Source organism: Mesoplodon bidens (genome assembly GCF_964165515.1).
Source record: "Mesoplodon bidens genome assembly, chromosome: 7".
NCBI classification, from domain to species: domain Eukaryota; kingdom Metazoa; phylum Chordata; class Mammalia; order Artiodactyla; family Ziphiidae; genus Mesoplodon; species Mesoplodon bidens.
Window position 1 is genome coordinate 22,064,149 of NC_138164.1, and position 144,179 is coordinate 22,208,327.

At 39.4% G+C, this 144,179-nt stretch overlaps 1 protein-coding gene across 2 annotated transcripts; it reads right to left on the minus strand.

Annotated features, from left to right (window-relative positions):
• Window positions 1–25,892: 25,892 nt before the first annotated feature.
• On the minus strand, window positions 25,893–95,972 carry ZC3H12C (zinc finger CCCH-type containing 12C). 2 transcript variants are annotated; one of them, XM_081239226.1, is made up of 6 exons: window positions 95,619–95,972; window positions 61,517–62,265; window positions 43,117–43,256; window positions 36,368–36,602; window positions 33,816–33,922; window positions 25,893–33,175 (listed from the first exon to the last, which is right to left on the minus strand). In XM_081239226.1, exons 1-6 carry the CDS (start codon window positions 95,640–95,642, stop codon window positions 31,779–31,781), a joined length of 2,652 nt encoding a protein of 883 aa, XP_081095352.1. In that variant the 5' UTR covers window positions 95,643–95,972; the 3' UTR covers window positions 25,893–31,778. The 2 variants fall into 2 exon arrangements, with proteins under 2 accessions (XP_081095352.1, XP_081095353.1); XM_081239227.1 differs by lacking the exon at window positions 95,619–95,972 and adding an exon at window positions 95,405–95,517.
• Between the last annotated feature and the right edge of the window lie 48,207 nt (window positions 95,973–144,179).

Consider the following 144,179-nt stretch of genomic DNA (forward strand, 5'->3'; position numbering starts at 1 on the left):
GAGATTCAGAAGGTGGTGCTATGAAACACTGGAGAATCATGAGGGGAAGCAGGTGTGGATGTGCCTGTGATGCTTTTTTTAGACAATTTTAAGTTTGGAATGCTGATGGAATGTCATAAGAGTTCCCAAGGAGAAAGTGTAAGGAAAGAACAGCTAGTACAGAGCCCTGGTAAGCACCAACATTTAAGGGCTGGCCAAAGCAAGAGGAGTACATTCAGGCGAGAGCTGCAGAAACACAACAGGGCAGAGTTAAACATCCTGGGTGACCACCAAAGCCATAGGAAACAGGTCTGTTACAATGTTTCAGTGTACACTGGCTTTGGCAGTAAGAACATCGTGGAAGAGAGCAATTGCTTTGGAGTTAAGACTAGTTTTTCACTTAGCTTAACTGTACATTATCTTCTGGGAAGTGTTTTCCACAAACACAGAACAGGAAAATGCTCTTTCTAGTAGTGTCCTCCGTCAACTCCAGATGTCTGAAGCTGACACTGGCATGAACCCCACCCCACAGCCCTGCTCCAGTCCATGAGACTGTACCTAGTAAGTGAAAATCTGTATGCATGTTTATCTTTTAGGGGTGCAGCATGTGTCATTTGAATGATTTAATCCATTCAAATAATTTCATTCACTAAGCACTTGTTAAGTACTTGAAGTTAGGTCCTGAGGATTCATAAATAATTTTTAGAAACATTCATAGTCTAGAGGAAGAAACGCAGAGTTAAGATATAGTGTGACAGACAAGTAGACAAGAGATATTAATACATACAAAGATCTGGGGAACAACAGACCCCTTGCTAACATCTCCAAGGGTGTAGAGGTTATTGCAATTGTCAGCAGTTATCTCAGGAACACGTGCAGTTTTCCCCCAGCTTCCCTTTAGGGCTGAGGGAACATCTCAGTGGATGTCCAATGGTCGTCTCAATGCTGGCTTGCACAGGGGTTCCAGGAAAATATCATACCTTAGGCGTCATTTCCAGTGCTAGAACCAGGGGTGTCAGCTATGTAAGCAGAGGCTGATGGAAGTCTGGGCCTAAAGCCAGCTCTAGAGTTGAGCAGGGGATAGTAGGACTGCCTTGGGCTGTGGGTTAGGAAAGTCCACTTATAACTTGGGCTACTTCTAGGTACCTCAGGATAGGTAAAAATGAGTTTTGTGTATGTTCTGGAGCTACTAAGGAACTTGTAGTAGGAGGAGTCCTTGAATTTATTCATCCAAATATTTTAGTGCCTAGTACCTTCCAGGTACTGTGTACCTACTAATCATTGAGAATATAATAGTGAAGAAGACTACATCCTTATTAATGGACTTACTTTCTATGGTAAGTCATGAAACACATGCAGAATAATTTAAAAGTTGTGAATCGTATTAGATTGAATCATGTAAAATTGCTAATATTCAACCATCTTTGACCTATAAAAGCAGCAAATTTGTATCAATGCTGTGAAAGAAACAAGGGACTGAGTTGGGGAAAATAGGATGATAATCGGGGATCGGAAGGTTGGAAAAAGTCTCTGTGAGGAACTGGCATATAAGTTGCCACCTGAGAAAAGAGAAGCCTAGCTTTTTAAATTTAAATCAAGGTGGCAAATACAAATGCCCAGATGGATCAAATGAGCACACTGGGCCTGGTGGGGGAACCTTCATGCCCTGTCTAAAGAGGGCAGCAGCTCCTCAAAGCAGTGCTACTTTGATTTTCCAAGATAAGCCAGCAAACAGCTTTTTAAAAAAAGCATCCAAAGAATAATGCTTTAAATATTTAAGTAGAAATGTAATTTTATGTGAAATCTCTCAAATTTTACACATCAGCTATTTAAAAAATTTTAGAAAATGTTTTGCAAGCCAAACAATATATCTGCTCTCTTGGAAGTGGCCCACTAGACACCAATTTACAAGATTCGCTTTAAAGCATTCCAGGTAGAGAGAACAGCATATGCAAAGACCTTGAGGCAAGAAAGGGCTTACTGGTTCAAGGAACAGGAAGGAGGGCAGTATGTCCAGAGCTAAGTGAGCCCAGGGGAGAGTTGTTTGTGAGATGAAGTTGGAAAGGAGCCAGATCTCAAGGAGCTCACACAAGCATAGTGGCAGAAATGGAGGTACAGACATACAAATTTAGTGTGTACCAGACAAGCGTGCACCTTGGGACCACACCTGTGCCTGGAGGAAGGGACACACTTTCCTAATCTGTACAAAGATATCATAAATGCTGCAGGTGTCCTTGGAGGTAGGTGCACTATCCCATTTTAGAGTTCAGTAACCTGCCCAAAGCCCACCATAGTGGCAGAGTCTACATTTGGGTTTGGGTTTCTTTGAATTGAAATCTTCCCCCACCCTTTTTTTTAAACTACAAAATGCCAACTTTCCCATTGAGACATGTTTACATGACGGTGCCCTTCAGAGGATTTTCTTGTCTGCATAACTTAAAGTGAATGTATTCATTAGTTTAGAGGCCAAAGAAGAATGCTCTAAATATTATGTTGAACACAGAGTAACAGTGACCTGGAGATCAAACCCCATCAAATTGGGGACCAGACTTATTCCACTGTTTGGTGTGGGCTAGTAAGGCCAACCTGTGAAGAGTTTAGTGCTCTCATTTTCAAGAAAAGGTGAGTATAGCTTAAAGATTTGAAGTTGAAATATACGATTTACACCCGTGGGGGTGAGAAAGCATCCTTTTCTTTTTATTGAGTGTTAAAGCCCTCGAAATCAAATGAAGGGTCTGTGCTCAGGGGATCTTAGAAATCTAGAAAAAAATGCAATTTGAGAAGTGAAGATGGCTATGTATAGAAATAGGCTGTTTGAGCTAGTTAATAGATGTTAAATAAAATATTTCAGAAATTTGGTGAGCAGGACTTCGGTGATAAGAACTGAACTTGGTCTAGAAAAAATTCAAGAGGTTGAGGATCAGATTGCCTGGAGAGTTTCAGCCTGGGAAAGAGCCAGGGAGGAAGGTGGCCACAGCTTGAGGCCTGAGAAATAAGTCACAGTGCAGCCTTGAGACAGTCTCACAGTTTAAGTGAAACACCTGAGGAAATGCCTGTGGAGGAGATTGCTTAACTAGTTTTCAGAACTAAACGTGATGGAGTATTTCATTAAAATTCACCAGTCATTTTTTTTTTGTCACTTATTAGAATATTGAAGACAGAGAGAAAGTAGCATAATTAACAGCATTCTCCAGATGCTCTGTGTGGGTTATTTGATTTACCTTGTAGATAAAAACGGTTCTGATTTGACTTTCCTAAGAATTTTTTTTTAAACTATTAGATTTTTGCCTGTGGAATTAAAAGGAAAATTGTACATTTGAGAGGAAATCACTATGATTATATTTTGCTTCAAGGTTAGTAGATTGTAATTACTGAATAAAGTAGGAGTTGGCAAACTTTTTCTGTAAAGGTAGGTCCAGATATTAAATATTTTCAACTTTGTGTGCCAGATAGTTTTTGTCACAAGTACACAGCCCTGCTGTTTTGGCACAAGAGCAGCCATGGGCGTATGTAAGTGAAGGAGCCTGGCTACCGGCCTTCCAGTAAAACTTCATTCGTGGACACTGAAATCCGACTTTCATACAATTTTATTTTATTTTTTCATACAGTTTTTTTTTTTTTTTTTTTTTTTGCGGTATGTGGGCCTCTCACTGTTGCGAAGCACAGGCTCCGGGCACGCAGGCTCAGCGACCATGGCTCACGGGCCTAGCCGCTCCGCGGCCTGTGGGATCTTCCCCGACTGGGGCACGACCCTGTGTCCCCTGCATCGGCAGGCGGACTCTCAACCACTGCGCCACCAGGGAAGCCCTCAAACAGTTTTATATGTCTTAAAAATTATCTTCTTTTAATTTTTAAATCATGGTCTTTACAAAAACAGATGGGGAGCTGGATTTGGTCCATGAGCCATAGTTTGCTGATCTCTGAATTAAAGGATTTTAAAAACAGTTACGTTCTTCCAAGGGCCAGCGGTGTGGCTTTCTCAGCTGTCTAGATTGTTTATTTCATGGTAGAGGGGTCTTATTTTGTAGTAATGAAGAGATTTCCCTACACATTTGAGAAACTTCTAGCAGTGGTTCTCAAACTAGCATACATCATTATCACCTGCAGACTTTGTTAAAATGCAGATTGCAGGGCTCCTCCTGAAGTTTCTGATTCAGTACAGTAAGTCTACATGATGCCTAGGAACTTGGATTTTTAACAGGTAAGGCTAATGCTGCTGTTCTGGGACCACACTTTGAGAATCACTTATTTAGAGATGAGGGTGTCAGACATGGTGGGAATAACACAGTTGCTTCTTTTACTCAGTGTCCTTAGAGTAGCTGTTGACTTCTCTACCTAGATGATTTGAGACCTTCAAAATTCTAATGGTTCAAAGACCAAAAGATAATTGGAACAAAATTTATAACTTCCCTGTCTATTGTAGTAGTTTTCCTCCATCAGTTTCTAAAAGTTTTAAACATTTACAAACTAGAGATTGTTCTACAACAGTGCCTAGGAGAAATATAAAGAAATCTGTTATTATATATAGTATATATTCTTATGTAGTATTATACATGTAAATATATATATAATAAGTACTCATGCATCAGTGTTTAAAGTAGTACATTGCCAGTAACTTTGGCATTCTGTATTCCTCCTCTATCATGTCTCCCTTTTCTTTGATTTTAACTGTTTGTATCCACAATATAATGTCTTCTTTTCATGCCTATGAACTTTACCTACTTTGATTACATACATGTGCACACATACATCCATTTTGAATGAATATAGCTGTGGTTCATTCATTTTCACTGCTGCGAGGGTGTCTGTTTTATGAATGCACTATAATTTATCCACTCCCCTGATAATTGACACTTGGATTGTTTCTAGTATTTTTTATTTTACAAACAATATAGCCTGAAATCTTCTTGAACATATTTCCTAGTAGTGTGAGCAACAGTATCTCTACCTAGAGAGGGGAATTATTCAGTTACAGGGGCATTTCAACTTTTCTCTGTAACCATCAACTTGTTTTCCAAAGGAAGGATATACCCACACTGACTTCAGCACACTTGATATCACTAGCTTTTTTAACTTTCTGCCAACTTGTTAGGTTTAAAGTGTGCTTTTAGTTTGCACTGTCTTGATTACTAATATAGTTCAGAATTTTTCTTAAATTTATGGGCCTTTCATGTCTCCTCTTTGAAGTGACTTTTTTTTCCTGTTTTCTTTAAAAGTTTCTCCACCTTGTTTTGATAGAAATGTATTAATAGATTAATTTGGAAAAAAATTATATCTGTACAATATTTAAGTATTCCTAGTCATGAATATGTAATATCTCTCCACTTAGTTATGTCTTCCTTAATACTTCTCAGTAAAGTTTAAAATTTTCCATTTAGATCATATATTTCTTTTGTTAGATTTATTATTAAGCATCTTATTTTTACTATCTTTTTAATAGTTAATTTTAAAACTATTTGTGGCTGGTATATAAAAATGAAGTTGATTTTTGTTTGCTGACCTTATATTCAAGAACCTTGCTCAGTTCTTATTTTTTCTCATAATTTGTGAAGGCTTTTGGGCTTTCTACATAAATAGTCATCTTCTACAATTAATACAGTTCTTAGTCTGTCTTCTCAATCCATATAACTTACTTCTTTTCCTTATCTTACTGAGTTGATTTGACTAAAGCTTTCAGTACAATGTTGAACATAAGTGCACCTCATTTCTGATTTAAGAAGAATGCTTCTAACGTGCCATGACATGTGTTTGCTGTTTTGGTAGATGACCTTTATCAGGTTAATGAAACTTCCTTTTATAGATATACACCTGTTTTTCTAAGAGTTTTTTTTTTAATAAAAAGTGTGTTTAAAATTTATCAAATGCAAATTCTGTGTATATTGTGATGATGTGTGTGCTTTTTGTCTGTTAACATATTGAATTAATAGATATTTCTAATATTAAACCAAGTTTCGCTCCTGGGATAGCTTGATATGATGTATATCCTAACCTGTGGTTTGGCACTCCACGAACACTGAGTCACCTGTTTTGTGAATATCCTGCCCCTCTGATTTGTATGTATCTTCCACTCACCGCCCCTCCAACAAGGGTTGCTGTTTTCTAGAGGTATTTTAATTTCATGGCGCCACCTGGTGGCAAACTTTCAACATTTCTGACGATGTCTCTTTGCCACCTTTCTTTTAGGCAACTGTATGCATGTAGTTTCCTCTGTTATCACTGTAACCCCTCATTTAACTTTATTTTCTCTCTTGTACCTTAATATTTATTCACTTTACTCCCCATCCTCCTTTCTCTTGCTCCTCCAAATATTTTTCAGTATACTCATGCCAATCATTCTCTTTTCCTTCCTTTTTCTTCTCTCTCCCCTTTTGTTCCTTTATGGGTACTGTAAATCTACCTCAATTATGGTTAAGAATGATGAGAATAGTGCTGGTTACTAGGGTAAAAGATACAGCAATACATTTTAAAATGACATTTGGTACAAAATGCCAGCTCTGCTAACCTTCAAAGGCCTTGAAAATACTTAAAATTCTCTTTAAAGTATTCTTAAATTCAAGTACTACTTAATCACCTTCTAATTAATTCTGCCCATTTAACATCAAAGTTCACTATTAAGGAAAAATTGTAAAACTGCTTTGTTTCATTGTTTCTGTGTTCCTTTATCAAAATGTGAGGGTTCTGCTGTATTTTGCTGCAAGACTCAGTTTTTCATTATGCATTAAACTGCTTGGAAACCAAACTAATCATCCATAACACGGTTTACATAGGAAACAGCCCACCACAGATGCCCTTTTGATATATAACCCATTTATAAGATAGAGATTACCATTTCCAATGCTTAATTCTCAAGCATAGAAAATACTGTAAACAATATTCTCCCCAGTCAGAAAACTAACACATGTATAAGCTTCATTGATTTAGCAATTTCTTTTTGGAGTTAATTGTGACTTTGTCTTTGGTGTCTCTAAGGGCTATGTCTGAAAATGGCAAGTGAGTCAGCTGAAGAAGACAGAACAGAGAAAGTAGGGCTGAAATTGATCTCTTTAGCCGCTGTAATGCTAACATGGCTGCAGGGGAGGTGGTTTTGATTGTGTGTTTGTCTTACTCACCCTAGTCTTAGTAGGCAGGTACAGTATATTGAGCCTTTGCTTATTCATAGATAGCAAGTGTTGATTTTAAAGTAGGCACCACAAAGTATTTTGGTACCTAAGTCTGGTTGGTGCCTGAAAGATATTTTAATCGAGAGAAACTCAAAATATAAAATCTGATCTTCAGCATTACTCTAATACTTAAAAAAGGTTTTGATGGCTTTGAGATCTGGTAGTCTTATGAAACTGACTGGTTTGTGCAGAGCTGCTGCAACTATTAGAATTCTAGCGTCTTTTTAAAAAGGAGATTTAAAGTTATTCTTATTTCCACATTGTAATAGTGGAGATTCAAAAGTGATTGAAAAAGAAAAGTTAGAGGTTAAAGATTAGGAAGGAGATTACTTTGGCAATTTGGTTACCTAGAAGGCTCTACATAATGCAAGGTGACAAGGGTGATTCTGGCTTCTGTACTACAGTATTTGGCTTCCTTCTGTGTTCTAAATGCTTTCTAACCTTTTGATGTCTCTTTTAAAAGGTGGGGACCCAAACTGTATGCATTGTTCCAGATGCGTTCTTGCCAAAGCAGTATAAAACAAATGTAACAGTTAGGAAGAAGGCTCCCTCCCTCACTGGGTAAGTACAGCTGGCAGCCTTGACCACGGCTAGCACACCTTCCCATTAGACCTGCCATACCCTCTCCACTGCAAAAATGCTGGCGGGACCCTGTAAAACCTGAATCTGTTCATCCACAGCCCAGAGCCTTTCATCTAGTGAAATGCCAGTCAAAAGAGCTGACCCAGAGCCAGCCCTACCATTACAGCACCTAATCCCACCCCCTCCACATTTTTTCTCAGTTGTTTGCATCTCTTTGGCTCTTTGCCAATCAAGAACACTGAGGTCAGATAGAGTTTATTAAAATGAAATTTTACCTATAATCTTGGTGAGCTGATTAGACATGCTACTTTAGACTGCTTCCTTACCTTTGTGAAAGCACCCCCTTGATGTAGAGTATTATAGTGCAAGCTCACACATATGACACTTGTGTGCTGCTGGAAGTTTTTTTTTTTTTTTTCTTATTTTAAAAAATGTTCAGGGCTTCCCTGGTGGTGCAGTGGTTGGGAGTCCACCTGCTGATGTGGGGGACATGGGTTCATGCCCCGGTCCAGGAGGATCCCACATGCTGCGGAGTGGCTGGGCCCATGGGCCATGACCGCTGGGCCTGCGCGTCCGGGGCCTGTGCTCCGCGGCGGGAGAGGCCACAGCAGTGAGAGGCCCGTGTACAGCAAAAAAAAAAAAAAAAAGTTCAGATATACTTAAAAATGAAGTGCCATACCTATATGTTAAGTAGAAAAATTCCAGAATTGGTTCGTAAGCCAGTTTAGTATTATGCATTGATCTCAATTTGGAAATATTTAAAAATCGTTGATCAACGTGATTACCATGATAAGAGCTTGTTTCAAAGTTCCTTAATTGATTTTTTGGCCCATCCCATTTCTAAATAAAACTACAGCCATGTGGTTTATCTTGTAGATCTTGAATGGTACATTTGAGTTCCCCCAACTTGCTGATTAAACCTCCCACAATTCTATAAACCAATCTCTAGCTATATGGGAATATATTTTAGATAACACTTTAAGATGTGGAATAACTGTCTGTTATAACAATATTATTTTTTAGGTTCTTTTCATGTGACATAGAAAGAATGGTGATATATGTTCACTTAGGCTGGGGAACTTTTAGAAATGATTTGCTTCTTTGGCCTTGACTTTATTTCTGTATTTCTTTATTTTCTAATCCCAAACTCCCAGTACTTCCCTGCCCACCCCCCCCTCGCCCTTGGCAACCACAAGTCTGTTCTCTATGTCTGTGAGTCTGTTTCTGTTTTGTAGATAGGTTCATTTGTATCATATTTTAGATTCCACATATAAATGATGTCATATGGTATTTGTCTTTCTCTGTCTGACTTAACTTCACTTAGTATGATAATCTCTAGGTCCATCCATGTTGCTACAAATGGCATTATTGCATTCTTTTTAATGACCTTGACTTTTAGATTGCTATGAAATGAGTTTAAGGTCATGCAAGAATCTCTGACATTCCATGACATCACCAAAATATTTTCATTGTTTCAAAACCCACTTGAAGGCCTTGTGACACATCCATCATTGTTTGCTTTCACTCGTTTTGAAAGGGGTGTTTGTGATTCCATAGAATCCAGTTAATCTTATTCTTGATATTTGAGCTAAAATCCTTGGTTAAAACATGTTCTTGGGCTTCCCTGGTGGCTCAGTGGTTGAGAGTCCGCCTGCCGATGCAGGGGACATGGGTTTGTGCCCCGGTCCCGGAAGATCCCACATGCCGTGGAGCGGCTGGGCCCGTGAGCCATGGCCGCTGAGCCTGCGCGTCCGGAGCCTGTGCTCCGCATCGGGAGAGGCCACAGCAGTGAGAGGCCCGTGTACCGCAAAACAAAAACAAAAACAAAAACATGTTCTTAATGATCCATAGATTGCCACAAACAATATTGTTCTTAGCTATTCATCTTTAAATCATTTCTTCCAGTGCAGACATTTAGGTAACTCTTTCTATTTTGTTTGCTGATTGGTAAGATCCTTCCAACTGAAATTTGCCTGATGTTTTGCAATTTTTCCTCATTGATTTTCACCCTTTAGTGTTTTTGCTTTTTAGAGCAAATCCTTTGAGTAAGTTTGACTCTGCTGTTGCCATCAGAAGTAGGAAAAGAAAGTTTCTGCATGACTTACCAGAAAAGTCAAGATCAAATGACAGAGGTTTTGAATTGTCCAAAGATTAATTTATTAAAGGATCAAGGGAGTTGGCAATCGCTGCATCCTTCAGCTTGAAAAGTCACATAGTTGACAGCCTCAGAAGAACAGCTGGGCCCCTCCTTAGTTGATTGTAGTGTTATTGACCCAAGAAAAAAGACAGGAACTTTTGACAGGTTTCCGGTCCTACTCCCGCTGTCCTGAGGGTTTCTCCATCAGAATCCTCACCCTCTTCCTTGTGATCAGGCAGGCCCGTGGGATTATGGTGGCGAGGAATTACATGGATAGCCATGGATGAACTGCAGCTGGCTGGTTTCTTCAGGGATAGAACACCCTGCAGCCTCGGGTGTCAGGCTGTATCCAAATCATGAATCAACCCCAAAGGCCTCTGGTTGTCTGGTGCATCCAGACCCACGGGCTTCTTGCTCTCAACCTTCAGGCCTTGTCATTTCTCTGAGGTGCTAGGCTGATTTTAGCTTAGGAGGCTGAGTTAGACCTGATCTGATGACCTTGTTTCCTAGACCCTGGGGTCGGGGGGTTGTGGGGGAAGTAGCCTGAGGTGGGTAAGACAGAGCTGGTGTAAATAAGGTGACCAATCCCTTGGGGACACCTGCCTCACAGGCTGCTTCTCTTGTGATTCACGTCACAAAGGCTTATAAGACTGTGACATGGAAGGGGGCATCTCATACCCACATCATGATTCTGGATCTGAACATTGCAATATCTACCATGTTGGATTCCTTTTTTTTATTATTTTTTATTTCTTTTTTTTTTTTGCGGTACGCGGGCCTCTCACTGTTGTGGCCTCTTCCGTTGCGGAGCACAGGCTCCGGGCGCGTAGGCTCAGTGGCCATGGCTCACGGGCCCAGCTGCTCTGCAGCATGTGGGATCTTCCTGGACCGGGGCATGAACCCGTGTCCCCTGCATCGGCAGGCGGGCTCTCAACCACTACGCCACCAGGGAAGCCCCAATGTTAGATTGCTTTTGAGACCAAAAATAATTTTAGCAAGGCTGAGGTCAGCGTGTAGAGCCTGTGGAATCACCTTTGTTTTGGTGCAATTTGTACGTCATTGTGTTTCCTTGGCGGCATTCCCTCCCCCTTCATAATTCAGTAGTAAACTCTTGTCTTGGCTACATGTTACTGGAAAGGTGATCAGGGTCTTGCCCTTTTCAACCCTATTGTGGTAATATTTAAAAGTTTAGTTTTCTTCTTTCTTCCCTAACTTTCCTGTTCACTTTCTGTGTCTTCATGCAGGTCCCTGGCATCTGACACACACGGCGAGCTTTAGGATAAGGTCGTACTAAGACATACCTGATGGTCTGAATGTCTGTATCCCCCAAAGTCCAGAATCTCAGCTGGAACCCTATGGACGGATGTTCCCTCAATCAGGGCTCTTGTTGATAGTTCTTTCCACACCTCAGTCGACTGTTGGTTTTCCCTGTCTTGCTATTCTGTCTCTCTCCTCACCCCTCTCGATTGCCTTTCCTAGGGACAGACCTTAGAGAGATGGGCCAGGACGTGGGAACTCTGCCCTGCACCCGGCAGTCCTAAGCCAGCATCCTCTGCATCCTGTCTTCAAGGCACCATCCCCGCAACAGATGCCTGAAGGCACAGGCTTCTGAGAACCCACTTTTTTTGCATGATTAGCTTGTAAAGAGGGATATGCGGAGAGAATTTCCAAGAACTTTCCACTTAAAAAAAATGTATGTGACTTATTTTGGGCTTCGAACTGAGCAAAACCAGTGATATGCAGCTCTGTTTCCTGGCACACATCTGTGGCATCTGGAGAAATTGTTGCAATACTCCCTTTCTTGTCTGGGCTGTTTGTATAACTGTATATAAATGTAGCAATAAATATATTCTAACACCAGCCTGGGGCATTTAGTTTCCGCTTGATTCTGCACACCGGTGGTAGGCAGTGAATATCACATTCTCGAGGAATTGCCCTCCTGACCAGCGGGCTTGCCTGCCCCTTCTCAGTTTCTCATCTTCTCTGATTTCACAGAGTGTTAGCTTGGAGTTGGCCAGTGTTTGGAGAAAGAAGGTTGAGGGGTGCGGTGGCAGAGCTGGGACATGAAGCCACATTATTAATTCACTAGGTTGCACTATTCCTGACGCTCCGAGGTGGCTTGAATGTCTGAGGACTGAAGCTTAGAGGATTGGGTGACAATTTGCAACAGGAGTCAGCTATTTTATAGTCACTCTTAAGTCCTTCAGGAATGTATTGTGCTTGGATTATGACAGGTACTCACCTGCCAGTCACAAAGTTACCCCTTAAAGATTTTCAGAAAAACCATACAAAATATGCCAACATGATATTGAATTTTCCATCTGTCCCTGATGTTTTTCAAGGGCACTAAGTAAGTCTGGTTGTTTTAGAAACAGTGCCCTTCTAAAGTGGACACATAAGCAAATAAACTTTTTATTTGGCAGAAATAATGCTGTTTGTCTACTATCAAGAAATATTTGTTCCCAAACTGGTCTCATAATTTACTTGAAATCTTTGCTTATCAGGCATTTTTATAACTTAAAAGATAACCACATACTTTGTGTGGTTTCTTATCAAATTGCTGTTTGCCAGGCCTCTCCTTGATTAGAAGCGGCAGGTGGTGTAGAACCATTCAGCCCTAAGGCCTGGGGATGCAGTGGAGCCAGAAGCTGGTGTCCTGTGGCCGAGGTTCACAGGCCGCACCTGAAAGACTGCGTATTATGTATTAAAACAATACAGACTGGAAGCGCTTGAGGAAATCACCTGGTTGGGGCCCTTGAACCACTGATCAGGTAACTGTCTGAACAATCATGCCAGGTGTGTTCTTACTTTCACCTTTTAACAGATCCATCAGAGAACCTGAGGCTCAAGGTCAACAGGTAAAGAAGGCACAGCGTGGGCTGCTGCCGCCACAGCAAATTCCCATGTGCTACCACCGTACAGACCTCTTCCACACACAGACTGGTCTAGCCTGGACTGGTAATACAGGGGGGATCTATTAAAAAAGAGACAGGACAGATTATCAGTTGCTTCTGGTTATAGTGCGATGATATAAACATAATTATAGATAATGCCATATAACCAGCAGTTCATAAGCTTGTTCGTGGAGCTGTGGAGGGTTGAGGGTTTTCAGACGGTGGGTGTCAAGCCTGGGCATGGGTCGTGACTAAGACCCTGGATAGGTCACTTCAATGCCCTGGGCCTTTGACGCGTCTGCCGGAAAATGAGGTGTTTGGACTAAATGATTTCCAAGATCCTTTCTGTTCTTTGAGTCTCCTCCTTTGGAAAGGGAAGGGAGTTAGCCTACTTTTAATGCTAAAGAGGAAGGTCAGGGGATGGCATAGGTGGGCAGCTGAGAGGCAGAGGAGAGTTACGAAGATCGCTTATTTTCAGGTAACAAGAAATGCATGAAGATGATGACAAGTTAAAGCACCATTTTCGTCACACCCCTTCTGAGGAAACAACATGTTTAGCTCGCACTTCCCATGGGAGAGGAAACTGGCTGGATTTCTTCCTGGGCTCTCTTCTCGGCTGGGCAGAAAGGCTGCTGTCTACACTGCATGCTGGGACGGACAGGTGGGGACTTGAAGCCTCAGAACCAGAAGCCACTTTTCTTCAGCAACTGCTCACACCCACCAGATGGGGCAGTGCCATGAAGAGCACCTCAGGCCCTTGGGAAGTGCTGGACTTCAGTCCTGGTCAAGCAAAGCTGACAGGGGTGTAGCCACCCAAAGGGAGAAAAGCTGATCTCTTCCAGTCACGAATGATCCACATCCACTCTTACGAGCGCATCGGTGGGCAGACACTACTCTTTAGCACAACACTCCTGCCCTCTTGGCCCCCTCCTTCCTTTCCAGGCAGGTGGGGCGGATCGCTTGAGCAGTGAGTGTGGAGAGGAGCTGTGTACCCAGTCCTGTTCTCTGTCCACAGGAAGCGCACATGATTGTCGGCTCCTCCGTGCCCTCGTTCTGCTGAGGCAGGCTTGGGCTCCCACAGGAGAGGGGTGCCTGTCTCATTCGGGATTCGCTATTAGGGAGTCCAGTTGCCTTAGGCATAAGCCTAGATTCCCAGCATTAGCTTCATCCGTGATAAAGGTGATCTTGTGGGCTTCACCTGCTCATTCTTTTGCTTTAATTCTGAGTTGATTTCACCCAGTGCTTTTTACTTTAAGCTTTATGAGCATAATTATCATCCAGAGGGTTTGTGAAACCACAGATGCTGGCCCCGCCCCCAGAGTGTCTGATTCTCAGGTCAGGGGTGGCGCCCAAGGACGTGCACCTCTCCCAAGTACACAGGTGAGGCTGCTGGACTGGGGACCACACTTACAGACCTAGGGGGTGCCGGAATGGGAGAAGGAGTTCTGTTTACTGGTCCCGTTAAGCCCCAGAGCTGAATGTTCTCAAGGCTGTCTGGGTCAGCTGGGGCCAGCAAACACTCTTCGGTCTGTATGAGTCATTCTCGCAAATCAGTGTCCTCTCCTAGCGCACAGCCTTGGGCAGGAACAAATGGTTATGGATTATACTCATTTCTGTTCTAAGTAAAACACGAGATGAATCAACGCCAGCCATAAATCAGCCCTGAAATGCGGATTTAAAAACAGAGTCCAAGATGTGTGTGCGGTTCTCCTTTGATAAAACCTTGCAGAGTGCCGTGCACAAATCAGCATTTAACTGGGTCTTTTTGTTAATGCTGAAGCTACTGCTTTGAAGAAAACTTTTCATTGAAATATAAAGTACAAACATTTGCAGTTTAGTGGACAGTGTGAAGAATCTTCACAAAGTGAATGCATTGTGGAATCAGCACAAGACCAGAAAGAGAACATTTCTTCCCTCCAGAGACCCTTGTGCTTCTCTGTTACTAGATTCTCCTCCAAGGGTAAGTGCTGTCTTGAATTCTAACAGGAGAACTAGGTTTTACTACTGTGTTCTTTATATAAATGCAGTCATTCCGCTCATACTCTTCAGTGGATGGTTTCTTTTACTCAACAGACTCATGGATTCTTAAAAATCACAGGCGTCCAGTGTGCATTGTCACTTACCTCTCAGCACTTCACTCTGGCCCCTCCGGCCACTGCTATGGGGCTGTGTCCCCTCTCACCACCACGCAGTCCCCTCCTGGCCTGCTCTCACTTGTCACAGCTGCGCTTCTCACCCCCAGGTCTTCCCACAGGCTCCTGTCCCCATTTCCATTAGTCAGAAAGGGCGGGGCTCAAGCCTGGTCCCCTACAACATCCAGGCCTCTGAGGCTCATCCTTTGCTCTGTGTGCATCTGGGGGCACGTTGCTCCCCGCGGCTCTGCAGGCACCTGGTTTTCCCTGCACCGTGCAGAACACATGGTTTCTTAGGCACTGTCGCAGGCGGGTAGAGACTGGGGAACCCCATGTGGGCTTCCCACCACCTGCCCCGGTGTGACACTTGTCTCTTCTGTTCGTATTTCACTGGTCAGAAATAGTCACATGACCCCTCTTAGCTCCAGGGGGGCTGGGAGAGGTAGGGGAGCCCAGGGAATATTTGGTGAGCGTCACTATCTCTGCTACGCTGTTCGGTTGGACTCTTCCAGGCCAGACTCTGTCCTTCTTTGCCCTCGGGCACTCACCACACTCCCTCTCCTCTGCATTATCCTACAATATTTATATTCTCTACACCACTGGTTCTCAACCAGGGCGATTTGCCTCTCAGGGGACATTTGATAATGCTTCGAGACATTTTTTGTTAGGACCTGTGGGTGTGTATGAGATACTGGCATCTAGCAGGGAGGGACCAGGAATGCTGGTAAACATCCTACAGTGTGGTCCCTCAAAGAATCACCCAGCCCCAGGAGTGCCAGACCCCCCCTGCTGAGAGCCCCACTGTTCCTGGTGCTGCTTCCCTTGTGCACAGATCTTGCGTTACTCCCAGCAGATCATGACAGCGTGGGAAGACAGCCAGGCTGGCCTGTGGCCTGTGGCCTGTCCCTTCGAGGGGGCCACTAAAAGAAATGAAGTAGGTGACCAGGGTATGGAGTGGTGGTGGAGAAAGAAGGGGACAGGAACAGTTTACCCAACCTCCTCCTCAAGGACAGCAGGTCTGGGTGGAGCCCCTCACCTGCAGACCCTCACTGCACACAGGGCAACACTGACCTCAGGGCTCCCTGAGAGGAGCTGGTGCCCTGGAACGTGGACACACAGACCTCTTGCACCATGAACCTCTCGCATCTCTTTGGCACCACCTTTTTCCAGTGTGGTGGCTGAACCAAGGAGCCCACGTTAGCAAGTGTGAGTCATTACTCTTCCTGTCCTCACAGTGGACTGGCCTCTGTGGCCTGAAGTGAGACTCATTCTAATTCCAACTCTGCCATCTTCTGCTGTGTGAGTTTGGGCAACTTGTTTAACCTCTCTGGGCTTTACTTTCTATAAACAATAGAAAGTACTTTTGGGGGGCTGTGTTTGGTCTTTGTTGCTGCACGTGGGCTTTCTCTAGTTGTGGTGAGTGGGGGCTACTCTTTGTTGCAGTACACGGGCTTCTCATTGTCGTGGCTTCTCTCTTGTTGCAGAGCATGGGCTCTAGGCGTGCAGGCTTCAGTAGTTGCAGCACGTGGGCTCTGTAGTTGTGGCTCACGGGCACTAGAGCACGTGGACTTCAGTAGTTGTGGCACGCGGGATCAGTAGCTGTGGCTTGTGGGCTCTAGAGCGCAGGCTCAGTAGTTGTGGCGCATTGGCTTAGTTGCTCCATGGCATGTGGGATCTTCCCGGACCAGGGCTCGAACCCGTGTCCCCTGCATTAGCAGGCGGATTCTTAACCACTGCGCCACCAGGGAAGTCCCAGAAAGTACTTTTTATAAAAGAATAAATTGATATTTACAACACATTTTTTTCCCCACAAATAAAGTCTGTAGGTGCTCAGAACCCATTTTTGGTTCCTTTTGGCTTAATTTAATGCAGCAGTGCTAGTCCTATCACCCTGGGGAGCCTGTTCACTTGGCCCAAAAGGTGACCTGAAGGTAGAAATGAAGAATTTGGGATGAGTGTCGAGGAGCATTTGTGCGTGACAATGGGGAACAAGGTCACCTGAGAGAAGGCGGCTCTTTCACTGATTCATCTGACAACTGTTTAGGATCATCCGCTGGGTCCCAGGCAGTGGTCTCAGAATGAGTGGTTGAAAGGGGTCCCTGGCCTCCCACTTCCCCTGGCGCCAGGGCCAGGCCCAGTGGTGCCTCACTCGCCGATAATTCATGGTAGAACTGGAAGCTGCCACTTTGTCCTCCAGGAAAGCTGCTCAAGCAGCAAGCCCAGCTGCTGTGCCTTATCCCACCAGCTACCTTTCCCATGTTCTTTCCTTGTCCTGAAGCCACCGGGAGTGGGGGGGTGGGGGAGGAGTGGGCTTTGGGAGGGCAGGAGGGGGCCTAGAGGCTACAGATGGCCACATGGGGAGTGTTTGTACTCAGTCGTCAAGTTCACTCTCACGTGTGCCCGTTGGTCCAAGGTGTGAGGTGACTAACAATGCCTGGGAGTAAAAGCTGCCCTTTTCTTCAGGCTGCTGCTGGGGATGCTGGAGCTGATGGAAAATGAGTCTGCTGGGGCTTCCCTGGTGGTGCAGTGGTGAAGAATACACCTGCCAATGCAGGGGACACGGGTCCGAGCCCTGGTCTGGGAAGATCCCACATGCCACGGAGCAACTAAGCCCGTGCGCCACAACTACTGAGACTGCAAGCCACAGCTACTGAGCCTGCACTCTAGAGCCCATGAACCACAACTACTGAGCCCACATGCCACAGCTACTGAAGCCCACGCGCCCAGAGCCCATGCTCCGCAACAAGAGAAACCACCGCAATAAGGAGCCCGCGCACCACAATGAAGAGTAGCCCCCGCTCGCAGCAACTAGAGGAAACCCGCATGCAGCAACGAAGACCCAACACGGCCCAAAATAAATAAATAATTAATAATAATAAAAAAAAAGAAAATGCTCTGGTAAATGTCACCCTCGTCTGCGTGGTGACCAGGCCCTGGACACCTCCCTTTCCTCACTCTGGTGGGAGATGATAGCTCAGCTCTGGACTGCACAGCTGTGTTCTGAGTTTGTCCACTGAAGGGTGAGAAACCCTTCAAGTCCACATATCGTAACCCCAGGGCACAGGGCGCTTGGCCCCACTGCCGGCCGAGCCCTGAGGCTCCAGCTCCCCGACCTCCTGTCCCCCCAGGACCAGGGCAGTGGAAGGGGCCAACCTCAAGTAGCTCATGGCTTCAGAGTTTGGACCCGCAGCCCCGTACCACTGAGTGCGTGCAGCCTGGGTCCCAGCCACCACCTGAGCAGTGCTCACTCAGGTAGAGCCAGGCTCCCTCCCAGGTGATGCCTGCAATGTAATCTGCTCCTTCATCACACACGTATTGAGCAACCAAACATATCAAGCCCTTGCCTTCATGGAATTCTGTTTCCAGCTGAGGAAGATGAGTAGTAAACATACTACGTGGTGAGAAGTGCTGCGCAGAAATGGAGATGGGTCATGTCCCTGAGGGAGCGCCGGGGTTGCAGTTCTATTACTGGTGGTCAGGAAGGCCTCCCTGGGGAGGCGATACTGGAGGAGAAATTGAGGGAAGGATCCATGCAGGTACCTGGAAGATAAACCAGGCAGAGGGAAGCACAAGTCAAAAGACCCTGAGATAGGAGGGTGCCTCGTTTTGAAGCTATAGAAGCATCTAGAAGGCCAGTGCAGGGGCTGTAGTCCCACAGAGCAGAGCCAGGGTGATCATGGTGCTATTTGTTGCCCACGAAGTGGCCTGGGGAGCGGGTGACAAGGGAGGATGGGACCTGCCATCCCGGAGGTGATGGGAGAGCGTGCCGGCCGGGAGCAGCCTCAGTTCTGGCCCCCAGATTCTGGAAGGTGCAGTGGGGGAGGAGCAAGTCCAGGCCCAAAGCTGGAGGTGTTCAGGAAACCTTTGGCTGTATTGAGGGCACCGGCTGTAGTCCGACCTGGCTGCCACACAGCACGATGGGACCCGAAGGACAAGGCAGATCTACACATTTGACCTCAAATTTTGCAACTGGGTAGCTTTCGTCAAGAGCAGGGTGCAGAAGCCTAAGGATAAAGGGTGCCCTAGGGAGGGTTTCCAGTAGGGGAGTGACTGTCTCTATTTATAATATATACACAGAATATTCTGGCTGCTCTGTGGAGAGTAGGTTTGGGGGCAAAAGTGGAATGGGGACGATGAGGCCTTAACGTTCTAGAGAGAATTTATAGGCCAGGGAACTGACATTTGCTGGGCAGCCGCTCTGGGCCAGCGCAGGACTTCAGGGTGTGGCATTAGTCGCTACTCTGCCTCAGGCGCAGGATTTTACTGTCATGAAGGCCCATGTGGCAAAGCCCTAGTCAGCATCACCCGCATAAAGGGCCCAGTTTGATTGGGCTTCAGAGGCGTGTCCGGCCGTCCTCCGCTCCCGCTCACTGAACGGGCCTTGTGTCCACCCTCGGGCGGGAGGGCAGTTGCAGCCAGCAGTCTCCCCATCGCCGACCTTCCCATCGTTTCATCCTCCTCCTCAAGGTTGTGACCCTGTGTAAAAATCTTCAGTACTTCTACTGGCCCCAGTATTGCCTGTTTGAGGGGACCTCAAGCACGAATGGCTTCAGGAGCCAGGCATGACCTGATGAGGGGGTGCGGCCCCGGCTGGAGGCGGTCAGTGCAAAGCACCACAAGAAAGCTGTGCCCACGCGTGTGCATCCGGCATCCTACCAGGCTCGCGCGCCCCACCGGTCATTCCACCCTGAGTGTCTGCAAGCTGGCCTCCCATTCTTCTCTCCATGAACTAAGTCCTTCGGCCGCTCTGAACCTCTCTGTTTCTGTCCTTGGAAGTTGCGCTGACACGTCTCCCCGCCCGGTCAGTTTCTTCTGACTTTTATATTTTCTGCTTCCCCAAAGCAGTCGACCTCTGGGACCCAGGTGCAAGGCTGCTTTCTTTGTGAAGCTTTCCTGTCTGCTGGGAGGCTGCCCAGGAGGAGGAGCCTGCAGGACACGGCCCAGAGGAATGAAAGCACTTGTAGCACATACTTTGCAGGGTCAGTGGTCACGGCGGCTGTTGGGGGACAGAGGTGCCCTGGATATCACTGTGACGGGGGCTCTGAGTATTGTAAGGAGCTCTGGCTGCGTCACACAGGAAGTGTGTGCGTGTCGGGTGTGGGGCTTCAAAGGCTTCTAGGAAGTGCTGGTTAAGTCTGGTCTGGCTACAGGGAGTGGGTGGATCTGAGAGGGGCCGCGTAGGGAGGCCGACCAGGGAAGCGGGGTTCCTAGAGGCTGAGCCAGTGCAGTGGGGAGGCTGGGCAGGAGGTGATGAAGTGAGGTCTGGAAAGGGTGGCATGGAGGCCTTGCAGAGCTGCTGTGTGTGCCCTGCAAGCTTTTGGGGGTGGCGGGGGAGGCAGAGGGAGGCTGGGCCAGGCTCAGGGCTCTGGCTGGAAAGGTAATTCACATCTTTCAGCCACTATTATGTTCCAGGTCTAGTTCTTATTTAATTATACTGACACCTCTGGAAGGTGGGTAAAAAGATCCCCCTTTTTAATAGAGGAAGTAGCTGAGCCGCCTCGAGATTAAGGACCTGCTCAGGGTTGTAAGTGTGGCAACGGGGCACTAGGTTGGCAGCCGGGTCTGTGTGTCTCCAAAGCTGCTGCTCTGCCCACCCCTACCCGCCCCACACCTTCCCGCGCAGGACTTAGCGCCGCTGTTCCCCAGGCCAGAGTGGCTGGACTCTCACCATTCCCTCTCGCTGGTTCCCTCCACCCAGCTCTCCGTGCTGTTAGCGTCTCTGCTTTGCCCCAGGCCCTAGGCACAGTATTACTGCGACCTACAAGTTTTTGCTTTACAACCCAAAAGACCCAATGTCTCTCAAAAACCATTTCGTTTCCCCTGGGACCGTACAGTTAGCCTCCAAAACGTTGGGTCTCTCGGAGGGGAGGGCCGTGTGGACAGAGCTTACCGGTGGTAGCTGGGGAGGTGGTGCACTTTGACCCCAGGCAGAGCAGGGGAAATTGTCTTGTGCCTCCCATTCAGCAAAGGAGGCTCCGCAAGGCAGTCTGGTGACACTGCTACCTGTTTAAACGAACACACAGACCTGCAAGATGGGCCGCAACTTTGCAACCACACCTGCAGGGCTCCCCAGGACCTGAGCAAGCGAGCTGTGGCGACTGCCCTCTAACTTCTGCTCGGGCCGCTAGAGCTGGGTTGCTCGATCCTTGAATGCACATATATTTTAACGACGGAACTAGAGCCTGTGGCTCGATTCAAAGGTTCCCTGCACCTTCCCTTTAACCACCTGGCACTTCCCACTCCCAATCTGGGAAGTGGCATCAGAAGTCTGTACGTTAAATTGTTCGAGGGATGGGGCGGATCTTTCAGAGCCAGTCGCCATCCTCTTCTTTCTTCTTTCCCCAGGCCCACGGCCACCTGGTGATCTCAGTCCCCGGGCAAACTCTGGCTGGGGAGGGTGAGGGGCCAGAGCTGAGGATGCTCACCTTTCTGGGTGACTCAGAAGCAGGAAGAGAGGGCAGGGCGTGTGAAGGCAGGAGCTCCGCTCCAGGGCCCAGTAAGACCCTGGGACTGGTGGCCCCATCACCCACGCTGCCCCTTGGGCCAGTGGCCTCGTCCAGGCCCTCTCTCGCCCCTCCCACAGCTCCCCGCCTGCCCGAGCTCCACATAATCCATGAAGCTGAGCTTGGACCAGGAAGTGCATTTTTCTCCACCCCACCTCCCTGTGATTTCAGACTCAAGCAGCAGTAAGCGGCAGCTTGCTGCAGCAAGCAACAGCGAGCGGTAGCTGGAAGCAAGATCTTCGTTCCAGGACTGGGAGTCCTAACGACTAGACCACAGGGGCCAGCAGCTAGGGCCTGGATCTCTAGTTCTTGCCTGCCTTGCCAAGTATGAATTCAGGCGAGGAGGCGGAAGGTAAAGAGAAAAGTAAAAAGTTTATTGGAAAAGCAGAGTACACGCGGAAAGACACACGGGTGAACTCAGAGAGAGTGGCTCCTCTGGGAAGTTTAAATCCTTTATAAGGGGGCAGTTTCTCGGGTCTTCGTCTCGCTTCTGGCCAGTCATCTTGCTTTGTCCATGCGCCCCCCCCCGCCCAACCCCGGCCATCTGTCTCAGGATCTTCTCCTTAGTTGCGCACGCACCTCTCAGTCAAGATGGATCCTGATGTGAAGGCGTCTGGGAGAGGCAAGAGTCACCATGGCCTGGAGTTGTTCCCTGACCCCCAAGGAGTCTTTCTGCGCATGTGTAGTGTCTCCCTTGCACCAAGGAGGGGGGAAGCGGAGATCCTTTGATCCTTTACTCAAACAAGGTTTTGCCCCTCTTTGTTCTCTCCGTGACTGTTATCTTAAGGTGTCCACAAGAGACAAAGCTTGGCTATTTACCCTGTCTCTGTCATTGCTTCTATCTCAAGAGAGCGAACAGGAGGCTGATTTTATTTTATTTATTTATTTACTTTGCGGTACGCGGGCCTCTCACTGTTGTGGCCTCTCCCGTTGCGGAGAACAGGCTCCAGACGCGCAGGCTCAGCGGCCATGGCTCACGGGCCCAGCCGCTCCGCGGCATGTGGGATCCTCCCAGACCGGGGCACGAACCCGTGTCCCCTGCATCCGCAGGCGGATTCTCAACCACTGCGCCACCAGGGAAGCCCGACAGGAGGCTGATTTTAAATGTCTGACCTGGAGCCCACCTACCTCCTGTGTCAGGAAATGCAAGCAGGGGGCTAGTTCTACGTGTCCGGCCTGAAGCCCACTTTTCCTGCCCCATGAAATGTAAATAGAAGGCCAGTTGTAAACGCCTAACCTGGAGCCCATCTATCTCCTGCCTCACCCGCTTTATCATTTGCAGCATTGTAACGTGTGCTGCCTTCACAACTGCGCAAGGCGCTTTGTCCTGCTCTCGTTAATTTGGTAACAGACAAAGCAAACCAAGAAATCTCTGGAGTTTATTGAATGGCATTTCATGTAGTTACAAAATTGTATTTGCCGCCTCCCTTACTCTTTTCATATGCGTATTTGAAACAATTATTGAAATGAATGATAATTACATCTTTGGAGAGTGGAGGAGGGAGTGGAGGAGAGCTTTGAAGGATGAGGTGGTGACAAAGCCTGTGCCAGGGACTCGAGTGTCTGGTGTCAGCGGCCCCAGGGTGGAGGGTGCCCTGTGCTCTGAGCCTAGCCGCTCCGGCCCCGGGACCAGAGCGCGGGAGGCCAGGGGTCGGGCGGACCGGAAGTGCATGGCAACATTTTATTTCCCCTTCTTTCAGTATTCTCTCCCTCATCTGGCTCTCCTGGGGAGCTGGGGAGGGAATTTGTTCAGCCACCTAATTAAACTTTTCTGTTTCTAATCTCATGCTGCATTTGTGCAAATAGAAAGCATGGGAAATGCAAATGGCAGCTGCCTCGCATAAAAGGTGCTGTGTGTGCAGAGGGCGTTGTCAGGAGTCTGAAAGCCAAATGGGGCTTCTCAAAAGACACCCGCGAAGGGCTCTGTGCACGACTGGAAACATGAGAACTGAATGTACTGCCTTTTACTCTCGAGGCCTACAAAGAGCGCCAAGGAGTGAAGACAGGGGTCCAGAATGTGAAACAGCTTCCTTCCACCACAGAACTCATTAGTCTTGCTCATCGGAGAGGCTGCAGGTCTGTGCGATGAGCCTGGCAGCTGGCCTGGGTCCTGGGCCAGGGCTGTCCTCACAGACCGCCGGACAGGCAGCTCTCTGGGTAAACTTCCTTCCCACACAAGAGCCATCTTTGTCATGAAGCTACACGAATGAGCGTGGAAGGTGGCAGGGGGTGGGTGGGTGGGAACAGAAGTTCTAGTTCAGAGTTTTCCGGGTCTTGCCCCGCCCCCAGGTAAGTCAGCATGTTTAAGAATGTGCAGCTAGTGCCACTGGTGATCATTCCTCAGACCCAAATTCTAGTAAAATACACACCAAAGATGATCATGGGCCCATTCCTATTACTGTCTTCCAGCAGAGTAAAAAGAAAAAAGGATTTTGGAAGCATGCAGAGAGGCATTTGCCTTTGAGCAAGTGCTTTAAAGTCAGTCTTCTCATTTCTAAAATAGGGATAATGCCTATTGCATGGGATTTTAGTTTAACTTATCCATAGTTGATCTAAAACCTTCGCATGGGAGTGCTCCCCCCACCAGCCCTCTCTCTCCAACTTTAAGAGCAGCAGTTAGTTATAAGTCAGGAGGAAATGATAAGTTGAAAACAATCACCCAATTTCATGTGACACCTCCCTGGAAATGTGCATCATCCACCTGAAACCACAGAGCACCGGCTTCTCTGTCCAGACTGGCTTTGCAGATTCTGATAGTGAGGGACCAACATCCCCTTCCACTCGGGTCAGGGGAGAGAGGTGCACACGGGTCTGCCAACTGTCATCTTCAGGAGCGAAACTGGAGCTCGGGGGGGTCAGTCATGCAGCCCACAACCTACTGAACTGTGAGCTTCTGGAAGAGTTGCCTTCTGTTTTATCATTGTTATTTTTGTTATTCCATTTATTTCCCCATTAAGATATTATACAACACCCTTAAGCCAAGAAGGGCCTAACAACAGGGGTAGCAAGGACATGGGGTTCCAAGAAGAACCCTTTAAAGTGTCACTCCTGAAAGCCACGTGGGCATGGAATATATATTACACTGATGGCTAAAATCCAACTCCTCTGCAACATAACGTATAAATAGGAAGGCTCTCATGAAAACATCTGAAAACGACTATGTATAAGCACCTCGCATTCACCTAACAATGGCTGTCATTTATTAAATGCACACTATGGATCTACCTGTTCAGAGGGTTGCCTCATTTAGTCTTAACAAACCTAGGGTTTGGGCCATTATTACCTCCGTAACTTGCCCATCTCTGCCTGTAGGATGTGTGCAGTGGGATCAAGCCTCCAGAGGCTGTATTCTTAATGCCCAGGCTGATGGTTGCATGTAGAGAGAAATACATTTTTTAAAAGGTTACTTTAAAGATCTTAAAAGAAAACCTTTAAACTGTTGAAAGACTAAAAAGAATCCTTATAAAAGCCTTAAAACACCAAATGAACATCATTAACTCAAAAACAGCATCAAAGACTGAGGGCATAAATGCTATAAAGTACATACTTTAACTGAGAGGCCCAACTAGAGGCATTTTGTTTTATTTTGAATAAATTTACCATTGCAGTTGCTTTTTACAGTCTCCTCTTCCCAAATGTTACTTGATTCATCAATGTGTATGAATCCTTCCTCTTTAGACAAAGATGGGGGAGAAATAAACTATTAGCTCTAGTCAGCACTGTAGCCTAATCTCATATTCTCTGAGATTCTGAGCTCAGATTTTCCCACCTAATACTTCTTGTGGATCTGCTGAGTTCCCTGCCAACCACAGCTGAACATCAATAATCAAATCTGCTGACAAAGCTGAAGTAAGTTACCTAGATGCATAAGACCCCAGTTAAACAGTTTAAGTGGGAAAAAAGAGAATACCCGACCATGGCAAATAGCAACTTTAGGGAAAAAAATAGTAAGAAAAGCAAAAGTCTGAAAAGCAACGAGGGGAAAAAGATCTGCTATCTGAAATAAAATGGTTTCTTATACACTGACACAGAACATGAGTATGTTTTAGCATGCAAATCGTGAGATCATTTCAGAATTGTGACCATATTTGAAATGGAAAATTCCTAGCAGGTCACAAAAGAAACAAAGTGAACCTATTGGGGGCAGCATTAGTAAGATACTAAACTTGATTCATGCAAGGAGAGATGCAGAAACTAGAAAGATCTATACAACAAAGACTCACTGATAGAAATGATTAGAACCGTAAGGTAGGACTAGTTGTCTTTGGCATTTAATTTTGATTTTCGTATGAATTAATTATGGTTCTAACATAACCATTGATACTGAACGTGTGCTTGTCCTACAGAGGATGCCTGTGTCACTAGCCACTGAACGCAGGGAGGCCGTGGGACTAGGGAAGGACGCTTTTACTTATGTGGTGTCTGTGCTGTTGCATGTCCAATTTTTCATGAAACAAAAACAAACCACCATAAGAAAAACAAATTTTTTAATGTTTTTTCTCAGTGGCAGAATCACATAGCTGTTTTGATTCGGATTTCCAGTAGGTCTAAAATACTGCTTTTTGGAGTTGTAAAAATCCCATTACACAAACACACAGAACAGGCATAGGATAAATAGAATCACATCAGTTTATCAGACGGTTGCTCTAAACATATTCTTTGACTTATTTTCTTATAAGAAAAGTTTGAAGGATCAAATTGGAACTTCTACACTCAGCAAATAACTCTGGTTTGGAAGGAGAAAACCTAGAAGGAAAAGATAAAATCAGTAACTGGGTTCACTGGCAATGCCGTGTCCACATCTCTGTGGAAGTGTGCATGTGGATGAGTGTATTAGCTGGGACGTTTATAATTTCCAAAAACTGAAGGAAATCTAAAACATATTCTTTATAAAAACAAACCACTGCTCTTCAATGTCTTTGTCCCTTGAGGCACAAGCTGCTTCAAGAAAGGGGTCAAAAGCTTTAATGAATAACTTGTTATTCACCTGAAATATCTGGAAAGAAAATTGGGTGCATGGTTTAAAAAATTTTACACATTCTATAAAATTGAATTGAAACACGCACAGACTTTTTTTTTTTCTTTTTTTACTGCCAAATTGTCAAGTGGTCAAAACCTTAAATTGTTTTTAAATCCAAAAGACTAAAGACCTTAGGGAAAAAGCCGCTTCCAACACACGAAAGTGTTATTATAACAGAAGCAAAAAGCAGGTGAACAGAGGGCATTAAAGAAAAAAAATTAACCATTTAAAACAGTAAACACCTGTTAAAAGCTAGAGTTATATTCCAATCCTAAAAAGAAAGTATAATTACTTAAGTGGATGGAAACGTTCAAAACTTTACTGTTCCAGCAGAAATGATATTACGATGTTAAACAATTTGTGAAGCACTGTGAATGAACATGCTCAGTGGTGTGTACTCCAATGAATTTAAAATCACGCGGGATCATGTTAAGAATATCATTCACCAAGGACAGTCCTAAAGTGCCTTAAAAAAATCTATACTAAAGGTTTGGACAGACAAAGCAGGGATACACTTTGTTTCCTATAAAGTCACAATACAGCAAGTGCACTCACAATTACACTAGTCACAATTTTTAATTTTACAGAATAAAGTTACAGTATGTAAACTTACAATATATTGATCTTCTTTAAAACCATTTTTAAAGAAGGGCAGATCTGTCATTTTTTAGAAATCAAAAACTAGCAGAAAAATGTAACTGATAAATGCAGTCTTTACAATATTTTATGGCTAATTATATGCTAATTTTCAAAACACAACAGAAATTTTGGTCCATTAGGCCCTTAAAAAAACAAAAGGCAGGTAAGGATTCCCATTTATCAGTAGAAATAGAAAGTTCATGAAAAATTTCCAATAATTATTAAAACTTCTTTTTACACAATGCTTTTTCGGGGTGGTTAAACACAAGAAATATCTCTAATAAATAATGGGTGTGACCAGGCAAAAAAACATAAGTGGATTAAGATGCTTTCATATGTGACTGTCTCACAAATCTTTCGAAGGCCATCAATAACGGATTTTCTTTGAATGCCAACTAAAATATAATTATTATTTCTTACGTTAACATAGATCAGGATTTACTGCTTAACATGCCTGTTCTTCTCCCTCTAGGGCAGGAATCAGCAAACTATGGCCCACAGACCAAATCGGGCCTGCCTCCCCTTTCTGTAAAATAAAGTTTCATTGGCATACAGCCACACCCGTTCACTTACATATTTTCTGTGGCTGCTTTTACACCGTAAGGGCAGAGGTGAGTGGTTTATAGAGACCATATGATTCTCAAAGCCCTGGATTATTTACTATCCCATCCTTTACAGAAAAAGTTTGTCAACCCTTGCCCTAGGGGGTTTCCCAGCAATCTAAAATAATGCATATGTTTCTCTACTTTTATGAACACTCTGCTTTCTCTTCAAATGCACGTGTGTAGTTCATGTATTTTATACTTCATTTTATTTGTTGGTGTATACCAAAGAAGCTCAACATCCCAGCTGAGTTCCCATGTTTAACATATTTGGAACATAACTGATCTCTCTGGCCATAACCTGTTTGATTCCAGGTCACTCAGGAATTTTCCAGGGGTTGGAGGATAATAAAATGGATAAGCCACATCTAACAGAATGGCCGGGAAACTGTACATCTTATTTTATCTTGAATAAGGAAGTTGAATAGCAAAAAGAATAATAAAACCCAAATATCCCTTAGGGTATATGCCATCAAGTCAGGGGAAAAACAGCTCAAGAGTTTTCAAAACACACACAAACATATCCAAGGCCATCTTCCCACCTATTACAAACTAATGACTACGACATAGAGTATTTGCTTTATAAATATATTACTGTCTATATACATATAGATACGTCCATAAAAGACATGTTAAATAATTATCTGTATAAGCAATACTACTTTAAGTTTTTTTGTGTTTTAAAATTACACATTCTATTAAAATTATCAAAATAATTCTTTAAAAATACCAGGAATAAAGCCAGTAAAGAGTTGCTTTCCATTCAAGTGGTTCTAAATCTTATCATTGGTCATCCAGACTCCAGACTTGGTTGTCCATAACTCAAAGAAACAGTTCAATTAAGGAAAACTTAGCCATCAAAAGCATAACATTCTCCCATTTTTAATACTTCTTAACAAATATGTATGCATGTATGTATATATATATATATAAACACTCTTTTTAGTTATATTACACATTCTCATAAATGAATTTTCATAAAAGCACAAAGTTCAAGTTTCTCCCAGTATCAAATATTTTATACTGGTGTGCATTTCTTTCAAATGTTTAGGTCAATGACAAACTCTATGAGGATACAGTGATCACAAAAAGGAGATTGAAAACTTAGGTGTCACATGCAAGAAAGGAGGAAATACTAAGGGCCAGAATTTGGCCAGTTGGGTACTACTCCCTCTGTACTAAGACACAGAGACAACAAACCGGCTAGTTACTGTGTAAAACAGTCAACTGTCAATTATTCAGGGGCAGAATATTCCAATCTGAATCCTCCTCTTCTATCAGTTGACCACTTCTGGCAGTTCTACTACTTACTAACATACCTCTCTCCGGTTATTTGTTAGCAAGTCTGAAGATACGATTAAGGTGAAAGTTTTGGCTAAAATGAAGTTTTGGGATCAGCTCTGAATTTAATTAATGATGGATCCTTTTACTTATTGCTTTAGATAATTAAGAAATTGCTGCATCTAAAGTCAGCCAAATACCTCATTCTTAAGCTCTGAAAGCAACATCGGTGCTTCAAAAAAAAAAAAAAAAAAAAAAGCGCGGGTGGGGTGGGACAAATTGCCTGTTGACATAAGAAAACTATTTCTTAACTCACAGTCAACTACACTGCAGGATTTCAGCGTGGCTATTCAGAGCTATTCACGTCAGGCCACGGGGCGGTAAGCCCCACTGTTTTTCCATAGTCTAAAATCCGGGAAGCAATGAGAGATAGTTAGCTACAGACATTAGGAGGTCAAATTAAAGGGTGTGTTACACATTTCACCGAAGACCTCATTTAAGGAAATTTCATAAAATTTGGCAGAATCTTCAAATAATTCAAATGCAAAAATTAAGAAAATGGAAGCAAAACCTACTTGTACAATTTAAAAATGATTTCATACTAAAAAAAAAAAGCAAGCTTAGAATAAGACTGAGATGAAAGGTACTCCACGTTTGTAACTCTACTTTTGGCACTGGGTTAGCATCTACATTAAACTTGTTACAGAGAGTGACCGACAAAATCAGGAGAACGATTTCACAAGTGAGCAGGTCGCTCAGAGGACGCCTCGGCGGGTCCATGCGGCCGTGCCCGTATCCTCTGCGGGCGCAGCGAGGGGCACCTCACCTAGCAGGCGGCAGCAGCGACTGTGAACCCCACTTTCCTGAATTAGGTTTGCTGAACATGGTTCAGATTATTGGATATGTCAATATGCACAATGCCTTTTAGAAGCATTTACTGTAACCCAAATCCTACTTCATGCAACACACAGTGTCACAAGAGTAGTGAAAATGTTGTCCTAGTCAAAGGTGCTTGGACGTAATTTTCAGGCAGCATTTTACCTTTATTTTAAGTTAAGTTCACGCTAGATAAGTTTTAGGAGAAAGAAAATGCCAATAAATTCATTTAATATATTTTAATATATAAAACTAAGACAGACACTTTTATTCACCTAAATTGTTTTTATTTTCTACCCTATTCTAGACCTCAATTTTACTTTAAAAATTTGTATTTAAATAAGGGATAAAATGTTGCCCAAAAGTCTAATCATAGTTACACATCTGTGTTTTAACTAGATCTACAAATCAAAATAGTTCTTATAGTTAAAAAGATACAATTTGTATCAACAGTAAAAGGTAATTTCTGGTTTTTCAGGGCTTTACTTCAAACTGTAGCAGGTAGAATACTAAGGATAACCAGGGCACCTAGGCACACTCCAGAAACAGATCGGAATGCGTCTGTTACACTAAGTAAAATTCAAAAACTGGAGGCAGCGGTGAAGTCGTGTCAGTCACACAATTGTCTGCCACTGATTGCATCATCTCTCTTCTAACCAGCGACAGAAAGGAATCCACGCTCAGCAAAACCCATGACTTTGAAACCAGAAATATCCCTTACTAATACGAGAACAGACTTTAGTCTGTATCTAAAACTACACTATTTGTGGCAAGAATCTGGCCTTAATAATATAACAGGCCCCCCCCCCCCAAAAAACTACCTTCAGGAAAATGGAAAATATACAGTATCTTACAAAAATTTTAAGTTACCATTTACAACTCCTGCATCACCATTTCTATAGTGCAGTATCAATAAATGTTGCATATCCTCAACACATAAAACCACCTCAGGCCAGCCTTGATAAATAGCAGGAAAGCTAAAGGGTATATTAAATATAAAAGTTGCATTGAGAATAATTAGATTCATTAAAAACAGGCAAGTACTGCAAAAGGGTTATTTTATCCAGTATTGTTGTGCCCCCAAACAAAAAGACAAACACATGAAAAAATACAGGTTAATGGAAGTCTAGGAATTCAATTCCATTTCTACTGTCCAGAAGCACATCATAGCTGGATAACAAAGCTCTAAACTGTAACAGTTGATGGCTTTTGCCTTTTTTATAAAAAAAAAATGGAAACAATTTTTCCATTGATTGCATCTGCTTTCCTTTAAATCAACCATATTAAATTAACAAATTACTTAACACAAAAAATCCAAACGAAAATAAAACAACGAAAAGTGCCATACTGTAAATCATTCTAATATATACTGTTACCCATTTCAACATAAACTGGTAACTTTCATTTTGTTTAAAATATAAAGTCAGTGCTGTAGTATATCTTTGTTTCTATAAATAATGATTATAGCACAAAGAAACCCACTTTCCCCAAATAAAAATAACTTAAAAAGCTGTAAAAGATTCCAATTATGCTTGGCTTGAAAAAATAGTTTGCTAGGTCTATTCAAATGTTCAACATTCTGAAGGTATTGTCATTGCTTGCAATTGATAGAGAAACACCAAGTTAATAAAACATGAAACAAGGATAAAAAGTGCTGCATATAAACCCCTGATGCACCAAAGATTAATATCAAAGATCACAGATACATCTAATAAATCAAACTGGAAAAACTTCCAGCCAAGGATATAGCTTTAAAAAGGAAATATTAAAAAAAAGTTTGAATGTAAAGCAATCCCGTGATACTTCCACTATGTGGGGCTATACATACAGATTCCATGATACAGTATTTCACATAAATGGATACTATATAACCTCCTTGCTGAGAAGGAGATCACATGTGCTATTGTAGCAAACCTCCCTCAGCATTTGAGCTGAACAAAAAACTACTAAACACCACAAAGATGCATCATCTTTCAATAACCCAGCTGTGATTTCTCCACTAAAATGGCTGCAGCCAGCTGCTGGGCATCTGTCATGTGAGGGTTCCTTTTCATGACAATTCTCACAAGGTCAGGTGGGAAGATGTTGCACAAGTTGATATAAATCTTTTCTCGGCTGTCTTGGTACCTGGGGGGGTCTTGCGGCACCCCACAGTACGGGACGCGCCAGGTGGGCTCCGGCTGCTCAGGGAGGCTCTGGAAGGTGAACTGCTCATAACACGGCTGCGTGGAGGTATCAGGCAAAGAATAAGTCTGCCGGTAGCTGTACACATCGATCCCGTAGCTCTGCCTGTCCCAGCTTCCCAGCCCTTCCTGGCGGGCGTAAGGCTTTCTTTGTCTGGAAGGAGAACTGTCATACAGCCGAGAGTCAGAAATGCTGTCTATTCTCGTGGCCACCAAGGACCGCCCCAGGTGTGGTGTCTTCGAGTGCGCTGAACTCGGAGGAGACGGGTAATCGCCAGGATAGCTGGACCGGGCCCCCACGGCGGTGTGCTGCAGGTGCACGGCCAGGTGTGGGAGGGGAGGTTTGTGATGGTACTTTGGTTCTTCGTGACTGTAACTCTGCACTCTGGTTAAGGGGTCGTGGAAATTCTGCAGGAAGGGCTGAGAATTAAGGCGGCTGTGAGGGTGCATGTGTTGACACTTCAGAGTCTCCTCCAGCTGTGGGTCAGGAGAACTGACGTAGGAGCGGTCACTGTACCCCACATATGAGTCACTGCTCCCGCAGCTCATGCTCCCTTCACTGCTGCAGTCAGAGGCGACAGAGCTTATCCTATAGTCTGTGTCTAAGGAGAAACGCCTTTCAGGACTTCGTGGGCCTGAGATACTCAGATTTGAATATGCATTCAACATGGAATAATATCCAATGTCGACAGGTGAGTCACATTTTGGATACTGTTCATAAGGCATTGGCGTTCCATGATTTTTGGTTGCCATCAACATTGGAGGATATTGTCCCTGTGGTCTTTGATCCTGAGGTGGGAAATGAACTCCAGATGGAAGGCCATTGCTTAAAGATGTAGTGCTTTGGGGTTTTGCGGTAGAAGTAGCCGGTATACTAACTAAGGAAGGTACAGACCTGGTTTCCAGTTTGTTTTTGGTGGGAAGCTTTTCCTCTAGGTCTTGGTAGACTTGAGTCCTTATGCTTGGATCCGATTGCCTCTTTGGAGCACCTCGCTTGACATCGGAAGTGCTGTCGGCTTTAGTGCTGCAGGGGACACTGTTGCTTTTCACCAGTCCTCCTTCATTTGCAGTTTTGGCTGCTGTGTTTCTAGACATGGCACGCAGTTCATCAGCCACTGACCGCTGAGGCTGACTGCCCCTTTCCGGATGATAATATTTGCACTTGTGTCCATAGGTACACTTCTTTCCTGTGAAGAGTAAAATCAGTTAGGCAAAGGGCCATTCATTCCACCAGACCCCTGACACCCAGTGCGGCACTGCTCTCTTAACGTGAAGAAGAAACAAGGGCAGAAATGAGAGCTGTGCTCACTGCTACTCTGCTACTTGTTTCTGAGAAATGCCGCCTTTCAGTCTTATCCCGTCGGCACTATCAAGAGCAATAAGAAAGCTGGCTGGATGAGTAACAATCACCTCCAGAGGTTTGGTTAATACCCCGTGTCCTTAATCCCTACCTGCCTCTTCTCTTCCACTGTGACTCTGCAATCAGGTAGGACATTCTGTTTTGCAGAACACAATGTACTGCCGTGATGTGACAAAACCAAGCTAATCTGATGTGTAGCTAGATGAAAGAACTCCAAATTTTTACCTACCTGAAAACTTACTTCATGTAGAGTTAATCAAAACCATGTTTTAATTCAGGGAAATGCATATGCGTTGACCCCAGCTAGGTAAAAATAATAATTTTTTTCACATAGACTTTTTCTTAAATTTAATTACACTCAAAAGAACCACATACTATATGCCATCCAAAATTTATTTTTAATAGCAAAAGTTTAACAACATATTGTGTTCTAAAGGCATATATTAAATACTCATAAAGAAAGTTACCATATGGACAAGGCTGCTTTTTGTGTTCAGGAACAATAGGTTTCTTCCTCAGAAAATTATCCAGGCTTGGGCCATGTCTGCCAAGAGGGTCATCTGGGGGCATGAACCTGTCATGGATATAATACAGAATTATACCTAAGTAGGAGGCTGACAATTTAATTCTAAAGACAGAGTGTAAAGATTATTCACCCCAAGGTATATTTTTGAAATTTTAATCCAAGTATTTTGATTCAACATTTATAGGATAGGGACCTCCCTGGTGGCGCAGTGGATAAGAATCTGCCTGCCAATGCAGGGGACACGGGTTCGAGCCCTGGTCCGGGAAGATCCCACATGCCGTGGAGCAACTAAGCCCATGCACCACAACTATTGAGCCTGTGCTCTAGAGCCTGTGAGCCAAAACTACTGAGCCTGCGTGCCACAACTGCTGAAGCCCGCGTGCCTAAAGCCCATGCTCTGCAACAAGAGAAGCCACCGCAGTGAAAAGCCTGCGCACCACAACGAAAAGTAGCTCCCGCTCGCCACAACTAGAGAAAGCCTGCGCGCAGAGAAGCCTGCGCACCGCAACGAAGAGTAGCCCCAGCTCGCTGCAACTAGAGAAAACCTGCACGCAGCAACGAAGACCCAACGCAGCCAAAAATAAATGAATAAATTAAAAAAATAATAAAACATTTATAGGATAAAAAAAACAGTACAGGAAGTTTTCTTTTCTTAATGAAAACAAAATTAAAATGTTTCAAGCTGAACCTGTATTTGTTTTAATTCAAGTAAGTTTTGAGCCTACCATGTTCTAATTAATTCTTCCTTTTCTTAGTCTTGGGATTTTGTGAGGACTTTAGAAAATGACTACGATGACATTTTAGGAGAAGTTTTATGAACATTAATCTTGTGAAGAAATATGAGGCAGGTGGGCACCAGGAGGAGCAGCTGAGGGACAGAAGGGAGAGGTGGGAGAGAGGAACGGGAAGACTGAAACTACCCAAACACCTAGTACATATCGGACACCCTGCACACATCACTACATCTCATCCTCACAATATTCCCTTGAAGTGTTAGTTCCACGTTACAGATGAATACACTTTTCTAATTTAGGCTTAGATGAATTGAGTATTTTTATCTCTGTTCACATGGCCTAGCCAAGATTTAACTTGTCTAATTCCACATTCATTCTCTTCCCCCTATAATAAGGTACTTCTCAGCTGAGATAGAAAGAAATCTTAAGGAAATAAACTTATTATTTTGGATTGATTGTCCAATGGAAGCAAGAATTCATGGCATGAATACTGTAACAAGGTTATGATTGCAGAGTTTGACTACTAGTTATGTCACTGTTTGAACATGAAATAAACCAAGTGTTTACCCACAAAATGTGAATAATGTTTGAACTCTTAAGGGAGTGTCAACATGCCTGAGTAATAACACTTAGCAACTATGATGTTTAAGATTATTATAAAAACAATATGGCAACCCGAAAAGTTTAAAAATAGAAGACAAAATCACTCAATCCTACAATCTTAACGCAATTATTTTCCAGTTACGTGTTGCATTTTAGTCATTTTCCTATATGTACATATCACTTTACAAACACAGATGTAATTTTATGCTTTGTCTTTTTAACATAAATATTTTTCCATGTTTCTTAACAGCTTTCATAATCATAATTCTGAATAGCTGAATAATATTCCACTAGGAGATGTATTGCAATTTAATTGTCTTCTCTATAGTACCTTTAGTTGCCTTTGAAGTCTTGCAATTATAAATATACAGAAATGAACATATTTGGGCTTCCTTTTTTCCTCATTATATACTCTAAGAAATGAGATTATTGGCTTGAGAGGGTATTTTTAAGACTTCTGCTAAACCATGCCAAACTTTATTCTTAATGGCATAAGGCATATGCAAAAATGTTTTTTAATTTTGTGAATTAAATGGGTGAAAAAATATGCTCTTTGTAGATTTAGTTTGCATTTTTGATGATCAACAGGTGAGCTTTTCCCATATATTTGTAAATACAGTTGACCCTTGGACAACATGGGTTTGAACTGTGTGGGTGCACTGATCCTTGGGTACTTATTTCTCAGGAGACAATCTTGTTCATGTCACCTGTCCATTCATCAACTTAATCATGACTAGCCTTATATTGCTTTAAATTTTAAAAAATCATATATTTAAAAAATCGTATATTGAAGTAAGCTCTCAATGCTCTAAGTTGATTTCAAAAGGCAGGGTTCTAGCGGTCAGTATGTTCTACATCTGCATCCTCTGAAGATGGCCAGTCTCCCTGTGTCAGTTACTCCCTGTCAATCAGCCGCAGAAGACCTGCTCTGCTAGTCACTTATGGGGAAGGGCAGCCTGCGACTCACACAGGGCCTCCCGAGGCAGGACTCTGTCGTTTTCTTACTCTCACTGAGGATTAGTGGGGACATCAGTGGTTAGAAGAAACTGTCTTAGGTCTGGTCAGTGGCAAAGAGAGAGGGCTTCTGTAGCAGCTGCCCAGGGATAGTTATATTTTCAGGGAAACAGTGTTACTGTAAGTAAGTGGTTTTACTTACTTGTCATTGACAAATGAATACATTAATAGTCGCTCATCTATGAACTTCTTCCATTCTGGCTTCTCATTTGCCAAATCCCTGTAGTTATCATTGGATACAATTATACCATCCGACTCAAATGCCAACTTCACGATGAACCTGTCATCATAGCACACCACTCGCCTCCCCTGCACTCTCCGGGACGGTGTGAACACCAGGATTTTCTCCTTCTCTAATTTACGTAGAACTTCTTGATCTGCAGGAATAATCAGGGTAGAATTTCAGTAATAAGTACATACGAAACACATCTCGCAACCTTCATACAAAGTGAGTGTTTATAACATGAACTGGATACCTGTAACCACTTAATTAGGGATTATGATTTACAGTTTGTAGATGTAGCAAATTTGTAACTCCCAGTAATAGTTTTTCTTCAGGATTTTCAATAAAAAAGGTTTAAAAAATAGCCAAAAAAGTGAACCTGAAAAACATGAAAAGTTTAAAACTTTAAAAGCATAAAACCTGAACATGACTGAGCAAATTCTGATTTTCATTACATAAAGCTTTTGCTTGATAGCTGGAGCCTGCAGCTCTACACTGTGAACCAACTTCTCACACATCCCTAGCACTACGCCATCCTAATGAAGCAGTGAGCAACAGATTCTTTTCCCCAAATTTGTTTATTTTGTAGTGCTCTTTTTCTAACTAGTGGATGTGATGGTGGGAGTTTCAAAAAGGAAGGAGGCAGTGAAGTCAGAACTGTTGTTCTGGACATGGCCATTCTGCATTCTGTGTCCTTTCCTATGAAGCAGGTGCTAACAAAGGCCAGCAGTCTTGTGGGGCTGCACTGAGTGAATAAGAAATTAGAAGTGATTATATGGGGAAAACAGACATTGATTAAATATGGACAGGTAAGGGAATGTCCATTTTCTCTTTGGTGGGCACACTCTTTCAGTACTTTCTAATTCTCCTGACTTGTTAGTGGGTTTTTAAAAAAAGGTGCCAGAACTCATATTTTGATTAATGATAAAATTCTCTCCTCGCCATGCCTTCTTCCTACTTTTGCTTTTCCACTCCCTGACTTCCCACCCCTGTAAATTCTGGCACAGAGTGCTGGGTATACGCTGACAGATGTCATGATTTTTTTTAAAACAAAGGCTCACTTCTCCTCAATGCTTATTAACTGGAGTTACTAATTTTTTAAAAAATCTCTCTTTTCAGCGGATAATCACTACATGCCTACTCTATGGTATGTGCTGTCTAAGTGTCAGTGGCCCTCAAGATGAAGAACACTTTCTCCTCAAGGAGGCCTCAGTTATTGGGCCGGACGAGCCTGTAAACTGGGAGAGCAGGGGTTGTGATCGCCACAAGAGAAGTATGAGCAGGGTGTGGGGAAAGGGGGAAGGAAGAGTGACATGGGTCAGCTTGGCATACAGATTTCATGATGTCCCAGACAAATGAGTTCATTAAGACCAGAACTTAGGTTTAGAAAAGCAGCAGAGTAGAAGTGGAAGAAATATGAATGTCAAAGTCAGCAACTCATGGATAAATTTCAGGTTCTGCCACTTTCTCTATCTGGCAATCGTGGTCTTATTGAACCTGCTCTGTCATGTCCTCAAATGTAGTTTGTAGGCCATGAGGAGTCAATGAGTTATCACATGTAAAAGCACCTAGTAGAGTGCCGGGCAAGCTCTCAATAAACACTGTGTCCTTCAACTTGATTTTGCCTAATAGATGCATGTAATTATTGATCTCTTTTGAAAATCACAGAAAACCAATACAAAATCAAAAGCCCAGTCTCAGCCACAAGATTTGCCATATTATAGTTATTTTGTGTGCCCCCTAACAAACATTTTGAGGGCAGGTGGCTCACTTATCTGTGTGCCCATCAGCACTCAGCACAAGGACATATTAGCACATCAGTAGATCCTCAATAAATGTCTGTGAAAGGAATATGTAAGCTACTTAAAGATATGTATTCTGAGGGCTTCCAGTTTATTCACTGTCCATATTCATGCACAATCCGTGGCCCTTTATTTGTGTTTACTTGTATAGGATATGCCTGGATCCTGGAAGTGACTGGGGGACTGAGGTGGTGGCCTAATAGTCATCACCATCTTGCTTAATTTGCATTTCTTTACCAGCTAAGGAGGTTAAAAGGATACTAATTAGGAAGAAAATTAGTGGTAATTAATTAGGATAAATAGTCCTAACCTAAATAAATATGAATTCAGTCTAGCTGGTAAGTTAACTGAATATCTAGTTCCTAGCACAGTACCTGATACATAGCCTCGTGCTTGCTTGTTAAATATTTGTTCAATCAATGGAAGTCTGGCTAACGAGCTAGTCTGAATCTATATCTGAGAACTTTAAAATATTTCTTATCAAGTTTCTTTTTTGGTATGGTGAAAAAAGACTGGACTAGTCAATTTACCAGGCATTATCTGGCTGAGGGTTTTAGTCAAAAGAATTATTACCTGGGGGAGAAAACACCTAACAACCTCTGATTACAGTGGTACACATTTTACAAAGTAAACTGCATACCGATGAGTTCCAGAGACCTGGCGTGCTGGTATTTTAAAAATTAAACTCAGCCACATCTCAACTGAGTATTACCATTTTCCCTTCGTGATCTCATATTCCTTTCACACTCAAGAAGCTTTCATTTACATGTTTAAACATTGTTTTTTATTTTTCAGTTTATCTTTCCCCTGATTATTAACGTATTGTAGTTTCCTGTAAAAAATTGGGAAAGTAAGAAAAAGTAAGAAGTAGGGAGAAAATAAGAGTTCATAAGGACATGACCCAGAGGCAATTACTGTTAATATTTTGGCATATTTCCTTCTAATCATTTTCTGTGTATTTTTTTCCTTCTATACACATGTGTATATATGTATGTATGTATGTATATGTGCACACATACACACAATAACAAAGGCTGCCTTTTACGTAAGAGAGTACCTCCTGAGATCATTAAAAATTCTGCCTAAATATTCTAATACTACGTATTCTCTCATATAGATATATACTTATTTATTGAGCCATTCTTCTGATGAAAGTATGTTTTTTTTTCCTTTTTTTTTTTTTCTAATTAATATTGTACTGGATATATTAGTGGTCAAAAATCTTTGCCTGTACCTCTGTTTATTTTCTGGGGAATTATTCCTAGAAGGGGAGCTAGTAGATCCAAGTATTTACATTTTAAGATCAAACTTTTCCCGAAAGGTTGTAATGATCTACGTTTCCACATCAGTATAGGAGTAACTCCCTCCAGGCACTGAGTATTATCAGTTTTTTAGTCTATGCTAATTTGACGGGTAAAAAAATAACAGTTTTTAAAATTTTCATTTCTTTAATTACTAATGAGGTTGAACACTTTTCCCTCTTCTCTGGCACTTGCATTCTTCCGTGAACTGTCTATTCCTACTATGTTACCAATTATATACTGTTTTATCAGTGTGTAGGAGCTCTTTATATGTTCAGGACACGGATTCTTTATTTTATTTGTTGTACTTTTTCTTAAGCAAATAAAAAATGTTCTCATTGTGAAGAGAACATCCCAAAATACAGAAGTTTGATCCAATTAAATCTACCTTTCCCTTCACAATTTCTTCTAAAAATTTTAATTCTAGAAAGGTCTTCCCCAGCCATTCAAAGACTATTTACAATCTCTAATGGAGATTTTTGACAATTAATTCTTCAACCATCTGCATTATATGGTGTAAGATAAGGATCTAAATATGTATATTTTTTTCAAAGAGTTATCCAATGTCTTGGTACTGCCGACTGAATTATGCCCACCCCTCCCACGCTACAGTTTATATAGGCTATGGTCTGACTCCATGGCTCTGGGCTCCACCATAACTTGTCTATGGATTCTTATTCTAATTTAATAAAATTTAATAATTATAGATAAAAATAAAATAATCTTCCCTTGGGGTACATGGTGGGTGGTCACTCCATTTGTTTTTTTTTTTTTTTTTTTTTTTTTTTTTTTCTTTTTGCGGTATGCGGGCCTCTCACTGTTGTGGCCTCTCCCTTTGCGGAGCACAGGCTCCGGACGCGCAGGCCCAGAGGCCATGGCTCACGCGCCCAGCCGCTCCGCGGCATATGGGATCCTCCCAGACCGGGGCACGAACCCGTATCCCCTGCATCGGCAGGCGGACTCTCAACCACTGCGCCACCAGGGAGGCCCACTCCATTTGTTTTTATTTTAATTTTTATTGGAGTATAGTTGCTTTACAAGGTTGTGTTAGTTTCTACTGTACAGCAAAGTGAATCAGCTATACATATACATATATCCCTTCTTTTATGGATTTCCTTCCCATTTAGGTCACCATAGAGCACTGAGTAGAGTTCCCTGTGCTATACAGTAGATTCTCATTAGTTATCTATTTTATACATAGTATCATAGTGTATATATGTCAATCCCAATCTCCTAATTCATCCCACCCCCCCACTTCCCCCTTGGTATCCATACGTTTGTTCTCTATTTCTGCTTTGTAAATAAGATCGTCTATACCATTGTCTCAGATTCCACATATATGCATTAATATATATTTGCTTTTCCCTTTCTGACTGACTTCACTCTGCTTAACAGTCTCTAGGCCCATCCCCGCCTCTACAAATGATCCAATTTCGTTCCTTTTTATGGCTGAGTAATATTCCATTGTATATATGTACTACATTTTTATCCATTCCTCTGTTGATGGACATTTAGGTTGTTTCTATGTCCTGGCTATTGTAAATAGTGCTGCAATGAACACTGTGGTACATGTCTCTCTTTGAATTATGGTTTTCTCAGGGTATATGCCTGGTAGTGGGATTGCTGGGTCATATGGTGGCTCTATTTTTAGTTTTTTAAGGAACCTCCATACTGTTCTCCATAGTGGCTGCATCAATTTACACTTCCACCAACACTGCAAGAGAGTTCCCTTTTCTCCACACCCTCTCCAGCATTTATTGTTTGTAGCTTTTGTGATGATGGCCATTCTGACTGGTGTGAGGTGATATCTCATTGTAGTTTTGATTTGCATTTCTCTAATAATTAGTGATGTTGAGTATCTTTTCATGTGTTTGCTGGCCATCTGTATGTCTTCTTTGGAGAAATGTCTATTTAGGTCTTCTTCCAATTTTTTTTTTTTTTTTTTTTCTTTTTGCGGTATGTGGGCCTCTCACTGCTGTGGCCTCTCCCGTTGCGGAGCACAGGCTCCGGACGCGCAGGCCCAGCGGCCATGGCTCACGGGCCCAGCCGCTCCGCGGCATATGGGATCCTCCCAGACCGGGGCACGAACCCGTATCCCCTGCATCGGCAGGCGGACTCTCAACCACTGCGCCACCAGGGAGGCCCTTCTTCCAATTTTTTGATTGGGTTGTTTGCTTTTTTGATATTGAGCTGCATGAGCTGTTTGTATATTTTGGAGATTAATGCTTTGTCAGTTGCTTTGTTTGAAAATATTTTCTCCCATTCTGAGGGTTGTCTTTTCGTCTTGTTTATGGTTTCCTTTGCTGTGCAAAAGCGTTTAAGTTTAATTAGGTCCCATTTGTTTATTTTTGTTTTTACTCTCATTACTGTTGGAGGTGGGTCAAAAAAGATCTTGCTGCGATATATGTCAAAGAGTGTTCTGCCTATGTTTTCCTCTAAGAGTTTTATAGTGTCTGGCCTTACATTTAGATCTTTAATCCATTTTGAGTTTATTTTTGTGTATGGTGTTAGGGATTGTTCTAATTTCATTCTTTTACATGTAGCTCTCCAGTTTTCCCAGGACCACTTATTGAAGAGGCTGTCTTTGCTCCATTGTATATTCTCTCCTCCTTTGTCATAGATGAGGTAACGATAGGTGCATGGATTTATCTCTGGGCTTTCTATCCTATTCCACTGATCTATATTTCTGTTCTTGTACCAGTACTATATTGTCTTGATTACTGTAGCTTTGTAGTATAGTCTGAAGTCAGAGAGCCTGATTCCTCCAGCTCTGTTTGTTTTTCTTCTCAAGATTGCTTTTGTTATTCTGAGTCTTTTGTGTTTCCATACAAAAATGTTTTCTTCTAGTTCTATGAAAAATGCCATTGGTAATTTGATAGGGATTGCATTGATTTGACAAGTACTGTTGTTTTCTTCACACAGGTTCCTCAGTTTTGTTAATGTTGGGGCAGAGAGGGGCGGGAAGGGTTGGGTGCCAGTTGAGAATCACTGACTTGAGCAAAATGTTGGGCAGCAATAATTAACAGTTACAGGGGACACCTTTGCCTGAAACTCATACATTTAAAAATTACAAGCTAATGCAAAATACTGATACTTTATTGGGATCGAGTCATTTTCCTCTACTTCACACCAGACAGCATGCTCCCAGGATCTCACAGGTCTTTACTGATCTGCAATCACTAGAATTTGATTACCACCTTATTTCATACAGCAGATGAGAAAACTGGGGTCCAAAGAGGGTCAGTGTGCTGCTCAAAGTGCCATGGACAGTACCTAGCACAGTTGGAATTTGAATCTAGGCCTCTTGACTCCTAGCATGCCTCTAAAAGTCAGAATTTTTACAAAATTTGAAGTAAAAAGTTTCCAAATTAAAAAAGAAGAACTGGCTTATGTAGCAAGAATTACTGTTTAGTTAACATAACCCAATAGTTTTTAAACTCGAAAATAACTTTAATGTCCCACCCAAGTGAATGTGGCAGTCACACAAACTTAGTAAACAGAAGCAGACACACAGATTATTCAGCAAGACACTGGCTCAGGTACACACGGAAGCTTGTGGGCTCACCTGTGATGAGCGCATCAGGTCGGGACTGCTCTTTCCTCCAAGCAGGAACAAAGACGGTAACATCCTTGTGGCCTCTTTCCAAAAACCAATCCACTGCTAATTTTATTCCTCGGCAGGAAAAGACTTCTTTGTTTCCATGGCTAAAAGTTTATTTTAAAACACAACAAAACCTAAATTTGACTCCATTAATTCAAATTTGTAAACAGATGTGATAAAATAATTAAAATATTAATAAGAAATTCAAATTTAAGATAGAGTTTTATGGCTCAGAGAAACATTAAGATAACCGAGGAGTGGAAAATCTGTGAAGAATAAAAAGAAAACTGGGATGATTACTGCGTGAAGAATAAAGAAAACTGAGTTTTCAAATGTGAGGCTGTAAAGGTTAAGTAGTTAGAAAGATACAAGCTCGTTTTGAAAGGAGAGGGAAAAAAGGGCCTCAGCCACAGTGAGAGTAATTTCAGTCATATGTAAAAAAGGAGTCACATAGGAAAAAAATCTGTAAAAACAGTGGAATGGAATACTTAAGAGTTTCTAAAAACTCTTCCTTTTCAAGAGTTCATATGTGTATATTTCTATCCAGTGATTAAGCAATGCACAAAATTTATCAGGTGACCAATGTAAAACAACATACACACATGCACTCAAGTGAAAAACGCAATGCTTAATCTCATACAAGAAACACTTTCCGTCCTTCAGTGAAAAGACACCTGGTTTCTGTTTAACAATATTGTGTTGCACAAGGATTAATGATGACAAAAGGGCATTCAAAATTGGATTAGCAGTTTTAGTGCCTAAAAGAAAATGCCCAACTAAAAGTGTAGTCATTCAATAAATATTTATCTAGCACCAGGCTCTTCTTGTGTACTTTAACCTAATAATTCAAAGTAACACTATTCTTATGTTTTAAAAGAAACAGTCTCCTGCTTTGAATGCAATAAGTACACTTTTTTTACAATTTGAGCACTGAAGGCTCCATTCTTATCTATAATGGAGACAGACATTCTTTATTCTTGGGCTAAGGTGCACTGAATGGAATAAGGTAAGTAAATGCTCTGTTAACTTTTAGCACAAATCAAACATTAGGTATATTAATATACTGTTCTAGTGGTCCCCTGGGAAGCCCTAAAACTATCTAAATATGACTACTCATGTTTGAAGGACAAAACAGAAATAGACCAACTTGCTTTATAGGTATTGAAGGTTATAAATGCAAACCTCAGAAACTGTTTATGTTCCATAGACCTGTCCTAATGGTCTGGGGCAAGATTAGAGGTGAAATCAGATGCACTGAAAGTCTCAGAGAAAGGGATAAGGGAAGAGGGAGTTTGAGGCACATTTTCTTGGAAAGAAGGGATACCTGATGGCCTCAACAATGCCCCAGCAAATGACACAGAGCGATGCTAGGTTTCATGGAAAATACTGAAATTTAAGCAGTCTTCTGAGAAAATAAAAATGATGGCTAGGGCTTCCCTGATGGCACAATGGTTAAGAATCCACCTGCCAATGCAGGTGACACGGGTTTGAGTCCTGGTTCGGGAAGATCCCACATGCTGTGGGGCAACTAAGCCCATGCGCCAGAACTACTGAGCCTATGCTCTAGAGCCCGTGAGCCACATCTACTGAGCCCGCATGCCACAACTACTGAAGCCCAAGAGCCCTAGAGCCCGTGCTCCACAAGAGAAGCCACCGCGATGAGAAACCTGCACACCACAGCGAAGAGTAGCCCCCACTCTCCGCGACTACAGAAAGCCCGTGCGCAGCAACGAAGACCCAACGCAGCCAAAAATAAATAAATAAATTTATAAAAAATAAAAAAATGATGGCATTCTCTTGTGAGGATACATATACTAATTATTCCTAAATACAAAACTCAACTTGCTAAGACCCAAGTATATTTTTATTTTGCATTAATGCTTTGAGATCTAAATGTATTATGCTTTGCTAGTCATTATGACATTTGGTTTACTGAGACTTAAGAGTTTAACTGCTTCTGGCTCTAAAGAGAGGACTGCATAAGCATTTTCTTCCAGGTGACTTCACTTGGTAAAGACAACCATCACTTTTACTGTAGAAAGAGAAGATTCCATCTTTCTAACTAAAGAACTTTCATAAACTGTGTGTAAACAGCAAACCACTTACAAACATGGGACAAAGATTCTACAGATGTTAACCCAGGTATTATACCATGTGCGACACTGACAACAGGTTGTTCCCATTATCCGCTCTTCCCCTCTGCCCACAGCCCCACACCCCCTTCCCACAAAACCTCCTAGGGAGAACGCAAGCAAGAGGATGACAGGCACCACACTGTGAATGGCAAATAGAACCATATCAACTGTCGATGGACCCACATCAATCTCTGATTTTGTTATTTGAGAAAAAATACCTCCCCGACATTTGTTTAAAAAACTGTAGTTAAGTTTTCTGTTATTTGCAGCTAAACACATCCTTAACTGCTACCTTACTCATACCATAAACCAACAGAAAACTCTATTAATATCAGAAAAAAAAATATTTTAAGGCAGAAACATTACCAGGGGTAAAAAGTTATTATATAATAGTAAAAAGGGAACAATTCACAAGGAAGCTATAATAATTGTGAACTCAGTGTAAGGCAGAAGATCACGGGATGACAAGAAGAAATGAACAAATCCACAGTCATACTAATTGACAGGTGAAGCAGAAAACATTTAGTAAGAATACAGACAAGTGAATAATCGATTACAGGTGATCAAATGGACATATACAAAACCCTGCACAAAATTAAAGAGAAAACCTTTTCAAGAACACATGGAACAAGAACACATTGGCTGTGCACTAGGCCACAGAACAGATTTCAACAGACATCAAGAATCTATCATACAATGTTCTTTGACAATACGTTATTAAAGATTAGTGTTGCTATACACCAGTAAACCAATTTAAAATTTTAATTTTAAAAATGATGCCATTTTTAATAGTAACAAAAACGAAACAGATCTAAAGAAGAAAAGATATCCCAAGAGCTTTATAGAGAAAATGAAAATTGAAAACCTGTTTTAAAGGGAGTAAGAGAAGACCTAAATGAAAGGAACAATATACCATTTTCATGGATGGTAAGACTCAACGTATGAAGATGGCAATTCTTAAATTAATCTATAAGTGCATTGAAATCCCAATAAAAATCCTGAAAGGGTTTTTTTATGGAACTTGAGAAGCTGATCCTAAAATTAGTATGGAAAAATAAAAGGCCAAGGATAGTTAAGCAATTCTGAAGAACAAGAGAGGAGGAACTTCCCCACTAGCTATCAATACTTGTGCATAAAACTACAGAAATCCAATCGGTGTTTTACTGGCAAAAATTAAAAAACAGAAAAAAATGTAACAGACAAGTGAGCCTAAGATATCTCTCTCTCACACATACACACACATGTGTATAAATGATAAAAGTGTCATTACAGATAGATGAAGAAAAGATGGATCATTTAACAAATGGTACTAGGTCAATTGATTATTTATGTGGAAAAAATAAAATTGTATTTTTACCTCATACCATACATAAAAATAAATTGTATATAGATAGGGAAATTCTTCTTAAAGAATTGAAATCACAATCACATACTATCAAGGAAAAGAATGATACATTTGAGCACCACATAAAACTTCTTTATGAGAAAGACTCCATAAAAAAATAAAAATGCCATAGCCTGGAAGAAGGTATTTGCAATACATAGGATAAAGACTAGTACTCATAATACATAAAGTATTCCTATACCTTGAGAAGGGTAACCAGTTTTTTTTTTTTTTTAAGGCAATAGATATGAACAGTGAATTCTCAAGAGAGGAAACCCAAATGACCAACAAACATATGAAAAGATGCTCAACAGTGAAGAAATGCAAATTAAGCTAAAGTGAGACACCACTTCACACCCATCATACTGGAAAAAATAAAAGTCTGCAAACACCAGATGTTGCCAAGGATGTGTGAAAGTAGGAACTCATACGTTACAGGTGGGAGTATAAATGGTATGACTATTCAGGAGAGCAATTTGGCAATGCTTTATAAAGGTGAAGGCGTGTTTTCTCTCAAACATAGTAATTCCACATCCAGGTAGAGTAAAACCCCACAGTAAGTTGAAATCAGATTTAAAGCAATCAGCAGTTGGCCCAGGCTCAGATCTCACATGCGGGCAGGCTAATGTCTTCTCCTCTATGGTTGGGACAGAAAGAAGCAGGGAAGTGGGGATGTGTAGGGTTGGTCCCTGGGTGTCCAATACTTCCCCAGCCAATCCTCTCCTGATCAGGCCAAACAAATGAATGCCAGCTAGGAAATCTCTGGAATGGCTGCTGTTGTCTTGGAAGTCCCTACTAGCTGCCAAGGCCCAGAATCATCCCTAGTAACAGTAAAAGCCTGAGGAGACAACTACCAGCTGGCTCCAAACTGCAGGTGGGACTTACAGACTGGGAGAGGCTGGGGGAGACTGAACTTGACCTAAACTTATGAGGCGTGTTGAAGGATGTGACTAATCATATATGCTGGTTACTATATAAGGGGCAAGGGTAGGAGGCTCTGATAAAGAATTATAAAAAGAGTAAGCCTGATAAAAAAAATTATGAAAAACAGGATGTCAGAGTGAGTACAATGTAGCTACTGGTGCAAATTAACTGTCTGTTGAGTGTTTACTAAAAGAGTAGGATGATGTTTACAAACTGTAGCTCTAATTCCATAAATAGAGAAGAAAATTCACTGTAGTTCTGTAGCCACCTTACAGGCTGTATCTGCATGCATTTAGGGTTTTTCTCCTCAGTAGTAAAAACAGCTAGTTCTATATTTATGAATTGGCATTGTTCCTGTGAGCCTCAATTTCTTTCGTATTTCAACACTTTGGCAATAAAGATGGTATACTTCAAGTGAGTCCTGCTGGTGAATTTGTTAGAAGGTTTGTAGCCACCATTGATTAGGTTGGAGACCCTGGATGTTTGCTAAAACGTGTTCCTTTGACTACTTTGGCTCAGTGGGATTGGTTTCTCAGGGAAAATGCCAAACTCTCACTGCTAATTCTGAGTTCCTGCTGAGCAAAATGGGTAATAGAGGCTTGAAGGTTGCGTGTGATTCAACACTGGCTTTAATGTAGAAAATATAAGGAGCCTGCCAGAAGGTCTCTTTCTTAAGGGGCTTATTTTACTCTGTCATGTTTTGAATAGGCATGTTTATAAAAATCCTGCTTTGCAATGGCCAGAGGAAGGCTCATTTGAAGTAGACAAATTGGTATATTTACACAGATTTTTAGAAAAACCCTACTTAAAATAAAAGGATTATTGGTATCTCTGGATCTCAGGAAATAAATGAAAGAATGAACTGAACAGCCAGTAAGAATGAATTAAAAAAACTGAAGGAAGAGATTAAGAAACTGAAAGCACATTTCTGTTTCTCCAGGTTCTCAACACTTCTCTGCTACTGCTCCTTCTCCCCCCTTCGCCTTCTTTGCCTTATCTGGGACCTAGAAAGAGGAGATGGTGCCTTCTTGGACAGATGGTTCCCAGGGACTTCAGGATCCGGGGATAACTTCCCTTTGGAAGAGGGAGAATTGCCAGCCTTATTTGAATGTTCTGGTATGGACTCCACCTCCAAGACTCCCCCTACACTCAACATGCAAAACATAGCTAGGGAAGCAGAAATGATTAAGAGGAAGGAACAAGGAGTCTGAAAATCTGGATAAGAAACTGTCTTAGAATTAAGGCATCAGGTTGGCAAATGGTTTCCCTGATAACTTGGAGGGGAGGGGAAACAAAAGGAGTCAGGCTTTTAAATTGCAAAATGAGCCTGAAACTATAGTGTCATACAAACCAACTTAGTTTTCATCTCAGTGTAGAGAAAATCAGCCTTCTCCCTTTGGAGCTACAGGGATTCAAATACCCTTCAGAAGTTATTCAGTACTGCTGGGTGGATCAGATGTGGTAAGGGTACCACATCCCTTTCCCCTAGTTGATATCCATCTTAAGAGTTATTTTCCAGTGCCCTGGAAAGATCTGCAAAGATGTGCCAAGGTTTTCTACAGCATGTTTTCAGTTTACAGCCCTGTGTGTGAGGATGGACACTGACTGTAACTTGGAATGTTGCCTTGGATGATTCTGCTTGACTAATGGAACAGGTGTGATGGGGCAAATGGAGTGTCCTGGCTTCAGGCACCTTCTGCAATAACTCTGGCTGCTCCTCAAACCTAGGACACCCATTGCAAGGCACTGCTGATGGCAGACTTTGCAGTCTTTCTGCAAAATGTGGCCTGAGGGAAGCTGCAGTGCTGCTGCTGCATAAGTCCCCCAGTGATTTCCATCAGTGGTTCACCAAGGCATTTTCTAAATGAATGGGGATGGATACAGGGGTGGATCAGAATAGACTCTTAATCCTCTCCATTTCCTTGGTAGCCTTGTTGCAAGCACAAGTAAGAGAAAAGGTATCTGTATGTCAAAAAATAGACAGTTTCTCAGGTACTGGCAACAGTAATCCAGTTTGGGGGAAAAAAAATGGAGAAAGGTGAAGCCAAAAAGAAACTCAAGATTGCAGTGTTACCTGCCTACTTATTCACACAGGGAGCAAATACTTTTCTGGGGCTACCAACAAATAAGATAGGACTTGCCGATGAAAAGTCAGTACATTACTATTGTAAGAAGATAGCCAGAGACTGAGGAAGATACAAGGGATGCTACCTATGAAACATTACCATCTCCATCAGGAGACACCCCCTCTCTGCTTGAAATCAGACAGGAACCAATTAGCAAATGGTGCAAACTAATGAGAAAAACTGACTTAATAGAGGAGCTTCAGAGCTGGGAATGGAAAAGCCTTATATATGTTTCTTTTTCCTGCCTTAATATTTTCCTGTCCTTTCTTGTAGATACTGGAACCATGCATGTATTCTGCAATTTCTACTGACCTCTCTTGTTTCACCTACATCCAGAAAAACATATAAGTTGTGGGTATCTCTGGACAACCTTCTACCTGTTCTTTCTCATCTGAGATTCCTGAGCAGATAGGTCCTCTGTTGGAGGAACATGCTTCTCTTGTCCCTTAATGCTGTTCATCTGTTGGGAAGAGATCTCCTGTATAAACTAAAGGCTACCATATTCTGGACTCCAGGTAGAGGATTTTTGAAGCTCCTGGGAGACAAGCCACCTGAGTTAGTGAATATGTGCTTATCTATACTGAAAGTAAATATGTGCTAGGGGTCTGCCATGCTATGGGCCAAATTTTGCATGAGAGGTTTTCTAATATCCCACAACTAATATGCCACGTGCAAAACTAGTTGCTGATTTATTAATCATTGCAACTTCCCAAACAGATTTCTGTAATTCATTGTAGAGCTTATTCCAGACAATAAGATGAAATTAATTTGCAAGCTGTGAAAAGGGCTACTAAGGTCTGGACTGGGGTAACTGACTCCCCATTTCTTCTATGCAGGGACTCCCACTTGGAGTTTCAGACAAACGCACCTTCTAGTGAACTAGAAATTGGAAACTAAGGGGAGCTAAAATGAACACAAATTATCTTGACAAACATATTCTTCATAAGATTTTCACTATCATAACTATTATTCTGTAAATTCACTTTGTCTTGTATCTAATGGGATTATCTTTAATCTCTTCATATATACTACTGCAACAAATTTGAAAACCCCTCAGTTCTACTTTTCTGTCTTCAACAGAAGGGCAATTCCATAAGCACTCAAACTAATATGATATTTGCTAAATCTTATAAAAACATCATATATACTTCCCACTAGAGAACTGAAGTACACTTGCTTATTATGTGCCATTAAATTAGTCACCTGTGATAGTTAACAGATTACAAAGGTGTATTTTGTAATGCAGAGAAAAATTCAGGGAACCACACACTTTAATGTAGCTTGTCTCAATACAGGACCTAGAAGAGAGGGACAATGGGCGAACCATTCCATTTGCTGTGTCTAGGAAACATAATTTCATGTATTATACTTTGTTAAGTTATATACACACATATCATTAACTAGGTTAATCACAGGATGGAAAGTGTTATTTTAGAATTATAACTGTTATATTCCCGTGGTAGACTGGAGCAAATTGAAAAACATGGAGAAATCTAACAAGGGAATGAAGGCATCTACAAGGGGACTACTTCTTTTTAATTCTTTTCATGGCATTGAAAAAAAAAAGAGAGAGAGAAATAAGGAGTCTTTTTCCAATTATCTTTTATTTCCTCAAATTTGATTTTGCTCTAGTTTGAGTATTTGCTTTGAATTAACATATTCCTTTTTTTTTTTTTTTTGCGGTATGCGGGCCTCTCACTGTTGTGGCCTCTCCCGTTGCAGAGCACAGGCTCCGGACGCGCAGGCTCAGCAGCCATGGCTCACGGGCCCAGCTGCTCTACGGCATGTGGGATCTTCCCGGACCGGGGCATGAACCCGTGTCCCCTGCATCGGCAGGCGGACTCTCAACCACTGCACCACCAGGGAAGCCCTGAATTAACATATTACTTATAATGCTTGCAAAGAACCTTGGAAATCATAGCTGATTTTTATTTTCTTATATTTATGTAATAAGTATATCCCTTATATGATCAAAGGAAAGCCATTCTTAAAACGTTTTTCCATAACTCATCTAAAATCTAATTGTAACAATCATACCTAGAATGGCATGTTTAGTACTAGTAATAGTAAATTAGCACTACTAATTATTATGACAGTCTTAGTACTATTAATACTACTACTAGCATTACTACTAAATAGAGATGGCTTTTCATGAGTAGGCCAACATAGTGAAAATTAAAGTGTCTGGAATTAGACATGAGTTTAAGTATTTTCTTTAGTACATTTCTGTGTGACCTTGGCAAGTTACTTATTTTCAACCTCAATCTTCTCTTATTTAAAATGGAGATAATCCTGCCTACATTACAGCGTTGTGAGAAATGAACAAGGTAACATCCACAGAGCACTGAGCAGAGTGCCTGGCACATAGAAGACTTCAACAAATATTAGTGCCTTCACTTTCTCATGTCCCTTTGGTCCTAATTTTTAGAAAATGGAAAAGAGCTTGCTTTGGAATGAAAATGAAACCAGTAAAGCTTGAATAGCTTTAATCTCACTACTGATGGTAAACTGTGATTTTTTAGATCAATGTGTTTGATATGTGGAGATCAGTAAACAGTTTTAGTTTTTAAAAAAATAACAAAAATAGATCAAGGTATCAGGGGACTCAAAAAAACAATCCATTGCTTTTTTATAACCTTCGATATATCACCTTTTATTTAAATCAAAAACTTGCCCTACAAGTTTGCTACACCCTTCACTGGAAGAATCAAGTATGATTATAAAACTTCTGTGACTTTAATGGGTCATTATACCAAACTGCATATAATGATAAGGATACAAGTTTGTCAGTGAAGTGCCTACAATGAACAGTATGAGTAAAATGTATACTTTTAAACTAGAAAACCATATTTGAATCTTTAGTACCAAAGTCCTTTAAGTTTAGATATAGTTAGCTTATATAATTATATTATATTAATATAATAATAATAATAGATATTAATCGAACACTAAATTATTAATACACCTAGGTGCGCTTCAAATACTTGATGACTTATTTTTTCAATTTTTAGGCCTGATTGTACATAACCCATGTTGTATACATGAAAATAGATTTTAATTTTAAAGAACTCTTTCAAATACTAATGCATTAGCAATGTTTAATGATTGTTAAGAAGAAATTCTCCTACATCTAACCCATTTCCCTTAAGCAAGGAAACAGGAGTACAGCTGGATATCATCTTCAATATGGAAATAAGAGAATATTTTCCTTCCTATTATTGTAGTCTAATTAAATTTCATATTGTATTTAAGAATCTATAATTCCATATGCTGACTCATGGGCATCTAGAACTTTTTCTTTTATATTGAAGGCTCATAACGAGTGATATATGTCAATTTTGTCACTCTTATAGCTACTGAACTTTTAATCTCTGATCTCTTTCCCACTACACCAAGATCACTTTGAACCTAAACCTAGTGGTCAGGATGCAACATACCCAGAAAACTAAATCCCTTCTTACAGATAAACTCCCTTGTTACAGATAATTTAATCAGGTCTATCAAGTTGTGTTCCAAATAGAAATCCCAGAGGCCCTTCTAGGGAGCAATGAAGGGAATTTTTAAATGGGAAACACAGCCCCCACTTATACCCTCCAATTCAAACGATATTATGTTTTTGTTTGTTTTAAATACTGGGCTTCCTTTTAAGATTTGCAGGATTGTACCACTTCAAAGGAAAATAAAAGTCTGAAAATTACTGATTTAGGACAATGAAAATTTCAACACCAAAATTACAGTAGAAGTCTTAACATGAAAGTTTATTATTACCCTCCAGTTGGTATAGACACAAGAGCAGTGTGGCCAAGAGAATTTTGAGAATGGGAAAGGATAAGGAAAAAGGAAAGTCAAAAGATGTCCTCACCTTATAAGGTCCATAATTTGAAGCCAAAATCAATAATAGGAAGCACATCTAGCTAATCTAGATCCAAGTGGTCATTAGTCTAAAGATGCTGAACAGAACATACCTGTTAAGTAGATGTAATAATGTCTTCAATATTAAGACAGTTAGGAAATGTAAAACTCGAATCACTTTTTTTCCTATTATAATTGGGTGACTTTTCCCATTTCTTACAATCACTAGTTAGGTGATTTATAATTAACTTTATTCATTATGTAATAGGATTATTAATGTTGCTATTTCCTAGGTTAGGGTTTAAATAAGCATATTTGAGATAACAGGAAAGTTTATTGACCATTGGTCTATGAAAATTCATGAATGATGACAGGTAGAAGTATATACTTAGGGTTATAAAGAGATGCAGTGGAACAGAGCTAACACCTGTCTTTGTCAGACTCCACACTGATATAATCAAACAACAGAAAAAACTAGTTCTGATTCTCTGATTCCTTTCATATTACCTAAGGATTTTCTTTAAAACAATAAGAGAAATGGGACACTGCCAACTAACCTGTAAGTAGTACCTATGACACTGACACTCATCTAGAGGGAAATCAAGCTGTCTTTTACTTGATGTTAAGCCCCCACTAAGTTGGAACTTAAAAAGCATTTCACTGAGAGGTTACCCAATAGAAGTATAATGTGAACCACAAATATAATTTAAAATGACCTAGAATAGCACATTTTAAAAAGTAAAAAGTAGGTGAAATTAATTTTAGTAATATATTTCATTTAACTCAATGTATCAAAAATGATCATTTTTACACATATTCAGCATAAAAGTTGTTATATTTCACATATTTTTGTACTAAGTTTTCAAAATCTGGTATGTATTTTACATTTACAGAATATCTTAATTTGGATTAGACACATTTGAAAATCTCAACAGCCACATGTGGCCAGTGGTCACCATACTGGACCATGCAGATCTACTGCACATAATTTTGATACATTTTTGTTGAGAGCCAAAACCAAATTTGAATGAACCCTGGCAAGCTGTAGTCTCACACCTGTAATCTAAATCAAAAACTTGGACTAGGTGTCCTGGAGGATTTTATTAACTGTAAGACAGGGCTGTACTAAAATGGTAAACAGGCAACAGGACAGCAAACCCATCAAACAATTGAAGGCAAGGTTTGGAGCCCAGGCAAGATGGTCTTCAATATTCTAATTCACACTGAAAAGAGTTCTCAAGTCCATACAACTTCACAAGCAGGATTAGATACATAAAAGCCTTTGTACCTTCAAAAAGATTAATCTAGATAAATAAATCCTACTTATACAGACTGCTAAATTCTGCTCATACTTTATAAATATATAGGCTTAGCCCACAATTCTTGATATAAAGAAAAGTTGTTACAACTTGGGCATTTTTCTGTTCATATTCTGACTCTATAATCTGACTATATCTGATTTCTGTTCAAACTTTAAGAAAATGACTTCAGTGATTTACCTGGAGTGCTTTTCTACACCCCAGTTAAGATTCAGATTTATACAACACCAGCTGGTTTCTAACACGAGTCTTTCTGAGGGGTAGGGGTCGAGCAGATGGTTGTTTTATTTATGTACTCTCTGCCATTAGACTGGTATATAAAAGCAATATTCTTCTTTTTCCAGGAGTTGTCTACAACTTAACTTTTGCATATATTTTCAAATATAAGTAGGTCCCCTTGTCTGCAGTCTTAGTGCTCAAATCCTTCTCCAAATTTCTCTACAGAGTGAACTTTCTTAAACGTAAATGCGATATGCCACTCTTTCCTTGCTTAAATTCTTTTCGTGGTCCCCCATCATTAACACAGAGGCAATACAAGCATGGATCCTACTGGTCAAAAGTGGTCCACCTGAGATTTTTATTTATTTATTTATTTATTTATTTATTTATTATTATTATTATTTTTTGCGGTACTCAGGCCTCTCACTGTTGTGGCCTCCCCCGTTGCAGAGCACAGGCTCCGGACGCGCTTGCTCAGCGGCCATGGCTCATGGGCCCAGCCGCTCCGCGGCATGTGGGATCCTCCCAGACCGGGGCACGAACCCGTGTCCCCTGCATCGGCAGGCGGACTCTCAACCACTGCGCCACCAGGGAAGCCCCACCTGAGATTTTTAGCAAACAAAATATCTATCCTAATACTCTGCCCAAACATGCAGCAATAAGGCCTACCCACCAGTTAGGAGATTTTATCTAAAACCAAAAGCCTGGATTCACTGACCAAGAGAGAGGACTTTGCAATGACAGGGGAGTCAGGGTGGGGAGGATCTCAATAGTTTGTTCATATCAAAAAGAGAAGGCTGGTGTGCCTAGCTTCCATTCCACAAAACTGGAGAATTTGTGCTACACATGGTGTAGAGGTAGTGATGAGGCTCTGGGTTTTCTCTTGTTCACCACTCTTATTTCACATATTTGGTAGAAGCTGAAGTAGAAATATGGAGATATAATTTTAATGAAGTCAGGTGACTATGTCATGGAAGCATACTGAAGAAATCAAGGACTTTTAGGAATCCAAGAGCAACAACATCCAACTTACACTCCCATCCTTGACGGCTCACAAGATGGTACTTTGTTAATGGCAGAACAAGTCATCTGAACCTAAAACCATGGGTAAATTAAAACACTGGACTCTCTTAAGGAAAAATGAATTTAAACTACTGGATACATGTGGATAGAGAATAATTCTATACTCCATTGCCAAACTACCTCAGGTTTAATAGAATCAGATTTTGAAGAATTGTAAAGCTACTTAGAGGAAATAAAAATCACAATATCATGAGAATTTCATTTCAGAAATATGATAAATATTACTTATGCTTTGTTTCTGTTTCTATATCTGGAGTATACATTTCATGGTATACTTATATTATGAAGTATCTGCCCTACTATGGAAAGAAGCCTATTTGCTGAATGACCAATTTGCTAAATTACTGAGAGTTTTTTTCGTTTTTGCTTTTTTAAGAATTAAAATTAACTGCAGCTTTTTGTCAGTACTTGTTAGTTAGTCCAGTTCCACTAAATATAAATTTATTCTGTTTCATATTTCAAAAAACAAGTACTTTTGTGCAAAAGTTTAGGGCTTTACCTAAACTTATTAGTTTGCTGTTTTCTATTTTTGAATACTTATGTCCTCTTTGCTCTTATACCTCACATTGAAATGCTATCACAAATTATGCTAGACTACGGTCTAGGTATTTGTCAATTCTGAATGAATTGCTTATTCAGCAAACTTACCCAGACCTTCTATCAATGTGGCACATTTTTAAGAGATATTAATAAGCTGAAAGTAGAAGCATGCTTCCTGCAAAGCAACACAGGATTCCTGCAATTTGGGGACCTATGCTGTATATTATGGTTATATGGCTTGTCCCTGGGCAATTTTGGTGTCACCCAAGTCTTCTTTATGAAACCATAGAAATCACTGAAAACAATTGATGATATAAACATAAAGAATTAAAATATACCTATAGATCATAGGATGGACTCCTAAACTGCTGTTTGTTAAATGTTGAATAAAAAAACTGAAAAGCTGGCACTTCTTGGTGGGGCAGTGGTTAAGAATCTGCCTGCCAATGTAGGGGACACAGGTTCGATCCCTGGTCCGGAAAGATCCCATGTGCCGCGGAGCAACTAAGCCCATGCGCCACAGCTACTGAGCCTGTGCTCTAGAGCCCGCGAGTCACAACTACGGAAGCCCGCACGCCTAGAGTCCATGCCCTGCAACAAGGAAAGCCACCGCAATGAGAAGCCCGTGTACTGCAACGAAGAGCAGCCCCCACTCACCACAACTAGCAGCAACGAAGACCCAACGCAGCCAAAAATAAATTTATTTAAAAAAATCTGAAAAACTAAGTTTTCATTACATTAGTTATTATGTTATGGATTAAAATACAGAATATAGCTCTTTAATGTAATAATAACTGTAATTTACTGAGCATCTACTACATGCCAGGCACTTGGTATTAATTATCTTCAATTCTAATAACAAGCTTGCAAGATGAGTTCCTCTTTTTACAATCCTGAAAACTGAGATTGGAGAGTTTAAACAAGTTACTCAGAATCACAAAGGTAGTGTGTAGAGAATTAATTATTTTTTAAAGTCCATTTTGGTAATTTTAATAAAATGCCTTTCTTTCCTACTTTTAATTTACATCTAAAGAATCATTTATATCAGTTCCACTGTTAGCATTTAAATGAAACTAAAATATATTCATCTTATTTGTGGAATATATCTGCCTGAGAAATCAGAAAGGAAATAAAATAGTACTCTATTCTTAACTCATCATTGCATTTACCTATTATAATTTATTATGATGTATATAAATTTATTATATAATAGGTTTGCTAAAGTAACATGAGTACGACATTAACTTAAAAAGTAAAAGCATGGGGCTTCCCTAGTGGCGCAGTGGTTGAGAGTCCGCGTGCCGATGCAGGGGACACGGATTCGTGCCCTGGTCCGGGAAGATCCCACATGCCGCAGAGCAGCTGGGCCCGCGAGCCATGGCCGCTGAGCCTGCGCATCCGGAGCCTGTGCTCCACAACGGGAGAGACCACAACAGTGAGAGGCCTGCGTACCGCAAAAAAAAAAAAAAGGTAAAAGCATGTTTTGCTATATTTTATGCAACAGGAAATGGGTAAAATCTCTCTGCATTTTGTTAAATTAAGACTTTGAATCTGAAGTAGATATGCGTTTCTAAATGACTTTTATTACTTTATGTAGATCTCGTAAGTGGCAGAATGTAAAAGTTTACTATGCATTTCCATGAATCCTGGCACTTTCAAAGTTATGGACTTGGTATGACATTTCATTGTGACCGACAGTATAACGCTGCTATAATAAAATTTCCTGTCAACTTGTTCTCTCCTGCAATGCCTGAAGCATCTCAGGTTACATGTCAGATTAAAACATATGATGTGCATTGTCCCGTCTTTATAGAAAAAGAAACAGAATGGGGCCAAAATAGCGTAGGGGTGGAAGTGTTTTCTAATTACATATAGTAGATTGCTTGAAATGCCTTAATTATGCCATTTATTTTTGTATCTCATCATGTGGGATAAGCAAAGTTTAGAGTTTTATGCAAATTTTCAGTTATCTAAGTACTTTTCAATTGCCACTGGGAACTAGGTTTCAGTCATGTGAGTTGCTCCAACTGTGACATCATTTATCTAAATAACCATTAAAAAAATTCACTTCTATGGGCTCTAAGTTTTATAAGTCTGATGCTGTTTTTTCCCTCCAAGGTGTTCTTCTGACTACCCCAAAGTGTATTTACCTCCAATGCCAAATTCTCTATTTGTATTTTGATTGTCTCCTCCAAAGAACTTTACTTCAAAAATTAAACTCTCATATTATTGCTGTTGTGGAGACTTTTTCCCCATCCCCTCAGCTTATATAGTTCTGTTCTATATAAAACTAAAAATCCTTTCTCAACTCTTACTCCTCTTTCTTCCCTTCCTCTGTCAACTTTTGAGAAAAACAGTCTAGCTCTATTCCTTCATTTCTTGACATCTTGTAACTGGGTTTCTATCTTTAACACCATATGGCATACTTGAAGACAATGATTTCCTGGCTGTCATGTCCCTGGATCTTTTTTTTTTTCAGTTCTACCCACAGGATACTCTCTCCTTAAAGCCTCCGCTTCCTTGAGTTGATGGCATTTGTATGTCTCTTGGTTTTACTAGCACTAAACTTTTTTCTAAGACTGGTATTTTTCACACTAAACTTTTTTCTAAGACTGGTATTTTTCACACTACTCTTTCCCTGGATCATCAGTTTCTTCTACCTCCCAACCTATTGATATTCATACTTTCCATGTTGAATGGTTCTTAACACTGGCTATGCATCAGAAATACCTTGGAGCTTTAAAAATACTATACAGTTATTTGGGCTCTACTATACCCCATTGAATCAGATTCTCCAAGATTCTCCAAGAATCTCCAGATTCTCCCTTTAAGAACCTCTCTGGTGCTTTTGGTATATGGCTATGGTTGTAGGTGTTTCTCCAGGACCTATTACCTTCCTTCATTACTCTCTCGCTTGGCGATTCCATGGTGTTTTGGCTTTACTCATTATCACTCTGCTAAGGTAACTGTTCACTAGTTCTGGATTATTACAAGAAAAAAAAATCATTTCATGGCTAAATTGGGGAAAGATTAGACAACAGAGAGGTTATTTTACTGAAGGACTTCTCAAGATTGTAGGTACACTTCATACCTCTATGACACTTAAGGCCCTTTATACTCCCTTAGAAAGGGTTGTTTGCATTCAAATTTATCTCCTATCTCCTGTAGTCCACTTTAAATATCATGGCCAGATTATCAGTTTAAGGCACAGCTCTACTCTTGACATTACCCTCCTCAAAAATCTTCAATTACCTTTGGATTGGAGCCAAGTTTAAATTCTCTAGCTTGGCATTGAAGGCCTTGGAAGATCTGGCTTGAACATTTTCAGTTTGTTTTTACCTTTCATTATGATGAAAAGTGTATAGACTTTGAAGTCAGACATATTTGGGTTTGAATTATATTTTACCTTGGACAAGTAATTTAAATACTGCAAATCTCATTTGCTTATAAATGAGAGATAACCTTTCCATCAGGTGGAAGCAGTATTATTTTGAGGATTACAAGTTGGTCCTTCTCATACTCTATGCAGAAATGCTGCTATCACCTAAAAAACAGTGGTTCTCAAATTTTAGTAGGCATCATTATTAGTGGGGGTATTTGTTACGAAAGGAGATGGCTGGGCTACACCTTGATCTAGACTTGGTAGGTCTGTGTGTGGACTTGGTAGGTTTCTAGAACTATACTGTCTAATATGTAGCCACAAGCTACATGTGGCTATTAAGCACTTGTAGTATGGCTAGTCTGAATTGCGATGTGCTATAAGTGTAAGATATCTGATTTTAAGACTTAATATGAAAGAAATAATGCAAAAATATCTCATTAACGATTTTCTTATTGAACACACATCAAAATAATATTTTGGCTATATTAACCTAAATAAAACATATTATTCATATTAATTTCACTTGTTTCTTTTAATTTTTTAATGTAGGTACCAGAAAATTTTAAATGACATATGTGCCTCACATTACATTTCCATTGAACAGCACTGCTCTAGAATGTACACTAGTTAGAACAAGTTCCCCAGATGATTCTTTGACAGCTATCCTCAGGTCACCTTGAGAAACAATATATGAAATGTTAAGCTTTCTGAAAGAATAACTGATGCCTTTCCATATCTTTATATCCCCACAGTATTCTGAACACTGTGGGCAGTTAACTATATACTAATTGAATTTAGATGCACTTTACGTTTTTAGCCATCAAAATCCATAAAGAAATTTCTCTGGAAGCTTTGCTTTTGTTTTTTTCCCCCCAGTTCCTAAAAAATTATTTTTGATTTACATTTCTTAAATGGAACAAAAAACCCCTGAAGTTATGGCTTTGATTTGTTCCTGAAATCAATAAAAATAATTTTCTCAAAGAACTGGGATTTTATCTTATGGTTATTTGACTTTGTATAGAAATAGGCCATTTATCTCTCTAGGTTCCAAAGTTATTCAATATGATCATACTCAAGTTCTTCAATTAAAACTAATGTTTAACACTATACTGGGAATATATGCTAATTTTTATACCATAGTAATTTATCAGATGAGGGGGAAAAAAAAGACATAACTAGGGAAAAGGAGGTCTTTTATTTAGGGACAAATGAGGTAAGAGTGGTTGATCACTCTGGAAGTAGAGAGAAAACTAAGAGAGACACAATTAGAAATATGGAAGTTAATGTTGGGATGCAGAACAACCTTGACGTTAATGACTGTTAGAAAAGAAACAGTCACAAAATTAGAAATATGTTTTAAAGACTGTTTGGTAATAATGAGTGAAGATTTCCCCACTTACCTCATCGCCACATTGCTGCCATCGATAACTATTGGTCTCAGATTTTCCCCATCATCTGTTACAACCTCTTGCATCGGAGATTCAGACCGCTGAGATTCCAGGGAAGACGTTTCCCTCATTATACTGTTAATTGTACTAACTGTTTGTTCAGCCTCACTTTTATTTCCAAGTTTGACAAGTTCTCCCAAAATATCATTGATTAAAGCATCGGTACCAAGTTTGTTTAGCACAAGCTGAACCTGTTCTTCAGAATAACCTAACTTCAGTGCAAACTCCAGTTTTGTTTGGTACTCTCGCACCACATCAGGAGGTTTCCTCACTTCCTTGGTTGGCTGAGACTCTTCAGGTTTAAAGTCTTGCAAAATTTCACTGCGTTTGAGTATGTGAGGCTCTAAACACGGAGACCTACATAGTTGTCTGTGAGTCTTGGTTAATAAGCATGGCTCTACTGAAATTCTACTCAATTGTTCTGACTCATTATCAGAATTTGTGCTTTCTTCAGAGTCACCAGAGCTCGCATTCTCTTCAGACACCTCTTTTTCTTCCTTCCCGGAATTAACTTTATCCATTGTTGGTTTTTCTACCATTGACCAAGGTACAGATGTACTTAAATGTGGGTCAGTGCTCTCCACATAAAGGTGGCCTAGGTCATGCCCCAGATGATCCTTCAAGCCCATGAAGCTGTTATGTGTACTTGACTCCACTTTGCTGTTTTTTCTGTATTCTTGAATGCAAAGCACCCCGTATTCCTAGAGAAAAATGTAAAATATTTAGAATTTCATATCCACTGAATGATATTTCAGTATCATTTCTATTTCAATAAAGAAGTTGGGAGAGAATTACCAAACTATTGAATATCAACTTTGTTTGATATCAAACAAACTTTGTTTGTTTACCCAGTTTTGTCTGACTCCGAAACCCATGCTTTCCCCACTATATCATGCTGCTCCTCAATCCTGATGGAAGAGATTTTCCCACAGTTAGAAGGCCTAAGTTTCTATAGTGACACACAGAATATTATTAAAAAAACACCTGTTTTAGATGTGCTATGACAGGTTATGTACATTTTCTCTAAAATAATTCACAAAAATTTGGAAAAAAATTTTTAAAGAGAAAGCTATGTGAAAAGGAAAACATTAACTTATTATAATTTAAAAGTTATTGTTAATTTGGATCAAGCGTAACAACAATCTAAAGACTTTCAAAAATGATTTAGAGTACTACTGCTATGAAAGAGCATACATTCTACAACAGCCAACAAGGAATGAAATAATTACAAAGTGAATTATATTCCACTTAAGAGATGAATAGTTTTGCCCTAATAATCTTTATTTTGTAAATCCTGACCACAGTAACAGAATACAACACTGTGCTACCCTTATTAAGTGCCAAGGGCTACAATCTATTTCATTCCAGGGGAAAAAGCTCTTATTCTATGCACATTTATAGAAAGCATAGGAATGGAATATTCCTATAATTATATTTGCTGATAAATAAAATTAGCAAATAATTAAGTACACTGAATAAATGTTATCTTAATTTCTTGAATTTTATGGCAGAAAATACTTCTGTATTATATTAGGTAATTAGCTAATTATTATCTGCATTTGGTTAAAAAGTCATCTTTTATTCTACTTTCCCCCTACAGGAATGCTTTTACTGTTTAAAAGGCTTTGGCTGTTTTACTGTTTTCCTAAAAGTCTACTGGGAATAATTGTTATTTCTCTACCAGGAACAGGTTAGCAAAATAAAATTATTTTCTCTTGTGCTTCATTGTAAGGACTATATGCACATCAGTAGTTTACTTATTAAGGGAATTCCAGTGTTCTACGCATGGATAACATTAGTAAGCCAGTGGTAGCTGAATATGAGACTGTCATAGAACACCTATTTAAATAACCTAAAAAAGAAGATTGGAAAAACATTTTATTCTACAGTTCCTCAACATCTTATTTACACTAGAAAGGAGCTATTATATAAATGTTAAGAGAAAATGCTAAGTGATTTTCTAAGAAGTTGCACATTTGAATGCATTAGAGTGAACTTATTAGAGAGTGCAGTATTTCTTTACAATGAAATAAATTGTATTAACTATGGTAAATAATAGAGAACAGAGCGTGGAATCTTTAGCTTGATAACAGTACTCTTAAAATTCCTTCAGTGTAGAACTCCTACACACTTCTACAGGAGTTTCTTCAGTTTTATCCCTTGAGAAGACAGATAAATTTAACATCATTGTTCTACTAATATAGCATTCATTAGTTTTAAAGAAACATCACACTCTCCTGGCTCCTGACTGCACAACTGATAAAAAGAAATTTTCCTTGGGAGACCTCTATATCCATCTGCTCCATTATGAAGCTGTAACCATTTCAATTTTTTTCTATTAATATGGATATGCATGAGCCCAATTATTAGAATTAAAGGAAGCAGTTTTGAAAGCAAATCTTAATACTCAGTGATTTATTAACTACTGTAATATACTGACACCATAATGCAAGCAACAAATCACAACAGCATCCTAATAAAGGGATACAGTTAAAAAGAAAAATCTGCACTGTGTCCTTGGTAGAGCTCCCACCAAAAGTATCTTAAACAAGGAAAACCTATTGGAAGCTGGGCTGCCTGGCAACCAGAGCTGGTTGCTAAGCGGCACTCTTTTAACGTGCCATCATGAATGCTAGCACAGTAAAAGAATAATTTGGTATGAACAAAAGCCTATAAAAGAGACTGGGACTTAAGTGCGTCTGGTTTACCATCTGAGAACAATGCAGCTGCCAAACCAATCTGGAAGCTCCGACATCATTGTTCTGTAAACCCCACAATCTGCTCTGACTGCAGGAAGTGTATTTAACGGGCAACATTTTTGATCTCCCCTGAAAAGTTTGGATTTTGCATAAGTGCTGTTGTGAGATAATTTTTCAAGATAATGACTCACTGACCAAACCCCTGAATTGAACTAAGAAATATTATTTTAATATTGAGCTGTAGTGTTTTTCTTTTGGACTGTTTTAAACAAGATTAATACTTTATGATAAATAGAGCCGGTGGGGAACATTAGAATGAAATGTTATGTTTAAAGAATAGTGAATTCTTAATTTCCACATTTTTCAAAGAAGCAAAACCAGATATTATAAAGTTTTTAAACTGAAAATTAGCCACCCTAAAAACGTATTGGGTTGGTCAAAAAGTTCTTTCAGTTAGTGAATACGCTGTTCAATAAAGTTCTTCATGAACATGAAAAATGTCTGCTATTTTTACCTAAAACTAAACAAACTTTTTGTCCAGCCCAATATTTAAATCAGTATCACTTTCAGGCTAATATTTAAAAAGTGTTGGTTATATGGCTATAATGATTAAATAGGGAGAAAAATGGGATTATCCATTGTTTGCTTTTTATAATATTAAACTAGATAAAACTCATTTGTATTCAAATGTATTTAGTGAATACCACACACCTTGAACTTGTGATAATTCATATAATTTATATATACTATTTAAATATAATGTTTCCAAGTGAGCTAACATGATTTTTAATATTAGGTATAAGTGTAAGCTTGATTTACACTACTTCAAAAAATGTACACCTAATTTTGTTAGGCAAAATAACTTTTCTTTCAAAATATTTTGGTTGAACTTTTTTTTCACACTGACAGGCCTCTCTTCATCTTCCAGATTTCACTGGATAACTTTCTTCGAGGTAACCAATGTCATCTTGTACTAAACAAGCAGTTAAATAATTTTTAGTTCCTATAAAACAACAGACTATAAGGACAAATAAGTTCAATTACCAGGCCTATAAGCTGCGTATATTTTCTCTATTACATAATATAAATTTGAAATAACTTATTTTTATTGACTCAAATGGTAAAGATTTGGTTTTTAAAACTTTAATCTCTAAAATTCTTCCTTATTCACTTGTAATTAGTAAAAGATCACCCTTCACATATATACAATGGAATATTACTCAGCCACAAAAAGAAACGAAATTAAATTATTTGTAGTGAGGTGGATGGACCTAGAGTCTGTCATACAGAGTGAAGTAAGTCACAAACAGAAAAACAAATACTGTATGCTAACACATATATATGGTATCTAAAAAAAAAAAATTTGGTCATGAAGAACCTAGGGGCAGGATGGGAATAAAGACACAGACCTACTAGAGAATGGACTTGAGGACACGGGGAGGGGAAAGGGTAAGCTGGGACGAAGTGAGAGAGTGGCATGGACATATTTACACTACCAAATGTAAAACCGATAGCTAGTGGGAAGCAGCCGCATAGCACAGGGAGATCAGCTCGGTGCTTTGTGACCACCTAGAGTGGTGGGATAGGGAGGGTGGGAGGGAGGGAGACACAAGAGGGAAGAGATATGGGGATATACGTATATGTATAGCTGATTCACTTTGTTATAAAGCAGAAACTAACACACCATTGTAAAGCAATTATACTCTAATAAAGATGTTAAAAAAAAAGATTGCCCTGAATTAATATGGCACTAAAAAAAAAGTCAATATTTTGAAATCATTCAACAAAAAATTAAATTTTAAAGCTGACAAAAGTCTTAAGATATAAAAGCTGACAAAAATATCTTCATAGGCTGCGGTACTACTTAATGCAATGTGTAAAACTTAACAAGGAATTATTACATCTTAGAACAAAGAATGGTATGTGATCTTTATTTTTGTTCAGTGTCTTAAAAATGATCAATATAAAAAAATCATCAATATAACTTTGAAAATGATTAACAAAGACTACAATAACAACACAAAATTTACTATTACATGCAAGGGAGAAAACACTTTTCTCCTTAAATTTTTAAATTAGACTTTTAAGTTTTGCCATTTACTGAAATGCAAACACATATAAATAATCTTTAAATTAATCAACTATTAACAAGAGTAATTTTCCTCATTTCATGAAGCAGCCTAGAGAAAGTTTCACACACAAAGTAGGTCAATGTTTATATTCCTATAGTTATCAAAAAACTCCAAGAATACGGCTTAACTTTTAGGTTATCAGAGACCTATTATAATTGGCCTTTACACTATATTCATGAACACAAAAGGTACTGAGCAAACATATATTGGTCTGAAAACAGATTTCTGTGCTTACAGAGCTTTAGATTTCCTCCAAATATTGTACTAGAAACTAAAACAATTTTTCTGGTTGAAGTCCTAATAAGTTAAAAATCAAATAATACTATATGTTGAAAAAGAACTAAAAGGTCATGCTATAGATGACATTTATAGATGATAAAGTGTAACCAATTATTTTAATTGCCAAAAAGAAGCTTTATACTAGCTGAAAGCAGATTATATGATATAAAGGCTATTAACTAGAAATTTGTTGCATACACAAACATTCCCCCATTTAGTGAGATTTTCTGAAAGTTCTCATTAGATAACTTAGATAATCCTTCATCTCAAATCCAGTAAAAATTTTTTTATTCTAAAAGCATCATATTAATCAAGAATATTAGACCATAAACTTGTTAAATCAATGTTTGTAACATCAAGTTACAATGCCATAAAGTGGGTTCTGATTGTTATCCAAATGGTAATAGTATGAGAACAATGAAAATAAAATAATGAATATGTAATAAATACCTACTGCTGTAGTCTCTGTGTATTTAATTACCACTGTATTTTAGTGAGTGCTGTTGTCTGCATCCCTCTAGCTAACAAAAGAAGGATGTCCCTTTGAACAGATTGGTTAATGCTCTGGGGCAACAGATGTCTACTGGAACTGCAGGAGACCAGCAACTGGTGGCCTGCCCATCTTCTGAAAACTTTCAATAGACTTATGCATATGTTCACACAATAGGGCATGTGGTAGAAATGAAAACCTCTTTTTAACCCTTTATGCTCTTTCTTTTCCTCTCAACTGATAGATGAAAGTCTTTGTCTCCTCCCTTCCCCATTACAGATCTCTTGAAAGCAACAGTTCTCCAAGTGACATCTTCAATCTAATATCTGAAACTAATGTAAGCAAAAAAAAAAGGGGGGGGGGAGAAGAAATTGTGAACTATACATGAGTACTGAAACTGCTGACAAAGCAATTGAATACTTAATCATCATAATTAAAACAAGCTGAAACATCTAATAGCAATCCATCTCCCCAAGCTAGATTTTTAAGACAATGGAAAAATCTATTAAATCTTACTATCATTTTACAGCACCTAGGTCTGACAGTGACACCTTAAGAAACCTAAGAATGTGACAAGAAGATAAAATCTAAATTCATTGTTTATCAAAATATCAGAACACGCTATAACTTATCTTTAAGTACAAACGATTACATGACATGCCTAATGCCTTGTGAATGTTTATGAAACTAATTATTTATATAACTCCAGAATATAAAAATGTAAAAAATCTGCTTCACAGACATATTTTACAGAAAGAATTTAATTTTCTGGTATTTTGGCACTATGTAATAATTTGTAGGCTTTCATTTGAGGTGCATTCTATCCTTAACAGAGTTCAAATTAATATCCTGAATACTTAGCAAAGTTTTACTTCCAAGGCATTAAGTAGCACATATACTCACGTTCGCAGGAAAATACAAAGACATTGGTTTCTGTAGCAGCTTCAGCAGTAACTCCTTAACACAATTTTAGCTGCAGACTTCCAGGCAAGCAAGAAGAACAATGAATGGGTGAACAGATGGAATGGCAATGTCTTTGCTTAACCTATTACCGAGTGGAATAACAACCAATCATAGGCCGGGAAGCTCACAATTAGTCGGCCAGGCAGATGCAAGCCAACCTCAGCACCCTGCGTCAGGTTTGCAGGTTTCTAAGATAAGCAAGTTGATGTCATTCTCGGGTCTGCCCCGGGCAGCATGTGTATTAACGAGGGGTGTGCGGCAACAATAGGCCATACAAAGCTGTAGTAGGCAGCTGCTCTTTGAGAGCAGAGCCATGAGGGAGCAGGCTGCCAACAAGAAACACCTGGCTTGGGCAGACTAGCTTTTCCTCCTTGGTTTTAAACAAAACAAAGAAACCAATTATATTTTAAAGTAGTAAAAGTTGCATGTTTCCAAAAAGTCAAGGCTATCCTCTAGTCTATTAGCTTTTTGTTTCTGAGAAATAAAGAAAACGAGGTGTGTCAAAGTAGCAATTAACTACTGCAGCAATCCCCTTTCTTTAATAAATGATTTACTGGTGAAATGAGACAGAGATTATAGCAAAGCTACTTCCCTGGAAATACTGGGAAATATAAAATATTTGTAGGTATTGGTTCATTCGTGGCAAGAGAATAAAACAAACAAAAAAAGGGATGATGAAAATAAGGTTGCAAAAGAAAAAGGTTTAAAAGCGTACAAACAGAACTGATTTTTTAAAGTTCATAAGATAAAACAAGTTTGGCCAAATTTGTGCCAAATGAGTCATCTAAACTTAATATTTAGACAAAACTACTTAACTTCAACCTAAAATCACCAGAATTACCCACTTTATTTATGTCAAATAACAGTGTAAAATTTTTTTATTATGGATACTGGTTAATCATGTAATTAAATAAAAGCAAAATCGTTCATTATGTTTTGATATACATGATGTTATTTGTTATATTTGTATTTCATAAAATTTGTAAGATGTAATACTCAAATTTCAGTTCAGGAACAGGTTAACTTTACAAAGAAGAAACATTGTAATGTTTTTAAAGGATATGAGTATACAAAAATCAGTTCTGTCAGTGAGGAAGCTTGATTTATTTCAAAGTTCCAGACTACAGTATTTATAATGTTATGGACTACTTGCTTTTGAGAGCTGCATAAATTGTATCTTGAGTGACCTCTGATTACAGAAATTCAATCAAAATTTAAACACCATCAGGTGTTGTGATACTAATTCCTCACTAAAGAAAAAGGCAATCTAAAGCGGTTCTACTACCTACTTATGTGATGTAGAACACACACACACACACACACACACACACACACACACACACACACAGGTCTTCCCTTTTCATTCCAGTGCAAATTAAAAGAGTGAAGGAAAAAGCTCGTCTTAAAATACAATTTTCTGAGATAGGCTGATTTATGCAGAGCCTGGGCTTTCCCATTATATAATCAAGTACCCTAAAGGTATAAAATTTGGTTAAAGCACCCCAAACAATCTCAAACAATCTAAATCAGTTTCTCTTCTCACACACAAAAACAGAGGCCACTCACATTTAGGACCATGTGACAATACTTGGAAAAAAAGTTAATGTTGGTTGGGACTCTTGGGCATGTCCTTATTGTGCCCAGTCAAATGTAAATGAGAGGTACTCTATTTACAAAATAAGAGAAAAATCTACTCTGAATGGTTAAAATTTTTCAGTTACCTCACTGAAAACATTCCTTATGCCTACTAAAAGCCTAAAAATTATTGCTGTTTCCAGAAAGAAAACTAAAATACAAAGTATGGTATTTGTAGATCACCATTTGTCTATAGATATTTTTCCTCAGAAAGAGCTTAATATTCCATGAAAGTATGTTATTCCAAAAATGTTAGAAAATTAAAAAATCTGTGAAAGTATTTTTAAACTAAATGTAATTATTAGATTCTGAATGTCAAACTAATTTCTAAAGGAAGAACTATTCTTTTTCTGCCAAGGGTTACAGTAATGTTTTTGCAATAGTTACACCCATAGCCTAATTCCATAAGCCCACAAAAGATCAAGATAAAGCATTTCTAATATTATAGTTTATTGCAAGGTATAATGTGAATTACATAGAGTTCAAATTTTATGTCTTGAGTAAGCATATGAACATCACAGAAATCAAGTTAGAATTTCTTTTGTTGGTGTGGTAGTCATTTTTTTCGTTTAATTTCATGAGTAAAAAGTTATCATCAACTCTGAAAAAAGTAAGAAAGATAAATCAAGGCCACTATTATGGTTAGTAAATGTACTTCTGGTAAAACTGAGTTTGATTAAATAAGATTAAGATGAAAAATATGACACATATTCATGCAAAGTAGTTACAACTAAAACCTAATAAAACTTAAGCTATGTACTGACTAGAGATAGCGAGGTAAATATTTATGAATTTACATTAAAATCTTTTCCCTTTTGTATATAAAAAAGACACTCTTTAGTATGAATAGACAGTCCCTCTTTCCCTTGGGCTTTCTTTCTTCTTTTTACCCCTTTGCTACTATAGTTACTACTTTATAGCTTTAATTCAGGAGGAGGAGGAATCTTCTCACTAATTCCTGCCACTGTGAACACAAAGAATGAGAGAAAACTACCCAAGAGCTCAGCAGGAAGCCTGATCCCTAGCACTGGATTAAGCTTTTTTGCAAACAGCAAATAAAGGCAGTGATCTGAAAAAGCTAATCAGATCCTGCTGTGGTATTTAGACTACCTTGGTTGCTAGTATTGGATAACGTTAAGCACATTAAAACATCTGTAGGTGAAAAAGGCCCTTGCCTGCCTTTCTTAGTCACGTGGCCCTGGTCCACTTCCCACTGCAGAGAAAACGCAAACAGCTGTACTGGGCTGTCTGGGTCACTGCAATAAATGACTGAGCACAGGGCAGTTATGACAGTGTGGTTTTAGTGATAACACTAAAATCTGTCAATGTCAAGGGCTTTTCTAAATTTGAAAATTCAACTGTTTGCTGAGGTATGAATGTGAAACATGTGGGTTTTGATGCTAGTGTTGGAATCAATTCTCTTTGTCAGCAGTGATCCAAGCCACCTTCCCGGGTACCTTTCTCCGAATATGGATTTGTTCTCCTTCAATCTACAATTCTTTTCATCCTAAAACACCTCCATAGAAGTAAGATTATTAAATCAAATTTTCCCAATTGTCCCGAGAAGATTGAAAGGTTAAATTTTTAACCAAAAGCTCTCATTATTTTTGATTAAAAAAAAAAAAAACCAACCAAAAACCTAATTTATACACATGGTGTAAAAGAATGGAGTAAAATCAATCAGGCACTAACTCTAAACTCTGAAAGTTATTATATTTAGTAAATCAGATGGACATGAGAGCTTTAATATATTTCATTTCCTTAGGCTTAGATTACCTTCATTTCTTAACTTATCTCCTTCCTTGAATACCCCCTAAGTACATCCCTGCCAAAGTAATTTTCAATGACACCACACTTCGGTTTAAAAAAAATCTCAGCAGATCACATCTCTGGTCCTCTGTTTTGTTTTCAAGATTCTTACAACCAGAGCTCCTCTAGCCCTGTATTCTTATTTCCCACTTCAATTGAGGTGAAGGAATAGCAAAAGTGAAGTCACAGATGCTGAGACAACTGTCCCTTCACCCAAGTGTTCTCTTGCACAGCCTCACCTACCCAGATCACATCTGTTGTTCTAAGCCCAGCACAAGGCTTATTTTTCTATAGAAATCTTCTTGGACCAGTCTGGTTTTTATTGAACTTCTATAACATTAATAGTCTGTACTGCACAATATAGCACTTATTTATGAACCAGGCTGTAAGCTTCTTGAGGGCAGATCCATTTAATCTTTGATAATCCACACAGCAAAAAAACCTATATGGTACCCAGCAGTGTGTTGCTATCTAGAAGACATCTGAGTGAAAAACAGGACCAGTGAAAAACAGGCTCCAGCAAATTTGAATGCAGGCATTCATATGAACAAAATGCTCCCTGCTAGTTTTTATTTCTCTTTGTGACAGGGTGAGCTTATCAAAGAGCCTGCAGTGATTTGCAATGTTCCTGTAGCCCTGGCTCTGCCGCTGGGGCTGCTTTCAACATTCAAGGCAGCTGTGATATTGAGTGAGCTCAAGCCTGGCAGGGATGAGAGGTCTTTTCCTGCAGTCTCCTTCTCTGGCTTCAGTTTCCTAACTAGAGTGGCATCCCTTGGAGTAACGCTCTGGCCTCTTCCGCCTCACTTGAGGATGACTTACCTGAGGGGTAAGTCTGGGAAGAGGAGTTGTGTAAGCAAAGTGCAGCCCCTTCCTCTGCACATTTCTCTTGGGATCTGCCCAGGTGCAGACAGCACACAGTTGCTTTGCTCTCCAGCACTGCCTGAGATTGGATGACTACATCTTTCTAATTTGGGGGTTCAATGTTGCTAAGTCCTTTATCCTGTGCTCTTAAGTCATGTTCTGCAATAGCTCCATCAAAAAAAGAGATGCTATTTTGATGTCCATCTACTTGGCTCCTTTGTTTATTTCTCAATTGGTTCAGAACTAAGGCAGGAAAAAGACCCCCTCAAACAATATTCAGTAATAATAAGTTTTGTTATAAAGAACTATTAAGGAAAAAAAGGTGATGAAAAGACTTACATAAATTAACAGACCACTTTAAAACTACGTATGAAGGGATAAAGTTAAAAAAAAAATTCTGTGACAAAGAAAGAAGATAATGCTTCTTCAAGTCAAAATTCTTAGGGTTTGATTATAAAAATATTTCAGTGCCGTATCACTAAGAGCAGATATCTTTCAAGTCTCTCCAGGGTTCAGAGACAAATAGGAAATCCACAAAAACAGTATTTCTTCTCAGTGGTCTAAAAATAAAGAAACTTTTCTATAGTCACTTTAAGTGACAATATAACCCATATCATTATTTGGGTTATATTTTCAATTATCTCCCAAAGATTAGCTTCCCATTTAGTTTTTTTGTTTGTTTGCTTGTTTGTTTTTTTTTTGGGGGGGGGGAAACTTGCGGGACTTAATTTCCCTGACCAGGGATCAAATGGGGGCACACAGCAGTGAAAGTGCCAAGTCCTAACCAGTGAACTGCCAGGAAATTCCCCCCATTTAGTATTTTTAAAAATTCAAATAAACAAGCAAGTCTTTTAAAAAGATGATCTTCAATTCCTATATAACTTGTAAATACTGAAGGAATGAGAAATTTTAGAAAAGCTCAGAGAATACAAATTACATCCAAAAAATGCTGATGTACTAGGTTGCTAAAGCAGCTAATGTGTGGCGGAGCAGGATAGAGAAAATTCGTGAGGAAAAAAGGACATAGATGATCTTAGAAGAAGTATAAAGCACAATATCATCCACGTTAACAAAACACAGTTATATTAAGTACAACTAAAACTGAGGAAAAGCTGACCAAAACTGTGTAATTTTATATAAAATATATGCAGGACACATTCTCTGCATTATAACACAGGTGGATGGTAGTTAAATGGCACTTTGTCTCTGACAATAATGATAAGATTTACAACATCATTCTCCAAGCCTAGTCAGAACTCAACCCGTCTCTCCTTTTGATGCCACAGCACCGTACCTCTCACTCCTGACAGCACCCCTCACTTCCCACCTGCACGAGCTCATGTGTGCACATCATTTCATCTCAGCCTGAGTGTACCAGCTGAGGACGGTGCATGTCTTATTCTTCTTCGGGTATTAAATAACTCTATTTAGCAAACTAACTCAAAACTTGACCAAAAGTTTAAGTGAAATTGACAGATTCAGGCTATAAAGAATAATTGTATCAGACAGAATTAAAAGAGGACTCTATTATTAGAGGTCTCTGTTCTTGCTAATGGTCTAGAAGACGTGTAATGGTACATTAAATGTAAAGGAACTCAGGAAAAAATATATAAAACATGGTATACAGCAAATTATGACCCAATAAAAGTTCTTTGTTAATTATAAGTTTGATCTAAGTATAAATTCTTGCTAATAATCAAGACAGATAATAGCTCCTTACATACCAACACCTATAGCTGAGAAAATGAAATGCTTGAGTTAGTACTTCCAATGGTCCTCATTCTACTGATTTTAGACAATTGTCTCAGTGTGCAAGAAACTGAAAAACTTTGAGAGGCTAACAAAACGAATGGTTGTGTTAGAAAATGCTCAGTCAAATTAGCACAGAAGTTCACAACACAATTTTTCTTTACAGAGTTCTATTCATATCAGAGGATGATATAGTAATTTAGACATTAAATTTAGAATTCTGAGCATTTAGGACAAGATCCCTTCTAAATGCAAATCATCATATACTATAAGTTAAATCTAGACTATGAATCATCCTAAACAGCTGCCAAAACAATTCAACTATAAATTCAGGCCAGAGATTCTTGTGTTTTGTTTTCTGCTGTATCTCCAGCAACTAGCAGAGTGCCTGGCAAACAGCAGGTGCTTAATAAATATGTGCTAAATGATAGCATTTCAATAACTGGGCCAAAACCTCTTTTCCACATTTATTTGTTCTTTACATCCCTTCACATAACCTACACTCCAGACAAACACAGGATTTAAAGCAGTGGTTCTCTTAATTTGGCTGCACACTGGAATCCTCTGGGGAGGTTTAAAATATACTGGTGTAAGAGTTTCATCCCTAGAGATGTTTATTTATTTATTTTTTGGTCTGGGTGATTCTAATGTATAGCCAAGTTTAAGATCCTTTCTTCTAAAATACCTTTCTCCATAGTTTCACAGGTTAAAATCTTATCTATTCGTATTGAACATTCAGCTAAAATCCCAACTCTGCCATGGAACCTTTCCCGGAACACTGTTAAACTTATTTTTGGATTATTTGAGTTTTGCACAGGGCCTGGCATAAGGTTAGGACTTGATAAATGTCTGAGTGGTAAATAACTCTGGGAGCATGGCACATAGCAGAAATGCAGTAAATATTTATTGAAAAAATGATGTATAGTTGGTCCCCGTTATCTGTGGATTCTGTACTTGCAAATTTGCCTACTCACTAAAATTTATTTGTAACCCCAATAAATCCTCTCGGTGTTTACAGTCGCCCCATGGCCATGTGCATGTGCAGAGAGGTGGAACATTTGAGTTGCCAGACAGGCATTCCAGCAGAGGCTGAACAAAGCCCTCATGCTGAAACAAGTGTCCTAAAAAGGGCTTGTTAGTGCTATGATTGTTGCATTTTTGTGCTTTCTGTTGGTGAATTTGCTGTTTAAATGGCCCCCAAGTCTAGTGCTGAAGTGCTATCTAAGTGCAAGAAGTCTGTGATGTGCCTTGTGGAGAAACATGCGTGTTAGGTAAGCTTTGTTCAGGCACGAGTTACAGTGCTGTTGGCTGTGAGTTCAGTGTTAATGAATCAACAGTACATAATTAATAAAGTGTCTCTAAACAGTACTGCATGTACAAGGTTATGTATTGATTGGTCCATGAAAATGTTCTGACCGGAGGCTTGCAGGAACCTAATCCCGTATTTCCTCTAGAAGCAATGGTTCAGTATTTGCAGTGACTTCATAGAACATAACTACAGTTGCCCCTTGAACAACAGTGGGTTTGAACTGCATGGGTCCAGTTATATGTGGATTTTTTTCAACAGATACATAAGGACTATGTGATTCTTGGTTGGTGATCTGGGGATGCAGAACCCTGGATAAGGAGGGCCAACTGTGAAGTTATACTCGGATTTCTGACTGCACAGAGGGTCGCTGCCCCTAATGCCTCTGATGTTCAAGGGTAAACTGTTCAAGAAAAACAAGATTGACTGTAATTTCATCCTCTCTTCAGAACTCTTAGTGATCTTACCTGTAATTTTTAATGCCAGTTTCATTCAGCAAACGGGCACCTCCTAGGTGCCAGGTGCTGGGGATACAGCAAGAACAAAGCCAGTCTCTTCTCTCACCAAACTCACAGAGGGAGAAAATGTAAACAGTAAATACATGTCAGGTGATGGTAAATGCTATAGAGAAACTTTTAATCAGGGAAGGCCTTTATGATAGGGTGGTATTTGTGCAGATACCTAAATGAAGTGAAAGGAATGTGTAACAGGAGGAGGGAGGGTTAAGTACAAAGCCCAGAGATGAGAGCGTTCACAGGACAGCAAGGTGGCCAGTATGACTGGCAGCAAGTGAGCAAGGGGAGGAGTCAGCAAATGAGGTCAGAAAGGTCAAGGTCAAGACAAGCTATGTCATGCAGAGCTTTGAAGGGCAACGCACCTCAAAACTTTACACAGTGTGGGAATCATATGAGAATCTTTTGCCTGTATATGCTTCCAGCTACTTAAGAATTAGTTTGACAAGTTTTAATAGAAAAGCTGCTGTTGGGAGTTTGATGGAGATTGTGTTGTAGTAATCCTTGCTTAAAAAAGCACTGCTGATTTACTATATTGTTTAATCAAGAATAATTGATTGAAATTTCCTCTTTCAATACAGTTCCTAGATTTCTTTTTTTTTTTTTAAAGATGTTGGGGGTAGGAGTTTATTAATTAATTAATTTATTTTTGCTGTGTTGGGTCTTCGTTTCTGTGCAAGGGCTTTCTCTAGTTGTGACAAGCGGGGGCCACTCTTCATCGCGGTGCACGGGCCTCTCACTATCGCGGCCTCTCTTGTTGCGGAGCACAGGCTCCAGACGCGCAGGCTCAGTAGTTGTGGCTCAGGGGCCCAGCCGCTCCGTGGCATGTGGGATCCTCCCAGACCAGGGCTCGAACCCGTGTCCCCTGCCTTAGCAGGCAGATTCTCAACCACTGCGCCACCAGGGAAGCCCCCTAGATTTCTTTGTAGGGGGCTTATAAATTTCTTTTTAAACTTGTCTTAAAATATTTTGCTTTTGTTCTTGCTGTGAATGGAGGTTTTTTCCTTCCCTTATATTTTCTGACTAGTATTGTTGGTGTCTAAAAAATAATTATTTTTATTCTTGTACATAAAAACTTTAGTGAACTAGGTATCTCAGTGAACTCAATGTTTCTATTAGTGTTTCACTGAGGTTCTTGGGTTTTCTAGGCATATATAATAATGTAAAATCATCAGATTGCCTCTTCCTTACCAATTTTTACATTTCTTGCTTCATACTTTTGTCTAATTACACTGTAATGTTAACAATGGTTATTTTGTGTCATTCCTGATATTAATGGGAATGTGTCTAGTGTTTTATTATTAAGCATTATATTGATGACTGGTTAGGTTGTACACACATATACATATAAAACATACACATCTATCACGTTGGGCAAATTTACCTCCTCATGCCTCATCTGTTAAAAAAAATACACACACACACACACACACACACACATAAATAGTTGTTTTCAAATTTAATGAGCTAATACATGTAAAACACTTGACACCTGGAACAGTGCCAGGCACACAGTATGCACTAAGTGTTAGCTGTATGTAATTATATGTTTATATACAACTATACATTTACACACCACACAATATGTAGCCTTTAAGAAGTCACTTACAGAAATGTTTTCTTCCTACATGAAAGATTTAAGAAAAAAATTAAAAATGTGTATTGCATTAAAATGATATATTAAGGGTTTCCCTGGTGGCACAGTGGTTGAGAGTCCGCCTGCCGATGCAGGGGACACGGGTTCGTGCCCCAGTCCGGGAAGATCCCACATGCCGCAGAGCGGCTAGGCCCGTGAACCATGGCCGCTGAGCCTGCGTGTCTGGAGCCTGTGCTCTGCGACAGGAGAGGCCACAACAGTGAGAGGCCCGCGTACCGCAAAAAAAAAAAAAATTAAGATGATCATACAATTTCTTCCTTGAGTTACTAATATTGTGAACTATATTAACAGATTTACTAATATAGAAACATGATTACATTTTGGAGGATTATACTGTATATGCTGGTATTTCCCTAGGAATTTTTACATCAATAATCATAAGACTGGGGCTTCCCTGGTGGCGCAGTGATTGAGAGTCTGCCTGCCAATGCAGGGGACACGGGTTCGTGCCCCGGTCTGGGAAGATCCCACATGCCGCGGAGCGGCTGGGCCCGTGAGCCATGGCCGCTGAGCATGCACATCCGGAGCCTGTGCTCTGCAAAGGGAGAGGCCACAGCAGTGAGAGGCCCGCGTACCAAAAAAAAAAAAAAAAAAAAAAAAAAAAAAAATCATAAGACTGGTTTGTCATTTTCTTTATTTGCTTTGCCACATTTGGGTACCACTATTTTGCTGATGTTAGAAAAGGGATATGGTATTCCATCCAAACTTTTTCTCAGTGACAAACCAATTTCCCCACATAACAAAGGGAATTAGACTAGACTGGGCCATGTGTTCCTATACAGGCAGCACTATTTCTAATATCTGATTTACTGGTATTCTGAAACGTGTACCTGACCCCTTACTATAAGTTCTAGGGTAGAGTTTACTCCAGCATGGGGTCCAAAGAAAAGAGGATGAGCAAGAGAGAGATCTTATAATTTATGGATATAAGAACCAACACCGGGCTTCCCTGGTGGCGCAGTGGTTGGGAGTCCGCCTGCAGATGCCGGGGACAAGGGTTCGAGCCCCAGTCCGGGGAGATCCCACATGCCGCGGAGCGGCTGGGCCCATGAGCCATGGCCGCTGAGCCTGCACATCCGGAGCCTGTGCTCCGCAACGGGAGAGGCCATAACAGTAAGAGGCCCGCGTACCACAAAAAAAAAAAAAAAAAAAGAACCAACACCATAACACACCCTCTCCCAAAAAGTATCCAAATATCCTGGACAAATTACACAACTGCTCTGTCTCAGTTTCTTCAACCATAAAATGGGGATAATAACAACACCAACAGCACAGGGTTGTAATATATATATATATATATATATATATATATATATATATATATATATATATAATAACTTAGAACAGTGTTTGGCACATAGTAAATATTAAGTATTATCTTAAAAGTTTCTACTAAAAGTGAAATTTCAGTGCAAAAAAATAGAAAACCTGATTTTCATTATTTTATGTTCTCATTAATATAATTCTAAAGTTCTGCCTTTGTTCATAATCTCAGAACATGAATTTTGTTAAATTAATAAAATAATTCAGAACAATGTTTCTCAGAGGGAAAGGGGAATGACATTTAGTTTGGAAAAGCCAAACATACCTATCCATTTTTGTAAGAAAATTTACTCAAGATTTAAGTGTCATGGAATACTTTGGCTAATAAGGATAATTAGAAGACAATAGTATCAATAACTATGAATATCTTTGTATGGTGACACATCATAACTAGACATCCTGGTGATTGTTTTGAAAAGTACAGAAATATCAAATCACAATGTTGTGTAACAGGAACTAACATTGTGTTGTAGGTCAATTATACTTCAAAAACAAACAAACAAACAAAAAATAGGAAGAGATCAGATTTGTGGTTACTAGAGGCAGGGGGTGGGGGGAGGGGGAATTGGATGAAGGTGGTCAAAAGGCACAGACTCTCAGTTATAAGAGAAATAAGTACTAGGGATGTAATATGTACAACATGATACAGATAATGAACACTGCTGTACATTATGTGTGAAAGATGTTAAGAGTGTAAATGCTAAGAGTTCTCATCACAAGGAAAGATTTTTTTTTCTATTTTTAAAATTTTGTATCTATATGAGATAAAGGATGTTCACTAAACTTACTGTGATAAGCATTTCTTGATGTATGTAAGTTGAATCTCTATGCTGTGTACCTTAAATGTATACAATGCTTTATCTCAATTATATCTTGATAAAACTGGAGGAAAAACATATTCAAAAAAGAAGATAATGGTAGAAAGCTTAGTAAGGAACATGAGTATAAAAATGGCTGGGAATCAGTAATTTAGAAGAAATACATTGATCTGATGGTGGGCAGAAGTGAAGGGATGTGGGAGAAAATGGAAGTAAAATTAGAAGAAATTATAACAAGTACCTGAAAGGAAACAAAGGTTTTTTTATGGAAAATGAGAAAATACTTCTTTCAGTTTAGCAATATAGATGGTGGACTGTGCAAAATTATTTTAAAATAAATGGCTGTAGACAAAGATCAGCCATCGGCTCCCACCTCTCTCATAATCTCATTAACTTTTAATAAAGTAATAAATTAGTATACTTTTAAGAATTAGCTTTCTCTTAAGATCTGTAAGTTACTATCAAAAAATTAAAGCCATAATAATTTTCTCCCTTAAATAATTGTTATTTAACAAATCTTTTATGAAAAAAAATCCTATGACTTAGGAATCTATATTCTTGATAGTAATATCATTAAATATGGAGTAATTTAGCTCTTACAGCATTTTTACAGATGTTAGCTAGGTGATCAAATTCTATTTTAAACTGTATACAACTAATACATTTTAAAAGTAATACTCTGATGAAACGCAGGACAACAGCAGCCTGGTCCATGGTTACCCAATCAAGCTAAATCAGAGGTTAAGCCAGTATTCAATGAATTCATGTATTCACTCAAGAAACATTTATTTGAATGCCTACTATGAGAAAGTGACATTGAGTGAAGAAGATGAGAGAGGGTACAAACATGAATACAGTTGCTACCCTAAGGAATATAAATTTACTAAAGAAACCAAATAGATGAATACCTATACAATATAGCTCATGTCAAAATTAATGCTGTTAATAGTGATATACCATAGAATACAAGAGACAAAGACATTGGCTCAGATTGGAGAAGGTTCTGAGAGGCAACATATAAGCTGAGAACAGAATGATGATGATGACACATTCCTATATATACTATGGTGTATGTGTCTGTGGTAGGGCAAGATGGGGAGTGGGGTAAGGTAGGGAAAGAAAGGATTTTTGCCCAGAGAAAACAGGATCAAAGGCCCAGAGACATGAAAGATGATAAAATATACAGAATACTGTGAGATTAATACTGCTGTAGAAGAGGCTAGAAAGTTAGGATGTGGTTAGTTCATGGAAAGTCTTGAATGCCATACTAGTGTTTCAACTTTGTTACTGGGAAACTACTGAAGGTTTTTGAAAAAGGGAATGGTGTATTTCCACCCACATTTTAGAAAGGTAATTAAATCAACTATAATATAAAATAAAAATTAAAATTATCGATAACAAAAAAGAAAGGTAATGGGGAACCACTGAAAGTTTCTGAGAATGTGAATGATGTGTTTCTAACTACATTTTAGGATGGTAATTCCAGCTCTGTTAGGTTTGAGGGGGCAAGAAACTCAAAGAAGACAAGTTAGGAAGGTATTATAATACATAATGGTCTAAGCAAAATGTGACTGGTATCTAAAGCTATGCAGAAAAAAAGAAACAAATAAGAGATACTTTCTAAGATGAGCCAATGGGTCCAGTAAGGATTTGATACTAAAGACAAAAGAGGAAGGAATAACAAAAAATAACTGATGGCACCAAATGATACAGATACACTGCAGAATGACTGAGGACATTGGGTAAAGGTGATTAGTGACCACTGAGGGAGCTTTTTTTGGAGATTTGAAGACAGGTGGGGTGAACAGGCAGCTGCTCCTAACCAAATTTTTATGCCATAGATCCTTTCTCAGTCTAATGAAGGCTATACACCTCTTTTCGAAGTAATGCTTTTACATGCATAAAGCAAAAACAAAGACTGCATTACAAAGAAGCCAATTATATTAAAATATTCATCAAAATATGTAAAAATGTGATATAGTAAAATATATGCCTTTTATTAACACATTAAAATAAGATGTAGCAGCAGACCTAATAACTACCATGATTTTGAAGTAGTTAAAAGTAAAAATGATATTTCAGAGTATTTACTTCAACTGTAACATGATAAACATTTATGATTTCTGTGGATGACACAGTCATATATGCTGTTATTAAAATTGGACTTGTTGCTTACATTCATAATTGAGGGAAATGGTAAATTTCAATCAGAGGATATGAATATAAATACATAATTTTTTTCCCATCCAACATCACAGAATGCCCAAATTCTATCCATGGACCCTTTGGGGAACCACAGAACACAGGCTAAAAACTCCCAGTTAAGGAGTAAGTGTGTGCTGAAGAAGAGATGAGAGCATATGTATTCTTTTAACAAGTTTGGCAGGAAAGGAATAAGATATAGAAAGATATTTTGGTGGGTAGGGAGGGTAAGTTTTTTTTTCTTTCTTTCTTTTAAGAACTTAAACCAGGAGAATGGATTTAATGGGGCAGGAGAGAAAAAAGGTATGCCCAACTATGTATGAATTAAAGACTGGGAATAAATAAAAGGACAATAACTTAGAGGAAAAAAAAGAAGGAATAGCGGTGAATTGGGAAAACAGAGTTGGTTCAATGAGGCAAACGTTGTCTCTACTTTAGCCTCTAATTCTCAGTCAAAATTAACCAGCCTACCACCCTCAACCCTGCAGTCCTTTCCCAGCCTCCACAAGACCCAGAAGGCCGGGACTGACTGGGGTGAAGAGTGAAAGGCGAGGACAAGCACCGCCGTCAGGGAACCGCCAATGTTCAGGAGCAGGAAGTGCGTTCTTGTTGCTCTTCTGCCTCCTTTTCTAACGCATCTTCAGTCTTCTTTCCCAGCTCTCAAGATACCTAGAGGCTTAATGCTGCCATTTGGTCGTCTAGATACTCCCAGCCTAGTTGCTCCGTCCAGTCTCCCTTCCCGCAAAAATCAAAACTCCAAAAGAAAGATCAGTGAGGGTACTGTGATGTTTATATGATTAAAGTAATTATTAAATATTTAAGTATGAAAGATTCTTGAGGAAGGGGCATAAGTACAATGGATACTCTAAGGATGGCTTGTTAAACCAAGTGACTATTTATTTAGATAAAACGATTGATGAAAGATTTTTAAATATAAGAATCTTAGCGTAATCCTGGTCTCTGGACCTCTTTCCTTGTCGGCACCTTTCCTCCTCTGCACTTGTGTGTGCATGTGTGTGCGTGTGTGTGCATGTGCACACATGTGCATGGAGAGAAGGGGGTGCAGGGAGGACAGAACGACTTACCGCATTTCCCACTCTTGGAAGAGATTCTTAAGCCTTTGGGTTTAGTAAGCAAAAAGCTACTTCATTGGGAAGCAAATATTTAGCAATAAAACAAATTAATCAGTCTTTAGACCCAGTATTTCTATTTTTTTTTTTATTTTTATTTTTTTGGCCATGCCATGCTGGCATGTGGGATCTTAGTTCCCCAACCAGGGATTAAGCCATGCTCCCTGCAGTGGAAGCACAAAGTCTTAACCACTGGACCACCAGGGAAGTCCCTAGACCCAGTATTTCTAAAATAAATAACTGATTGTTTTATTTTATCTTCTGATTATTTGTTTAAGAGATAATACAAAAAGTTGTGGAAGAGGTTAGCACACATTGAGAAGAAAATTATTTCAGGATTTTGATCAAATATAAATCCATGTTGAACTGGATTAGCTTATATTAGGTGTTTATCATAAAATAGTATTCAATCTATTAAAATGCACATAAAACTTAAGTACTCATTTGCTATCAAAGTGGGAAATAAACATTTATGATCTACTTGTTATTTTGAGGAATGCTCAGGCCCAAGACTCAGCACCTGGTAGCACTCTTGCCAAATTGGCATTCTGGCTTCTGGCTATCACTCAGGAATCCCAAAGTGTTTTCTCTACCTGCCACATCTTCACTCAGGTGCTCTCCCAGCATGGGATGGTCTAGAAGCTAAGTTACAGCTGTCAACCTGGCACATGCTTCCCAGCCACCTAAGCTAGCAGTTAAAATTGTCTACATCAACCAAACTCACAGAATTAATTTTGTGAAATTTTTTCTTATAAGCCAACTCCTGATTTTTTTTTTCAAAATCACACTTATACTACCTATTCTAAACCTAGTCTCTCCTAGTACAGAAAAATTTTCTAATTTGTGGATCAGTATTTGACTTCAAACATTAGCTGCCTCTGATTCCCTACTGAGGTTCTTATTTAAAAGGGAGGGATTAAAGACCTTAGGACCTAGCAGAGCCTCTATTTAATGTAATCAAAAGACCTGAAAGAACACTGAAAAATAGAGAACTTAATGGGAAATAAAAGAGCAGCAATTTAAAGCATTTTGTTTTTCTTACTTATAGGGATCACTAGAATTGTCCACCATCCATTTTAAAGAATGTGGAGTATTTTCTATAATTCTGTCATTTCTCTTGGCCAATTTATTCATCCCATCCATAAACAGGTCAGGAAAGAAGAACTAATTGTTATTTCCAAAGCTTTACATTTGGGGGGTGAGAGTATTTGAAAGATGCACCCTGAAATACTATAAACTGGTAAAGAGCATAGTGGGGCCCATGGAAAAACAGAGTTGCTGGCTCAACTTCCAACCCCAGGAAATCCTAGAACACACACAGAAGGGAGCACACAAGGGCCAAGAGGTGTAGAGATCTGCAGGCAGAGATGCCCCATTTAAGGAACTCAAATACTTTTCAAACAAACTTAGAAATCAGCTTATTTTGAAAGTTACACCATCCTATCCTTACAAAAAGATGACAAAAAGCCCTGACAATCTAAAGCTTTAGATTTACTTCTTTTATCCACAGGCCTTAAATGATGATGATGGCATTAAATTCCAGGGTATATGCATATTTAATCAACAACAGCAACAACAATTAAAATGACCCTTATCTGAAGTACTCACAGAGTAATTGCTAGGGACTTCTTGACTTCAAAGATAAGATACAGAGGACATTTGCACTCGACTGACCAACTTTTTCAAGGCATTTAGGAAAAACTCAAACATAGAAAATGGAAGTATACTCTGACTATGAGACACAAAAATGAGAAGTTAGCATCTGATACCAAAAAAAAATTTTTTTAACCCCTAAAACTCCCAATATCTGTACATTAAAACTCTCTTCCAGATAACCCTTAAAAGAAAAATAAAAAATAAAATTATGGACATTAAAAATGGATGACAATAGAATTATAACCTATGGGATGTGGCCAAATTAATACTCAATGAAAAAATTAATGGTGTAAATGTATTTAATAGAAAAAAGAAATAAATGAATTAAACATTTAAATTAGAAAGGTTAAAATAAGCAAACAAGCCAAAATAAAGGTAGACAAAGTAATAAAATTAAAAGCATAAATAAGTAAATTGGGAAGCAAAAAAATGTAGAAATGGTTAATATAATGGAGAGCTGGTTCTAAATATGAATGAATAAATAAATGAATAAATGAATAAGTGAATAACTTCCTAAAAATGTGACCAAGAGGTTGAGGAACTCTACAAATTAACAATATAAATATAATGTTCAATGAAATAGAAGGGATTCTTTGTATAAATCTTTATGCCAATAAATAAGAATCCATAATTGAAGCCGACTTAAGAAAAGGTTGTAAGTGAATAACGATGGAAGAAATAAAAACTTTGTTAAAGATTAATACCCTCTATTCCATTCCTGACAAAGAATGCTATACCTATTTTTTCTATGGGTGTTTTCTGGCAAAATCCTTTGTTACTGAGATTATTCTAGGGCACCTAAGAACATGGGAAGCATCCCAACTGGTTTATGAGGCTAGCCTAATTATGACAAAACCTAACAAAGATGGCACCAAAACTAATCAAATATATGTATAATCTTACTTATACTTTATACAAAAGTTCTAAATATAAGAAAGGTAAGTTATATAGTATATTCAAATTATAACAATACACATTTAACCAGTAGATTTCATTCTGTGATAATAGATTTTTCTAATATTGAACACTGTTAATTCAGTTCATTTAATCATAGGTATTGATTAAAGACTTTCATTGGATGGGTGTGGAAGATGAAAGAGACATGAAGAATCAAGAACTTCTAGATCTTTGGTGTGAGCAGCTGAGAAGATGGTAGTAACATTTAATAAAGTGGGGAAGACTTGGAAAGGGACAGATTTGGAAGGACAAAAATTCTGTTTTAGATAATTTTGCTTCAGATACTAATAGCTATCCAAGTAGAGCTGTCCAAAGACAGCTGGGTAAAAGAGAGAAGTCAGTATTGGAGATAAAAATTTGGTAGTCATTAGCATGTAGATGGTATTTAAAAATATAGTTTTGCATGGATGGAAAACTGTACAAAAAAGAAGAGAGTCCAGGATCCAAATTTTAGTAACCCAACAATAGAAAGACACTACCTAGATCTGTGAATACCTTATCTTCATATAGTATATGTTGCTATACTTAATCATTTTTTAAAACATGCTAAATCAGGACTTTGGAACAAAAATTATTTAACAAAAACCTTATGATATCACAGGGTGGGTTTCCTGCTAGCCTCTGAAAACTTCAGTTTCAGTAGCACTGTCATATTTGTGATTTGTAAATTATTTGAATCTTTTTTGGGGGGTAGTCATTTTCAAACAGTTTTCTGAAAGAGGCCTCAGAAGGTGAGTAAGGAGGGCTCTGGGACTATGACCCTAACACTTTTTTTGAATAAGGGTTTTATTCCAAGGGGCAAATTTGTTTCATTTACTTTAACTAGTATTTTATAAATATAATGTAATAGCAGACAATGGTGAAAAGTAAAGTGGATCTCAAAGTCTGTATCACTGAGAAAAGGATGGAATCATTAAGTGGGTTGAAAGCAGCAAAATTTCAGCCTTACTGACATTTAGGCTTATTTAAACTGACTGTATGTTCAATTTAAAAAAAGAGAACATGAGTCAAATGCTGAAAATATATTTTTGAAGATGTGCCTAAAAGATACTTAGGAATTTAACAATTTAAGGGAATTCTCCCATAATATGTAAATCTATTTTCAAGTTTCTCACATTCAGCTTTTATAGATATTTGCAGGAATATGTGTATGTAAGCAGGGGACACCTATGTCAGGAAACAATAGCCATTGGCATTTAAAAAATGAAATAATAAGGAGAAAGACACAGTAAAATAAGAAATAAGCTCAAATGCCTAATATCACTGTTCTATGGTTTCAACCAATGCAATAAGACAAGAAAAAAAAAGTTGACATATTTTTAAAAATTTATATTATTTGGGGGTCACTTATAATATATCCTGAAAATCAAGAGAGTCGACTGAAAAAATATTGGAACTAAGTCCTACAATGTAACTAACAGTATATAAAAGGTGGTTATTTAAAATTGACTAACTTTCCTTTATAACACCCACTACAAGGTATAAAATATAGGCATACCAAGTATAGAATATAATGAGGTGAAATCTCATTCATAATTAATAATGATAGCTAACATCTCTCAAGGGCCTATACTTCAATGTACATTATTGGTTAATAGCCACAACCATGATATTATATGATATTACCATGATAATAGGTACTATCATTACAATTTCACAAAGAAACTGAGGCTTAGGAAAATATAGGAAATTTGCCCATGATCACACAAGCGTCAGAACAGGAACTCAAACTCAATCTCTCTGACTCTACTGAAGGAGCTTCTTAGCACAATTATGTCATTCTTGTTTATCAAATTAACAAAGACAGGCTGTGAAGGGAAACTGTGATGGGTGCAGAGAGCGACACACATGCATTTCTAAGAATATAAATTGGTGCAACTTTTCTAGAGGGCAATTTGCATGATCACATCCAGGAATTTGTTTAAAATATATTCGTCAATGTGTACAAAGATCTATATACATGGACATTTATCACATTGTTCACTATAACAATAAAAATATTGGTCATACTCTAAATAATCAACAATATGAGTTTGGTTAAATTACAGTATTTGAATGTACTGAATGCCATTCAGCCAATAAAAATAATCTTTTAAAAGGATATTTAATGATATAGGAAAACATGGTATATTGAATGAACAGCAAGAAACAAAACTACATATGCATGCAAATTTTTTAAAGGATGTGTTTACATTGACTAGGAGATTAAAAAAAAATGAAAACATTACCAAAACCTTAAGTTATCTCTAGGGGAGAATTATAGATGATTTTTCACTATCACTTTTACTTTTTCTCTATTTTAAAAATGTGATAAAATAAAAATGTTAAAATATTTAACTTAAAATTTAATTTTAAAAGATAAAACGTAGTCAAAATAATAGAAATGCACTTTGGAAAACATCTCTCCTATTTAAAACTATTTTTTCCTATGCATGATATTGCTAATTTTAACATACTTTATGAACACAATTTTTATGTTACTTAAGGCATTTTTCTATCTTAGCAAAAATAGAAATAATGCCTACTTTATCAAAATAGATAATTTATTGCACACTTCCAGCATTTTAGATCTGTACTAATCATTTACAATTACAGCAAAATTCCAAGAAGTATCTAATACATAAAATCGTCAACTCAGTGGTGCTATTCAAAGAAACGATGACTTAAAAAACATCTAAGTCAACAATGAGGAGGCAGCCTCAATTATATGGGAGAACTGCTCCCTATAAGTATACAAAATAATAAAAATAAATTATAAAGTAAAAGCCAAGATTTGAAACAGACTAAGTCACAGAATAAGGATAAAATTAAGCCCATGTAATTTTGAATAGGAAATGAGTAGATGACTAAGAACAAAGAACAGAAACTAATTTTAGCTTCACCCTAAATGACATGAAGTAATAAATTTGAAAGCCCTTTGAAAAATCTAAAATATAAACTGACATATTAAAACCAATAACAGTAAACTTGATTTTTTAGGTATTTTTCATCTGGTAAGCCCAATTACCCAGAACACAATTAAGAGCCAGTGAATAAGTAGACAGAAAAATAAAACAAACAAACAAAATCTCTGTCTAATCAATTCAGTGAATACTGCTAAGTCATTTTATAATAACATTCACTGCCTTCTATGTGCCAGGCACTTTTATACTCATTAGTTTAATCAGTAAAAACAACTTGCAAAGTACAAGAAATCAAAGAGAAACTGAGTTTTGTCTAAGGTCACAGCCAGTAAAGGACAGAGCTGGGATTCAAACCCAGGTCTATCTGATTGTTAGAGGCCCCAACTACTCTCTCTGAAAGTGCAATTTCTCAGTTCTCCAACCTAGACAATCTGCGAGTCCTAAAGGCCTTTAATTGCTGCCTAAATACTTTTATGTTAGCCATAATATCAGCTGTTGTCATTCAGTTTCACAGTCCATAGCAGTTATCTTCTTCAAATTAGAGGGAAGAAGTGACAATGTCAGCAAGGAACAGCTAACAGCAAGGAGAGAAGACCAAAAATCATTAATATAAATCAACAGAAATCATTGAGTTCTGCTGTTCTCACCATCTTTTTTTTTTAAAAAAAGCAAGAAGCATTGCTATTTAGATAGGATAAATCAGAAATCTTGATAACCCCTGTTCTATCACCTGGAAGATAGGTAAAACAACAGTATAAACTTTATACAATTGTTGTAAAACTAAATTAGATAATGTAAGTAAAGTGCTTAATACTGTACCTGGAATAAAGTTAGTACCCCATAAATGTCAGCTATTATTATGCTTCATAATAAGTGAAGTTATAGGCTACATGTTACTTGAAGGTAGAAAAATATAATCCATGTATTTAAAGTTTTCCATTTAAAATAGTTAAAATGTTTTGTTCTTGAAAGACTTTAAGACTAACTTTTAGAAATTCGCCTTTATAATATCCTTCCCCAGCTAAGTGGGGTAGATAAGGGTAAATGCATATGACCACTCAAGAAATCACATCATACATCCTAAGTTAATTTTAAAATGTTTGGGTACACCAATTATGTTATTTGCTCTACTGATTACTGCGATCATCTCATAACCATCTACTGACTTTTGTTCACCCTACCACATCAGCAGATCCATTTAAAGAACATGCTTTATGGCCTTTAACAATAAAAACACATTCATGAAGTATCTACTAGGTATTGAACACTGTAGAAGACTTGGGATAAAACAATGTGAACCAGAGTCCTTGCCTAAAGACTACAAATAAGATAAAGAAGATCCTAGGCACAGTATAAGGTACTGTTATAAACATTTTGTATTATCAGTTAATCCTTATGACAAATCTATGCCCTAGCTAGTATTTTTTTTTCTGTTTTATAGATGAAGAGCAGAGACACAGAAAGCAAAAAAGAAATAAAGAAGAAACGGTTAACTATCACCAAATATACAAGTGTTATAGAGGGATTTAAAGTATTTTGAAAACACAGGGGAGTAAACAAATAATTTTGCCTAAAGATGGGTGATTAGAAAATGCTTGTATTTTAAATTTAAAACTCAAGTAAAAATTCTATAAAGTATAACTACAGGAATAAAAAATAGGAGAGTGTTTATCAAAATATTTACAGAAGTTATTTATGGGTAAGAAGATTCCAGGTGGTTTTACTTTTCTCTTTGCTTCTTCTTAATCAACCTGCCTACTTTAATATCTTAAAATATAAGTAGAAAAAAGTCAGCATTAAAATTAGATATTAATGTTCATCTAACAAACTGTCAAAAAATTTTACAGTTAATAGTTCATTCAAACATGGAATGAAATCAGCTCTCTCACGCTTTTCTGACAGGTGTACATACCAATACAGCTTTTCTGGAAAACTTTTTGGCCATCAAAGACCTTAAAGCTTATTCTCTTTGGTCATTACTTCTAGGAAACCATCCTAAGAACACAGATACAGAAAAAAAAAAATTTACTGGGATGTTCAACTAAAGCATTATGATTTTGAGATACTGGGGGAAAACACATGTCTAACTGAAATAGGAGAATGATTAAGTAAAATGATATGCTCTTAGGAAGAAAATGTTTGAAATATTTTTAATGTCATGAGAAAATCCTTAGTGAATGTTAAATGGGGATGGAAAGGTGGGGCACCAAGCTCTATAAACTACCAAGAGAGATGATTCTATTATATAGTTTAAATCTCACAATAATATATTTATTAACATGTATTAGGTTAAAGAGACCTTAATATTTGGTACTTAGCCTAAGTTGGGACACCTGCTCTGCCATTATTAACTGTGAAACCTCTTGCAAGTTATTTAACCACACTGTAGTTTGGTTTCCTCATCAGGAAAAAAAAGGTATTGAAATACTTCTTCATGGGAGTGCAGTAAGTATTAGATGCATTAATATATGTAGAGCACTTAGAACAGTGCTTGGCACAGTAAGTGTCACCTACTATTATCAATCTTAACCCACAATGGAGTAAACCCAGTGAGATCTAAGCTGAGGCCTGAATAATGAGGTGTGAGCCAGGCAAAAGATGAGGGGGTGTAGGGGAATAGTGTCCAGGCAAGCAGGAAGAACTTGGGATTTTTATTCCCTATCTACATTTAGAGATCTGATAATTTATCTTAAAGGCAGAATGCTTTGAGTGTTCAGACATCTGCTTATGGGCTTTACTTTATGCTGGTTCACTGGGCATAAGAATCATCATGCATCTCTTAATTTTGAAACAATGTGTATCAACATACGAACACACACACTATGACACACTTTTTACAGAACTAAAAATAGTATCACAGGAAGGCAGAACTGCTCAGTGGTTAAGGGCATGAGTTTTTTTTTTTTTTTTTTGCAGTACGCGGGCCTCTCACTGTTGTGGCCTCTCCCGTTGTGGAGCCCAGGCTCCGGACGCGCAGGCTCAGCAGCCATGGCTCACGGGCCCAGCTGCTCCGCGGCATGTGGGATCTTCCTGGACCGGGGCACGAACCCGTGTCCCCTGCAGCGGCAGGCGGACTCTCAACCACTGCACCACCAGGGAAGCCCCAAGGGCATGAGTTTTAAAGTCAGACTCAAGGGTTCAAACTCCCTCTGCAATTTACTAGATGTGTGACTTTGGACAAGTTATTTAAACTTTCTGTGTCTCAGTTTCCTCATCTATAGAATGAAGATAATAAAAGCAAGCATAAGCATGACATTAGCACATCAGTGCACAATACACAATAGCTATTATTATGTCAGCTATAAAAACCAAAGATGGAGAATTGATATCTCCACATCACAGATCTGAAAGTTATCTTTATGCTGCTGGATCCAAAATACAGTGTGCCACAGCAAAGGAAACCATGAAGTAAATGAAAAGACAACCTACAGAATGGGAGAAAATATTTGTAAATTATGTAACCGACAAGGGATTAATCTCCAAAATATATAAACAGCTCATACAGCTCAATATCAAAAAAACAAACAACCCAATCAAAAAATGGGTAGAAGATCCAAAGAAGACAAACAAATGGCCAAAATGTACATGAAAAGATGCTGAACATCACTAAGTATTAGAGAAATGCAAATCAAAGCTACACACCCATCAGAACGGCCATCATCAAAAAGTCTACAAATAATAAATGCTGGTGAGGGTGTGGAGAAAAAGGAACCCTCCTACACTGATGGTGGGAATGTAAAGTGGTAGAGCCACTATGGAGAACAGAATGGAGGATCCTTAAAAACCTAAAAACAGAGCTACCGTATGATCCAACAATCCCCACTCCTGGGCATATATCTGGAGAAAACCATAATTCGAATCAATACATGCACCCCCAATGGTCCTTACAGCACTATTTACAATAGCCAAGACATAGAAGCAATCTAAATGCCCATCAACAGATGAATGGATAAAGAAGATTTGGTATGCTTATACAATGGAATATTACTCAGCCATAAAACAAGAATGAAATAATGCCATTTGCAGCAACGTGGATGGACCTAGAGATGATCATACAGGAGGCATATCAGCACTTAAAATACAAATTTTTTAAAGAACATTTGGTATTTTTGAACCCCAGAATCACGATATTTTAGGCTTAAATTTGAATTCCTGATTTAATATGCTTCTGTTATTCACTGACCTTCTTACTTAATATTTTTCTTTCCAACAAAAACTATACCCTTGAAACCATCTTTGCCACCTTAATCATCCACTACTCCTACCATCCGGGGAACGCTCCAGACACACTGGATCACCTCCTCCCTGCTTTCCTTGACTCAGGGTATTCATCTGGAAATGACTCCCACCTTTAAGGCCTGGCATGCCACCTTTCCCAGTGCCTGAATTTCCTACTTCTTTGCTAATGGCATGTAGAATATTCCATCTAGCTTTATGTGCTCCCTGTTAATAATCTCTCTTCTTTTAGAGGTCAGGGTCCTTATACAGCACCTAGATTGATAATAAATAATTATTTGCTGAGGTAATAGAAGTTTACCAGTCTCACATGAGCAATAACTGCCAATTAGTTTACAATCCTACATTCTAATTCTAATACTAAAATGATAAAAAAACCTCCTACTTAAAATCTTACGTTTGCTTCTTTAAACTAAAACTGCTATCAAATAAGAATGAAAGTAGAATTCTTTTGAATATATGTAGAAAAGCAATGGAAAGCACTAAAAGGGTATAAAATGATATAAAAATGGTATTAAAAACTATAAAATGATAGCAACACTTTTACATCTGTTACAGTAATTAAAATTAATGTAGAAAACATTGTGGTGTGCTAGAATGAAGACAAGGTCACCCAGTTGTAGAATGAGAAAAATACTTAAAAAACACTATACCCATTGAACACTTGGGGTTCAATTTGGCAGATGTAATCCATGAAAACATAGCTCCAAAGAAGCCAGTAGTATAAAATAGGATAATTTTATTAGTATAATAATTAAAACAAAAATGTAGTAAAAGGAAATGACTAATAAAAACTTCCATCAGCATACAAACGTTCCAAGTTTCTGTTTCCTATCATTTAATATTTTCCATTATAATAAACTAGTTCATTAGACTTTCATTATTAAAAGCAGGTTAAAAAAATAGTGGCCTCTTTTTTGCTGTTGTTTTGTTTAAAAGTTCATTTTACTTTATATATAGAGTTTAAGTACTTGTGTGATGACCAGATGCTAGAGGTAGAAATGTAACCTACTTTGAAAGCAAAATCCATTTTTAAACTAAGTAAAAATATGGAAACATTTCAAATCATAGATACACAGTTACTAGACCATTCTGATGTTTAGGGTATCTTCAAGTAGACAGATTAAGGTAACTTAAAATCCAAATGCCAAATTGGAAGAAAGCAGGTGAATAGAGAGGCAAGTCTGAAATAAGCATCTTCCTGGGGTTATCAACAGTAAGACAATTTTACAAATATTTGGTGAAGCTATCCTTATATTCGAACAACAGATAACATCAAAATTGAGAAATTGCGACTAAAATTAATTGCATATGTGATTAAATAAATGAAAGTCATACCCTCATACCCTAAATATATTAAGACTTTAAAAAAAAATAACACATTACATTCCTACTTCTTGTAGTTCTCCAACGTCCAAAAACTTGTATGAGGCATATCCACGGTTTTCTGTTTATAATATACATTAGAAAAACTAAATGCAGAAATAAGTGAAGAACTGATGAATTTTCCCAAATTTCTAAATATACTGAGCCCCAAGTATCTCTGCAACTATTCTAAGATGGTTAAAAAAAAAAAAAACCTGAATCAATAAGCGCCTCACGGGCCTGGGGATATTCCAACACATTCTTGCAACCAACAGGAAAACTTTCCCTAAATCTGGATTAGTATTTCTTCTCTTTATCACAAAACACAGAGCACAGACCAGGATTGTTAACGGTTACCCAAACGGCAAGAAATCCAGTTAGAGTGATCAGTACTTGGAAGCTTAGGCTGTTTTTAAGGTCTTGAAGGGGTGAAGGACGAGACAGTTGAGGGAGGGAATGCGGGATTTATTTCTCCAAGTTGTATTTGTAACACCTCTTTGTAGGGAGTTAAACATGGGGACCGGTCCGGCTAAATGAACGCAGGGTGAAAATGGGAATTTGGCTGGAGACTGAGGGGTGAGGGGACGCGGGGGCAGAGGGGGGTTTCACCACGGCCCGCCTGGGGGCGGCGGTTTGGCTGGAGGGATGGATAATAAAAGCTAATGGCTGGGGCTGGATCCGAGCTGTCGGATGCTGCCTCACGCCGCCCCCCCCCTCCCCCCACAGCGCGCGAGGTCTGAGCCCCAGGAGCGGGACTGTGGGTCCGTTTCCATCCGGGGCGCCCGGGTCCGCCTCCATGTTCGGCGGCCGTGCCCTGGGGCGGCCGGGAGTGGACCGAAGCCCTAGGCCGCGGGGCCGAAGAGACCGGCCTCCCCTCGCCCGAGATCCCCGGTGGGGCCGGCTCTCCCGCCCTGGAGGATGCGCTGGGCTTTCGCTCGACCCCGCCCGAGCCCCGGGAGCAGCCGGGGCTCAGGGACTCGACTTCCAGCGGCCCGACCCGCCTGGGCCTGGAGATCCGCCGGCGCGGCCGCCCCAGCCCCGGCCCCTCCGCCCGGCGCTCGGGCGCGGCCTCCCGGCCCGCGGCCCTCCCCTCGCCCAGCTCCCTCAGGGCCACTGTCGCCGCTGTCCGCCCCTCCACCCCCTTCCCGAGGGACAAACCTGGGGGCCGCTACCCGGCATGGCCGGCCCCGCGAGGAAGCGGCGAGCCGGCAGCGGGGCCCGCAGCGACAGCAGCCACTTCGGCCCTCCCCGCTCAGCGCCGCGCCCGCCCGCCCTCCCCGCCGGCCACAGCCCCGGCTCCCCCTTCCCCGGCTGGCACCACTCGCCACCCGCCGCCCCACGCGCGCGCTCCCGGATCTGTTGCTCAACCTACTTGCAGTCTCTTCTCATCAGCCATCACCACATGCCCTGGAAGCGGGGCCGCCCCGGGACCCTCCGGCGGGCGGCCGCCTCTCCTTCAGCCTCTGGCCGCCGCTAGGGCGCGGGGCGAGTGGGAGGCTCCCCCATGCCGCCTGCGCGCACACCGGCCACACGCCGGGGCCCCGGCTCGGCCCGCCGCCCGCGCCGCTGCTCCGCGGGGAGAGCGAGCCTGGATCTCCCGCTGTCGCCTCGCCCCTCGCCCCTCGCCCGCCCGCAGCGGCAGCCGCAGCCGCTGCGCCGCTTCCTCCTCCCCTTTCCTCTTTTCCTTCTCCTCCTTCGCCTCGTCTGGAGCTGAGGTTGGCAAACCAGCACCTGCTGCTGGAGATCACCGAGAACTGAAACAGGAAACCCCGAACCCAGGGGAAAACCCGGGAGGCGTGGGGAGGGGTGAGGGGAGCTGCTGGAACCTGTCGGGCTTGGCCCGGCCACTGCGGCCGCAGGAGGTTCCCGCGCCGCCTCTCCTCGCGCCCAGCCCTGGGGTCCCGACCTCCCCGCTCCGCTCCCCCTGCCCGGGCCGGCGGCGCCTCTCGGCTCAGCTACGCCTCTTCCACCCGGCAGTACCACGGATCATTCCCTGGGCAGCAAGGGAATCGAGCGGCTGCCTTCATTTCCCGTGCTGGTTTGCTTGTTATCAATATTCCGTAATGAGGAAAAACCACACCCGGCATTAGCAAGACCAATAAGGGAATTTAAACAAATGAAGCTGTTGGGATTTTACCCAGGGGAAGGACTTCTTTCAGAAAGGAAACTGGCCTTGTTGGAAGTGGCAACATGTCAAAATTGAGGTGAAAGCCAGGCTGAATCCAGATCTCCTTCGGGAGGTTGGGAGGAGAGCCCTCTGCACGGAGGTGGGCTCCTGAGTTGCAAGTGTGAAAGCACTGAAAGCAGCGGGCCTTTCTACTTCTGTGAATTGTCCAACACCCAGCACAATCTAGGCCAACATTTCAGAAATGTTCAAATCATCTCACTCACCTGCCTGTGGAATTGTCACCAGGCGCCTCACTCCTAGCCTTGGGCAGGATGCATCTGCTTTTGGAGTGAGAGGGAAAGGAACATCTCCGTCCCTGGATTGTGCCTCTACCACGTGCCACAGACCTGGCAGCTGCTTTAAGTGCATTATCTCGTTTAAGTGTCACCACGGCCACTTGAGCTAGGTGTTATCATCCCCTTTATCCCACAGAATATTGAGATTAGAAAAATTTCCCAAAAGTACACAGATTGCATAGGAAGGATCCAGGTCTGTCTGCATCCAAAGCACATATTTGTTTCAGTGGACCTGAGTTCACACCTTGGATCACACTTAGCAAAATTATTTCTTGCCTCTCTGAATTGTTTTTAATGAGGGCATACTTGCTTTAAGCATGGATCCGTTGAATCTGATCCATGGGCTGCTTAATGGTAGTGATATCCGTGATGCTTACTGGGGTTCAAACTTTATAGTTTCTCTATTTTAAAAAAAACCTGCTTTTGTAGCTCAGTTGAGTAGCATAGATGTCCCCGCCTCATTGGCCAGCATCTGTTGCTCTTTAGCTATGGATGATATGGGGTCCCAGCTGAGAGCATTCTGCTGGCTGGTGTCCATGGCATGCTGACACTGCGAGATGAAAGGAAAGCATCTCACTGAGCCTGCTTTCCACTACATCAGGCCACTCTTGGAGCCTAGTAAATGAAATAGTAGACTGGTAGGCTTTTTTGGGGGCATATGAGAATTCTCTGGTCCACATTTTTAGTACCACCTTAGGAAGTTTGGCAACCTTCTGTCTGCAGCCAGATCCATTTGAATTGGCAGGAAAGAAGGGATGCTCTGGAAAGAATTCCCTGTTCGCTGAGCCAAAACCTCAGAAGCCTCTTGAGCAGTATTAGGGAGTGGCAGGGACTTAGAAAGAGGCTGGCTTGCTGACAACAATACGTGACGGCATTTATGGCATGATTTTAGTGAGGCCAGGAAGTTCCCCTATTCCACAGTATACCACCCACACAGTCTACTTATTTCCCTCAGTTGACTCAGCAGAACTCCACTCAATATTGATTAAGCATGGTTATGGGCCAAGGCATTATACTAGGAACTTTGGAAGTGAGACGTATGAATAACTATTATAGTTGCTAACATTTAGTGAGTGCTAATCATGTTCCAGGTACTATTCTGAGCACTTTGCATATATTCTCTCACATAACACCCACAAAACCCCTACAAGGAAATAACTATCACTGTTTCCATTTCACAAATGAGAAAACTGAGACCAAGATTAAGGTCAGTAAATAACAGTGCAAGGATTAAAACACAGGCATTCTAACTCTACAATTCAGGACTCATTACGTGAATGATACAGTAACTGCCCTTAATTACCTTACTATGTAGTTGGGAGATAAAACCACATGAAAGTTAAAAGAAAACTAAGAAGGCAAGAGAATTCTTAACTGTTAAATATGTGTCACGGGTAACAAATGCAATGAAGTTTCAGAGGACAGAGGAATCACTTTAGGTTGGAATGGTTGCAAAGACTTACATAGAAGATGATTCTGGGTTTCAAAAAGGGGACATTTAAGCTCGATAATGAAGATGGATAGTATTTTGATAAGCAGAGAGGATAAGGAAGGGCATATGAGTGGTACAGCATAAACAAAAATAGATTGCCAGGGAAATCTGGAAAATAGGGATAAAAGAAGTTGGAAAGGAAAATTAGGAACAAATTACACAGATTTGCAAATAAGAGAGGGAGAGAGAAACAGGGAGAGAGACAGACAGAGACAGGCAGACAGACAGAGACAGAGTTTGAGCTCAATGTATCCTATATACACTGGGAAGTCTGTGAAGGTTTTGAACAGAAGGTAACATGGAGAGCATCCCAATTTAGTAAACCCGATATTGTATTGGTTATTAGATAGTTTGGAAAGGGCAAGGATTGAAGCAGGGAAACAGGTTTGAAGGCCAATATGGGAGCACTGACAGGGAATAATGAAGAAATTGTGAGGGAAGTGAGGAAGGGACCAGTTAGTGAGACATTGTGACTTAAAAAAAATCACTGAAGCTTTGTAAATGATTGGATACATTTGATGGAGATGCAGCTAAGAAAAGGGAGAAGTCCAAAATGACTTGGGGGTGTGAATATGAAACCTATAATATCACCGACTGGAAAAAAGGGGAAGTTAAGGATAGAGGAACTACTGTTTTGAGCAAATGTTTAGAGGAATCTGGTTTTAGGCATGTATTTGTGGTAATAGTGGGGATATGCTTGTGGAAATGTTTCATAGTATTATCTAGAAAAGGCAGGGAGTTAGGTAAATGAGGCTTTTATCTGCTACTGAGAGAGTAAGTATGAACACTTTAAATGGTCGCTGTTATAACAATAACCAACTATGGTTTTCATCTTAAGTAAACCAGAGTTGAAAGAAAATTTCAATCTCAGATAAATGAGCATTAGGGACTTCCTCTTCTCTTTACTCCAAGTTCTATTTACTTAAAAGGAAAAGAAAATGTATAGGGAAGACATTTCATGCTTCAGAGAATGTCAGACTGATGAAAGAAAACTTAGAAATCATTGAATCTGACCCCACTTTTCAGCTTGCGAATGGTGAAAATGAGGATCACATTTTTGAATGTCTGATACTAAAACTTCGAAATAGGCATTAGGCAAGTAGGGCACATTTGCTATGACCAATTCTGGATAGCCCGTTTGTATTTTAGTTGTAAACTCAAGTCTAGACCTGGAATTGTGACTTCGAATTGCACATAATTAAAGAATTTGAGTGGCTATGGATCCATAACAGGCAAAGCCCTGGAATAGCCTCACTAGTTAAAAGCAAATGCTTTGGAAAGGACAGGTTGTGAGCAGAAGGTGGGAGGGAGAATGGTTGCAATGTCAGCACTTCTTTCTAAAATGTATCTCCCAAGTAGACTACCTCACACTGAGATTCACATTTGAACCTTAAAAGGCAGAGTTTCAGGTGCTCATCATCCCCTACTTGGCTGCCTCAGCCTGGATTTTCCAACTGCCCAGCCACCTTATCTAAGACCTCTCAGAGCTTCAAAAATGATGGCCCATAAGTCACCCTCAGGTTCAAAACTGGCACACAACCCTGGAAACTACTTCTAGTTCTATCCAGAGTTAGTGAAAATGTGTGGACCCACTGGTTACACTTGGTGATGCAAGAGAATTATTTCTCTTGTTCTCACATCTCCTACTTTATCATTTATGCCAAAACACTTACCTTAGTTAAAGTGATGTCAATAGTCCCTTGGATGCACCTTCCTCTCCAGCTCTTTGTCCAGCACTTGATTTCCTCTGATTGAAGAGCTTCACACACATAGCCAGGTGACTACTGTGATTTTTCATTCACAGTTTCTTTTATGTCTTTCAGAGAAGTTAGGGTTAATTCCAACAGCCCATGAAATGTAATGTTTCCTTAATATTATTACCCTAACTGACCACTTCCCAAGCACATGATCTATATAAGACGGACATGGAAGGATACAACACACTCTTGTCCATGTGCTTCAGTGATTGGTTAGAGTTGCTTTTCATTACTAAGCTCTTGGGGAAAGGAACTAGACGGCATGAGATACAGGCTGTTGGCCAATCCCAGGGCTTCTTTCTTTTGATGAGTTACCACAGGATTCCATACTAGCAGCATGACTCTGGTTTTCAGCATGTGGGAAGCCAGGCAGCAAGGTTTTCAATACTGTTGTGTCATACAGTTGTGTGCTTGTTCTTCTACCTGAGCCAGACAGTGTGGCTGCCCTAATTTCACCATATTTGACCAATATAGAAATTTTGAAAACAGTAAACACTTTAAATAAGAAATGCTCCTAAGGTGGCATTTTGCCATCTTGACAAGGATCACACCTGTCATTGTAGTTCATCCTTCCCAGAAGTTTAAAAATTTTTGTTTCAACATGGAATTTTAAGTGTACCAAAAACATCCTCGTCACCTCTGAAAGTATCTCTTGTTTTATAAGGAAATTGGTATATAGAATTACAAATGTACAAAACTGAGATGGTAGTTGGAAACATAATTATGGAAATTTCAGGTTAGAGTACATCTTATGTTAAAAGGCTATATCCAAGACTATTAATTGCAGTATTACTTACAAAGTCAAAAAATTAGAATCAATTTAAAAGTCCATTAATAGGAAACTATTTAAATAAGTTGCAGTGTTGCCATATATTAGGATGCCATTCACCTATTAAAGAGAGTAAAGTGGCTCTATGGGTATGGAATAAACTTCAAGACCCATTGATTATTGGAAAAGTAAGGTACAGTATATATAGTATGCTACCATTTGTGAGAAAGACAAAGAATGTCTCTGTGTTTGCTTATACATGCATATAACATCTCTGGGAGGGCACACAAGAAACTGCTAAGTGTTGTCTTGGGCAGGGAAACTGGATGATTTGGAAGAAAAGGTGGAAGAGAGATTCACTTTTTAGTCTATACCCAATAATGGCTTTTGAATTTTAAATTGGATACTTGAATTAGCTATTTGAAAAAAAGTTTTTTAAGTCTACACTCATTGGTGATGGGTACTATCGTCCACACCTTTCTATTTGATTCTATAAATAAGCAGATATTATTTTTTAAAATAGTTGAAAAGGAAGAGATAGAGAAGAGGAAGTTGAAGGAACCCTGTGAGGTGCACGTGTGGAGTCCGGGGCTTCCCAGACGAGGGGAAGAGTCCTGTGATCGTGTGGAAGGGGAGATCCCATAATTGCTAAAGGATTCCCAGCCAGCGTTAGTGGAACTGGTCACTTTTTTTTTTTTTTTTTTTTTTTTTATAAGAACGTAATTGTCCAAAGCTCCAAACTCAGATTCTGTGAAGATTTCTGATGGGACCTGTTTTAACTAAGGGAAACATTCAGGGACATTCTCATCAGCAGATGCAGGAGAGGTTCCTATAAGCTGCAGGCATCACAAGTCAGCAGTAGGCCTGGGCAGATGAAGCAGGTTTGGGGTTTTTTTTGTTGTTTTTTTCATGATACTCATCACCCAGGATTGTATTTGCTTATTTATTTTACTGTGTATCCTCACACCAGAACGTAAGCTCCACAAAGGCAGGAGCTTTGTCTGTCTTGTTCCTTTCAGTGTCCTCAGTTCTCCTGTGCCTGACATGTAGAAGGCACTTGGGTTGGTTCTAGACTACTGAAACTGGGGACCATAACACCCAGTGACTCTCCAGCCTGTGGCTACTTATTTAGGCCTTAATCTGTTAGAACATAGTAAAGACATGGCCAAGGGAACCAAGTTTTATGGCTTAGTATCTGAAAAAGCAAGCAAAGCAGAATTCAAACCTCAAAGCAACTGGGGAATTAGAAAAATACTTAAATTAAGCGTGGAGAAACAAGACAAGGAACCAACTACTGAAGTAGCAGAACAAGGTAGGTGTTGGCTTAAAAACAAAAGAAAGGAAAAAAGAAAAATAACCAACCAGAAAACAAATTAAAATGAAGGAATCTCTCCAAACAAAAAATAGCACAACAATAAAATAGAAGAGATAGCTGCATAATTAGGGCTGCAGTTTACAGGAAGAGCAGGACTATAAACAGAGCAAGTTTGCTGCTGAGTCACTGTATGCTGGAGAGTTGGGTGGCTGAGGTGGGAGAGTCACCTTGATTTAGAGTCTACAGTGGCTTCAGAGTCTAGGATAGGGGTGAGTGAGCCTAGACGCTAAGGTCTGAGGAATACAGAGGAAATGGGTAACCTAGGTGGTTCCAGGTACTCCCTTCCATCCGTAGAGTAGAAATCAATGGGACATTTACACTGTCAGCTATTTTTGTTTGAACGTGGACATTCCAGGGGATATTCAGCCAAAGAGCATCCAGGAGTCGGAAATGAGGAGTCCAGCCAGGCAGTGACGGGTTCCACAAGCGAGTGCCACAGGCCCAGGGAGGAGATGATCTAGGCTGAAGAGATAAATAGACTGGAGCTATCTGATGGCTTTTAACAGTTTTGGATATAGTACAGCCATTTATCTGTTTCTTTCTTCCTTTTTTCTTTTTTTTTTCTTTTTGGCTGTTCCATGCAGCATACAGAATCTTAGTTCCCTCACCAGGGATCGAACCTATGCCGCCTGCATTGGGAGCTTGGAGTCTTAACCACTGGACCACCAGGGAAGTCCCCATTTATCTATTACTATGTCTCACAGCCCTTCATTTTTGTCCAAATATTTACCTAATTTGAAACGTCAGTATTCCCCTTAAACGTTTCTCTAACTCTTCAGTTATTATGTGACTTCCTCTGCTTTTTTTAGTTTCATACACAGACCCCTGTTTTACTGAGAAGGGCTAGGCCTTCTGGGTTGTTTTTTACAAGCATCTATTTTAAAAAGTGAGAATTATTTGTCTTTGGCAGTTTCTGCTTTTAAATGGCGATCTTGCTAGAGAAATTCAGGGACTTGTCACTTTATTTTGGAAAACTACAGGAGGCAGCTAAATGTTCCGTAAACTTTGGCAAGGACAACTTGTTTACTAGAAGACACTTTCCTGATGAATGTATTATTGCTACCTTCTGTGTTGCCTTTGCTAAAATATGTGTTTGCAAGAACATTTTAGAGTGTTGGTAGGATTGGGTCTAACAATTACTTGTATTGTCTTGGTGGTCAATTCTTTACGTACAAAAGCAGGAGCTGGCATTTTCCAAGGCTTTTTATTTTTATTTTATTTAACATCTTTATTGGAGTAAAATTGCTTTACAATGGTGTGTTAGTTTCTGCTTTATAACAAAGTGAATCAGTTATACATATACATATATCCCCATATCTGCTCCCTCTTGCATCTCCCTCCCACCCTCCCTATCCCACCTGGCTAGGTGGTCACAAAGCACCAAGCTGATCTCCGTATGCTATGCGGTTGCTTCCCACTAGCTATTTTATATTTGGTAGTGTATATATGTCCATGCCACTCTCCCACTTCATCCCATCTTAACCTTCCGCCTCCCTGTGTCCTCAAGTCCATTCTCTACTTCTGCGTCTTTATTCCTGTCCTTCCCCTAGGTTCTATATAACCATTTTTTTTTTTTAGATTCCATATGTATGTGTTAGCATACAGTATTTGTTTTTCTCTTTCTGACTTACTTCACTCTGTATGACAGACTCTAGGCCCATCCACTTCACTACAAATAACTGAATTTCATTTCTTTTTATGGCTGAGTAATATTCCATTGTATATATGTACTACATCTTTATCCATTCATCTGTCGATGGACATTTAGCTTGCTTCCATGTCCTGACTATTGTAAATAGAGCTGCAATGAACATTGTTGTACATGACTCTTTTTGAAATATGGTTTTCTCAGGGTATATGCCCAGTAGTGGGATTGCTGGGTCATATGGTAGCTCTAATTTAGTTTTTTAAGAAACCTCCATACTGTTCTCCATAGTGGCTGTATCAATTAACATTCCCACCAACAGTGGAAGAGTGTTCCCTTTTCTCCACACCCTCTCCAGCATTTATTGTTTGTAGATTTTTTGATGATGGTCATTCTGACTGGTGTGAGCAGATATCTCATTGTAGTTTTGATTTGTATTTCTCTAATGATTAGTGATGCTGAACATCCTTTCATGTTTTTTCTGGCAATCTGTACATCTTCTTTGGAGATATGTCTATTTAGGTCTTCTGCCCATTTTTGGATTGGGTTTTTTGTTTTTTTGATATTGAGCTGCATGAGCTGCTTGTAAATTTTGGAGATTAATCCTTTGTCAGTTGCTGCATTTGCAAATATTTTCTGCCATTCTGAGGGTTGTCTTTTCATCTTGTTCATGTTTTCCTTTGCTGTGCAAAAGCTTTTAAGTTTCATTAGGTCCTATTTGTTTATTTTATTTTCATTTCTCTAGAAGGTGGGTCAAAAAGGATCTTGCTGTGATTTATGTCACAGAGTGTTCTGTCTATGTTTTCTCTAAGAGTGTTATAGTGTCTGGCCTTACATTTACGTTTTTAATCCATTTTGAGTTTATTTTTGTGTATGGTGTTAGGGAGTGTTCGGAATTCATTCTTTTACATGTAGCTGTCCAGTTTCCCAGCACCACTTATAGAAGAGGCTGTCTTTCCTCCATTGTAGATTCTTGCCTGCTTTATCAAAGATAAGGTGACCATATGTGCATGAGTTTATCTCTGGACTTTCTCTCCTGTTCTATTGATCTATATTTCTGTTTTTGTGCCAGTACCATACTGTCTTGATTACTGTAGCTTTGTAGTATAAGTTGAGCCTGATTCTTCTAGCTCCATTTTTCATTCTCAAGATTGCTTTGGCTATTAGGGGTCTTTTGTGTTTCCATACAAATTGTGAAATTTTTTGTTCTAGTTCTGAGAAAAATGCCATTGGTAGTTTGTTAGGGATTGCACTGAATCTGTAGATTGCTTTGGGTAGTATAGTCATTTTCACAATGTTGATTTTTCCAATCCAAGAACATGGTATATCTCTCCATGTGTTTGTATCATTTTTAATTTCTTTCAACAGTGTCTTATAGTTTTCTGCATACAGGTCTTTTGTCTCCTTAGGTAGGCTTATTCTTAGGTATTTTATTCTTTTTGTTGCAGTGGTAAATAGGAGTGTTTCCTTAATTTCTCTTTCAGATTTTTTCATCATTAGTGTATAGGAATGCCAGAGATTTCTGTGCATTAAGTTTGTATCTTGTTACTTTACCAAATTCACTGATTAGCTCTAGTAGTTTTCTGGTAACATCTTAGGATTCTCTGTGTATAGTATCATGTCATCTGCAAACAGTGACAGCTTTACTTCTTCTTCTCCGATTTGGATTCTTTTTATATCTTTTTCTTCTCTGATTGCTGTGGCTAAAACTTCTAAATCTATGTGGAATCATAGTAGTGAGAGTGGACAACCTTGTCATCTTCCTGATCTTAGAGGAAATGGTTTCAGTTTTTCACCATTGAAAACAATGAGAACCAGTGAGAAGGATGTTGGCTGTGGGTTTGTCATATATGGCCTTTATTATATGACATTAGTTCCCTCTATGCCTACTTTCTAGGTTTTTCTTTTTATCATAAATCGGTGTTGAATTTTGTTGAAAGCTTTTTCTGCAACTATTGAGATGATCATATGGTTTTTCTCCTTCAGTGTGTTAGCATGGTATATCTCATTGATTGATTTGCTTATATTGAAGAATCCTTGCATTCCTGGGATAAACCCTACTTGATCATGGTGTATGATCCTTTTAATGTGCTGTTGGATTCTGTTTGCTAGTATTTTGTTGAGGATTTTTGCATCTATGTTCATCAGTGATATTGGCCTCTAATTTTCTTTCCTTGTGACATCTTTGTCTGGTTTTGGAATAAGGGTGATGGTGGCCTCACAGAATGAGTTTGGGAGTGATCCTGCCTCTGCTATATTTTGGAAGAGTTTGAGAAGTATAGGTGTTAGCTCTTCTCTAAATGTTTGATAGAATTTGCCTGTGAAGCCTTCTGGTCCTGGGCTTTTGTTTGTTGGAAGATTTTTAATCACAGTCTCAATATCAGTGCTTGCAATTGATCTGTTTATATTTTCTATTACTTCCTGGTTCAGTCTAGGAAGGAAGTGCTTTTCTAAGAATGTGTCCATTTCTTCCAGGTTGTCCATTTTATTGGCATATAGTTTCTTGTAGTAATCTCTCATGATCCTTCTTATTTCTGCAGTGTCAGTTGTTACTTCTCCTTTTTCATTTCTAATTCTATTGATTGAGGTCTTCTCTCTTTTTTTCTTGATGAGTCTGGCTAATGGTTTATCAATTCTGTTTATCTTCTCAAAGAACCAGCTTTTAGTTTTATTGATATTTGCTATTGTTTCCTTCATTTCTTTTTCATTTATTTCTGATCTGATATGTATGACTTCTTTCCTACGGCTAACTTTGGGATTTTTTTGTTCTTCTTTCTCTAATTGCTTTAGGTGTAAGGTTAAGTTGTTTATTTGAGACATTTTTTGTTTCTTGAGGTAGGATTGTATTGCTATAAACTTCCCTCTTAGAACTGCTTTTGCTTCATCCCACAGGTTTTGAGTCGTTGTGTTTTCATTGCCATTTGTTTGTAGGTATTTTCTGATTTCCTCTTTGATTTCTTCAGTGATCTCTTGGTTATTTATTAGTGTATTGTTTAGCCTCCATGTGTTTGTATTTTTTACAGATTTTCCCCTGTAATTGATATCTAGTCTCATAGCGTTGTGGTTGGAAAAGATACTTGATACGATTTCAATTTTCTTAAATCTACCAAGGCTTGAGTTGTGACCCAAGATATGATCTGTCCTGGAGAATGTTCCATGACCACCTGAGAAGAAAGTGTAGTCTGTTGTTTTAGGATGGAATGGCCTATAAACATCAGTTAAGTTCATCTTGTGTAATGTATCATATAAAGCTTTGGTTTCCTTATTTATTTTCATTTTGGATGATCTGTCCATTGGTGAAAGTGGGGTGTTAAGGTTCTGTACTATTTTTGTGTTACTGTCGATTTCCCCTTTTATGGCTGTTAGCATTTGCCTTAGGTATTCAGGTGCTCCTATGTTGGGTGAATAAATATTTACAATTGTTATATCCTCTTCTTGGATTGATCCCTTGATCATTATGTAGTGTCCTTCTGGGTCTTGTGTAATAGTCTTTATTTTAAAGTCTATTTTGTCTGATATAAGAATTGTTACTCCAGCTTTCTTTTGATTTCCATTTGCATGGAATATCTTTTTTCCATCCCCTCACTTTCAGTCTGTATGTGTCCCTAGATCTGAAGTGGGTCTCTTTTAGACAGTATATATACGGGTCTTGTTTTTGTACTCATTCAGCCAGTCCGTGTCTTTTGGTTGGAACATTTAATCCATTTACATTTAGGTAGTTATTGATATTTATGTTCCTATTACCGTTTTCTTAATTGTTTTGGGTTTGTTATTGCAGATCTTTTCCTTCTCTTGTGTTTCCTGCCTAGAGAAGTTCCTTTAGCATTTGTTGTAAAGCTGGTTTGGTGGTGCTGAATTCTCGTAGCTTTTGCTTGTCTGTAAAGGTTTTAATTTCTCTGTTGAATCTGAATAAGATCCTTGCTGGGTAGAGTAATCTTGGTTGTAGTTATTTCCCTTTAATCATTTAAAATATGTCCTGCCACTCCCTTCTGTCTTGTAGAGTTTCTGCTGAAAGATCAGCAGATCTTATGGGGATTCTCTTGTATGTTGTTGCTTCTCCCTTGATGCTTTTAATATTTTTTCTTTATATTTAATTTTTGATAGTTTGATTAATATGTGTCTTGGCATGTTTCTCCTTGGATTTCTCCTGTATGGGACTCTCTGCACTTTTTGGAGTTGATTAACTATTTCCTTTCCCATATTAGGGAAGTATTCAACTATAAACTCTTCCAATGTTTTCTCAGTCCCTTTCCTTTTCTCTTCTTCTTCTGGGACCCGTATAATTCGAATGTTGGTGCTTTTAATGTTGTTCCAGAGGTCTCTGAGACTGTCCTCAATTCTATTCATTCTTTTTTCTTTATTCTGCTCTGTGGTAGTTATTTCCACTCTTTTATCTTCCAGGTCACTTATCCGTTCTTCTACCTCAGTTATTCTACTATTGATTCCTTCTAGAGAATTTTAAATTTCATTTATTTTGTTGTTCATCTTTGTTTGTTTGCTCTTTAGTTCTTCTAGGTCCTTGTTAAACATTTCTTGTATTTTCTCCATTCTATTTCCAAGATTTTGGATCATCTTTACTATCATTATTCTGAATTCTTTTTCAGGTAGACTGCCTATTTCCTCTTCATTTTTTGGTCTGGTGGGTTTTTGCCTTGTTCCTTCATCTGCTGTGTGTTTCTCTGTCTTCTCATTTTGCTTAACTTACTGTTTGGGGTCTCCTTTTCACAGGCTGCACGTTTGTAGTTCCCATTGTTTTTGCTGTCTTCCCCTAGTGGCTAAGGTTTTTTCAGTGGGTTGTGTAAGCTTCCTTGTGTAGGGGACTGGTGCCTGTTTATTGATGGATGAGGCTGGACCTTGTCTTTCTGGTAGGCAGGACTATGTCCGATGGTGTGTTTTGGGGTGTCTGTGACCTTATTATGATTTTAGGCAGCCTCTCTGCTAATGGGTGGGGTTGTGTTCCTGTCTTGCTAGTTGTTTTGCATAGGGTGTCCAGCACTGTAGCTTGCTGGTCGTTGAGTGGAGCTGGGTCTTAGTGTTGAGATGGAGATCTCTGAGAGAGCTTTTGCCGTTTGATAGTACATGGAGCCAGGAGGTCTCAGGTGGACAAATGTCCTGAACTCAGCTCTCCAACCTCAGAGGCACCAGCCTTACACCTGGCTAGAGCACAAAGACTCTCTCAGCCACATGGCTCTGAAGAAAAGGGAGAAAAAAAGAAAGAAAGAAAGAAAGAAAAATAAAATAAAGTTATTAAAATAAAACAATTATTAAAAATAAATAAAAAATTATAAAGTGATAGAAAAAGAAAAAGAAAGAAGAGAGCAACCAAATCAAAAAAGAAATCCACCAAATGATCAATGATAACAGGCGCTAAAAACTATACTAAAAAAAAAAAGACAGAACCCTAGGACAAATGGTAAAAGCAAAGCTATACAGAGAAAATCACACAAAGAAGCATACACATGATCAGAAAAAGAGAAAAAGGAAAAACTATATCTATCTATCTATAAAAGGAAAAGAGCAACCAAATCAGTAAACAATTGTACCAATGATAATAAACTCTAAATACTAAACTAAGATAAACCTAAAACCTAAACAAATTAGACACAGAAAGCAAACCCCAAGTCTACAGTTGCTCTCAAAGTCCACCTCTTTTTGGGATGATTTGTTATCTATTCAGGTATTCCACAGATGCAGAGTACATTAAGTTGGTTGTGGAGATTTAATCCGCTGCTCCTGAGGTTGCTGGGAGTGATTTCCCTTTCTCTTCTTTGTTCACTCAGCTCCTGGGGTTGAGCTTTGGATCCAGCCCCGCCTCTGCGTGTAAGTCTCCTGAGGGCATCTGTTCTTCGCTCAGAGAGGACGGGGTTAAAGGAGCAGCTGATTCAGGGGCTTTGGTTCACTCAGGCCGTGGGGAGTGAGGGGCACAGAGTGCGGGGCGAGCCTGTGGCAGCAGAAGCCAGCGTGACATTGCAACAGCCTGATGCACGCTGTGTGTCCTCCCAGGGAAGTTGTCCCTGGATCACAAGACCCTGGCAGTGGCGGCCTGCACAGCCTCCCAGGAGGCGCTGTGTGGATAGTGACCTGTGCTTGCTCACAGGCTTCTTGGTGGCGGCAGCAGCAGCCTTGGCGTCTCATACCCGTCTCTGGGGTCCGCGCTGGTAGCCGCGGCTTGTGCCCGTCTCTGGAGCTCCTTTAAGCAGCGCTCTTAATCCCCTCTCCTCGCGCACCAGGAAACAAAGAGGCAAGAAAAAGTCTCTTGCCTCTTCGGCAGGTCCAGACTTTTTCCCGAACTCCCTCCAGGCTAGCCGTGGCACACTAGCCCCCTTCAGGCTGTGTTCATGCAACCAACCCCAGTCCTCTCCCTGGGATCCGACCGAAGCCCGAGCCTCAGCTTCCAGCCCCCGCCCGCCCCGGCGGGTGAGCAGACAAGTCTCTCGGGCTGGTGAGTGGCGGTCGGCACCGATCCTCTGTGCGGGAATCTCTCCGCTTTGCCCTCCACACCCCTGTTGCTGCGCTCTCCTCCGTGGCTCCGAAGCTTCCCCGCTCCACCACCCTCAGTCTCCGTCCTCGAAGGGGCTTCTAGTGTGTGGAAACTTTTCCTCCTTCACAGCTCCCTCCCAGAGGTGCAGGTCCCGTCCCTATTCTTTTGTCTCTGTTTTTTCTTTTTTCTTTTGCCCTACCCGGGTGTGTGTGGAGTTTCTTGATTTTTGGGAAGTCAGAGGTCTTCTGCCAGCGTTCAGTAGGTGTTCTGTAGGAGCTGTTCCATGTGTAGATGTATTTCTGATGTATCTGTGGGGAGGAAGGTGATCTCCATGTCTTACTCCTCCTCCATCTTGAAGTCTCTCTCTCCAAGGCTTTTTAAATATATATAGCTGATTAATAGTGAAATTGAGACTCAAATACTTCAGCTATATGGATCTTGAACAAGGGTTAATGGAGGTGGATTTCACTGACTTTAATAGCTAGTACCTTGTAGTATTCTAATGTATCATTTTAAATTATAACAAGAATACATGTATATGGTAGAAAGTTTTAAGACACATAAAAACATAAGGTTTCAAAGATACAAATCATCTCTCATCCTATCATCCAGATATAACCAACCACCCTTTATATTTTTTTCTTTTTCTTCCATTATATATCTGTATTCCACTGCCTTTCCTGATTTATTTTTTTTTGAGTTCCAGTACTGAAGTTGGAATCATAAAAGACATGGTCCATAACTTAAAAAAATCCAAATATTTTCTCAGAAAGGTAAGACATACATTTGAAAAAAATCTAGAGAAAACATTAATTTAAATATAATTAAGTGCCAAACTTGCCTGAGTTAAGGACTCATTCAGTAAGCTGTGTTCTCCACGATGCAGATCTCAAATAATTCTCTGTCACCTGAGGGATTCATTCATTCACCAAATGTTTATTGGGCACTTACTGTGTTCTGGGCACAGGTTGCACCCAACTTCCTAAGGCAGACTTGGAGAATCCTTAAGCTGAAGGCAGTTGCTGCTTCCTTCAGTCTATCCTGTTCACTGCCAACCGCTTGTCTTCTTCCACCCACCCCCACCCCCACTCACTCTCCACTAGCCCCACTGGACTTCTTGCTGATTTTGTTGTTCCCTCTCTCTAGAACACTCTTCCTCAAATATATACAAGGCTCATTCACTAATGTCCTTAAGATTTCTGCTCAAATGCCATCTTGTTAGAGAAGCCATTCCATAACACCTTATCTAGAATATCACATATATCCTCCATTCATATACATTCTGGTCACTATCCATCCCCTAACCTTGCCTGTTTTTTTAGTACATATATATATTACATATATATATATATATGTATTTATGTATCTCCAGATAGGATGAATATATAAATGGAAATTTATTTATTTGAAGATGAGAATGCAGGGAAGATTTTTTAATAGGTAAAAGGAGAACAGACATGGCATCACTATTGAGATATATTACAGGAAAACTAGACAGACAGTAGATATGTAGGTGAGGCTTCAGAAGTCCCCAGATGGGCACAATAATGAGACAATGTAATGAGAGGAGTCTTAGCTATCTAGGTATCTACTGTACATCATAATCAGCCAGCAGCAAATCATCTAATCAAGTTGTGATTTACATTGTGAACTCTGTTTTCCTTTAGCTTCTGTGATACCATTTCTCTCCTGCTTCCCCCCTATCTCCCCTGATCAGTATCTTCGGGATATTTCTTCTTCTTTCTACTACAAAGAACTCCTGTCTGACCCATGTCCTGGGTTTTCTCACCCATTCCTCTGGCATTAACTACTACCTACATTCTGATGTTTGTTCAATCTCTGCAGCCTATAGTACCTGGTACAGAGTAGGTGCACAATAAAAGCACTTTTTATGAATTCAGAATGAATAAATGACCTTTTTCTTGGCTCTTACTGTTGTGTTAGCTATTGTTTTAGGTGCTGGAAAGGTTTCCTGCTCCAGGAGTACTTATATTACTTAGCCAGTATATAATTAAACAAATACACAAAATCCACAAATAAGCAAAGGAGTACAATAATTTCACATAGTAGCAAGTGCTCTGAAAAAAATAAATAAGAATGAATCACTAGAAGGTCCGGGACTGGCTTGTGGGTGGTCATCAGGGAAGACCTCTTTTAAATCACATTTGAACTGAAATGATGCAAGAGCCAGCCATGCAAAGAACGGACGTTCAGTTAGAGGAAACAGAAAGTGAAGGAGCTTGGAGGCAGTATAAGCTCAGTGGTTTCCAATGCAGAGAGTGAAGGACAGTGTAGTGGAGCTTGGTGAGCGGGAAGGAGTTTGGCAGGAGCAGAGGCTGGGCCCCTATAGGTGAGTCCTGTGCTCTCCTGTTTTCCCAGATCTCACACCTTACTGTTATCTTACCCCTGGCCAGTCTCTTTACTTACCTTACTTGCCTGGTTCTTGTAGGTATTTGAGTTTGTGACCCTTCCTTGCTCTTGGGAAACTGCACTGACAGTTTAAAACAATCAGGTTCTATGCTTTTGTTTACCTCTGGGCCTCCACATAGGCTGCTTTCTTTGCCTTCAACACTCTGACCCTTGTGAACAAAGATTCAGCTCAGCGATTCATTTCATGCTACAAAGCTGTCTTTGATCTCATCTATCTGAGTTACATGTCCCTCCTCTGTTCTCCCAGAGTCCAGTGTGACAACCAATGCACAGAAAAGTTGAGTAGCTTCCCCCAAATCATGTGACAAGGTCAGGATTTGAACCCAGGCAGTCTAGCCCCTGTTCTTAACCACTGTGCTCTATTCCCTGCCTCATAAGGCTGTTGGGAGAACTACATGGGATGATGCATGCCAAATGCTTAACACAGCTCTGACCTTTGGAAAATACTCAGTAAATGTTAGCTCTAATTACAGACATAATCTCTGCCCTTGAGAAGCTTATGGTCAAATGAGGGAGCTAAATGTCTAGTAAATATAGTAAGTTGGAGACAACAGTTTGAACACTAGAAGTATCTTCACTATAGTAGGATCTGAAACTGTAGTTTTAACTGCTTCTCTCATTGGCATTGCTTTCTATAAAATACTTGCCATTTAATAACAGTGATGGTGACACTCTTTGAAAAAGAAAATATTAAAAAGAGGAGCAGGTCTTAAGGAAAGAATTATTAATAAGATTCAGTTTTAGACACGTTGACCTTGTCTTCTGGAAGGGCTTCTGGAACATCCAATTAGAGATGACAAAGAGGCTGAACAAATGGCTGCATAATTCACCCTGTTGCTTCAGTATCATTCTTGATTCTCCCCTTCCCTCACTTCCACATGTAAGCCAGTGGCCAGGCCTTGCTGGTTCCACTTTCAAAATACATCTGTTAATCTGCCCTCTTTTCTCCTCTGCTGCCACCCTGATCCAAGCCACCACCTCTGTGTCTCGTTTTCTTCATCTGTAAAATATAAATACTGATAGTGCTTATCTTATGGGGTTGTCATGAACCTTAAATAAGAAAATTTGTGTAAAGCACTAGGAATGCTGCCTAGCACATAGAAGAAGGACAGACCAAAAAGTAGAGAGAGGACCAAGACTGTGGGGTCAAGGAATCCACAGAACAAAAGTTCCTAGAAAAAACCAATTATCAGAGGATAAAAGATTGGGAACTTCTAACATGTGATGTCCTGTTCCATTAGGACATGTTTACATGAGAGTGGTGAAAAAGAAAATTGAACAAGGTTGTTCCACACAATGTGTTAATTAGAATAATGTATTCAACAATTATCTACAGTAAGCTTGAGTCAATTAGGCCTCTTGGTTAGAAGGAGTAAGACTCAGCTAGGATCTGGTTGACTCAGGTCACCTCTGTTGAGTCAAAACTTTTTGTGTCAGGCAACCTCATAGACTGCCGATCAGTCTGTTGAATTGGCTTCCTTTGGGTCAGCTGCCCACCCCTGTTCAATTAGTGGAGGCCAGAGGGGTGTGATCAAACCACCGTGGCTGGGGGCTGCCCTGTCAGTAGGGACTCAAGATGGGCAATTTCCCCTAGAAGTGGTTCTGGGTTCTGGGTGTGGCAGGCACCACAAATGACACTAATAGTTGAGAAGTACAGTTATGTAGAGGAAAAGTAGGGGTTTGAAGCTTGGGTTTTGAGTCCCAGCAATTCAGTTCCACTTTGAACCAGCTCTGTGCTTTGAGCAAGTTAGTAACTTTCTTTAACACCTAACTTCTCCATCAAGTGGATATGCTCATAATTTCACAGATGCTAGCTTTGGAAAGCTCTATGTGAACTGTCACCACCTTGAATCAGCCAGGTCCCAAATAAACTTTTTTGTTTAGAAGGAGAGGTGGTTTCAATTGAATAGTTAAGTTATTTACTGAAAAGTTTGTTAAGATACTACTTAAAGTGGCACCACTCTCTGGGAATAGAACAAAGGTAAAATTCCCACAAAAGATTCTCTCATATTTCAGAGGTATGGAGAGAAGACATTCCTTAATACTAATGAGAGATAATAGGGTAACGCCAACAAGGACAGTCTCCACATACACAACTGACTGCTATGAATTTACCTCCTAAGAAGTAGGATGAAATGGGGTAGAAGAGCTAGTTAAAGCTCTTTCTTCAAAGAAGCAGAATATTGTACTAAGGAACTCTGACAAGAAAGGGGAAAGAGAATGAACTAAATGAGGGAAAGTCCAGCGGAACAAAAGGTGGACCTAGGATTTCAATGCTGTTCTCAGTGAATGGGAATCGGAATTACTCCTAGTCGAGCACCCTGAGTGGGCCATTTAGGGGTAGAGAAAGAGCAGTCTGGGAGCCATAGTGTGGTGTGAGGGCTCTAGAACAGGTAAGAGAGAACAGTTAAATGCTGATTCACATCACATGTCCGTGCACAGTCATTGCCACCTGGAAGGTACATTCTGGAATTCAAAGTGAGAATGCCCCTGACTACCAGCAAATGTTTTTGCAATGGCTACCAACTGCCCACCCCCTTCTCAAACTACCACATATAGCTGGAGTAATGAGTTCTATATTTTAAAATATTTAAAAATAAATATAACAAAATAGTCAGGATTCTGGTCTTACACAAAAAATTTATTTTAAAATGTTTAGTCTTTGATATAACCTACAGAAGGGCTTGAAAACCAGGCTTGTAAGTGATAGAACCAGGTACCATGTCCAAAATTATATCTCAGAAGCATCCCAGTAAGATATCACTGTCTCTATGATAGGCTCAGATGCCACAGCTTGCCCCGCCTTCAGCCTGATGCTGGCACTGGAGGTGGTCTGGAATCACTGTGCTTTGGAAAACGAACGCAGCTTCTGTCCCTGCTTATTATTAATCTATTCAGAATGGACTCTGAGCTTCCTCCTTCTTTGGTCCTGGTTCAAAATCTGAGGTGGGTGCACCCAATCAGAGGAATCTAGACCATGTACCAACAGCAGTCTAGCTGGCCAAGCCAATACCTGGAGTGCTGAGCTTCTGTAGTAGAAGGTGGGTTCTATCTCATAAGGTTTCTCATGCATAGCAAAGAGGTTTAGATGCTGGGGAGCCAAAAACATTAAAAGTGTATACAAGGTTTGTCTTCTAAGAATGCTTGGTTTTGGTCAACAAACTCTTGATTTAGTTAATTCAAAATATTTTAACATACCACACGCAGTCTTCTAGACATGTCCTTTTAGTTCCCAGTACTTGTTGGCAATTCCTGAGAAATCCCAAAGAAAGTGAAGGCAATACTGATTCATTAGACCCTTTTACCAAAGTAATTTTTCCCCTGTGGGATATTATGTAAACATTTGCTTAGTTCAAAATTTTGAACATTTACTAGTATTAAAAATTATGATGTGTTTTTTGTTGCTCAAAGATAATTGTTAATATATTGAATAATCACCCGTAAAAATAATGAATAGGTTAAAAGAAAAGCTTATGTATTAATAAGGTACTTTTCTACTTAAAATATGCCATGATTAGGTAGCATTATGTGGTGATAATCATCATCATCATCATCATCATTAAGGAAAGAGTATCACACTAAATATTTTATGTATTCTTAGATTTTTTTTAGATTTCTGCCCAGACCTCTGAGAGTGTATACATACAGAAACTAGCTTCAATCTCTTTTTGTCACCAGTGGAATATTTTGTGGTCCAACATCCAGACTGTAAATAACAAGGTCTCTTATCAAAGCTATCTAATAGTCATTTCATAATTGATTTGCAATGCCAGTCATGACGCAGATGCATGCCACATGTAAATATTTCTACTATCCATGGTCCCTGTACATCTTCCCCCAAGTCCTAGTGTAGCTAATTTAGAAGTTATGAAATTTATAAGCCAGGTAGGAATTAGACTATCCTCAGAAGCCTGGGAGATCTTGTCCATATGTTTTTGGTTGCTCCATAGTGAGACCATATTTTCCCAGAGTGATGTTGAAGGGATGAGTGGCCTGTCGTTGGTGCTTACTCAGTCTTTGTCTTTCCTGTGAGTCATTATTGTTTTCTAGCTAGATTCTGTGGCCAGCCTCTCTTTCAATGTGCCATTTCTTCATTCATTTGGAAACTAAAGAGCTGTGCTTTGCATCATGTCCCTAATGTCAGCAAAGCCAGCTCTGCTGGATTAAAATGCAGAGATGCATTTGCAGCTAGTGCAAAGGGCTGCAGGCTGCCTATCTGAGCCAAGCAGACACACTGAGCACATTGAAGGCCCTGTTCAGAAGGGGTCAGGGCTGGATGCCTAGGGTTAGTAGCATGTCAAGGCTGGCCACAGCAAGAAAAACTGCCTTTATTTTGTGACTGGCAGGTACAGAATATGGCATGTAGGAGAGATGTGGGCTGGTAGAACTCACAGTAAAGTGGTCACATGATATTTATCCCTTAGCCCCCTATGGGATGGACACCTGGTAAAGGGTAAATTAGTTAATACATATAAAACACTTAGAACAATGTGTAGTTAAACTTGTTATAAATGTTATTTCACTTAATCTTTACAATAGTTCTATTCAGATAAGAAAACTAGATTCAGAGATGTTAAGTAACTTATCCAAAGTCACACCGCTAGTTAATGATTTGGAGGCAGAATTCAAATCCAGTTCTGCCTGACATCCAGAATTCAACCTTTCAGTTAACTCAAATTCAACATCTTGAATTATATTCTGTTGGAAATGGAACGGGCGGGGAGTGGTATACTTCACATGGAAAGGAAAAGGCGTTCATTAAAGAGAACTGCCCCAGTGGGCTGCTCAGAAAAAGGAAGGGACCGTTGCTAAACAGATTGGAAGTTCCAGAATGGAGTCCCTGAAGCTACAGCCAAAAGCCGTTTTAATCTTTGATGAGGGATTCTGTTGACTTTTATGTTCTTTGGTGTATTTACACTTCCTCCAAATTACTTCACTATATAAATAAACCCACAGGTGTGGGGAAACTGAGTGTGTGATAATTGAGTCAGGAAACAAAGAATTAAAAACTCAAGCTATGCTAACCCTTGAGGTAATGATAATAATCATAGTACCTCAATAAATGTTTTATTTAATGAAAGAACTTAGAGATTGTCACAGAATGTTTTGTATGTAGAGCACAGATTACAGGAAAAAGAATTAAGATCTTTCTGACCATAGTAAAATAATTTATGCATGTATAATTTTAACAGGTGTTTTGAAAAAACCTGGATCTTTCCAAGAAAAGACATGTGGTTGTTTAAAAGAGGAAGACTTATTGCAGTGAATTCTATGAGGCCTGGGAGGCTCCAGATGATACTGGCCCAGGCATCTCGTGTTTTTCACAACGTATTTGCATTTAACTATATCACCATCTAAAGGCTGAATATCCTTTAGACAGTAATGTTGCAAGGAAGTTAGGGTCACCCAAGACCCTAAGGTACTGCTCTCCAGAGTACCCTAGAACCTGTCATTAATATTAAGAGAAGGGGGCCTCTGGACCAGGGATGCCCCTGGGCAGGTGGTTGGTCAACTATTAACTTAGTGGGTAAAGAGTATACCTCCCAAAGGCCCTGCATTCTGAATTTCAGCCAGGTTTCATTTCTCTGACTCCAAAATTTGCATAGTTGCTTCTTCTTAAGTTTTCCCATGGCATTTTGTATGTTATCCCACTGTGACTCCCACGGGGCTTTATTGTGTAAGCTGGTTTACTTGTCTGTCTCTTCTCTAGAGGCTTGGAACTGCTTCATGTTCACTAAGAAAGTTCCACTGCCTAGCACATTGCTTGGCACATGGTCGGCACTAGATAGATAACTGTTGAGTGACTGATGTTAAGCCATAAAGGAGTAGGAAATTTTAAAGAGGGCGTGGGAGAAGGATGCTCTCTAATTGCAGTTAGTACAGTAGGAGTTATTTAAAAGTCCTTCATTTGAATTGCATTAAATTGCAAAGAATTATGCATATTTTATGCCACTTTTAGGTTCAGTTAAAAACCCACTTATTGTGCATTTACTGTATGTCAGGCCCTGTGATGAATAAGACATAATTCTTGCTCTTAAGAAGCTTCCAGTCTAGTTGGGTAGAGTGAAACTGAAATAAATAACTACAACCCAATGTCATATGATCAATGGTAAAAGTGCTTACTATGTGACAGTACATAAGTACTTTTAATTTCTTGTATTATTTAGTTCTAACAACCCTATGAGATAGATACTATTATTGTCCCCTTTTGCAGATCAGGAAACTGAGACCTAGTAAGGTTAAATAAATTGTCCAAGATCACGTAGTTGCTAAGTGGTGGAGCCAGGAGATGAACTCAGGTTAATTTGAATTCAGAGACTAAGCTAGAAACCAGTGCACTGTAACTCTCCAGCACAGAAGAGGGAGGAATTACTTTGGGAAAGGAGAAGAGAAAGGGAGGAGGGAGGACAGCAGGCATCATGGAGGAGGCGTTCCTTAAGCAGTGATCTGAATGACAGATGGCACTATGTCATATGGACAAGTTGGCAAAGGAAGGGTGAGAGGGAACATTTGCAAAGATGTGGAGAATTGAAAGACATGGTGTGTTCAGGAAACTGGGGTAGCTTGGTGTTGATTAAGCTTAGTGTGCAAGGAATGGAAGTCGGGAAGGGTTAGACAAGGATCATATCATTGGAGTTAGAATATCCTCAAAAGTCAGTAGCCGCTGGCAGAATCTGCACCTATGTTAAATTGCTTCTTTCTAGAAGGCCATTATGAACTTGGGGTCAGGGGCTGCACACGGGTAGAATGGAAAATTGCATTACTCTGCTATGCAGGTCCTTGATGGCCATGTGTCTGGTCGTGTCTGCAGAGCCCTCTGGTTCAGAGAGACCAACCTGGGAGATGAGACATTTGCAAAGAGCCTGGAATTTTTGCCAGAGAGATCATAAGTTTGTAAAAGAGCTTAAAATAACTTAGCGTGAATTGATTCCTAGCTTAGATTGTAAACTCCATGACTGCTTCTGTATTAATCACAAGCTCCAAGACTTGGCACATAGTGGGCTCTCAATACACGGCAATACATTTTATTGAATGAGTGAATAAAAGAATAAGACTAAGAAATTACCACTAAAAAAGGCTTAAGCCTAAAGCAAATAAAGGAAAAGCAAGAATAAATGGAGAAGGTGGATTATAAACTCAAGAGATAACAAGTTAGGGCTGGAGCGGCCATATTACCTGATAATGACTAGCAGAGCTTTTACTGCAAACTGGGCTCAGAGGACCTGGAGAAGTAAGCTACTGGGCTGAAATTTTGACTTCACTTAATAGAAAGGAGGAATCATACACAATATCTCAGAGTAACTGAGATTTTCCTAGTCCTATTATTTTTTCTTTTTATCTTACGAAATGTTACACACGAAAGTTTCTGTTAAGGATGGTCATTAATGATTCCAGTGATTTTATTTTTTTATGGGAAATCAAATAGGGGATTTAATATTACTATTTCTTGCAGGTTTTGTTGATAAACATCTCATCTGACAGTCTGATTTGATTCGGTGCAGTAACATAGTAACATATCTTCTACCATAGAAGAACAGAGGGACTGCATATCATGAAAGATAATTTCTAAATCATACCACTCTCAGAGAGGCTCTTGATAGGAGCTGAGTAGGAGGTAGATAATGCTGAGGCTGCCTTCTCTGTCCAGTGCCTGATATGCCAGTGGTCTCTGGCATAGTGGCTGGCTGAGATCGATATGTGCTTTGAAAATAAAAACAATAGAGGTCATATTGTTATCCTATTATTAATGTATAAGCTCTTGGATAATCATTTCTATCTCTACATGGAAGTAGATCAGAGAATCAAAAGCATCTGAGACATGTAGGGTAGGGGAGGAAACTTCTTCCTCCCATCCAACTTTTCAGAATTAAAAAAAGAAAAAAATTTAATAAAACCATTGAAAGCATATATAATCAGCTATGTACATTGTAAAACAGATCTCAGGGTTCTATTTATCTTCTGATACCACACAAAAATATCTTATTTTTCCTTGATTACGATAGAAAACAACAACAACAACAGCAGCAAAATTATGAGCCCCTTGTAAAACTCAACAAATAATAACAATACTACAGTGTCATCTTTTCCTGGCTGATGTCCTGCCTGCCTGCCAGCATGATGTTTCCTCATAGCATCACCTACAGACTTACATCACTGGATGCAAATTTTCCTTCCCTCTTAACTTGTACAATATTTGTTGGTTAATATGTTTTTCTCAGTAACTCATATATTTGAAATTGTTATCAAAGAAAAAAGTTTTAATGTTTTTACCTGGCAAAACCATGAGCTGCTATCATTTTGAGTTTCCTTCAATTTCCTTCTCTTCTTTTCCATTACAACCTCTTTTATTTCAGAATTCCTGAAGAATGTGAAGGAATCACCAGGGTCCCAAGAGAAACTCTCACAAAATATTGTTCAAACTAGAGAATGCCTACTTCTTTTTCTTCTCTTTCACCATAAAAAAATCAGTGACATTACCCAACTCTGGTAGAGTTATACACTAAAAGTAATGTTACATTTATTCTAAGAATGTGTTTTGGATCTACACTAACATTCATTAATTCATTTATTAGTTCCTTCACTCAATGATAATTATGGGTCAGTTTCTATCCGAGGAACTAGGGATTCAAAGATAATTAGTGAGAAGACAAATATTAAAAACAAATGATTAGGGCTTCCCTGGTGGCTCAGTGGTTAAGCATCCACCTGCCAATGCAGGGGACATGGGTTCGAGCCCTGGTCCGGGGAGATCCCACATGCCACGGAGCAACTAAGCCTGTGCACCACAATTACGTGGTTGGGGCAACAACACAAAGGACTTTGTCCACCATGTCTGCCACGGGGAATTTCTACTATCTCTTGAAGTCAGACCACAAGGAGCCACTGAAGAATTTTAAGCAGGGAGGAAACATCATGTTTAATTTTAGAGAGATGAATCTGGCTTCAGTTTAGAGGATAGATAATGAAGAAATTAAGACTAGAAACTTTCCAATTTCCCTTGGCATAAGTGCTAAAAGACTGGTGTGGGGAGGGTTAGAGGTATCTCTTACCCAAGTGCTAGGTGGAGAATGATATGAGGTGAATATCAGGATTCTGTCTGAGAGAGATACTGGAGTTGAGTTGGAGTAGAATTGTCCAAAGGAAACCATTAATGCTGAGGTCAGAAATCCAGAAGAGACAAGAGCAAAGGGTACCAGATTGGAATACATGGAAAAGGAGGCAGCTTGAGTAAATTCCAAGGATGGAAGCGGGAACCTACACTGGGACTGTTAAATCGTGGGACTTTTATATTTTCACACATCTGTATGGGCAGAATGAGTTCATTGAAAGTAGCCAGGATGAGGCAGACCAGAAGCAAGGACTCTTGTGAGAACTCATTTATGGTTGTCCAGTCAAGAAACATTGAAGAATGAGTGGCAGAGCTGATAAAGAGGAAGAGATGGATTTTAGAGCTTTTCAGTTGCTTTCTTGTGATATTTTCTAAGATAAATTAACAACAAAATGTATCTCTAGATAACTAATCAAATTAATTTATGGTAAGTGTTTATGTTAAACTTTGGAGTTAATTTTGGAGACTATCAAAGACAATGTGTTTTAGCTTTCACATAATTAATACCAAGCCTCTCTTTCTGGCAATAGACTCAAGGACCAATTGATTATGAATCCATTCCCTGTTCATGATAAAACCTTGTTAATAGCATGTAGGAAGATACCTGTCTTCTTGTTATATATGGAAGGGGACATCCTCAAGGGCATCTAAAGTATAATTTCAAGCTATGAATGTATAAATTAAAAAGAAGTGGGGCCAGAACACATACCACTGGAGGTTATCACCTGACTTCTCAGAAGACCACTTGTGCCTACCCTCATTTTATGTGAACATAAATAACAAGAGTGTATATTGAGCTCATGCAGCTTGGTCCAGAGGCAAGCTGCCCTAAGGAAAGGGCAATGACAGGGCATTGAGAGTTGTAAGCAGTAGTAATGGAGGTGCCTGTTCTTCTCTATGACACAGCTCTTTCGTCCTGTCCTTCTCCTTGTCCCCAGTGACCTCACCTCTTTACTCTCTAACCTTCTTTTCCAGTCAGTAGGGCTCTGCTCTCCTTTCTAAAGGTGACCACTCTAACTACCCATGTACCCCTTGGAAATGTAGTAGCCCTAAATCCTAACATTCTCCTTTCCAGGCTGCCTAACTTACGTTCTTTCTTTCTTTCTTTCTTTCTTTCTTTCTTTCTTTCTTTCTTTCTTTCTTTCTTTCTTTCTTTCTTTCTTTCTTTCTTTCTTTCTTTCTTTCTAACATCTTTATTGGAGTATAAAGATGCTTTACAATGCTGTGTTAGTTTCTGCTTTATAACAAAGTGAATCAGTTATATATATACATATATCCCCATACCTCTTCCCTCTTGTGTCTCCCTCCCTCCCACCCTCCTTATCCCACCCCTCTAGGTGGTTACAAAACACCAAGCTGATCTCCCTGTGCTATGCGGCTACTTCCCAGTAGCTGTCTACTTTACATTTGGTAGTGTATATATTTCCATGCCTCTCTCTCACTTCGTCCCAGCTTACCCTTTCCCCTCCCCGTGTCCTCAAGTCCATTCTCTAGTAGGTCTGCGTCTTTACTTCTGTCCTGCCCCCTAGGTTCTTCATGACCTTTTTTTTTTTTTTTTTTTAGATTCCATATATATGTGTTAGCATACGGTATTTGTTTTTCTCTTTCTGACTTATTTCACTCTGTATGACAGACTCTAGGTTCATCCACCTCACTACAAATAACTCATTGTCGTTTCTTTTTATGGATGAGTAATATTCCATTGTATATATGTGTAGCCTGCCTAACTTTAATCCCTACAGTCCTGCCCTGACCTAAATGTGGCTGCACTAAATCTCTACCCACCCCTTCTTAAGAGGTGTCTTCAGGGAGAACAGAAGGAAAACAATGCAAACTTATTCTCAAGCAGACATTCACTCCACAGTCTTAAATTTTTCTTTTCTGATTTCTCTATGAGATGAGAATGTTACATAGTCAGTAGTGGAGAAAGTACTAAATGGCTCTGTGACAAAGCAGGGTCACCCTAAACTTCAGTTTAAGAGGTATATTCAGATGAATTGCAAAACCAGTGACCAGGTTCAGTTTGAGAACAGCTTAGAGTCTATGAAACTTGAGGAACCTGAGACATACAAGGTCCCTTTTGAACGATAAAGCTGGAAGAAATAGGCCTTTCAGACAGTTTTTATTTGTGCTTCCAGTATCTTTTTTTGAAAGAGGTACTGTGGAAAACTGTCAATAAACACATCTTTGTCATTGGTTAATCAAACTAAACATAGGGCCTCCTATCTTGATATTTTACATTTTTTAATGAAATACTTTAAAAAATTTTAAGTATCATCTATTACTTGAGTGGTTACATGTTAGCTTCGCTCTTTTCAGTTGCAAAGAAAAGACATGTCCCAGCGACCCTAGGATTATTTAAGGAGCTATGCGCATCTCTGCTGTAGTGTTTGGCTTACTTGTTTGTTAACTCCCTTGCCCCAACTACCCTCATCTGGGGTGTTTTTTACCTTTAACTTCCTCAATGAGAGGACCTGGGGCAAGTGACTAGGATGGTTGATCACGGTGCTTCCAGGCCAGTTCAGCACATTGCCTGCCCTTTTACCTAGCTAACCAAGACAGGTTCATTCCTGCTGCCTAATAGTCTTCAGCAAACACCTGCAGCAGGGTGATGGGGTTATCAATCTATCAGCAGGATGTACTTAGTGCAATTGGAAATGGAATTTAGAAGTCTTGCTAGTTAAAAAAGATTCCTATAGAAGTAGGAATGTCCTTCCCATTTCAGTTTAATAAACTCCTATTTTTGATAGTGTGATGATGTGTATAAATAGGTTTTGGAACCAATACTACATTAAGGTAAGGGCTAAGAAGAGGAGGCATTTTTTCCTTTATACCGTTCATTTGTCTACTTTATTTAAATATCATTTTGTTACCTTTTTCACAGTTAGATAGCTTTATTTTTATATAAAATTTAAATTGGTCATTTTATATAAAATTTAAAGTTATTATATAAAATATGTTTGTCAATAAGTATAAATATATTTATCTATACATATAGTAAAGTATGAGAGACTGAATATACAAACAGCCAATGGCCAGACCATAAATACAAATAGAACTCTGACTCACAACCTGCAGCAACCTGCCCATGATACCAACCCCGTTGTCTACAATAATGAGCCCAGAAAGCCAGCCCATTGTAAATCAGTCTTGCAGGAAGCCAGCTTGCTATCTCTAGTGGTAATCCAGGAAGCTAAACGATAACTTCCTTAACAATCACTCCAAAATGATCAGAACTAGATTAATAACTAATGGCTTCCCTGATTTCTATCCCTGCTTCCAGCTGAGGACCAACCTGAGAAAGCCAAATGTGCACCCCTAACCAATCTCAAAGGATGCCCCAGTCTTAGCCCAGCCACAGCTTCCTTGTGCCCACAGCCTTCAGTCAGGGCACACCTGAAGCCTTCTCTTTTTGCCGCTATAACAGTTCCCACTCCTCTGCCTGCCTTTGAGTCTCTCTGAGCCTAACACAAGTGATGGAGTTCACGCCTTTGCTATAGCAAGCTCTGAATAAATAGGCTTTGCTTTACTCATTTGGTTGGTCTTTATTTCCACAGATATAATATATAAATAAATTTATATAAAATAAGAGTAGCACATGCTCTTCTTAAAGAATTCAAGCAACATATAAAGACAAAAAAAGAAAGTCAGGTTCATCTCAATTCCACTACCCTGAGATAACCATCATTAACTTTTGGCGATCATTGTTTTTGTGTATCTTTATAGGAGCATATATAAAAATATAAATTCATACATGAACAGCATCATATCATATATTGTTTTTATCATGGACACTTATCAACCCACCCTGTCTAGATTAATTATATTACTTATAGCAAGTTGAGGGAGTTTATATTTTGAAGGTTCTGTTGGTCCATAATGTGACTTCTTAGCAGAGTTGTTTTAAGTTTTGAGACTCCCCCTTGTTAAAATAAGCTTGAGAACAGCATGTTGTGGTACCTCTCTGGAAGAAACCTGACACCTTCCTCTCCCTTGTGCTGTGTAGTGATCCTCCACAGGTCTGGCTCCCATCCATTGATTTGTACAGCAGAGACTATGGATGCTAGAAGGACATTACAGAAGGACATCACAGAGCACAGTGTGAGAAGCAACCATCATCCAAATGTGCTAGTATGTGCAGCTAGAATAGGAAATTTATTGTCTGAGGAAGGAATCGTGGCTGCTGGGTCTTCTGAATGGTTTGTGTTAAAGGTTTCAGCTGGGAGTTTGGGTGTGTGTAGGGTGGGTGGAAAATGGCCATTAAAACTGGAAGAAATAGGGGAACCCCCAGGCAATGCTAAGAAATCAGAAGGAATCCTGCAACTAGTTAAAAAAAGAGACAAACAGAAATATAGCTATTATAAAAAGTAGTAAGAGAATTAAAAGTGACTAGAAAACTAGATAAAATATAGGCTTTTGAATATTGTTAAAAATATTAAAAGGCAAAAATTGAATAGTAAGGAAGGTAAAATAGACTAAATATTAAAGCAAAAGAAAACCATCATATTCCAAGAAGATATTTCAAAAATAAAATAATAATGTAAAGTGTTAAAATAAAGCCAAGAGATTGAGAAATTAAAAAAATTAAAATCCAATGGGTTAAAAATGAAAGTGAAAATGCAAAACAGATAACAATTCTAGGGCTAAGATCTCCATGTGGGGCCAAACCTTCAAAGTTTCCAGGATGAGGCCACTTACTTCCAAGGTAAGTCCCCAGATTGCTGACGACCCAGAGCAAGGACCTGTGGCCTCTGCCTTCCCCTTTCACTGCTGGTTCTCACCATGCCCACGTGTCTTCTTGGCTAAATGATCTTTGTGCTGTGGGACAGCTGAGTCCCTATCCTAGGCCATAGCAGTACGACAGCCCAGTTTGGTGCACAAACAATCAGTCTTGGACGCTGGACAATGTTGTCAAAGGTTCAGCTGGAAGACAGTTTCCCAAGATACCAAGAGAGTGTCTCATGCTTTAAAATGTTCCGGGTTTAAAAATGTTTAATAGACAGGTGTGTTTGGCTTTGTACTTCACCTTAATTTTTTGCATGGTACACCACAAGGTTGTCTTACCCAGTTGGTAAAATGCAGCAGTGGCACTGAGTGTACTGTAAGCATGTTTTCCTGTAGTGGGACTGGAGGGGTGAAACAACCCTGGAAATTCCAGGTTCCTCACCTCTGGGGGAGGTACAATACAGAAATCAGTTCAAAAGGCAGTTGGTGGCTGAAATTCAGTGTGGGGGTGTGAGACAGACCCTACAATCTTGCTCCTTAACCAGTGTTTCTCACTTGCTTAACTCTGGACACGTGTTTTACACTCCAGTATTTCACTCCTATGCAATGACCTAAATTTAAAAGACTTCAGTAATAAAGAGATGTTTACCTGATTCAAATCTCAATAGAATTAGGGAATTGACTTACCGTTTTCATTGTTTCACGGAAATGTGCCAAATCATGTCACTTGGTTTGTACATGTTGTTGCACTCAGATGGCTTTACATATGGTGTGTGTGTAAAAACATTTTCGATCTTTTTTTTTCTGGAACCACATCTATAGCCAAAATTTTAGTATTACGTGTATTATGAGTTTTTTAAGGGATTATTTTAAAATGCATTTGTGTAGCGATGATTCTTTTCTCTTCAAATTTGTAATACCGCCTACTCCATCTTCATTCTCAGTTGATGGTCTTGTTTCCTACTTCACTGAAAAATTGAGGAAAACGTGAGACAGATAACACAAGCTCCCACCATCACATTTACCCACTTACATTCATCTATGCCCATAAACTCTGCCTTCCCCCTATGACTATTGGTTAAACCTCTGTGTTGGGAGCTCCTCCACTTGGGTACCAGAGCCATCCCCCTCTTGCCCACTCAAGGACATTTCCCAGCAATTATCCCTTCTTCTCCTTGGAGCATCATTTCTTATATTTTCACAATCAGCTTACAAAATCCCACAGATATCACAGCATTTCCCTGCCACACTAGAGCCTGTTCTTAGCTGAACAGCCAGAGTGATCCTGCTAAAACCTGAGTCACATCATTTTATTCCTCTGTTAGAAATCATCTGATGGCTTCCTATCTCAGAGGAAAGGGAAAAATCTTTAAAATGGCCAACAAGACCCAACATAATTCCCTCTGCCCCCACCTCATCTTATTTCTTCTCCTTATTTAGTCTGCTTCAGTCATATTAGGCTCCTTGCTGTTTCTTGAACAAGCCAAGAGTGTTCCCAACTTGGCGCCTTTACATTTGTTTTCATCTGCCTGGAATGCTGTTCCCTGGACGTCCTGCTCCCTTACCTCCTACAGGACTTTGCTCCAGTATCACTTTCTCAGTGAGTTCAACCTTGAGCACCTTATTTAAAACTGCATGCTCTTTCCACACTCCCATCCCCTTTCCTGTTTCAGTACCTGCCCTGAAAGCCCCAGGATTTATTACTTTCCAATATATCAGTGTTTGTTAATTTCTGGGTATATATATATGTATGTAAAGCTCTTGGAGGCAGGAATGTATGTCTACTGCCCTATAGAGGGCTTGGCACAGTCATTATTTTTCATTTGAATGAATGAAATGGTAACTCCATGAAAGAAGAACCTTGTTGGCTTGTCCATTGCTCTGTCCCCAGTGACTAGAAAACTGTCCGGCTCACAATAATTTTTCAGGAACTATTTGTTGAATGAATGGGTAAATAAAACTAAAAACTGAGAAAAACTGTGCAGTACTGTCTCATGGCATTTAGCTCTCCATCACCCACACCTCTGAGCTGGCTATGCAAGTTCTTTGCTTTTACCTGCATTTAGCTTAGAAATGATCCTAGATGAAACATGATCAATTGGTCTTCAGCTTCTGCTGATTCCTCAAATATTTCCAAGTAATGGGGTGAGCTTGGGGATGGGGGAGGGCAGTGGGGAAAGGTTGGGATTATAATTGCAAGGCCAGCAATTCTGCCTTGACTTTTATCTATTGGGGTGAGTTTACTTACTTGTTCAAGAAATACTCCTAAAATTTCATCTATGTGCTGGATACTAGAGATACAATTCATTCATTCATCCTTTCATTTAACAATGCTGAATGTTGCCCCCTGTTCCTGCAGCTCCAAGTTGTCTTTGTATAGTGATAAGTGTCCAGATTCAGGGAATGAAGACTTACCCTCAGGGAATGGTGAGGAAACTAACTACAACCCCCTCCTGGAGGGAGAAGGCAACAGGAAGGGGCTCATTCAACTCAAGATTGGGGTCTACTGGATACTTTGAACCCAAAGGAGCAAGCAAAGCCTCAAACTGTCCTGGATTTTAAGCCTTCTTTTTTTTTTTTTTTAATTGATTTTTATTGGAGTATAGTTGCTTTACAATGTTGTGTTAGTTTCTACTGCACAGCAAAATGAATCAGCTTTACATATACATATATCCCCTCTTTTTTGGATTTCCCTTCCCATTTAGGTCACCACAGAGCATTAAGTAGAGTTCCCTGTACTATAAAGTAGGTTCTCATTAGCTATCTATTTTATACATAGTATCAATAGTGTATATGTGTCAATCCCAATCTCCCAATTCAACCCCCCACCCCTTTCCCCCTTGGTGTCCATACATTTGTTCTCTAGGTCTGTGTCTCTATTTCTGCTTTGTAAATAAGATCATCTAAACCATTTTTCTAGATTCCACATATTGTGTTAATATACGATATTTGTTTTTCTCTTTCTGACTTACTTCACTCTGTATGACACTCTCTAGGTCCATCCATGTCTCTACAAATTATCCAATTTTGTTCTTTTTATGGCTGAGTAATATTCCATTGTATATATGTACCACATCTTCTTTACCCATTCTTCTGTTGGTGGACATTTAGGTTGCTTCCATGTCCTGGCTATTGTAAATAGTGCTGCTATGAACATTGGGGTACATGTGTCTTTTTGAATTATGGTTTTCTCTGGGTATGGTTAAGACTAAGTGAGAACATTACTTGACTATCCTATGGTGATGAAAGAATTACAGCTCAGATTCACCTGGCAGCAGTTTTTGTTCCTTGTCCTTGGTTGCCAGTAGCTTATTTGACCTAGAAAAGTTGAGATTATTTGATAGTATCCCACTACTTTAAGAATCTTTGTATTTAGCATTTATTTTGTTTCTGGTGGTGAGATTTATATTTATAGCCAGAAATAGATTATGAACAAGACTCTTCTCTTAAACATCCAGTAGATAATCCCTCACGGAGCACTTTGTACATAGATACCCAGGAGATATTTGTTCGATTCATTGTGTGTTTTGCATACCTAGGAGAAAACCTGTCTTTTCCTTCCTGAAGACACCATCACTATCTTTTTCTTAATTAAAATTTTCCCTGTTTATTAGAAGCCTATACCAAAAAAACTGGCAAAAATCAATCACAGTGTAGGATATAGATTCTTTCTTTCCACTGTTGTGAATGAAGTAAGGGTTGGAGATATGGGTTATTCTTTTCAAAAGCTTGATTGTGAAAGGAAGACAAGAGGGTGGAAGCCAGAGAAGCACACTGAGTTAGGGATGGACTTTTTAAATAGGATGGGGGGAACTTCACTGTGCATGTATGGCTTGAAGGGGGTCAGCTGAGAGGAAGAGATTCAGAATACACAGAAAATAAATGAAATAATTGAATAATGAACAAAGAAATGAATTAATGTGTTGAGGGGGTGGAGGGTGTTAGGGGAGTGAGGGAGAAAGGAGGCTTTAAGAGAGTGGTGCAGGCTTAGAACAGCCTCTAAAGCCATAGATCAGGGGCTGACCACAGGCCCAGGACAGCATGGCTGAACTCCTAGCCAAGGCCTTCACAAGCTCAGGAGTGTGAGGATAATAGTGTCACTTCCCAGAGACAGGAATTGTAAAGGCCTGCCCCAACACCTGGCACACAGAGGCACTGAGGGGCAGTAGAAATTTTTATCATTATTGAATCCATGGATCACTTTGGGAGAAAATATAGATTAAAAAATCTTTATTCTAAAATCATTTCAGACTTTAAAAAGTTGCAAAATAGTACAAAAATTCCTGTTTACCTTTTATCCATATTTACCCAGATGTTCACATCATACCACACATGTTTTATTATTTATTTTATAGTTCTCTCTATAAGTGAGTGTATAATTTTTTTCTGATATATTTTAGAATAAGTTGAGATATATTGACTCCTTTACCTCTAAATACTTCAGTGTGTATTTCTTAAAAACAAGAACATGCTCTTCTATAACCACAGAGCAATTTTTAAAATCAGGAAATTAACATCAATCTAATACTATTATCTAACCTACAGACCTTATTCAAATTTACTTTGGTAAAAATTTTAAAAGTGATTATACCTGTCATCTTTCAATAGACTAGGAGAGATTCTTTTCTTAACTAAGATGATATATTCTCTGTAAATCAGTGCAAATATCATAAAAATACATGGTTTAAAAAAATAAATGAAGCTTTTAACAATTCTATATTCAATTAAGAAAAAAGGTGGATTGATTTAAAATTGTTTGTAGTGGTTACAGGAAAAGGCTCAGTCTATTCAAATAAGATTGCTAATGGGGTTTTCGGTAATGGCTTAAAAAAAAAAGAGATGCCTGGGTCACTGTTTTTACAGTAATACGCCACTGAATTCAGGATTATTTTAGAAAATTACTAATGGAGGTGTAGAAATAGTGACTATCACATTTCTCAGTGCTTCTTGTAAAATGTGGTATTTTTATTTCCCGCACACAAAAATGTCAAGTTGTGTTCAAAGAAGAACACATTGTTCTGGAACCACTGTCACACTCAGTAGGCAGCGTCCTAGGGTCTGTGAGGAGGCAAGGGGGCATGTCTCTCTAAAGCTGAAAAGGTTATAAAACTCCTGGACAAACAGCCGGAAGGACAGCATGATGAATGGGCAGCCATTTTAAATGAGAAGTGACGGAGGGTGGCCCTTCTCTCGGGTAGCTTCTCATAAATCCTTAGAGTCCTGGCTAATGCTACTCATTTAACTCAGTCCTGAGGGAGTGTATACATATTCTAGTTTTCTCTTTTCTTTTCTTATCCATTCATTTTAGTTACACAGGCAATACACCAAAAACTCTTACTCTATTAAACTGAATCTTATGAAGTTTATATTTCTGTAGGTCAAAATGGTCAAATAGCAATTTCAAATAGTCCAATCTAATAAAAGAGGTATAACAAAAAAAGAGTCAAATGATAAAAAATACACAGAACCAAATGTTAGAAGCTGTCTATCCTTACTTATCACACTTCCTTTCCCAGAAGTAACCTCTATAACTTTTGGAAGTATATCCTTCCAGTCTTTTTCTGAATATTTACACAATATATATATATATATATATATTTAAAATGTGCAAGTGGGCTCATTCTATATGCATTGCTTTACAAATTGCACTATGCATGTGAGATTTTTGCATATCAGAAAATCGGGTCTGCCTCATTAGAGTAACAGTAATACATTCCACATGACTATTTCATGGTTTATTTAACTACAGTATTTTCTTATTAATTTCCTTTTTAATATGTAGCTATATTTTTAAATGTTTTGGACAGTACTAAATGAAGATCCTAATGTGTATTTATTGTACACATGTACAAAATTGTTGTAAATTAAATTCCTAGAAATGAAATAGCTGGACCAGAGGCATATGCATTTAAAATTTCATTAAGTACTGCCAAATCCCTTCCAAAAAGTGTTTACCAATTTATCTACTAGCAGTAACTATTTTCCCACATCCTCCTTGCTTATACTAGGTATTATAAATCTTTTAAATTCTTATTAGTTTGATGGGAGGAATATAATATTATCTTAAAAAAATATTATCTTAAAATGTATTTCCTTGATTACTAGAGAGGTCAGACAACTTTTGATAGGTTTTTATGAGCCACTTAGATTTCTTCTGACAATTACCTTTATACAACCTTTGATTTGTATGTGGATTGAATATTAATTCTCTATTTGTTTTATGTTGTATTATTTTCTACTGGCATTGTGTTTTAACTTTATGGCAAATCTCATCATTAAGAAGGTTTTAGTTTTATTTAATTAAGTCCATCAATCTTTCCCATTTTGAATTATGGAGTTTTATAACTTAAGAAAACTTTTTCAATTTTAAGATTTCAAAATTGATTTTTTTGTTTTTCTAATTCTAATTTTTAAATTTGTTTTTCACCTTTAGCTCTATTACATTTGCCATTTTGTATTTATGTAAGTTAAAGTGAAGGTCTTGTTTTGTTTTATTTTTTTCCAAATAGATGTTTATTCTAATACTATTTGTTCAATGAGTACATCATTTCCTAACTGATTATGATGCCACTTTTATGGAATATACTGAAGTCCTATTTACATATGAGTCTGTTTCTAGACTTTGTATTCTGTTTTATTTATCTATATATTTCTACATCCATATCACATTAATCTTATTACTGTACCTTCAAAATATTTTAAAGACTATCTGGAAGAGTGCTTTCTTCTTATAATTTTTGTTTTTTAATCTTGGCTATTAACTCATATTTTCTTTATCATATGAAACTTAGCATCAGCTAAGGATTCATAATATTCTTGTTGAAGCTTTATCTAGTATTAAATTGAATTTATGGATTAATTGGGAAAGATGGATATTTTTACAATTTTGAGTTTTTCCATCCAGAAACTTTACAAATTTTGTATTTAGTTTGGTCTTTTAAAAAAAATGCTTACTTCTTATTATTGCTTTCTTTGTTGTTTTCTTTTACTCTTCTTGATAGGTTTACTCATAGCTGTTTTGCACTTTTGATTCTGTTGTGAATGGAATAGTTTTCATTGTGCTTTGAAAAGATTAAGGAAACAGAAATGAAATTGATTTTTGTATATTGATCTTATGTCTGATCATCTCTAAAATTCCTATTAGTTCTAATATGTTTTCAGTTGAGTCTTTTAAATTTTTTAGGTAGACAATCATTGGCAAATGGGAAACTTGTCTTTTCTTTTCCATTTTATTTACCTCTTATTTCTTTTTTTGTAGTATTATTTGACAAGCATTTCCAGGATAATGTTGAATAGCAGTGGTGTTAAGAATCCTTGTTTCACCTCTGACTTTAATGGGACTGTTTTTAATGTTTCCCTATTATTTATGATGTTTCTTTCAGGAAGATACTCTATCAAGTAAAAGAAGTTTCCTTCCAGTTTTTTTTTCTAGTTTTCTAATACATTAAAAAAAAAAGTCACATTAAAAAAATTGCTGTATGATGTACCCACACTAACCTTCAGATGCACAAATCTTAAGTGTTCAGTTCATTTGACAATTGCATTTACCCATTTAATCACCACCCAAAATAAGATATAAGACCGTGACCTCAGAAGATTCCCTCATATCCCTTTCTAGTCAATTCCTCTCCTACTCAGGGGCAACTGCTTTCTGACTTTGTCACTGTTCATTAGCTTTGCCTGTTCTTGGACTTCATTTAAATGGAAACACTCTGCATGTATTCTGTTGTGTCTAGGTTATTTCACTCAATATAATATCTGTGAGATTCACACATGTTGCTGCTTGTGAAAGTGGTGGTTCCTTTTTATTTCTAAGTAATAGTCCATTGTATAAATATACCACACTTTTTTTACCCAGCCACCTGTAGATGGACATTTGAGATGGTTTCCACTATTTGGCAACTATAAACAGGATTTCTGTATGTAGTCTTATAAAAGGGTGTTTTTAGTTTTTTTTCTTTCTTGGGGAAAATATGTTTTACTTCTCTTTGGTAAATCCTAGGAGTGGAAATACTGGTTCATAGGTAAATATCTGTTTACCTTTATAAACAACTGCCAAAGTATTCTCCAAAGTGGTTGTACCATTTTATACACCCACCAACAATGTATGAAGGTTCTGGTTTCTCCTGATCCTCTCCAATATTTGGTGTAGTTAGTCTTTAATTAAGCCACTCTAGTGTGGATGAAATGCTGTCTCATTGGGGTTTAATTAGCATATGCCTGATGACACTGGGCACTTTTTCATGGGCTTATTCCTCATTCATGTATCTTCTTTCAGTAAGTTACTGATTAAATTTTTAACCCATTTTAAATATTTTTAATGGCTTTTTTAGGAAATATTTTATATTTTGGATACAAATATATTCTGTCATATATTGATACTGTAAATATATTTTCCCCTCAACTGTGGCTTACCTATTTTTTGTATTGATGACTTTTTCTTTCCAAAAATATATTTTAATGAATTGTACATGTTCTATGTGGCAAACAACCATGAAAATAAAATGTGTAGACTTGAGATGACAGTACATTTTTTTTAAATTTCCTTATTTTTATTTTCTTTGTTCTTTATTTCTATTTATTTATTTATTTATTTTTGCTTTATAACAAATTTAATCAGTTATACATATACATATGTTCCCATATCCCCTCCCTTTTGCGTCTCCCTCCCACACTCCCTATCCCACCTCTCCAGGTGGTCACAAAGCTCCGAGCTGATCTCCCTGTGCTATGCGGCTGCTTCCCACTAGCTATCTACCTTACGTTTGGTAGTGTATATATGTTCATGCCGCCCTTTCACTTTGTCACAGCTTACCCTTCCCCCTCCCCATATCCTCAAGTCCATTCTCTAGTAGGTCTGTGTCTTTATTCCTGTCTTACCCCTATGTTCTTCATGACATTTTTTTTTCTTAAATTCCATATATATGAGTCAGCATACAGTATTTGTCTTTCTCTTTCTGACTTACTTCACTCTGTATGACAGACTCTAGGTCCATCCACCTCATTACAAATAGCTCAATTTCGTTTCTTTTTATGGCTGAGTAATATTCCATTGTATATATGTGCCACATCTTCTTTATCCATTCATCCGATGATGGACACTTAGGTTGTTTCCATCTCCGGGCTATTGTAAATAGGGCTGCTATGAACATTTTGGTACATGACTCTTTTTGAATTATGGTTTTCTCAGGGTATATGCCCAGTAGTGGGATTGCTGGGTCATATGGTAGTTCTATTTGTAGTTTTTTAAGGAACCTCCATACCATTCTCCATAGTGGCTGTAGCAATTCACATTCCCACCAGCAGTGCAAGAGTGTTCCCATTTTTCCACACCCTCTCCAGCATTTATTGTTTCTAGATTTTTTGATGATGGCCATTCTGACCGGTGGGAGATGATATCTCATTGTAGCTTTGATTTGCATTTCTCTAATGAGTAAAGATGTTGAAAATCCTTTCATGTGTTTGTTGGCAGTCTGTATATCTTCTGTGGAGAAATGTCTATTTAGGTCTTCTGCTCATTTTTGGATTGGGTTGTTTGTTTTTTTGTTATTGAGCTGCATGAGCTGCTTATTAATTTTTGAGATTAATCCTTTGTCAGTTGTTTCATTTGCAAATATTTTCTCCCATTCTGAGGGTTGTCTTTTGGTCTTGTTTATGGTTTCCTTTGTGTGCAAAAGCTTGGAAGTTTCATTAGGTCCCATGTGTTTATTTTTGTCTTTATTTCCATTTCTCTAGGAGGTGGGTCAAAAAGGATCTTGCTGTGGTTTATGTCATAGAGTGTTCTGCCTATGTTTTCCTCTAAGAGTTTGATAGTGTCTGGCCTTACATTTAGGTCTTTAATCCATTTTGAGCTTATTTTTGTGCATGGTGTTAGGGAGTGATCTAATCTCATACTTTTACATGTCCCTGTCCAGTTTTCCCAGCACCACTTATTGAAGAGACAGTTCTTTCTCCACTGTACATTCCTGCCTCCTTTATCAAAGATAAGGGGACCATAGGTCCGTGGGTTTATCTCTGGGCTTTCTATCCTGTTTCATTGATCTATCTTTCTGTTTTTGAGCCAGTACCATACTGTCTTGATTACTGTAGCTTTGTAGTATAGTCTGAAGTCAGGGAGCCTGATTCCTCCAGCTCCATTTTTCATTCTCAAGATTGCTTTGGCTATTCGGGGTCTTTTGTGTTTCCATACAAATTGTGAAATGTTTTGTTCTAGTTCTGTGAAAAATGCCAGTGGTAGTGTGATAGGGATTGCATTGAATCTGTAGATTGCTTTGGGTAGTAGAGTCATTTTCACAATGTTGATTCTTCCAATCCAAGAACATGGTGTATCTCTCCATCTATTTGTATCATCTTTAATTTCTTTCATCAGTGTCTTATAATTTTCTGCATACAGGTCTTTTGTCTCCTTAGGTAGGTTTATTCCTAGATATTTTATTCTTTTGGTTGCAGTGGTAAATGGGAGTGTTTCCTTGATTTCACTTTCAGATTTTTCATCATTAGTATATAGGAATGCCAGAGATTTCTGTCCATTAATTTTGTATCCTGCTACTTTACCAAATTCATTGATTAGATCTAGTAGTTTTCTGGTAGCATCTTTAGGATTCTCTATGTATAGTATCATGTCATCTGCAAACAGTGACAGCTTTACTTCTTCTTTTCCGATTTGTATTCCTTTTATTTCCTTTTCTTCTCTGATTGCTGTGGCTAAAACTTCCAAAACTAGGTTGAATAAGAGTGGTGAGAGTGGGCAACCTTGTCTTGTTCCTGATCTTAGTGGAAATGGTTTCAGTTTTTCACCATTGAGGACGATGCTGGCTGTGGGTTTGTCATATATGGCCTTTATTATGTTGAGGAAATTTCCCTCTATGCCTACTTTGTGCAGGGTTTTTATCATAAATGGGTGTTGAATTTTGTCGAAAGCTTTCTCTGCATCTATTGAGATTATCATATGGTTTTTCTCCTTCAATTTGTTAATATGGTGTATCACGTTGATTGATTTGTGTATATTGAAGAATCCTTGCATTCCTGGAATAAACCCCACTTGATCATGGTGTATGATCCTTTTAATGTGCTGTTGGATTCTGTTTGCTAGTATTTTGTTGAGGATTTTTGCATCTATGTTCATCAGTGAAATTGGCTGTAGTTTTCGTTCTTTGTAATATCCTTGTCTGGTTTTGGTATCAAGGTGATGGTGGCCTCGTAGAATGAGTTTGGGAGTGTTCCTCCCTCTGCTATATTTTGGAAGAGTTTGAGAAGGATAGGTGTTAGCTCTTCTCTAAATGCTTGATAGAATTTGCCTGTGAAGCCATCTGGTCCTGAGCTTTTGTTTGTTGGAAGGTTTTTAATCACAGTTTCAATTTCAGTGATTGGGATTGGTCTGTTCATATTTTCTATTTCTTCCTGATTCAATCTTGGCAGGTTGTGCATTTCTAAGAATTTGTCCATTTCTTCCAGGTTGTCCATTTTATTGGCATAGAGTTGCTTGTAGTAATCTCTCATGATCTTTTGTATTTCTGCAGTGTCCATTGTTACTTCTCCTTTTTCATTTCTAATTCTATTGATTTGAGTCTTCTCCCTTTTTTTCTTGATGAGTCTGGCTAATGGTTTATCAATTTTGTTTATCTTCTCAAAGAACCAGCTTTTAGTTTTATTGATCTTTGCTATCGTTTCCTTCATTTCTTTTTCATTTATTTCTGATCTGATTTTTATGATTTCTTTCCTTCTACTAACTTTGGGATGTTTTTGTTCTTCTTTCACTAATTGCTTTAGGTGCAAGGTTAGGTTGTTTATTCGAGATGTTTCCTGTTTCTTAAGGTAGGATTGTATTGCTATAAACTTCCCTCTTAGAACTGCTTTTGCTGCATCCCATAGGTTTTGGGTCGTCGTGTCACCATTGTCATTTGTTTCTAGGTATTTTTTAATTTCCTCTTTGATTTCTTCAGTGATCACTTCGTTATTAAGTAGTGTATTGTTTAGCCTCCATGTGTTTGTATTTTTTACAGCTCTTTTCCTGTAATTGATATCTAGTCTCATAACATTGTGGTCAGAAAAGATACTTGATACAATTTCAATTTTCTTAAATTTACCAAGGCTTGATTTGTGACTCAAGATATGATCTATCCTGGAGAATGTTCCATGAGCACTTGAGAAGAAAATATATTCTGTTGTGTTTGGATGGAATGTCCTATAAATATTAATTAAGTCCATCTGGTTTAATGTATTATTTAAAGCTTGTGTTTCCCTATTTATTTTCATTTTGGATGATCTGTCCATTGGTGAAAGTGGAGTGTTAAAGTCCCCTACTATGAGTGTGTTACTGTCGATTTCTCCTTTTATGGCTGTTAGTATTTGCCTTATGTATTGAGGTGCTCTTATGTTGGGTGCATAAATATTTAAGTGTTATATCTTCTTCTTGGATTGATCTCTTGATCATTATGTAGTGTCCTTCTTTGTCTCTTCTAGTAGTCTTTATTTTAAAGTCTATTTTGTCTGATATGAGAATTGCTACTCCAGCTTTCTTTTGGTTTCCATTTGCATGGAATATCTTTTTACATCCCCTTACTTTCAGTCTGTATGTGTCTCTAGGTCTGAAGTGGGTCTCTTGTAGACAGCATATATATGGGTCTTGTTTCTGTATCCATTCAGCCAATCTGTGTCTTTTGGTGGGAGCATTTAGTCCATTTACATTTAAGGTAATTATCGATATGTGTGTTCCTATTCCCATTTTCTTAATTGTTTTGGGTTCATTATTGTAGGCCTTTTCCTTCTGTTGTGTTTCTTGCCTAGAGAAGTTCCTTTAGCATTTGTTGTAAAGCTGGTTTGGTGGTGCGGAACTCTCTCAGCTTTTGCTTGTCTGTAAGCGTTATAATTTCTCCATCAAATCTGAATGAGATCCTTGCTGCGTAGAGTAATCTTGGTTGCAGGTTTTTCTCCTTCATTACTTTAATTATGTCCTGACACTCCCTTCTGGCTTGTAGAGTTTCTGCTGAGAGATCAGCTGTTATCCTGATGGGGATTCCCTTGTGTGTTATTTGTTGTTTTTGCCTTGCTGCTTTTAATATGATTTCTTTGTGTTTAATTTTTGACAGTTTGATTAATATGTGTCTTGGTGTATTTCTCCTTGGGTTTATTCTGAATGGGACTCTCTGTGCCTCCTGGACTTGATTCACTATTTCCTTTCCCATATTAGGGAAGTTTTCAACTATAATCTCTTCAAATATTTTCTCAGTCCCTTTCTTTTTCTCTTCTTCTTCTGGAACCCCTATAATTCAAATGTTGGTGCGTTTAATGTTGTCCCAGAGGTCTCTGAGACTGTCCTCTGTTCTTTTCATTCTTTTTTCTTTATTTTGCTCTGCAGCAGTTATTTCCACTATTTTATCTTCCACCTCACTTATCCGTTCTTCTGCCTCAGTTATTCTGCTATTGATCCCATCTAGAGTATTTTTCATTTCATTTATTGTGTTTTTAATCGATGCTTGATTCACTTTAGTTTTTCTAGGTCCTTGTTAACTGTTTCTTGCATTTTGTCTATTCTATTTCCAAGATTTTGGATCTTGGAAATAGAATCTTGGATCATCTTTACTATCATTATTCTGAATTCTTTTTCAGGTAGACTGCCTATTACCTCTTCATTTGTTAGGTCTGGTGGGTTTTTATCTTGCTCCTTCTCCTGCTGTGTGTTTTTCTGTCTTCTCATTTTGCTTATGTTACTGTGTTTGGGGTCTCCTTTTTGCGGGCTGCAGGTTCGTAGTTCCTGTTGTTTTTGGTGTCTGTCCGCAGTGGCTAAGGTTGGTTTAGTGGGTTGTGTAGGCTTCTTGGTGGAGGGGACTAGTGCCTGTGTTCTGGTGGATGAGGCTGGATCTTGTCTTTCTGGTGGGCAGGTCCACGTCTGGTGGTGTGTTTTGGGGTGTCTGCAGACTTTTTATGATTTTAGGCAGCCTCTCTGCTAATGGGTGGCGTTGTGTTCCTGTCTTGCTAGTTGTTTGGCATAGGGTGTCCAGCACTGTAGCTTGCTGGTCGTTGAGTGAAGCTGGGTGCTGGTGTTGAGATGGAGATCTCTGGAAGATTTTCGCCGTTTGATATTATGTGGAGCTGGGAGGTCTCTTGTGGACCAGTGTCCTGAAGTTGGCTCTCCCACCTCAGAGACACAGCACTGACTCCTGGCTCCTCAATTCGGGTTGATTTTTTGTCTTTTCATGTATTCCAAAGATGCAGGGTACATCTAGTTGATTGTGAAGCTTTAATCCACTGCTTCTGAGGCTGCTGGGAGAGGTTTCCCTTTCTCTTCTTTGTTCTCACAGCTCCCGCGTCTCAGCTTTGGATTTGGCCCCGCCTCTGCGTGTAGGTCCCCGGAGGGCATCTGTTCTTCGCTCAGACAGGACAGGGGTAAAGGAGCAGTGCTTCGGGGACTCTGGCTCACTCAGACTGCGGGGGAGGGAGGGGCTCGGAGTGCGGGGTGAGCCTGCAGTTGCAGAGGCTGGTGTGACGCTGCACCAGCCCGAGGCGCGCCGTGCGTTCTCCCAGGGAAGCCGTCCCTGGATCCCGGGACCCCGGCAGTGGCGGGCTGCACAGGCTCCCGGAAGGGCGGTGTGGACAGTGACCTGCGCTCGCACACAGGCTTCTTGGCGGTGGCAGCAGCAGCCCCAGCGTCCCACGCCCGTCTCTGGGCTCCACGCTTTCAGCCGCGACTCGCGCCCATCTGTGGAGCCCCTTTAAGCAGCGCTCTTAATCCTCTCTCCTCGCGCACCCGGAAACCAAGAGGGAGGAAAAAGTCTCTTGCCTCTTTGGCAGCTCCAGAGTTTTCCCGGACTCCTTCCTGGCTAGCTGTGGCGCATTAGCCCCCTTCAGGCTGAGTTCTCGCCGCCAGCCCCAGTCCTCTCCCTGTGCTCTGATCGAAGCCCGAGCCTCAGCTTCCAGTGCCGCCCGCCCCGGCGGGCGTGCAGACAAGTCTCGGGTTGGTGAGTGCCGGTCGGCACCGATCCTCTGTGCGGGAATCTCTCTGCTTTGCCCTACCCAGGTACGTGGGGAGTTTCTTGCCTTTTGGGAGGTCTGGGGTCTTCTGCCAGCGTTCAGTAGGTGTTCTGTAGGAGTTGTTCCACGTGTAGCTGTATTTCTGGTGTATCTGTGGGGAGGAAGGTGATCTCCGCATCTTACTCTTCCACCATCTTCCCCGGAAGTCTCCTTGATGACTTTTTTTTTAACATCTTTATTGGAGTATAATTGCTTTACAATGGTGTGTTAGTTTCTGCTTTATAACAAAGTGAATCAGCTATTCATACACATATATCCCCATATCTCTTCCCTCTTGTGTCTCCCTTCCTCCCACCCTACCGATCCCACCCCTCTAGGTGATCACAAAGCATCGAGCTGATCTCCCTGTGCTATGCGGCTGCTTCCCACTAGGTATCAGTTTTACATTTGGTAGTGTATATATGTACATCCCACTCTCTCATTTTGTCCCAGCTTAACCTTCCCCCTCCCCGCATCCTCAAGTCCATTCTCTAGTAGGTCTGCGTCTTTATTCCTGTCCTGCCCCTAGGTTTTTCATGACCCCCTCCTTTTTTTAAGATACCATATAAATGTGTTAGCATACGGAATTTATTTTTCTTTTCCTGAATTACTTCACTCTGTATGACAGAATCCAAGTCCATCCACCTCACTACAAAGAACTCAAATTCGTTTTGCTTTATGGCTGAGTAATATTCCATTGTATATGTGTAAGACATCTTCTTTATCCATTCATCTGTCAATGGACACTTAGGTTGCTTCCATGTCCTGACTATTGTAAATAGAGCTGTAATGAACATTGTGGTACATGACACTATTTGAATTATGTTTTCCTCAGGGTATATGCCCAGTAGTGGGATTACTGGGTCGTATGGTAGTTCTATTTGTAGTTTTTTAAGGAACCTCCATACTGTTCTCCATAGTGGCTGTATCAATTTACATTCCCAGAAACAGTGCAAGAGGGTTCCCTTTTCTCCACACCCTCTCTAGCATTTATTGTTTGTAGATTTTTGATGTTGGCCATTCTGACTTGTGTGAGCTGATATCTCATTGTAGTTTTGATTTGCATTTCTCTAATGACTAATGATGTTGAGCATTCTTTTATGTGTTTGTTGGCAATTTGTATATCTTCATTGGAGAAATGTCTACTTAGGTCTTCTGCCCATTTTTGATTGGTTTTTTTTTTTTTTTTTTTTTTTTATTGAGCTGCATGAGCTGCTTGTAAATTTTGGAGATTAATCCTATGTCAGTTGCTGCATTTGAAAATATTTTCTCCCATTCTGAGGGTTGTCTTTTGGTCTTGTTTATGGTTTCCTTTGCTGTGCAAAAGGTTGAAGTTTCACTAGGTCCCAGTTGTTTATTTTTGTTTTTATTTCCATTTCTCTAGGAGGTGGGTCAAAAAGGATCTTGCTGTGATTTATGTCATAGAGTGTTCTGCCTATGTTTTCCCCTAAGAGTGTTATAGTGTCTGGCCTTACATTTTGAGTTTACTTTTTTTTGTGGTGTTAGGGAGTGTTCTAATTTCATTCTTTGACATGTAGCTGTCCAGTTTTACCAGCACCACTTATTGAAGAGGTTGTCCTTTCTCCATTGTATATTCTTGCCTCCTTTATCTAAAATAAGGTGACCATATGTGTGTGGGCTTATCTCTGGGCTTTCTCTCCTGTTCTATTGATGTATATTTCTGTTTTTGTGCCAGTACCATACTGTCTTGATTACTGTTGCTTTGTAGTCTAGTCTGAAGTCCAGGAGCCTGATTCCTCTAGCTCCATTTTTCATTCTCAAGATTGCTTTGGCTATTCGGCGTCTTTTGTGTTTCCATACAAACTGAGAATTATTTTGTTCCAGTTCTGTGAAAAATGCCACTGGTAGTGTGATCGGGATTGCATTGACTCTGTAGATTGCTTTGTGTAGTATAGTCATCTTCACAGTGCTGATTCTTCCAATCCAAAAACATGGTATTTCTCTCCATCTGTTTGTATCATCTTTAATTTCTTTCAAGAGTGTCTTATAGTTTTCTGCATACAGGTTTTTTGTCTCCTTAGGTAGGTTTATTCCTAGGTATTTTATTCTTTTTGTTGAAATGGTAAATGGGCGTGTTTCCTTAACTTCTCTTTCATAGTTTTCATCATTAGTGTATAGATTTGCAAGAGATTTTTGTGCATTAATTTTGTATCCTCCTACTTTACCAGATTCATTGATTAGCTCTAGTAGTTTTCTGGTAACATCTTTAGGATTGTTTATGTATAGTATCATGTCATCTGCAAACAGTGAGAACTTTACTTCTTTTCCGATTTGGATTCCTTTTATTTCTTTTCTTCTCTGATTGCTTTGGCTAAAACTTCCAAAATAATGTTGAATAATAGTGGTGAGGGTGGGCAACCTTGTCTTGTTTCTGTTCTTAGTGGAAATGGTTTTAGGTTTTCACCACTGAGGACGATGTTGGCTGTGGGTTTGTCATATATGGCCTTTATTGTGTTGAGGTGACTTCCATCTATGCCTACTTTCTGGAGGATTTTTATCATAAATGGGTGTTGAATTTTGTTGAAACTTTTCTGCATCTATTGAGATGATCATATGATTTTCATTCTTCAATTTGTTAATATGGTGTATCACAGTGATTGATTTGTGTATACTGAAGATTCCTTGCTTCCTGGGATAAACTCCTCTTGATCATGGTG

What these genes read in the sequence shown, in the direction of transcription:
- ZC3H12C (XM_081239226.1), bottom strand. Translation starts at nt 95,642, where the DNA reads ATGGCTGATGAGAAGAGACTGCAA. An exon ending in CTGATGAGAAGAGACTGCAA is followed by an intron (nt 62,266 to 95,618) that starts GTAGGTTGAGCA and finishes ATTTTTCTCTAG; the next exon opens with GAATACGGGGTGCTTTGCAT. An exon ending in AAAGCAGCCTTGTCCATATG is followed by an intron (nt 33,176 to 33,815) that starts GTAACTTTCTTT and finishes TACTCTTCACAG; the next exon opens with GAAAGAAGTGTACCTATGGA.